Source organism: Thalassophryne amazonica, chromosome 11 (genome assembly GCF_902500255.1).
Source record: "Thalassophryne amazonica chromosome 11, fThaAma1.1, whole genome shotgun sequence".
Classification (NCBI taxonomy): Eukaryota; Metazoa; Chordata; class Actinopteri; order Batrachoidiformes; family Batrachoididae; genus Thalassophryne; species Thalassophryne amazonica.
Window position 1 is genome coordinate 8,064,149 of NC_047113.1, and position 120,801 is coordinate 8,184,949.

At 41.5% G+C, this 120,801-nt stretch overlaps 1 protein-coding gene across 2 annotated transcripts; it reads right to left on the minus strand.

Annotated features, from left to right (window-relative positions):
- Nucleotides 1-8,440: 8,440 nt before the first annotated feature.
- Nucleotides 8,441-83,001, minus strand: LOC117520612 (endothelin receptor type B-like). Of its 2 annotated transcripts, XM_034181923.1 has the most exons (8): nucleotides 82,848-83,001; nucleotides 51,466-51,984; nucleotides 38,686-38,798; nucleotides 37,948-38,152; nucleotides 28,404-28,553; nucleotides 28,173-28,306; nucleotides 27,949-28,057; nucleotides 8,750-8,896 (listed from the first exon to the last, which is right to left on the minus strand). In XM_034181923.1, exons 2-8 carry the CDS (start codon nucleotides 51,850-51,852, stop codon nucleotides 8,750-8,752), a joined length of 1,245 nt encoding a protein of 414 aa, XP_034037814.1. In that variant the 5' UTR covers nucleotides 51,853-51,984; nucleotides 82,848-83,001. The 2 variants fall into 2 exon arrangements, with proteins under 2 accessions (XP_034037815.1, XP_034037814.1); XM_034181924.1 differs by lacking the exon at nucleotides 82,848-83,001 and having other exon boundaries at nucleotides 8,441-8,896; nucleotides 51,466-51,852.
- Between the last annotated feature and the right edge of the window lie 37,800 nt (nucleotides 83,002-120,801).

Sequence of the window (120,801 nt, forward strand, 5' to 3'; positions counted from 1 at the left end):
CGTGCCTCTGAGCGTGCGTAATGAATTGGGTGCGCTCCTAGAAAGCTCGTGTATTTAGGCTACACCGTTGTAAGAGACTGACTAAGAGTAAAGAGTGATGACAGTATTTTTTAATTATTATTTGAACGTATAGACCCTCGGTCAAGTGATCTCCTGCATACCACAAAACCAAACCAACTGATGTGAGAAACGACACGAGACAGTAGATTAACCCCACATACAGCCCTCCATCACAAGCGCAAACACAGCGCAATTGGGCATGACAGTCACACAACGGGTCAAAGATAAACCTTTCATGTAGCTATACAGTGGTCCCTCGTTTATCGCAGGAGTTACGTTCTAAAAATAGCCCGCAATAGGCGAAATCCGCGAAGTAGACAGCGTTATTTTTTACAATTATTATAGATGTTTTAAGGCTGTAAAACCCCTCACTACACACTTTGGCCCAAACATTTGTTTGAGAAATAAAAATAGAACATTTTCCTATAAATAATTATGATGGCTTTTAGAACTAACGAATTTAATTTTAACGATCAACCTACGAGGTTGGACACATAAGAAATTATTAATAGTGACTGACCAGTATTTCACAGTTCCTCTGATCGCGCCTCTTCGTCCTGGCGCCGCGCCACTGTCGCGCCTTTTTCCACTCACACCTCGATGCAGGTGTCTTTTTCCGAGTGAAGAACACAGTTATGGGTAGTTGTTGGCCCTTTTTTTCTTCTGGGCGAGAAGATTCTTATAAACAGACATGCAGAACACAATGCGCGGACTCTCCCTTCGCGGTGCCGCAACAGGTGTCCCGTCATCTCGACAGAACACCGGCCTGCTTGATGAGGACGCAGAGCACAATGCGCTGTAAAAAAAAAAAAAGCATGCAAAATTGGACTAAAAAAATCTGCGAAACTGCGAGGTGCTATATTTTCCAGTATTTCTTTTTTCTTTCTTTTTTATTTTTATTTTTGATAACTCTCACATCCGAGGGGGTGAGATTGATGGTGTGAGGGGGCGTCGCCCCCAAACGCCCCCTCGTGGCGCCGGGTCCGCTCAGTGTATCGCCGTAGGCGTAGGGCTGCATAGTCGGTACGCGGCATTACGCAACTCTAAGTTGGCCCGGTGTGAAATGGGCTAACTTCGTCCACAAAATTCAATTTTTTTTTACATTTACTGAGATAAATATGCATGTTTACCTCCGTAGGGATCCTCTCTGTGCTACCAGACAGTTCTCATACCATTTTCGTGTATTCAGAGGTAACATGAACCTCTTTATTGAGATGTTTTAGCTTGACACATTTGATTATGTTGTATAAATAGCCCATGATGGCATTAACATTTTGGGGAATCTAGTGGTTAAGCGGTGGGTTTAAGACCAGGGGCTTCTTGGTTCAAATCCTCATCAGACTGGAAACTCGTTAAGGGCCTTTGGCCAAAGTCCTTATTCCCATCATTGTAAAGTGCTTTGAGCTTTTGATTCAGATGAAAAAGTGCTATATAAAGGCAGTCCATTAACCAATCTAAATCATTGCTGGATCAGTTAGAATTGTTTTTGTTTTTTTTGTCCTGAGTGAAAAGTTGAATCCAAAAAATGTCATTAAAAAATTGGGGCCCAGGTTGGAGAATACCAACATTCCCCTCCATTTCTGACAGTTTCTGTATAGACGCTCACTGTATCTGAGGAAAAACCCTCCATTACCTACCTACATTATCTCCCAAAGGTGAAAAAGAAGTCACCAGATTCTGAAATTCTCTTTTTTCTTTCTTTTCTTTTTTTTTTTACCTTCACACTTGTCCGTCTTCAGGAGACATTCCTCTGGTGACATTTGAAGTAGGAATTCTCCTTTTGACCACATTTTATTTTGAATTCCAGTTATTGGCAAACAACAGTGGCCTACTTTACATGTGCCTGTCTGAACAAGCCCAGACATGTTCCACCTTACCAGCATTCCTACTTAAGCCCCTTTCACACTGGTGCAAATGTAGAGTTGCGCATTGTGGCGTACCTACTATGTTGAGTTATGCAGCTCTACACAGCTTAGCGCAAGTTTTTGCTCCCAGTAAGCAGAAGAAATTAAACATGTTTAATTTTTTTCTGCATAGAGCACTGTACGATTAAAGCACGCCATTTTAAGCAAGTCTGCATCTCTGCATGTAAGTTTGCACTACACTAAGCTACTGCATGCAAATTTACACAGCTGTACATTAAAAAAAACTGAGTCGGTGGCTCCGACTCAGTTGTGGTAGAAGCAGAAGCCAGTGGCGTTGCTGGCACTCAGCAACGATGCGATCATTGATGGCTGTGTATTTAACTTCACAGTAGTGTGGCTTTGCACCATTGTGTTCGATAATATCTGTGCTAATTCTTTGTTTTATGTTAGCTATTAAGTATTTGAGTTATTTGTTTGGAAGTTCTGAGAAATATGTTAAGATTTATACTATCGTGTCCAAGTTTCAGACACAGGGAGAGCTCCCCCTGTTGGTGAGAGCCAATAACATTAACAATGTGAGACTAAACCACACCCATGTTAACACCCACAAGGTATAAAATGTGTTGTATAACTCATTTTGGGGGCCTTTCATAAGATGGACACTGTCTGTGAGGGTCCCAGGCCTGGTTTCTAACGTGACCTTGAATAAACTCAAAATGAGGAATGCAATGGTTTGGTTTTTGATAAGGGGCAGAATCGTACATAAAAGAACCAGGTAGAAATAACAAGCGCGATCACCCTCGTTGTTTTGGTGCTGCTGAGGGCCGACATGGTGATCAGAGTGAACTGCACCTCGGTTTGTGCAAACCAGGCAGCAGTTTACAGAAGCGTGACTTTGAACATCAAGCGTGAGAAGGTTTCAGATTTGCGTGTGAACAGGTTTGATCCATGCAGCACGTAGCGCGTGTGATCCAATGTGCGTGAGTCTGTGATAAATGATCCACATAGCCTGCAGCGCGTGTGCATGAGCTGGCAGTGATCCATCCGTTAAACTGCACATCAGAAAACATGGTTACATTGTTTCAATTCATAAAATTCATTTCTTTCAAAATCCAGAGAACACAAACAGCAGGTCTTGAAAAAAAGAGCAGACAGAGAGACGGCTCTCTCTCTCTCTCTCTCTCTCTCTCTCTCGATACACAGGAAAAATGCAGCTTACGCGTGCATTTCAGGCGTACCCCAAACGCAACAAAACGCTACTTTATGTTTGTGCCGGTGTGAAAGAGGCTTTATACTAATATACAAAATAATAACTGAAAATTATTGTTAAAAGATATCATCAAAGCCGAAAATAGGAGGTTCACTGGATCTCACGTACATCTATCAGCATGTAAGAGTTCAAAGGTGAATATGCAGCACCATCTCCATGCTCCAAAGCAGCTTATCTATCTCGTAATATTTAAAAAGCTTTCCAACCTCCACCTCTTTATCAGACTTTGCTTGAAAATATTTTCTGTTCAAGGCTACATGCAAATCAGTTCATTAGCAAAAACTGCACAATATACATTTTAAAACCTATTTTCTTGCAACTTTGTGCTGATTCATACCAATTTAAGTGCCAAGAAACCAACAACAAACACATCATAACACTATATGGGCACCTTAATGTGTGTAGGTTCTTTTTTTCTGTTAAAAAAGAAGCAAACTAAAGAAGCACAGTAGACAAACGTCTTCCAGCATAGACACGGTGTTGACATTATCAGAAATGACCTTTTCTGTGGAGGGCGATGGGAGTCATGTGGTGTATGTCGGTGTGCTCAGACAGCTGCTGCTGCCCTCCACATGATTTAACATTTCCTGATTACAAATTTCTGTTTACTGACTCTTCACATGACTCTAAGACACACTAGAGCCTGTTTTTGTTCTGGTTTGATATTACCACGATGCTGCAGAGCTCCATGATAATGTGTAGTTAATTTTCAGTTAATCTGCCGATGTTGTTTATGTGCAGAAAAAGCATTTGTGCTAAAATATCTCGGGGTCACATTTTCTCTCTCTCCACGTGTTAGATTAAAGCTTTAATAGGTAGTGCTGTCAATAATACATGAAGCGTTAAGGTGAGATATAATCATAGGTGTGCCTTCTACATGTACAGTAGTGTTCAGAATAATAGTACAACTCCTGGCAAAAATTATGGAATCACCGGCCTCAGAGGATGTTCATTCAGTTGTTTAATTTTGTAGAAAAAAAGCAGATCACAGACATGACACAAAACTAAAGTCATTTCAAATGGCAGCTTTCTGGCTTTAAGAAACACTATAAGAAATCAGGAAAAAAAATTGTGGCAGTCAGTAACGGTTACTTTTTTAGACCAAGCAAAGGGAAAAAAAAAATATGGAATCACTCAATTCTGAGGAAAAAATTATGGAATCATAAAAAACAAAAGAACGCTCCAACACATCACTAGTATTTTGTTGCACCACCTCTGGCTTTTCTAACAGCTTGCAGTCTCTGAGGCATGGACTTAATGAGTGACAAACAGTACTCTTCATCAATCTGGCTCCAACTTTCTCTGATTGCTGTTGCCAGATCAGCTTTGCAGGTTGGAGCCTTGTCATGGACCATTTTCTTCAACTTCCACCAAACATTTTCAATTGGACTAAGATCCGGACTATTTGCAGGCCATGACATTGACCCTATGTGTCTTTTTGCAAGGAATGTTTTCACAGTTTTTGCTCTATGGCAAGATGCATTATCATCTTGAAAAATGATTTCATCATCCCCAAACATCCTTTCAATTGATGGGATAAGAAAAGTGTCCAAAATATCAACGTAAACTTGTGCATTTATTGATGATGTAATGACAGCCATCTCCCCAGTGCCTTTACCTGACATGCAGCCCCATATCATCAATGACTGTGGAAATTTACATGTTCTCTTCAGGCAGTCATCTTTATAAATCTCATTGGAACGGCACCAAACAAAAGTTCCAGCATCATCACCTTGCCCAATGCAGATTCAAGATTCATCACTGAATATGACTTTCATCCAGTCATCCACAGTCCACGATTGCTTTTCCTTAGCCCATTGTAACCTTGTTTTTTTCTGTTTAGGTGTTAATGATGGCTTTTGTTTAGCTTTTCTGTATGTAAATCCCATTTCCTTTAGGCGGTTTCTTACAGTTCGGTCACAGACGTTGACTCCAGTTTCCTCCAGTTTCCTCCAGTTTCCTCCCATTCGTTCCTCATTTGTTTTGTTGTGCATTTTTGATTTTTGAGACATATTGCTTTAAGTTTTCTGTCATGACGTTTTGATGTCTTCCTTGGTCTACCAGTATGTTTGCCTTTAACAACCTTCCCATGTTGTTTGTATTTGGTCCAGAGTTTAGACACAGCTGACTGTGAACAACCAACATCTTTTGCAATATTGCGTGATGATTTACCCTCTTTTAAGAGTTTGATAATCCTCTCCTTTGTTTCAATTGACATCTCTCGTGTTGGAGCCATGATTCATGTCAGTCCACTTGGTGCAACAGCTCTCCAAGGTGTGATCACTCCTTTTTAGATGCAGACTAACGAGCAGATCTGATTTGATGCAGGTGTTAGTTTTGGGGATGAAAATTTACAGGGTGATTCCATAATTTTTTCCTCAGAATTGAGTGATTCCATATTTTTTCCCTCTGCTTGGGCTAAAAAAGTAACCGTTACTGACTGCCACAATTATTTTTCCTTATTTCTTATAGTGTTTCTTAAAGCCAGAAAGTTGCCATTTGAAATGACCTTAGTTTTGTGTCATGTCTGTGATCTGCTTTTTTTCTACAAAATTAAACAACTGAATGAACATCCTCCGAGGCCGGTGATTCCATAATTATTGCCAGGGGTTGTAGTGCTATGTGACTAAAAAGATTAATCCAGGTTTTGAGTATATTTCTTATTGTTACATGGGAAACAAGGTACCAGTAGATTCAGTAGACTCTCACAAATCCAACAAGACCAAGCATTCATGATATGCACATTCTTAAGGCTATGAAATTGGGCTATTAGTAAAAAAAAAAGTAGAAAAGGGGGTGTTCACAATAATTTTGTGTCAATTTTGTGGAACAAACAGGTGTGAATCAGGTGTCCCCTATTTAAGGATGAAGCCAGCACCTGTTGAACATGCTTTTCTCTTTGAAAGCCTGAGGAAAATGGGACGTTCAAGACATTGTTCAGAAGAACAGCATAGTTTGATTAAAATGTTGATTGGAGAGGGGAAAACTTATACGCAGGTGCAAAAAATTATAGGCTGTTCATCTACAACAGGGGTGGCCAAGTTCAGTCCTCGAGAGCCACCTTCCTGACACTCTTAGTTGTCTCCCTGCTCCAACACACCTGAATCCAATGAAAGACTCGTTAGCAGACTTTTAATGAGCCTTTCATTGGATTGGACCCTTGATCTACAATGATCTCCAATGCTTTAAAATGGACAAAAAAAACAAAACAAAACAGAGATGCGTGGAAGAAAATGGAAAACAACCATCAAAATGGATAGAAGAATAACCAGAATGGCAAAGTTTCACCCACTGATCAGCTCCAGGATGATCAAAGACAGTCTGGAGTTACCTGTAAGTGCTGTGACAGTTAGAAGACGCCTGTGTGAAGCTAATTTATTTGCAAGAATCCCCGCAAAGTCCCTCTGTTAAATAAAAGACATGTGCAGAAGAGGTTACAATTTGCCAAAGAACACATCAACTGGCTATATAAAAAAATTGATTGATTGATTGATTGATTGAAATGGAGGAATATTTTGTGGACTGATGAGAGTAAAATTGTTCTTTTTGGGTCCAAGGGCCGCAGACAGTTTGTGAGACGACCCCCAAACTCTGAATTCAAGCCACAGTTCACAGTGAAGACAGTGAAGCATGGTGGTGCAAGCATCATGCTATGGGCATGTTTCTCCTACTATGGTGTTGGGCCTATATATCACATACCAGGTATCATGGATCAGTTTGGATATGTCAAAATACTTGAAGAGGTCATGTTGCCTTATGCTGAAGAAGACATGCCCTTGAAATGGGTGTTTCAACAAGATAATGACCCCAAGCACACTAGTAAACCAGCAAAATCTTGGTTCCAAATCAACAAAATTAATGCCTCGCAGATGTGAAGAAATCATAAAAAACTGTGGTTATACAAATCAAATCAATTTTATTTATATAGCGCCAAATCACAACAAACAATTGCCCCAAGGCGCTTTATATTGTAAGGCAAAGCCATACAATAATTACGGAAAAACCCCAACGGTCAAAACGACCCCCTATGAGCAAGCACTTGGCGACAGTGGGAAGGAAAAACTCCCTTTTAACAGGAAGAAACCTCCAGCAGAACCAGGCTCAGGGAGGGGCAGTCTTCTGCTGGGCTGAGGGAGAGAACCAGGAAAAAGACATGCTGTGGAAGAGAGCAGAGATCAATCACTAATGATTAAATGCAGAGTGGTGCATACAGAGCAAAATGAGAAAGAAACACTGGGAACCCCCCAGCAGTCTAAGTCTATAGCAGCATAACTAAGGGATGGTTCCGGGTCACCTGATCCAGCCCTAACTATAAGCTTTAGCAAAAAGGAAAGTTTTAAGCCTAATCTTAAAAGTAGAGAGGGTGTCTGTCTCCCTGATCTGAATTGGGAGCTGGTTCCAGAGGAGAGGAGCCTGAAAGCTGAAGGCTCTGCCTCCCATTCTACTCTTACAAACCCTAGGAACTACAAGTAAGCCTGCAGTCTGAGAGCGAAGCGCTCTATTGGGGTAATATGGTACTATGAGGTCCCTAAGATAAGATGGGACCTGATTATTCAAAACATTATAAGTAAGAAGAAGAATTTTAAATTCTATTCTAGAATTAACAGGAAGCCAATGAAGAGAGGCCAATATGGGTGAGATATGCTCTCTCCTTCTAGTCCCCGTTAGTACTCTAGCTGCAGCATTTTGAATTAACTGAAGGGTTTTCAGGGAACTTTTAGGACAACCTGATAATAATGAATTACAATAGTCCAGCCTAGAGGAAATAAATGCATGAATTAGTTTTTCAGCATCACTCTGAGACAAGACCTTTCTGATTTTAGAGATATTGCGTAAATGCAAAAAAGCAGTCCTACATATTTGTTTAATATGCGCTTTGAATGACATATCCTGATCAAAAATGACTCCAAGATTTCTCACAGTATTACTTCTATACAACTAAATACTAGTTTAGTGATTCACAGGATTGCTAAAAAAGCAGTTTGAACATAATAGTTTTGAGTTTGTATCGTCAACAGCAGATGCTACTATTATTGTGAACCCTTTTCTACTTTTTTTTACTAACAGCCCAATTCCATAGCCTTAAGAGTGTGCATATCATGAATGCTTGGTCTTGTTGGATTTGTGAGAATCTACTGAATCTACTGATACCTTGTTTCCCATGTAAGAATAAGAAATATACTCAAAACCTGGATTAATCTTTTCAGACACATAGCACTACTATTATTCTGAACACTACTGTATAGAATAATGTTTTTCATATGTGGCTCAGATACACATCTTTAGCATATTTTTATACAGAGAAAAATACAGACTTGTACTCGCGCCTCAGCACAGGACTCTGATGTATAGTCTTTGCAGTTACTTTTACTGCCCAAAAAGGTAGTCTTGTTTTATTCTCCAGTTTGGATCCATTTGTTGTGACTTCTACCTCACTCTGTCTTTTCTTCACTCTTCTTTACTCTGGTTTCCTGTCTGGTGACAGTGTTCATTTTTCCATGATGATGGAGGCTGGAAGGAACATGAGCTTTGCAGCGGGTATACACGTGCATATTTATGAGGAGCTACGGTATTTCTGGCTGGAGCTGGAACGAGAGCTGGTGCGCATCAGCCCATTGCCATTACAAGAGCCTTTCCAGTGTCCAGCTGAGCCTCGATCATCTAGGGAAGATGATCTGTAGCACCAGCAGCACAGGCACGTCTACGAAGCAAAGGCACAGAGACACAGGGTTATCACTTTTTTATCATGGAATGACAGGTCAGCTCATATGTTTTTGCTACACACTCAACTCATTTGGGTTTCAGATCTTGAGAAGGTGGTGGTGGCCTGGAGGCTGGAAGGATAGGCTTATGACGGGAGGGTCCTTGGTTCTAGTCCCCTTCAGACGGGCAACTTACTGGTGTTTTTACTGACATCCATAATTCCCAGTGGGCAGTTGAGTGCCTTGCATGGCAGCACACTGGTATTGGTGTGTGTGAATGTGAGGCATCATTGTAAAGCGCTATGATTGTGTGTATCAGATAGAAAAGCACAATAGACATACAGTCTTTTCATCAAAAAATGACAGCTTTTAGTTCTTGCTACACGGCTGTGAAAGGTTTGTGTCTCCTTGAGCTTTTACACACAAACTTTAAAACGACCTAAGTGTTTTAGGGACATAACCAATTGGGGTCATTTATGTCCAAATATATTTCATACAAGAATGTTTTTTCTTAATGGCTGTATTTGTGCTTATCATACCTAAACTGGTTCCTTTATGTGTGACAGATATTCAGGAACGTTGTAATTGCCTCCACCAAGGAAGTTGGGGGGAGGTAATGTTTTCACCGGTTTGTCTGTCTATTTGTGAACAGCCTGTAACCCACAATTTTTCATATATCATTTGTATAATTTTTTACAGAGGATACATATCCTTATAGGCAACAATTGATTAAATTTTCAAGATCACAGGTGTAACGTAAAAGTCAGAAAAAAATCCTAAAAAATTGGAAAAATCCCTATCTTTAACATTGAACAAATTTTCAAAAATTCATAACTCTGTCAAAAAGATCTGATTTCTTTCATATTTGACAGTGTTATGTAGGATGGTAAAGTTCCAGATCTGATCTGCATTACAGATTTTGTGGCCATTTAAATTTAACATTGAAAACCCAGTTGAATGTATATTTCACATTATATCTTAATCAAACGTGCCCCAATCACAGTCATATTTGAAAGTGAGGTGCAGACTGACACTCACTATCGCCCGACAAAGTTTGATCCAGATCTGACCCGGATTAGAGATTTTGTGACCATTTAAATTTAACATTGAAAACCCAGTTGAATATATTTAGAGCCCGAGTAGGCAACATCCTACGAGGACCCTATTGTAATTGCGCTGTTTATTATTATTATTATTATTATTCTCACTCTTGAAATCGAAATTTCCGCCTCTTCCCATGCTCGAAAACTCACTAAACTTTCCAAAGTCGTCCAGCCGGATCCGAAATTCGATATTTTGGGGGCCTCGCACATGGTCGCAGAAACATCAGGAAATAGCGCCCCCTAGACATTTTCAAAAACCCCTCCGCATTGGGCTTTTTTCGTCGTAGCCTCACGAAATTCGGTACACATATTTACCATGCCAGGACGCACGAAAAAGTCTCTTACTGTCATGGTGAAATATTGACAGGAAGTCGGCCATTTTGATTTTAATTTTCGATTTTGAGCAAATTTTTGCCATTTTTGGCCATTTCCACTACTTACATTTGAACAAACTCATCCTAGGGATTTCATCCGATCGACTTCAAATTTGGTCAAAATCATCACAAGACAATGTTGATCAAAAGTTATCAAAAGATTCTAATTAAATTTAACATTGAAAACCCAGTTGAATGTATATTTCACATTATAACTTAATCAAACATGCCCCAATCACAGTCATATTTGAAATCAAGGTGCAGACTGGCACTCGCTATCACCTGACAACGTTTGATCCAGATCTGACCCGGATTAGAGATTTTGTGACCATTTAAATTTAACATTGAAAACCCAGTTGAATGTATATTTTACATTATATCTTAATCAGACATGCCTCAATCACAGTCATATTTGAAAGTGAGATGCAGACTGGCACTCACTATTGCCCGACAAAGTTTGATCCAGATCTGACCCGGATTAGAGATTTTGTGACCATTTAAATTTAACATTGAAAACCCAGTTGAATGTATATTTTACATTATATCTTAATCAAACATGCCCCAATCACAGTCTTATTTGAAAGTGAGGTGCAGACTGGCACTCACTATCACCTGACAAAGTTTGATCCAGATATAATCAGGATTAGAGATTTTGTGACCATTTAAATTTAACATTGAAAACCCAGTTGAATGTATATTTTACATTATATCTTAATCAAACATGCCCCAATCACAGTCATATTTGAAATCAAGGTGCAGACTGGCACTCACTATCACCTGACAACGTTTGATCCAGATCTGACCCGGATTAGAGATTTTGTGACCATTTAAATTTAACATTGAAAACCCAGTTGAATGTATATTTTACATTATATCTTAATCAAACATGCCCCAATCACAGTCATATTTGAAAGTGAGGTGCAGACTGGCACTCACTATCACCTGACAAAGTTTGATCCAGATCTAATCAGGATTAGAGATTTTGTGACCATTTAAATTTAACATTGAAAACCCAGTTGAATGTATATGTTACATTATATCTTAATCAAACATGCCCCAATCACAGTCATATTTGAAAGTGAGGTGCAGACTGGCACTCACTATCGCCCGACAAAGTTTGATCCAGATCTGACCCGGATTAGAGATTTTGTGACCATTTAAATTTAACATTGAAAACCCAGTTGAATGTATATTTTACATTATATCTTAATCAAACATGCCCCAATCACAGTCATATTTGAAAGTGAGGTGCAGACTGGCACTCGCTATCGCCCGACAAAGTTTGATCCAGATCTGACCCGGATTAGAGATTTTGTGACCATTTAAATTTAACATTGAAAACCCAGTTGAATGTATATTTTACATTATATCTTAATCAAACATGCCCCAATCACAGTCATATTTGAAAGTGAGGTGCAGACTGGCACTCACTATCACCTGACAAAGTGTGATCCAGATCTGATCAGGATTAGAGATTTTGTGACCATTTAAATTTAACATTGAAAACCCAGTTGAATGTATATTTTACATTATATCTTAATCAAACATGCCCCAATCACAGTCATATTTGAAAGTGAGGTGCAGACTGGCACTCGCTATCACCTGACAAAGTTTGATCCAGATCTAATCAGGATTAGAGATTTTGTGACCATTAAAATTTAACATTGAAAACCCAGTTGAATGTATATTTTACATTATATCTTAATCAAACATGCCCCAATCACAGTCATATTTGAAAGTGAGGTGCAGACTGGCACTCACTATCGCCCGACAAAGTTTGATCCAGATCTGACCCGGATTAGAGATTTTGTGACCATTTAAATTTAACATTGAAAACCCAGTTGAATGTATATTTCACATTATATCTTAATCAAACATGCCCCAATCACAGTCATATTTGAAATCGAGGTGCAGACTGGCACTCGCTATCACCTGACAAAGTTTGATCCAGATCTGATCAGGATTACGGATTTTGTTGTTGTTGTTTTTTTTGAGGGTGTGTATCGGGAAAATGAAGATTTCTCTATGTTGATTGCGGGCCTGATGTTTCTGAGAAGGTGTGAAGTGAAGCAGCAGGTCGCAGCACTTCGCGGTGTAGCAGTCTCTGAAACAGTAAAGTGCTTTGAAGCTGCAGCTCTGCAATTTCTTCATTAACCTCAAAGTCATTTAATGATGTCAATCATGAGTCACCTTTGTGCAGATTAAAGTCTCTAACTGGGACATTTGTCTTGTTGCGGGCAAGAAACAAGAATTGTTCTCCTTCCACACCGGAGTTCGAAGGTTCTCTGCGTGAGCTGTCTTGCTTCGCCGATTGGTAAACTGAAGCGAAGATAAATGAAATAATAATGATAATGATATCGTGTATTGTGGGACAAACTGCACAGCTCCAAATTCTCACTGGCGAGTAAAGTTGGAAACATAGATTTCGGTTGGAATTAATAACTTCAAAGCAAGTCGCCGTTTTAAATCAAATGACACCTCTTTCCAAAGGTAATACAAACAACAAAGTACAACCAACCAAATCCTTTTTTTTCTCCCAAAATGAGACGTTCTCCATTCTTTAGGGCCCCTTCACACATAGTGCAAAGTTTGGACGAAGTGCACACTTTGCGCGGATGATGCAGGAATCGTGTGCAAACCGTGTAATGTCGTCTCTGCCTCCAACTCCTCGTACACCTATTTACAACTATTTGCACACACAAGCACCTGAAAGACAAAGTGTGCACTGTGCGAACCCATTGCCCCTCTCACTGCAGGTGCCACCCAAATTCCAGGTGGCACGCACGAACATCTAACACCGCTTGCATGGTACTGTGACAATGTGTGGCCAGTCGCACTCTTCACACGACAACAGACTGCAGACAATCACTGTCGTACTGCTGTGAAATTTGTCTAAGTTCCCCACGAGTGTGACTTTGCAAACACACACTGACACTTGGGTGTGTGCGCTCCACTCACGGGAGATGTGGCTTCTGCCAGAGCAGCTGTGGTGATCTGTCATTCTGGACATTCCAGCTACACAACACTTAGTGTGTTTGGACAGTCATGGACTAACAACTGTCCACTGTGAGGCGCGTGTCTGATTGCTGTATTTATGTGGACATAAAAACATATATCGCCATGGTGGCGACAAGCTGCAGCAAGCGAGCACACACACGGAGCGGACACTGACAGTCCCCCAGGTTGAAATGGACCATCAGATCAGAACATGCAGCAGGCGATCTGACTGTCACGTCACCCACATGACTTCTCTTCCACGTGATGCAGTGTCTGTGCTGCGGCACGCCATCCACAAGAAGTGTGTCAGGCAGAACACGCGCACGGCCATCTGGATACACCTGACCCATAGATGTGGACATGATCAGAGCACACTGCTTCTCATTCGTGTCATTTCATGACTGTAAGTCTGTGACCATGGGTCATCACCAGAGGAACAGACGGATCATATTTGTATTGCTCGCTTGATAAATGCGGTGTTTTTATATGGTGTAGGATTTTTTTCTTTTGTAATACTTCCATGCCCTTCCTGATATGAGGCAGCTTCCCTCAGCTTTCAAAGAACAGCTGTGTAGCTCAGTGGTAAAGTCTTTGACTGGGAAGGTGCAAATTCCCGTCCCGGGTGGTGTGTTTTTTTTTCTTTCTTTTTTTTATTATTCCACATAAGTGGCGCGATGTGGCTCCACACGTACCAGCTGGTTTTTATTTGTTCCACATAAGTGGTGCCATGTGGTGCACCTGGCACTGTTCCTGCTCGACGGACACCGGTGCATACACGAACTTTCACACCAGGTATGTGCACGCCTGCCTGTCGGTGCGATGTTTCATGGGCTAATTTCGAACTGTTTCGCGCTGTTTCGCCATTTTCATCCAAACGCCGTCCAAACTTCACATTATGTGTGAAGGGGCCATTATGAATTACATCCTGACTTGCAGTGCAGCTGGCTGAAGAGCCCAGCTCAGGGTCTATGAAGTTAAATTTGTGTCATTAATAATTGAAAGGAAATGCTTTTGACAAAAACTACAGATTTTGTTTATTTTTATTTATGCCCAGAGATCAAGGATCCAGTGACCATGTACAGATTTTATTTATTTTTATTTATGTCCAGAGATCTAGGATCCAGTGACCATGTGCAGATTTTATTTATTTTTATTTATGTCCAGAGATCTAGGACCCAGTGACCATCTACAAATTTTGTTTATTTTTATTTATGTCCAGAGATCAAGGATCCAGTGACAATGTAGAGATTTTTTTTTTTATGTCCAGAGATCTAGGACCCAGTGACCATGTACAGATTTTATTTATTTTTATTTATGTCCAGAGATCTAGGACCCAGTGACCATGTACAGATTTTATTTATTTTTATTTATGTCCAGAGATCAAGGATCCAGTGACCATGTACAGATTGTATTTATTGTTCTTTATGTCCAGAGATCTAGGACCCAGTGACCATGTACAGATTGTATTTATTTTTCTTTATGTCCAGAGATCAAGGATCCAGTGACCATGTAGAGATTTTATTTATTTTTATTCATGTCCAGAGATCTAGGACCCAGTGACCATGCACAGATTGTATTTATTTTTCTTTATGTCCAGAGATCTAGGACCCAGTGACCATGTACAGATTGTGTTTATTTTTATTTATGTCCAGAAATCTAGGACCCAGTGACCATGTACACATTTTGTTCATTTTTATTTATGTCCAGAAATCTAGGACCCAGTGGCCATGTACATATTTTATTTATTTTTCTTTATGTCCAGAGATCTAGGACCCAGTGACCATGTACATATTTTATTTATTTTTCTTTATGTCCAGAGATCTAGGACCCAGTGACCATGCACAGATTGTATTTATTTTTCTTTATGTCCAGAGATCTAGGACCCAGTGACCATGTACAGATTGTGTTTATTTTTATTTATGTCTAGAAATCTAGGACCCAGTGACCATGTACAGATTTTGTTCATTTTTTTGTATGTCCAGAGATCAAGGATCCAGTGACCATGTACAGATTATATTTATTTTTCTTTATGTCCAGAGATCTAGGGCCCAGTGACCATGCACAGATTGTATTTATTTTTCTTTATGTCCAGAGATCTAGGACCCAGTGACCATGTACAGATTGTGTTTATTTTTATTTATGTCTAGAAATCTAGGACCCAGTGACCATGTACAGGTTTTGTTTATTTTTATTTATGTCCAGAGATCTAGGACCCAGTGACCATGTACAGATTTGATTTATTTTTATTTATGTCCAGAGATCTAGGGCCCATGCAGTGACCATGTACAGATTTTATTTATTTTTATTTATGTCCAGAGATCAAGGATCCAGTGACCATGTACAGATTTTATTTATTTTTTTATTTATGTCCAGAGATCTAGCATCCAGTAACCATGTACAAATTTTGTTTATTTTTATTTATGTCCAGAGATCTAGGACCCAGTGACCATGTACAGATTTGATTTATTTTTATTTATGTCCAGAGATCTAGATCCAGTTGAATGTATATTTTACATTATATCTTAATCAAACATGCCCCAATCACAGTCATATTTGAAAGTGAGGTGCAGACTGGCACTCACTATCACCTGACAAAGTGTGATCCAGATCTGATCAGGATTAGAGATTTTGTGACCATTTAAATTTAACATTGAAAACCCAGTTGAATGTATATTTTACATTATATCTTAATCAAACATGCCCCAATCACAGTCATATTTGAAAGTGAGGTGCAGACTGGCACTCGCTATCACCTGACAAAGTTTGATCCAGATCTAATCAGGATTAGAGATTTTGTGACCATTAAAATTTAACATTGAAAACCCAGTTGAATGTATATTTTACATTATATCTTAATCAAACATGCCCCAATCACAGTCATATTTGAAAGTGAGGTGCAGACTGGCACTCACTATCGCCCGACAAAGTTTGATCCAGATCTGACCCGGATTAGAGATTTTGTGACCATTTAAATTTAACATTGAAAACCCAGTTGAATGTATATTTTACATTATATCTTAATCAAACATGCCCCAATCACAGTCATATTTGAAAGTGAGGTGCAGACTGGCACTCACTATCGCCCGACAAAGTTTGATCCAGATCTGACCCGGATTAGAGATTTTGTGACCATTTAAATTTAACATTGAAAACCCAGTTGAATGTATATTTCACATTATATCTTAATCAAACATGCCCCAATCACAGTCATATTTGAAATCAAGGTGCAGACTGGCACTCGCTATCACCTGACAAAGTTTGATCCAGATCTGATCAGGATTACGGATTTTGTTGTTGTTGTTTTTTTGAGGGTGTGTATCGGGAAAATGAAGATTTCTCTATGTTGATTGCGGGCCTGATGTTTCTGAGAAGGTGTGAAGTGAAGCAGCAGGTCGCAGCACTTCGCGGTGTAGCAGTCTCTGAAACAGTAAAGTGCTTTGAAGCTGCAGCTCTGCAATTTCTTCATTAACCTCAAAGTCATTTAATGATGTCAATCATGAGTCACCTTTGTGCAGATTAAAGTCTCTAACTGGGACATTTGTCTTGTTGCGGGCAAGAAACAAGAATTGTTCTCCTTCCACACCGGAGTTCGAAGGTTCTCTGCGTGAGCTGTCTTGCTTCGCCGATTGGTAAACTGAAGCGAAGGTAAATGAAATAATAATGATAATGATATCGTGTATTGTGGGACAAACTGCACAGCTCCAAATTCTCACTGGCGAGTAAAGTTGGAAACATAGATTTCGGTTGGAATTAATAACTTCAAAGCAAGTCGCCGTTTTAAATCAAATGACACCTCTTTCCAAAGGTAATACAAACAACAAAGTACAACCAACCAAATCCTTTTTTTCTCCCAAAATGAGACGTTCTCCATTCTTTAGGGCCCCTTCACACATAGTGCAAAGTTTGGACGAAGTGCACACTTTGCGCGGATGATGCAGGAATCGTGTGCAAACCGTGTAATGTCGTCTCTGCCTCCAACTCCTCGTACACCTATTTGCAACTATTTGCACACACAAGCACCTGAAAGACAAAGTGTGCACTGTGCGAACCCATTGCCCCTCTCACTGCAGGTGCCACCCAAATTCCAGGTGGCACGCACGAACATCTAACACCGCTTGCATGGTACTGTGACAATGTGTGGCCAGTCGCACTCTTCACACGACAACAGACTGCAGACAATCACTGTCGTACTGCTGTGAAATTTGTCTAAGTTCCCCACGAGTGTGACTTTGCAAACACACACTGACACTTGGGTGTGTGCGCTCCACTCACGGGAGATGTGGCTTCTGCCAGAGCAGCTGTGGTGATCTGTCATTCTGGACATTCCAGCTACACAACACTTAGTGTGTTTGGACAGTCATGGACTAACAACTGTCCACTGTGAGGCGCGTGTCTGATTGCTGTATTTATGTGGACATAAAAACATATATCGCCATGGTGGCGACAAGCTGCAGCAAGCGAGCACACACACGGAGCGGACACTGACAGTCCCCCAGGTTGAAATGGACCATCAGATCAGAACATGCAGCAGGCGATCTGACCGTCACGTCACCCACATGACTTCTCTTCCACGTGATGCAGTGTCTGTGCTGCGGCACGCCATCCACAAGAAGTGTGTCAGGCAGAACACGCGCACGGCCATCTGGATACACCTGACCCATAGATGTGGACATGATCAGAGCACACTGCTTCTCATTCGTGTCATTTCATGACTGTAAGTCTGTGACCATGGGTCATCACCAGAGGAACAGACGGATCATATTTGTATTGCTCGCTTGATAAATGCGGTGTTTTTATATGGTGTAGGATTTTTTTCTTTTGTAATACTTCCATGCCCTTCCTGATATGAGGCAGCTTCCCTCAGCTTTCAAAGAACAGCTGTGTAGCTCAGTGGTAAAGTCTTTGACTGGGAAGGTGCAAATTCCCGTCCCGGGTGGTGTGTTTTTTTTTCTTTCTTTTTTTTTATTATTCCACATAAGTGGCGCGATGTGGCTCCACACGTACCAGCTGGTTTTTATTTGTTCCACATAAGTGGTGCCATGTGGTGCACCTGGCACTGTTCCTGCTCGACGGACACCGGTGCATACACGAACTTTCACACCAGGTATGTGCACGCCTGCCTGTCGGTGCGATGTTTCATGGGCTAATTTCGAACTGTTTTGCGCTGTTTCGCCATTTTCATCCAAACGCCGTCCAAACTTCACATTATGTGTGAAGGGGCCATTATGAATTACATCCTGACTTGCAGTGCAGCTGGCTGAAGAGCCCAGCTCAGGGTCTATGAAGTTAAATTTGTGTCATTAATAATTGAAAGGAAATGCTTTTGACAAAAACTACAGATTTTGTTTATTTTTATTTATGCCCAGAGATCAAGGATCCAGTGACCATGTACAGATTTTATTTATTTTTATTTATGTCCAGAGATCTAGGATCCAGTGACCATGTGCAGATTTTATTTATTTTTATTTATGTCCAGAGATCTAGGACCCAGTGACCATCTACAAATTTTGTTTATTTTTATTTATGTCCAGAGATCAAGGATCCAGTGACAATGTAGAGATTTTTTTTTTTTTATGTCCAGAGATCTAGGACCCAGTGACCATGTACAGATTTTATTTATTTTTATTTATGTCCAGAGATCTAGGACCCAGTGACCATGTACAGATTTTATTTATTTTTATTTATGTCCAGAGATCAAGGATCCAGTGACCATGTACAGATTGTATTTATTGTTCTTTATGTCCAGAGATCTAGGACCCAGTGACATGTACAGATTGTATTTATTTTTCTTTATGTCCAGAGATCAAGGATCCAGTGACCATGTAGAGATTTTATTTATTTTTATTCATGTCCAGAGATCTAGGACCCAGTGACCATGCACAGATTGTATTTATTTTTCTTTATGTCCAGAGATCTAGGACCCAGTGACCATGTACAGATTGTGTTTATTTTTATTTATGTCCAGAAATCTAGGACCCAGTGACCATGTACACATTTTGTTCATTTTTATTTATGTCCAGAAATCTAGGACCCAGTGGCCATGTACATATTTTATTTATTTTTCTTTATGTCCAGAGATCTAGGACCCAGTGACCATGTACATATTTTATTTATTTTTCTTTATGTCCAGAGATCTAGGACCCAGTGACCATGCACAGATTGTATTTATTTTTCTTTATGTCCAGAGATCTAGGACCCAGTGACCATGTACAGATTGTGTTTATTTTTATTTATGTCTAGAAATCTAGGACCCAGTGACCATGTACAGATTTTGTTCATTTTTTTGTATGTCCAGAGATCAAGGATCCAGTGACCATGTACAGATTATATTTATTTTTCTTTATGTCCAGAGATCTAGGGCCCAGTGACCATGCACAGATTGTATTTATTTTTCTTTATGTCCAGAGATCTAGGACCCAGTGACCATGTACAGATTGTGTTTATTTTTATTTATGTCTAGAAATCTAGGACCCAGTGACCATGTACAGGTTTTGTTTATTTTTATTTATGTCCAGAGATCTAGGACCCAGTGACCATGTACAGATTTGATTTATTTTTATTTATGTCCAGAGATCTAGGGCCCATGCAGTGACCATGTACAGATTTTATTTATTTTATTATGTCCAGAGATCAAGGATCCAGTGACCATGTACAGATTTTATTTATTTTTTTATTTATGTCCAGAGATCTAGCATCCAGTAACCATGTACAAATTTTGTTTATTTTATTTATGTCCAGAGATCTAGGACCCAGTGACCATGTACAGATTTGATTTATTTTATTTATGTCCAGAGATCTAGATCCAGTGACCGTGTGCAGATTTTATTTATTTTTATTTATGTCCAGAGATCTAGGACCCAGTGACCATCTACAAATTTTGTTTATTTTTATTTATGTCCAGAGATCAAGGATCCAGTGACAATGTAGAGATTAGTTTTGTTTTTTATGTCCAGAGATCTAGGACCCAGTGACCATTTACAGATTGTATTTATTTTTCTTTATGTCCAGAGATCAAGGATCCAGTGACCATGTAGAGATTTTATTTATTTTTATTCATGTCCAGAGATCTAGGACCCAGTGACCATGCACAGATTGTATTTATTTTTCTTTATGTCCAGAGATCAAGGATCCAGTGACCATGTAGAGATTTTATTTATTTTTATTCATGTCCAGAGATCTAGGACCCAGTGACCATGCACAGATTGTATTTATTTTTATTTATGTCCAGAGATCTAGGACCCAGTGACCATGTACAGATTTGATTTATTTTTATTTATGTCCAGAGATCTAGATCCAGTGACCGTGTGCAGATTTTATTTATTTTTATTTATGTCCAGAGATCTAGGACCCAGTGACCATGTACAGATTTTATTTATTTTTATTTATGTCCAGAGATCAAGGATCCAGTGACCATGTGCAGATTGTATTTATTGTTCTTTATGTCCAGAGATCTAGGACCCAGTGACCATTTACAGATTGTATTTATTTTTCTTTATGTCCAGAGATCAAGGATCCAGTGACCATGTAGAGATTTTATTTATTTTTATTCATGTCCAGAGATCTAGGACCCAGTGACCATGCATAGATTGTATTTATTTTTCTTTATGTCCAGAGATCTAGGACCCAGTGACCATGTACAGATTGTGTTTATTTTTATTTATGTCCAGAAATCTAGGACCCAGTGACCATGTACACATTTTGTTCATTTTTATTTATGTCCAGAAATCTAGGACCCAGTGCCCATGTACATATTTTATTTATTTTTCTTTATGTCCAGAGATCTAGGACCCAGTGACCATGTACAGATTGTGTTTATTTTTATTTATGTCCAGAGATCTAGGATCCAATAACCATGTACAAATTTTGTTTATTTTTATTTATGTCCAGAGATCTAGGACCCAGTGACCATGTAAAGATTTGATTTATTTTTATTTATGTTCAGAGATCTAGGGCCCATGCAGTGACCATGTACAGATTTTATTTATTTTTATTTATGTCCAGAGATCTAGGATCCAGTGACCATGCACAGATTTATTTATTTTTATTATGTCCAGAGATCTAGGATCCAGTAACCATGTACAAATTTTGTTTATTTTATTTATGTCCAGAGATCAAGGATCCAGTGGCCATGTACAGATTTTGTTTATTTTTAATTATGTCCAGAGATCTAGGACCCAGTGACCATGCACAGATTTTATTTATTTTTCTTTATGTCCAGAGATCTAGGACCCAGTGACCATGTACAGATTGTGTTTATTTTTATTTATGTCCAGAAATCTAGGACCCAGTGACCATGTACACATTTTGTTCATTTTTATTTATGTCCAGAAATCTAGGACCCAGTGCCCATGTACATATTTTATTTATTTTTCTTTATGTCCAGAGATCTAGGACCCAGTGACCATGTACAGATTGTGTTTATTTTTATTTATGTCCAGAGATCTAGGATCCAATAACCATGTACAAATTTTGTTTATTTTTATTTATGTCCAGAGATCTAGGACCCAGTGACCATGTAAAGATTTGATTTATTTTTATTTATGTTCAGAGATCTAGGGCCCATGCAGTGACCATGTACAGATTTTATTTATTTTTATTTATGTCCAGAGATCTAGGATCCAGTGACCATGCACAGATTTTATTTATTTTTATTTATGTCCAGAGATCTAGGATCCAGTAACCATGTACAAATTTTGTTTATTTTTATTTATGTCCAGAGATCAAGGATCCAGTGGCCATGTACAGATTTTGTTTATTTTTAATTATGTCCAGAGATCTAGGACCCAGTGACCATGCACAGATTTTATTTATTTTTCTTTATGTCCAGATATCTAGGACCCAGTGACCATGCACAGATTGTATTTATTTTTCTTTATGTCCAGAGATCTAGGACCAAGTGACCATGTACAGATTGTGTTTATTTTTATTTATGTCTAGAAATCTAGGACCCAGTGACCATGTACAGATTTTGTTCATTTTTATTTATGTCCAGAGATCAAGGATCCAGTGACCATGTACAGATTTTATTTATTTTTCTTTATGTCCAGAGATCTAGGGCCCAGTGACCATGCACAGATTGTATTTATTTTTCTTTATGTCCAGAGATCTAGGACCCAGTGACCATGTACAGGTTTTGTTTATTTTTATTTATGTCCAGAGATCTAGGACCCAGTGACCATGTACAGATTTGATTTATTTTTATTTATGTCCAGAGATCTAGGGCCCATGCAGTGACCATGTACAGATTTTATTTATTTTTTTATTTATGTCCAGAGATCTAGCATCCAGTAACCATGTACAAATTTTGTTTATTTTTATTTATGTCCAGAGATCTAGGACCCAGTGACCATGTACAGATTTGATTTATTTTTATTTATGTCCAGAGATCTAGATCCAGTGACCATGTACAGATTTTATTTATTTTTTTATTTATATCCAGAGATCTAGCATCCAGTAACCATGTACAAATTTTGTTTATTTTTATTTATGTCCAGAGATCTAGGACCCAGTGACCATGTACAGATTTGATTTATTTTTATTTATGTTCAGAGATCTAGGGCCCATGCAGTGACCATGTACAGATTTTATTTATTTTTATTTATGTCCAGAGATCTAGGATCCAGTGACCATGCACAGATTTTATTTATTTTTATTTATGTCCAGAGATCTAGGATCCAGTAACCATGTACCAATTTTTTATTTTTATTTATGTCCAAAGATCAAGGATCCAGTGGCCATGTACAGATTTTGTTTATTTTTAATTATGTCCAGAGATCTAGGACCCAGTGACCATGCACAGATTTTATTTATTTTTCTTTATGTCCAGAGATCTAGGACCCAGTGACCATGCACAGATTGTATTTATTTTTCTTTATGTCCAGAGATCTAGGACCCAGTGACCATGTACAGATTGTGTTTATTTTATTTATGTCTAGAAATCTAGGACCCAGTGACCATGTACAGATTTTGTTCATTTTTATTTATGTCCAGAGATCAAGGATCCAGTGACCATGTACAGATTTTATTTATTTTTCTTTATGTCCAGAGATCTAGGGCCCAGTGACCATGCACAGATTGTATTTATTTTTCTTTATGTCCAGAGATCTAGGACCCAGTGACCATGTACAGGTTTTGTTTATTTTTATTTATGTCCAGAGATCTAGGACCCAGTGACCATGTACAGATTGATTTATTTTTATTTATGTCCAGAGATCTAGGGCCCATGCAGTGACCATGTACAGATTTTATTTATTTTTATTTATGTCCAGAGATCAAGGATCCAGTGACCATGTACAGATTTTATTTATTTTTTTATTTATGTCCAGAGATCTAGCATCCAGTAACCATGTACAAATTTTGTTTATTTTTATTTATGTCCAGAGATCTAGGACCCAGTGACCATGTACAGATTTGATTTATTTTTATTTATGTCCAGAGATCTAGATCCAGTGACCGTGTGCAGATTTTATTTATTTTTATTTATGTCCAGAGATCTAGGACCCAGTGACCATCTACAAATTTTGTTTATTTTTATTTATGTCCAGAGATCAAGGATCCAGTGACAATGTAGAGATTTGTTTTGTTTTTTATGTCCAGAGATCTAGGACCCAGTGACCATGTACAGATTTTATTTATTTTTATTTATGTCCAGAGATCTAGGACCCAGTGACCATGTACAGATTTTATTTATTTTTATTTATGTCCAGAGATCAAGGATCCAGTGACCATGTACAGATTTTATTTATTTTTTTATTTATGTCCAGAGATCTAGCATCCAGTAACCATGTACAAATTTTGTTTATTTTTATTTATGTCCAGAGATCTAGGACCCAGTGACCATGTACAGATTTGATTTATTTTTATTTATGTCCAGAGATCTAGATCCAGTGACCGTGTGCAGATTGTATTTATTTTTATTTATGTCCAGAGATCTAGGACCCAGTGACCATCTACAAATTTTGTTTATTTTTATTTATGTCCAGAGATCAAGGATCCAGTGACAATGTAGAGATTTGTTTTTTATGTCCAGAGATCTAGGACCCAGTGACCATGTACAGATTTTATTTATTTTTATTTATGTCCAGAGATCTAGGACCCAGTGACCATGTACAGATTTTATTTATTTTTATTTATGTCCAGAGATCAAGGATCCAGTGACCATGTACAGATTGTATTTATTGTTCTTTATGTCCAGAGATCTAGGACCCAGTGACCATTTACAGATTGTATTTATTTTTCTTTATGTCCAGTGATCAAGCATCCAGTGACCATGTAGAGATTTTATTTATTTTTATTCATGTCCAGAGATCTAGAACCCAGTGACCATGCACAGATTGTATTTATTTTTCTTTATGTCCAGAGATCTAGGACCCAGTGACCATGTACAGATTGTGTTTATTTTCATTTATGTCCAGAAATCTAGGACCCAGTGACCATGTACACATTTTGTTCATTTTTATTTATGTCCAGAAATCTAGGACCCAGTGCCCATGTACATATTTTATTTATTTTTCTTTATGTCCAGAGATCTAGGACCCAGTGACCATGTACAGATTGTGTTTATTTTTATTTATGTCCAGAGATCTAGGATCCAGTAACCACGTACAAATTTTGTTCATTTTTATTTATGTCCAGAGATCTAGGACCCAGTGACCATGTACAGATTTTATTTATTTTTATTTATGTCCAGAGATCTAGGGCCCATGCAGTGACCATGTACAGATTTTATTTATTTTTATTTATGTCCAGAGATCTAGGATCCAGTGACCATGCACAGATTTTATTTATTTTATTTATGTCCAGAGATCTAGGATCCAGTAACCATGTACAAATTTTGTTTATTTTTATTTATGTCCAGAGATCAAGGATCCAGTGGCCATGTACAGATTTTGTTTATTTTTAATTATGTCCAGAGATCTAGGACCCAGTGACCATGCACAGATTTTATTTCATTCATTCATTCATTCATCTTCTACCGCTTAGTCTAATTAAGGGTCGCGGGGGGCTGGAGCCTATCCCAGCAGTCATAGAGCGCGAGGCGGGGTACAACCAGGACAGGACGCCAGTCTGTTGCAGGGCCACAAATAGACAAACAAACATAGACACACACACACACACACCTATGGACAATTTTAAAGATTCAAATCCACCTAACCCGCACGTCTTTGGGTGTGGGAGGAAACCGGAGCACCCGGAGGAAACCCATGCAAACACAGGGAGAACGTGAAAACTCCACACAGAAAGGCCATGGGAATTGAACCCACGACCTTCTCGCTGTGAGGCAACAGTGCTAGATTTTATTTATTTTTATTTATGTCCAGAGATATAGGATCCAGTGACCATGTACAAATTTTGTTTATTTTTATTTATGTCCAGAGATATAGGATCCAGTGACCATGTACAGATTTAGTTTATTTTATTTATGTCCAGAGATCTAGGACCCAGTGACCATGCACAGATTCTTTTTATTTTTATTTATGTCCAGAGATCTAGGACCCAGTGACCATGCACAGATTTTATTTATATTTATTTATGTCCAGAGATCTAGGATCCAGTGACCATGCACCGATTTTGTTTATTTTTATTCATGTCCAGAGATCTAGGACCCAGTGACCATGCACAGATTTTATTTATTTTTATTTCTGTCCAGAGATCTAGGATCCAGTGACCATGCACAGATTTTATTTATTTTTATTTATGTCCAGAGATCTAGGACCCGGTGACCATGCACAGATTTTATTTATTTTTATTTATGTCCAGAGATCTCCAGTGACCATGTACAAATTTTATTTTTATTCATGTCCAGAGATATAGGATCCAGTGACCATGTACAGATTTTGTTTATTTTTATTTATGTCCAGAGATATAGGATCCAGTGACCATGTACAAATTTTATTTTTATTTATGCCCAGAGATATAGGATCCACTGACCATGTACAGATTTTATTTATTTTTATTTATGTCCAGAGATCTAGGATCCAGTGACCATGTACAAATTTTATTTTTATTTATTTCCAGAGATATAGGATCCAGTGACCATGTACGGATTTTGTTTATTTTTATTTATGTCCAGAGATCTAGCATCCAGTGACCATGTACAGATTTTATTTTTATTTATGTCCAGAGATATAGGATCCAGTGACCATGTACGGATTTTGTTTATTTTTATTTATGTCCAGAGATATAGGATCCAGTGACCATGTGCGGATTTTGTTTATTTTTATTTATGTAAAGAGATCTAGGATCCAGTGACCATGTACAGATTTTATTTTTATTTATGTCCAGACATATAGGATCCAGTGACCATGTACAGATTTTGTTTATTTTTATTTATGTCCAGAGATCTAGGACCCGGTGACCATGCACAGATTTTATTTATTTTTATTTATGTCCAGAGATCTCCAGTGACCATGTACAAATTTTATTTTTATTCATGTCCAGAGATATAGGATCCAGTGACCATGTACAGATTTTATTTATTTTTATTTATGTCCAGAGATCTAGGATCCAGTGACCACGTGCAGATTTTATTTATTTTTATTTATGTCCAGAGATCTAATATCCAGTGACCATGTACAGATTTTTATTTTTATTTATTTCCAGAGATATAGGATCCAGTGACCATGTACAGATTTTGTTTATTTTTATTTATGTCCAGAGATATAGGATCCAGTGACCATGTACAAATGTTATTTTTATTTATGCCCAGAGATATAGGATCCACTGACCATGTACAGATTTTATTTATTTTTATTTATGTCCAGAGATCTAGGATCCAGTGACCATGTACAAATTTTATTTTTATTTATGTCCAGAGATATAGGATCCAGTGACCATGTACGGATTTTGTTTATTTTTATTTATGTCCAGAGATCTAGGATCCAGTGACCATGTACAAATTTTATTTTTATTTATGTCCAGAGATCTAGGATCCAGTGACCATGTACAAATTTTATTTTTATTTATGTCCAGAGATATAGGATCCAGTGACCATGTACGGATTTTGTTTATTTTTATTTATGTCCAGAGATCTAGCATCCAGTGACCATGTACAGATTTTATTTTTATTTATGTCCAGAGATATAGGATCCAGTGACCATGTACGGATTTTGTTTATTTTTATTTATGTAAAGAGATCTAGGATCCAGTGACCATGTACAGATTTTATTTTTATTTATTTCCAGACATATAGGATCCAGTGACCATGTACAGATTTTATTTATTTTTATTTATGTTCAGAGATCTAGGATCCAGTGACCATGTACAAATTTTATTTTTATCTATGTCCAGAGATATAGGATCCAGTGACCATGTACGGATTTTGTACTTACGGTTACTTACTAAATTCTTAACCATTGCTGCCTTGGTAACTTTGAGAGAAGTGCCGTATTCAGGCTTCATTTGTCCCACCCAGGTCGCAACAGTCTTGTGCATGCTGCACCCCCTTACCCGTCCATGGGTTGGCTGACTGTTAGGTGAAGTCTGATGCTGCCAAGAGGGCGACATTAGAGTCGCCTCATTAAAGCTTTGCGTTTGTCATCAATTTTTAGGTTATGATACCGTGGTGTGCCTGCTTACCTGAAAGCAGTTTTTGAACTTCTGACTGACAAAGTAGAGGGCAAACGGGTTAATGCAGGAATTGAGGGAGGCCATGTTGATGCCAATGTAATTCATCACTAAGAGGAAGCTGGTATAGAAGGGAGCAGAGTAAACAGTGGAAGAAAGTCACAAAGTGGAGAGTAATGGCTTCTTGTGGAGTATGTACATCAGGTCAGTGTGTGTGTGTGTGATGTCATGCTTACCTGAGCAGCTCACAGCGGTAGGGGTCATTTTGGTCGTACAATGTCATCTTCAGAATTTGGCTGAGGTGAAGTGGCAGCCAGCAGAGAGCAAAAATCAACACAAGACAGAACACAGTTTTTGCAACCTCCTTTCGCTGCACACACAAGAAAAATGAATATTAAAGCCATTTGTTCTGCAGGTTTTACAAATTACGATGACTGAGTGAATGCAACGGGCTTTTGCAAGTGTACCTGTTTCATATGGTCATTGAGTGCAATGTGCATGCCTTTTTTACGACTGAGCATTTCGCAGGACATCAACGTGTAGAAGATCCCAGTGCAAACCACTGGAAGGCAGAAATAGAAACCAAACAGCCACCAGTCCTTTACATCCCTGTAAAACTGGATAAAGAAAAGACACTTAAAAAACACAAACTAACAAAACAAACAAGCCAAAAAAAAAACAAAAACCTATGCGGTTACCTGGTCAAGCAAATACTTGAACAGTTCATTCTAACTTGAAAAGTTGTGGCCAGATTTGGACCAATCTCAGGGAAATGTCTGAGTGTTAGTCAAGGAGAAAATGATTTGATTTTAGGAAGAAAAATAAGTTCTTATATATAGGGGATATTTCAAATGGGAGAGTGTGGTGGTTTGTAGTATGACTTTGGAGGTGAAGAAGATAAAGATAGTGAGGTCTGATTCAAGGGTCAGATGGTGGAAGCTGAATGAAGACGAGCCATGTGAAATTCAGGGAGGATGACTAGAAAGTACTGGAAAATGGTGAGGTAGACAACTAGGAAGGTACTTGGTGTGACATCTGGGCAGAAGAAGGAAGACAAGGATACTTGGTGGTGGAGTGGGGAAGCATAGAAAAGTATAAGGAGGAAGAGGTTGGCAAAAACTAAATAGGATAGTCAGGGACATACGGTAGTGTTCAGAATAATAGTAGTGCTATGTGACTAAAAAGATTAATCCAGGTTTTGAGTATATTTCTTATTGTTACATGGGAAACAAGGTACCAGTAGATTCAGTAGATTCTCACAAATCCAACAAGACCAAGCATTCATGATATGCACATTCTTAAGGCTATGAAATTGGGCTATTAGTAAAAAAAAGTAGAAAAGGGGGTGTTCACAATAATAGTAGCATCTGCTGTTGACTCAAAACTATTATGTTCAAACTGCTTTTTTAGCAATCCTGTGAATCACTAAACTAGTATTTAGTTGTATAACCACAGTTTTTCATGATTTCTTCACATCTGCGAGGCATTAATTTTGTTGGTTTGGAACCAAGATTTTGCTCGTTTACTAGTGTGCTTGGGGTCATTGTCTTGTTGAAACACCCATTTCAAGGGCATGTCCTCTTCAGCATAAGGCAACATGACCTCTTCAAGTATTTTGACATATCCAAACTGATCCATGATACCTGGTATGTGATATATAGGCCCAACACCATAGTAGGAGAAACATGCCCATATCATGATGCTTGCACCAACATGCTTCACTGTCTTCTGTTTTCTTCCATGTGTCTCTGTTTTTTTTGTCCATTTTAAAGCATTGGAGATCATTGTAGATGAACAGCCTATAATTTTTTGCACCTGCGTATAAGTTTCCCCCTCTCCAATCAACTTTTTAATCAAACTACGCTGTTCTTCTGAACAATGTCTTGAACGTCCCATTTTCCTCAGGGTTTCAAAGAGAAAAGCATGTTCAACAGGTGCTGGCTTCATCCTTAAATAGGGGACACCTGATTCACACCTGTTTGTTCCACAAAATTGACGAACTCACTGACTGAATGCCACACTACTATTATTGTGAACACCCCCTTTTTTACTTTTTTTTTTACTAATAGCCCAATTTCATAGCCTTATATAATAGTGTGCATATCATGAATGCTTGGTCTTGTTGGATTTGTGAGAATCTACTGAAACTACTGGTACCTTGTTTCCCATGTAACAATAAGAAATATACTCAAAACCTGGATTAATCTTTTTAGTCACATAGCACTGCTATTATTCTGAACACTACTGTAGTACAAGAAGCTCCAGAGTAGGTGAAGAGAGATGTGGCAAAGGCTAAGGGCCAGGTTTATATTTGAGCTGTGAAGATGGAGGGAGTACTTTGAGGCACTGATGAATGAGGAAAAAGAGAGGGAAAGAAGAAGGCTGGATGACGTGACAAAGGTCAATCATGAAGTGCAACAGATTAGTTAGGATGAAGTGAGGACAGCTATGAAGAGAATGAAGCATGGAAAGGCACTCGGTCCAGATGAGATACTGGCAGAGGCATGGAGATGTTGAGCATAGCTTGCAGAGTTTTTAACGTGATGGCTTAACCTTAGAGTAGCTGAATGGGGTCATTTATGACATGAGCTGGGTATTTACATGTGCCATCATGATATTTTTAATCAGAAAAACGTGTCCTACCATGAATTTGTCAATCCTCTCCAGTAGCTTTTCATAGTTTACAGGAATTAGCATATTGGTGAAGCAAGGATAATGGAAAGTTGTGTGGGGTCATTTATGCTTCCTAAAACATATGTACAACTCCAAATCATAAAAAAAGCTGGAAGGATATGGAAAATGCAAGTTAAAAAAATCAACTGAAGCACATTCCAAAATAAGTTGGGACAAGAGTAATTCATTCTGACTTTAAGGGATAAGTCATCACTTTTCAAGCCACTTTTCTTGAGACAAAGCAGGGGATGGATACATGAACAGTTCATGTTCATGTATCCATCACTTTTGACAAGAGTCAGATAACATGGTTTGAGTGCAGTGTTTCATTTTGAGATCTGTGGAGTTGTGACACAGTTAACTTTGTACAGTTTATGTTTAGAGATTTGAGAAATTGAGCCACAGTTTCTGGAAATGTGTTTTGAACATTTGGGGCAAAACTGTAAGACCTTAAATTTGGGACACTGGTTCAGAGGTCCTGAATTCTTCATATTGAAGAAGTTTACTTTCTTTCTTAGTCATGTGTAAGTTGTGTTCCGGGGTCCTTTTTCATCTTTGTTTCTTGGTTCTATAGTTTCACATTTGTCCCATAGGGGTGTACCCTCTGTTTGGAGACTAAAGTTTGGTTATCGCCCTGTCTGTGTCTCCCTGAGTATCTGTGGATGTGGCACATCCACTCTGTTTTCCTTTCAGCACAGCTGCACATCGTTCAATTAAGACACACATCTGTCTTCAGTTTGTTCATTGTCCTCACAGTATGTAAGTTCATGTTTTTTATCATTTTTTGGCTGTTATCATCTGCATCCTCTCTGTGATTGTTCTTTTGTGTTTATCCTTCAGCCTGACTTTTCTGTTTATCTGTACCAAGACTGTCATCTTTTGTTCTTTGATAATAAAATCTGTTTATTTACTGGGGCGATTGGCAAGTAAATTTGGCTTTGCACCATTTTTTTTTCTCACAGTAGGCCAAAACAATAAAACATCACATCTTCATCAGGCCAACCCTGATTTTTACCCGATGGCCATCAAATATGGCCAACACAAGTCCAGTCCTATTACATTCTTGGGACACAGACCTTGGACAAGTTCAAAGATGGCTAACATTGACCTATTTTAAGAAGTTAAAATGTCACATTCTGTTTTTTTTTTTGTTTTGTTTTTTTTTGAGGAGTGGGGGTGACAGCCAATCAGAGTAGAGCGGCACAGTGACGTCAGTGGCTGGTCTAGCAAGCTTCAAACTCTGTTTCGTTTGTGTGTTAATATAACCTCTTTGTCATATATTATGTAAAGGCTCGTGAGAAATAAACACTTGTAAAACTGAAAATGCTGTTTTTGTAACCTGATAACACCTCTGGAGGGATTTACAAGACATTTTGTGAAAAATTATTAGACTTTTGCTATTATAAGAAGAAAATTCATCCAGATTAAGTCAGTCATTTGCACCTTTTTCATGATTTTTAACATTTTATTTATGCACACTACATATATTAATGACATCTCACTTTTTGATCTCTTGTGTTTTCCAGTTTTTAAAACCTATGTTTTAAATGTCACTGTCTGTATTGTATTTTACTTGTTTGCTTTGTGAAACACTTTGTAATGTTTTATCAGTGAAAGGTGTTATATGAATAAAATTTACTTACTTACTTAGATTTAATTAAACTGTTGTTTTCTGAAGCATGTGATCATTACAGCAGCCAATCAAGAACACAGAGCATGATTATGCTGCCACATTACATTGTGAGGATTTTGCCTTTAATTGATTTCTAAACATTTTAATGGTATATTACAGAATTTGTTCATGGACTTTTTAAAATCAGATTGTACTTCTCATAAAAATATGTAAAACTATGTTTTGACTCAACAATGATTACGTTTTAAAACACACTTTTATTCAACAAAAGACAGACATTTATAGATATAATGGTATTTATTGACCGTGATGCACTGATTTGATTTATGTCTTGCTAGTTGTTCAGGTTTTTCATAGAATCAGTGTCTTAGAAGCAGTGGGAGGTTAACTGTACTTTCAGGGGACATTTGTATAGTTGCTGACTTGAGAACTGTATTTCTAAAGCAGTGATCATATTTTTTTAATACAGGCTTTGAATCCTTTATAAAAATAATTATTTTTATGAAGGGAAACAATGAAATTAAAAAACAGTGCCGACCACTGGTTTAACACTGTATCAATGGCGCCATCTAGGATGGCCATGTAGGACGTCCTACATGGCCGATTTGATTTGGTCACAAGTGCCGGTATTATTATTTTATTATTAAAGGTTAAAGTGGTGGACTAAAAACCAGAGGATCCTCTATTCAATACCCAAGTTTTTCCCATTGTGCAGTTGAGCACCTTGCATGGTGGCAGGCTGATATCGGTGAGCATGAATGGGTGAATATGAAGCATCATTGTAAAGCACTTTGACCTTCTGCTTCAGATGGAAAAATGCTGCAGAAATGCTGACCAATATTTACAGACAGTAAAGACAGTAAAGACAGTGTGTTTGGGCTCAAATCGTTGCATCCACCTTAACAATGTGATGTAATGTGCTGATGTCTCGAACATATCGAAGCTAAAAATACAGTCTTGTGGGAAACTGAGGTGTTACATTCTGCAAGAAAATGTTATACTCATTCCTGTAATCCAGTTTCAGCCCAAGACTGAAATCTTGGTGCAATTATTGCCTCAAAATGTACAGGTTATATCACGTCGAGAACACATTGTGCATCCTTTTATCCCTAAACCATAGCAGAAGTCAGAGGACACTTCTCCATGCCTCATCTGGAGAAACTTATCAGCACTTTTGAAATGTGAATTTGTTTTGTTTTAAATAAAACAAATATTCACAACTTGGAAACTCACACTCACTCACTCATCTTTAACCAATTACTCCAATTAAGGGGTCACTGGGGCAGGAGCCTATCCCAGCAGGCATAGGGTGTGAGGCGGTGTACACCCTGGACGCAAAGCCACATACAGACAAACAAACACATTCACACCTGTACACACACCTACGGACATTTTAAAGTTTCCAATCATGTGCATGTGTTTGGATGTGGAAGGAAGCCGGAGCACCCAGAGGGAGGTGCAGCTTGGTAAACATATACAGTGACTATGAAAAATGATTAGATTGAGATTATTCAACATGCAGTGTTTATGTACTGGATTAAGATCATTTTTTTTCCTGTTTTCAAGAACAATTCTTTTGAATTGGAACAACATAAAATTGGGGACATTTCTTCATGTGAATAAAAAAGAACCTTGCACAATCTTCAATTTTTTTTTCCAAATGGGTACAAATATTATGGCTGCAATTTCTTGCAAAATGAGCTTGGAGACATTAAACTCTTCTTTTGCCATTGTGATTTTATTATTTTTTTAATTTGTTGTTAGAAAAACAACCAATGCCATGCTCAGATGTAATCTTCATGGACATGTCATGCTTACAAATTTCATACAACTATTACAGTTTGTCGTAAATCTTCTGAAAAGAAACATTTTGCATGATTTATATTTACATGTTCTTCAGAATAACAATCTTTTAGCTTCAAACACCAGCTTAGTGACCAATAGTCAATAGTGACCATAGTGGCATGGGGCGCTTCTAGAACTTGCCTTTGGCATTGGGGGTAGGGGTTTGGGTTAGGACATCCTTAATATCCCATAACCCATCACACTAGAGGCCTAATGAACCCAAATGCCATCCGAATGAAAATCTGACCTCCATTTGGGCAAAGTCAAGGCACAATCAAAACCTCCGACGGCAATCTGAGTGCACTCCAAACAGCCCAAATGTAGAGCACATGCTTTCTACTCTCAGGGTGTGTTTGAGGTGGAAAAATATTGAACAGCAGTCGAACTGCATTCTGACTGCTTTCTAAATATTCTCACAGCATCAAAACAGCATTCGGAACAGTCTGATCACGCTTGAGAGATATTCACCATGATCAGGCATGTCAAATCCTGCTGCCATGTGCCAGGGATGAGCTGTACATGCACCTACACTGGATCCCATTCAAGGTGCACTAAGGAAATATTGTTATGTGCAATGTCTATGGCGCACATTCATCTTGTGTACTAGACATGAACATTGCACAATCAAACCAAAAGCACTGTGTGTCAATGCGTCACGCTCATCTGAATGGGGTGTTTAATTAAATTAAATTAAATTAGCTTATAATGCGCCAAATCACAGCAAAAGCCATCTCAAGGCGCCTTACATAAAACAAGTAAATGTAAACTTTAACAAATAATTAAAAATGAATAAAAAATCAAATACATGAATAAAAACAGAAGTAAAAGAATAAAACAAATAAAAATAAAAACTATTCATAAGGAAGAGAATAAAAATAGGTTTTCAGTCTTGACTTAAAAATGTCCACGGACTGCGACTTCCTCATGGTCGCAGGAAGACTGTTCCACGGGGTGGGTGCACGATACGATGCGAGCCCACAATGTTATATCCATAATAAACCTTATATTACAGATACATTGTCATTCCCACCCATGGGTTAGATAATGTATGTGAAATATTATGATCATCACAGCTGCAACACCACGAGGAGATGCGCCTTGCTGCTGCCCCATGGAGAGTCAATGCATTCCAGCGGTGTGGCGTGGCAAAGCACAACTGAACGGGGTGTCACAGCTCTAATACACATATTATGATATGTATGATATGAAGAATGACATTCCGATTGTATTGCCAAGCCATTACAATATAAATAAAATAGAAAACCACCTTTGGAACGGCTCCAGATGTGTCTCACAGCGCAGGATGAATAACAGCCAGGTTGCAGCCTGTGATAGAATCCCTGTCAGCCTGAGAGCGCCATGAGATGGTTACATCAGCCAAGTGCCGATGGCACATGCCTCGTCTACCACAAAATATATATCCCATATGATGCGCCTTCCAGCAGCGCAATACATGCCATTGAGCCAGACAGCGGGACTGCACATCAGGGCATGTAAATGCCTGGTCACACAGCACTTAAAGAAGAGCAATAAAGCCCAAGCGAAACAAGAAATCTGGACTTTCGTTGACATCATTTAACCTTCACGCAGCTTCGTTCCTGCAGCTGGCGCTTTGTCTGGATTTTTACACTGTTGAAAAATTTGAACAAATGCTGCCAAAAACCTCAATTCATCTGTATTTTGTTTTCCTGTCATTCTTTTTTTTTTTTTTTTTTTTTTTTTTTTTTTTTATTGTTTGCTTAGTTTTTGTAACGTTAGCATTTAGTTCAACTTTGTTCGACCAGCTGAATGTTTTCATAGAGTACAGAAGCCGTTTGTGAGCTGCTGCTGCTGCTGCTGCTGCCGCCGCTGCATTCATGTACCATCGGAAACTACAGGGCAAACTCAGCCTGTTTGCTTGAATCTTTTTATGGATACAATTAATTATTTTGTGGATACAATTAATTATTTTACCACAAGCAACTGCTGAATTTGAAACAACTAAAAAGTTGTGTAATTTCCAACGGGACTTGAACACAGCAGCAGAGATAGCGGCGGCAGCGGTAGCGGCGGCAGCGGTAGTGGTGGCAGCGGTAGCAGCAGCAGCGGTAGCAGCAGCTCCTGTGTGCGCTTATTATTTTTAATTAAATATAACAATATGAGTGTAGGAATAACAATCCAGCCCTTATGTACATGTGGCAACAGGTAGATGATTCAGATGATTATGTAAGAGCTGTTCTGGAAGACAGAATTCACATTGTGGATCAGCTGCAGCTCATGGAATAACCACACATGGGGAGTCAATGTGCGTTCACACGGACTGATCAATTTACTGCTCTGATATATTCAATCATCTTTACACTTATATTCATTCCCCTTTTTGACAGTTTTCTGTTATAAATCAATATATCTGGCTTAGTAACATAGTACAGTGATACAGCGGTGACCACGGCACATCAGCATTTTTTTTTTTTTTACTGGAGCAAGACGGAGTGCGCAGCGTGTTGTCAGACAGTGAGGATTCTGACAAAGGAGATGATCCCTCTTTTGTTCTGGATGAGGAACCAGAGCAGGTGGATCCACCGACGTGCGCACAGATCTCCACAGTGGGGCGGATCATGCACTTCTGTTTGCAGTTTCTCCAGGACTCAGGCGCTATGAGCTCCGTCCCAGCACCAACTCCTGGAACGCAGAGATGCAGACACACACTGGTCCAGCAGTGGCTCCAGGCGTGTTTCGTTTAAAGCGTTGAGATCAACGTTAGCTTCGGTTTTGTTTTGTTCCTCTTTCATCCCTTTTGCGCTCTTGATTCACAGGCTATTCAGTAATAAAGCTTCTTCTCAATGATTTGTGACTGTTTTTTACTTTTTCCCTTTGTTCAGGAATCGTATGCCGTATGACTGGGCCATAACACGCAATCACAAAGTCCAGACAGTATGTCGTGAAGCATAAATTGATGGCTAGTACACAGACTTAATATCCTGGAGAGAGGAAAGGCATGAAGCTGTATCATCTGATCGCTCCGCTTACATGCATGACAGTACTGCCATGATCCAAGTTACCTAGTTTACATGACAGGAATGGCATTTCTTGACAAACACAGCAGAAGACAGTGCTTGGTCCCCCTCCCCTCCCCTTGCCTTCCAACCAGACTTCGGGTGCCAATCGAACTGCACCCGTATGGCATTCGACGTGCATTCTTCTTATACGTACTGCAATCTAACAGCATTCTAGATATTCGTACTGTGTTCCAACCACGTTTCAACTGCAATCGGACGCATACAAATGGTTGTGCATGAATCAGTCAGGGTGGGATCCGCCCACATTTTAAGTGGTTGTACAAGATTCGTACACGGTTGTCTGAATGTCTCTCCGTCCTGACTGCACCTCCAAGTTTGGATTTTTTTCTCATTCAGTCTGTTTGTGCTCATTCATGCTCAGTGTTATGAGGCCCTAAATATCCATTGTCTTTTACTTGGATGTAGCTGTTACATTACTAGAATTTAGGTCAATATGAAGCAAACCAATACTTAATATGAGCCCTACCCTGAATACTTTGAAAGCATGGGCCAATGAGTAATACACAAACATGAGTGAACCAGTGAATTGTAGATGTGAAATCTAAGAGAGAGGACTTTCTTGACATGTTCAGAAAATCACTTTAGGGCTGTCAAAACATACTGAAGGAATCATGATCTAAAAGCAGGCTCCAGCCCCCCACGACCCTTAATTGGATTAAGTGGTTGAAGATAAGTGAGTGCATGAGTATGATCCAAAACCATTATATTGTATGTCTTACCAAATCTATTTTTAATGTTGCATTGGAAGATTTTCTCAGTATAAAAACAAATCATGTAATATGAAGAAAAGGCAGTACAAACCTTCATGAAGGCAGTGCTCTGCTCTGGATGCAGCATACAGATGTGTATCTTGTTGCCTCTGTGTGGCATCTCCAATATGTCAAACGCCAGTGCCTCGGGGACCGCCAGCACCACGGCAAGCAGCCAGATCAGCGTCACCTCCACTGCTTTCCACAGAGGGATCCCCATCCCCTTCACTCTGCTCCATGACGTCACCGCGTGGTAGCTACACACACACACAAGCACGGTCATTGATATGTGATATCACACTTTTAATGTCTATACCCGTGTGGGGCTGTAAAGATATCAAGATGATGTTGTGGTATAGTATGATGTAACATCGTTTTTATATGCCCAACATTTATCGCTATTACCAACTATCATAAAATCAGTAATGTTTGAGATGTAGCAACCGGGGGCCAATAGGCTGGTGGACTGTCCGTGGTCTACCCCACCTCTCGGCCAATGACTGCTGTGATAGGCTCCGCCCCTGTGATCCTTAACTGGAATAAGCGGGATTATAAGTTTGGAGGATGAATGCAGCAACTGGGGCAGTGTGATGGATAAAATCAATATTCCATCCAAGGGATCCCAGGGTGCTAGTGTCCATATGTGTGTGTGGGTCCTCAAGAACAATCAATATTCTGTTCAAGGTAACCTGCCATCTGAACTAAGTAATCCATGGAATGGTTGTGTGTTGCACAGCAGCCCATCTTGTGTTTGCAATGCTTGTGTGTGCACGTGCAGAAGTGTACTCACCGGTCAATGCTCAGTGCACACAGGCTGAGGACAGTGATGCCCACCGAAGCTTTCTGGATGAATGGCGTCAGTTTACAGATATACACACCAAAAGGCCAATCCTTCGCTATTAGCTGCAAAGACACAATAGAAGAGGAAGATGGGAAGGAAAGAGACTTGGAATCAAAGAAATGCCACCTGAGTAAACACACACACACACACACACACACACACACACACACACACACACACTGTACAGTTCATTTATGGGCCTCTGCTTCCTTGTCTTGTTCCTTTCTGTGCGACAGTTAAAAACATCATATCCTGAAGTCAAGCGTCGCCTAGATACAGTGGGGAAAATAAGTATTTGACCCCCTGTCAGTTTTGCAGGTTTTCCCACCTACAAAGAATGGAGAGGTCTGTAATTTTTGTCATAGGTACACTTCAACTGTGAGAGACAGAATCTAAAAAGAAATTGAGAAAATCACATTGTATGATTTTTAAATAATTAATTTGCTTTTTATTGCATAAAATAAGTATTTGACCCCCTAGAAAAACAGAGCTTAACAATTGGTAGAGAAACATTTGTCTGCCATTACAGAGATCAGACGTTTCCTGTAGTTCTTGACCAAGTTTTCACACACTGCAACAGGGATTTTGGTCCACTCCTCCATACAGATCTTCTCCAAATCTTTCAGGTTTGGAGTTTCAGCTCCATCCAAAGACTTTCTATTGAGTTCAGGTCTGGAGACTGGCCAGGCCACTCCAGGACCTTGAAATGCTTCTTACGGAGCCCCTCCTTAGTTGCCCTGGCTGTCTGTTTGGGGTCATTGTCATGCTGGAAGACCCAGCCATGACCCATCTTCAATGCTCTTACTGAGGGAAGGAGGTTGTTTGCCAAAATCTCGCAATACATGACCCCATCCATCCTCCCTTCAATATGGTGCAGTCGTCCTGTCCCCTTTGCAGAAGAGCACCCCCAGAGTATGATGTTTCCACCCCCATGCTTAACGGTTGGGATGGTTTTCTTGGGGTTGTTCTCATCCTCTAAACATGGTAAGTGGAGTTGATTCCAGAAAGCTCTATTCTGGTCTCATGTGACCACATGACCTTCTCCCATGCCTCCTCTGGATCATCCAGATGGTCACTGGTGAACTTCAAACGGGCCTGGACATGTGCTGGCTTGAGCAGTGGGACCTTGCTGCCCTGCAGGATTTTAAACTATGACGGCATCATGTGTTACTAATGTAATCTTTGTGACTGTGGTCCCAGCTCCATTCAGGTCATTGACCAGGTCCTCCTGTGTAGTTCTGAGCTTTCTCAAAATCATTCTTACCCCACAAAGTGAGATCTTACATGGAATCCCAAACCGAGGGAGATTGACAGTCATCTTGTGTTTCTTCCACTTTCTAATAAATAATCATAACAGTTGTTGTCTTCTACCAAGCTGCTTGCCTGTTGTCCTGTAGTCCATCCCAGCCTTGTGCAGTTCTACAGTTTTGTCCCTGGTGTCCTTAGACAGCTCTTAGGTCTTGGCTATGGTGGACAGATTGGAGTGTGATTGATTGAGTGTGTGAACAGGTGTCTTTTATACAGGTAACAAGTTCAAACAGGTGCAAATAATACAGGTAAAGAGTGCAGAATAAGAGGGCTTCTTAAAGAAAAATTAAAAGGACTGTGAGAGCCAGAATTCTTGCTGGTTGGTAGGGGATCAAATACTTATTTTATGCAATAAAATGCAAATTAATAATTTAAAAATCATACAATGTGATTTTCTGGATTTTTTTTTTTTTTAGATTCTGTCTCTCACAGTTGAAGTGTACCTACGATAAAAATTACAGACCTCAACATTCTTTGTAGGTGGGAAAACCTGCAAAACTGACAGGGGGTCAAATACACTCAACAAAAATATAAACGCAACACTTTTGGTTTTGCTCCCATTTTGTATTAGATGAACTCAAAGATCTAAAACTTTTTCCACATATACAATATCACCATTTCCCTCAAATATTGTTCACAAACCAGTCTAAATCTGTGTTCTCCTTTGCTGAGATAATCCAATCCACTTTATTTATATAGCACATTTAAACAACAGAACAGTTTCCAAAGTGCTGCACATAAAAATGATTATACAACTATACAAAACAATAAACCCACTCAGATACTAATAAATAAATAAACATAAAAACAATAAAACAATAAATAAATAAAACACTAGGCCAAAGACAACAGAGGACCATACAACTCATGCAGAGCTAAAAGCCAGAGAATAAAAGTGGGTCTTCAGACGAGACTTAAAACACTCCATTGTGGGGGCTGAGAGGCAGAGCGTTCCACGTTCCAATCCATCCCACCTCACAGGTGTGCCATATCAAGATGCTGATTAGACACCATGATTAGTGCACAGGTGTGCCTTAGACTGCCCACAATAAAAGGCCACTCTGAAAGGTGCAGTTTTATCACACAGCACAAGGCCACAGATGTCGCAAGATTTGAGGGAGCGTGCAATTGGCATGCTGACAGCAGGAATGTCAACCAGAGCTGTTGCTCCTGTATTGAATGTTCATTTCTCTACCATAAGCCGTCTCCAAAGGCGTTTCAGAGAATTTGGCAGTACATCCAACCAGCCTCACAACCGCAGACCACGTGTAACCACACCAGCCCAGGACCTCCACATCCAGCATGTTCACCTCCAAGATCGTCTGAGACCAGCCACTCGGACAGCTGCTGAAACAATCGGTTTGCATAACCAAAGAATTTCTGCACAAACTGTCAGAAACCATCTCAGGGAAGCTCATCTGCATGCTTGTCGTCCTCATCGGGGTCTCGACCTGACTCCAGTTCCTCGTCGTAACCGACTTGAGTGGGCAAATGCTCACATTCGCTGGCGTTTGGCACGTTGGAGAGGTGTTCTCTTCACGGATGAATCCTGGTTCACACTGTTCAGGGCAGATGGCAGACAGCGTGTGTGGCGTCGTGTGGGTGAGCGGTTTTCTGATGTCAATGTTGTGGATCGAGTGGCCCATGGTGGTGGTGGGGTTATGGTATGGGCAGGTGTCTGTTATGGATGAAGAACACAGGTGCATTTTATTGATGGCATTTTGAATGCACAGAGATACCGTGACGAGATCCTGAGGCCCATTGTTGTGCCATACATCCAAGAACATCACCTCATGTTGCAGCAGGATAATGCACAGCCCCATGTTGCAAGGATCTGTACACAATTCTTGGAAGCTGAAAATGTCCCAGTTCTTGCATGGCTGGCATACTCACCGGACATGTCACCCATTGAGCATGTTTGGGATGCTCTGGACCGGCGTATACGACAGCGTGTACCAGTTCCTGCCAATATCCAGCAACTTCGCACAGCCATTGAAGAGGAGTGGACCAACATTCCACAGGCCACAATTGACAACCTGATCAACTCTATGCAAAGGAGATGTGTTGCACTGCATGAGGCAAATGGTGGTCACACCAGATACTGACTGGTATCCCCCCCAATAAAACAAAACTGCACCTTTCAGAGTGGCCTTTTATTGTGGGCAGTCTAAGGCACACCTGTGCACTAATCATGGTGTCTAATCGGCATCTTGATATGGCACACCTGTGAGGTGGGATGGATTATCTCAGCAAAGGAGAAGTGCTCACTATCACAGATTTAGACTGGTTTGTGAACAATATTTGAGGGAAATGGTGATATTGTGTATGTGGAAAAAGTTTTAGATCTTTGAGTTCATCTCATACAAAATGGGAGCAAAACCAAAAGTGTTGCGTTTATATTTTTGTTGAGTGTACTTATTTTCCCCACTGTATATGACGGACAGTACCGTTTTTAGTAAGTTAGGCTGCATATTTGGTTGAGTTATTTATGCTGTACTTTATGTAATGTCTTAAAACTATTAAATATTACTTGCATGCTGTATTTTTGAAACCATATTATGATGCTATTTCAAAATACATTTACAGTAGTGTTCAGAATAATAGTAGTGCTATGTGACTAAAAAGATTAATCCAGGTTTTGAGTATATTTCTTATTGTTACATGGGAAACAAGGTACCAGTAGATTCAGTAGAGTCTCACAAATCCAACAAGACCAAGCATTCATGATATGCACACTCTTAAGGCTATGAAATTGGGCTATTAGTAAAAAAAAGTAGAAAAGGGGGTGTTCACAATAATAGTAGTGTGACAGTATTCCATCCCATTGAAAGTAAAAGGGGTATGTCCTAAAATATATTTTACTTTATCTACAACCGGTATAAAACAAACAAACAAACCAAAAAAAAAAAAAAGAAAAAAAAAAAAGGAAAACACATAATTCCGGTGAGGAACCCTGAGCAAGTATAATTATGCCCAACCAAAGTAAATGATGACAGGGGTCCACCTATCCAAAAACAAATCCATATTCAAATTAAGCTTTACCGTAATTTTTTCCATCAGATATACATTTTTTAATCCCTCATGCCATTGAGGGAGAGTGGGAGGTAGTGCTTTTAACCAAAATCTCGTTATCATTTACTTTGCTACCAATTAACAAATGTGGAGCAATTGAGCTTCCCTTTTTGTCAAACCACCCCTTGGGGTCAGCCCTATAATGTAATGTTTTGGATCCAGCGGCAAATTAAAATTTAGGACGGCTCACTATTGGAGCATGGTCTGATATTGTTATGGGATCTATGTGACAATCCACAACAGTATAAGCATCCTTTCTTGATACACAAAACAAATCAATTCTGGAGTAGCTATTATGGACCTTAGAAAAAAAAGTGTAGTCTCTCTCCTTCGGGTGTTTGTACCACCATACATCTACTAAGCCTAACTCTTCTACCATATCGCGCAAAACTTTTTGCTTTCCTCAAAAAATATCCCTGCCCGAACGGTTGTTTATCTAACTTCTGATTCAATACACAATTAAAATCCCCCCTACTATTAAGCATCCCTCCCCATGTTTAGTTAAAATTGTTGAAATTTCTTTAAAGAATCCCGTGTCATCTTCATTCGGCGCATATAAATTTAAAATTGTTATCCTAATTTCCCCAATTGTCCCCACAATCATAATATAATGACCATTGTTATCTTCATATGTTCTTTCAACGATAAGCCCCAGAGTTTTATGGCACAGAACAGCCACCCCTCTTTTACTACCCTTTTCACAAGCAGAACTAAATACTTGGCCGACCCAGTCCCTCTTGTGTTCCTTGTCATTGAGGTGGGTCTCCTGAAGTAAAGCAATTGAGCAATTTAACCTCTTCAACTGTGACATAATTTTCTTCCTTTTTATAGGATGATTGACTCCATTTATGTTATAACTAACAATGTTTATACTGTCCATAGCTAATATTTATGCCAACAATAAAAAAAAAGGCAAACATTATCTTTTGCAAAGAGCCGCTGAACCTTGATAACAAACAAGAAATCACACCAAAAAAAAAAAAAAAAAACTTATATAGACTTCCAAAAATCCAGTAGGTAGCCCATGAGAACTGAACAAATAAACCTTAACCAAAAGGGCTTCCCACTCCCGATGACTCTTGGGCAGAGAGCCAGAGCTCTCCAGGCTGGTTGCACTGAGTGCTGTAGCGACGATCATCCAGGTAACACGTGGCATTAGAGGCTGCGAGCTTATCAAAATAAACAGAGTTCTGTCCCCTCACCCCTGCAAAGACCCCTGTCCACAAAATATAGTCACAAGATCATAGCCGAAAACAAATCTGTCCCTTGCAATTACCCAATAAATGAGATATTAAATTGTTACAATCAGTCCCTACAAATACCCAATTTTACTTCTGCTGTGGTCACCCTTTTTACTCAGAACCTGTGAGCCTGGAATCTTCATTGCCTCCACAGATTAGCGATCTTATTTCTGCTGGGATAAGTTGTTGGTTCTTTCTCCGCCCGCTCCAAGTTGTCCACCCGTCCCAAACCAGCTCCCTCTCCAGTACATCCCGCTCCTCCATCACTGCCTCCACGTCCAGCTCTCTCAGCGTTGACTGTGCCTCCAGTAGTGAGGGGAACTGCTTGATGCCCTTGTCCAAAAAGATTCTCGTTGATGTTCTTCTCTTTCAGCTTTTTTATTACCTCTCAAACCTTTGAGTGAGGAGTGGTCCACCCCCCTCGGTGGATTTTCATTGTCAGGGAAATGGCTGAGAGACTGCTGCTTTGCTTTATCAATTCCTCCGCACGTCTGTCTCAATTTGCCGAAAAAGTGCTGATGTCCACATCTTTTCACAATTCTAGTCCAGACGACGTCCCAGATAAAACACAGTGTCCAGTTTGGAAATGAACGGCACATTCCACTGTTACGAGGAGTTTTTGTCATGGAAAGGAGTGGACGCTTCGCGCGTCACGACGGCAAGCAAGACAAAGAACACCTCCGTTTTGGAGTGGCAGAAGGACAAGCTGGGACATGCCTTTCAGTGATTACCAGTCGAGTGAGTATCAGAGAAATTGTGGAGAGGTGGACATGTCGATGGCAGCTGGAGCGCAGTGCGCCCCACAGCTGCTGTGGGCTGTCCTTAAAGCGACAGTAACATCCCTTAATGTCTTTGAAGCCCATAAAATTTTCAACAAAAACCACCTGAATTTCTTGAATGGTGTCCACATGGATGTGCCTTACAGTTTCTAAAAAAAATTTGATCAAGCAAAGCAGCAGTCTCTCAGCCATTTCCCTGACAATGAAAATCCGCCGAGGGGGTGGACCACTCCTCACTCAAAGCCTGCTCACAGGCGAATGACGCAACCGACAAGCTTGAAAAAAATCACGCATGCGCATGAAGGTTCAAGGTTGGCTCACGCAAGCACACGTGATTCAAATCCATATGTTTTTTTTTTTTAAATAAGGTCGGATACTTTTCTAATAGACCTCGTATGATTGACCGCGGGGCTGCAGCAGCATCTTTGGGCCCAGGGCTCTGTGTGCACTTTCCAGTTTCATCTCCGTACCTTCTTGTAACGCCAGCGAGTTGTACAAAAAAAAACAGTTACAAACTTCATCATGTCATCTTTCTCAGCCCCTTCTGGTATACCATAGAGCCTTATGTTGTTACAACGGAGTCTGTTTTCCATGTCATCACATTTAACAGCAAGGTTAGCTTCTCGTTTTAGCAGGTAGCTCAGTGCCTTCTCATGCTGCGTACATCTGTCCTCGACAGCACTCACTCTTTCCTCCGTGTCCCCCAGCCTCTTATCAAGCCCCGCAGTTCGTTGTTTTAAATCATCCATAGTGGATTCCAGCCTTGAAAGAGAAGTCTTTAAATCACCAAAAGAGTCTTTATTTTCCTGTCGGAGCTTGCGACGCTCCGATAGCATCTCGGGCTCAGTAGTAGCCTCCCCAGTATTTTTCGGCTAACGTTAGCTGCTTGGGGTCAGCTTTACCATCCTCATTTTTTCCTCCTCTCGTGTCTTTTCGCGTTGTTTTTTGAGTCGAACTCATGGCTGAAATTACCTTGTCTTGTGGTCCTGTGCTCATTTATCTGTTCTTAATTTTTAATCGGCTATTTTAATGGGTCAGTCGGAGCTGAGAAATTAGCTGTCCGTCTCGGCCATGACGTAGGCGGAAGTCACCATTAAAGGAATTAAAGTGAGTTTTATACACAATCTCTCCATTTTCACAGGCCACAAGTAGCTGAACAAACTAACATGATTCTAAATATTAAAGGATTAAATAATCAATTTTCATTAGAGCAGTCAGGGCATAAATAGGAGAACATTTCCAAGTAAAAAAAAGTACTTTATTTACATCAATCATTAGGAAGTACAGTATGGTACCCCATGGCAAATCTGTCAGGAGAAGGAAATTCTAAAACCTGAGTGACCATGTAACAAGAAGACTAGTGTGGGAAGCCACCAAGACAACCCTGACAACGCTAAAGTGTTACAGGCTTCTGCAGCTGTTACTGGAGAAACTGTCCACAGTGTCACTTTTATCTGCATCACTCGTAATACAGCTTCATGGTGGAGGGACATAGTGAAGGATTTACAAAAAAAGAAGTTTCCGCTAATTTGCCAGAAGGCACATGGGAGACTCAAGCTCAGACTTGATCTGTTTTTCTTGTATCAAAACCAATCTCGACCATGAAGCTGTGAGCGGTGGTGCCACAGACAAAAGTTGAACTAGAAGAGTGAACGGAACAGTGTTAGTTCAACATCTAGTGACGCTTCTTAATTATCAAATAATGTCATTGTATTACCAGTATTTGCTTTTTGAATTAAACTAATAAACAAGCAAAATCTACAATAGGGCAGCGCAATCTCGTTTGAACCCTGCATGATATCACGGGATTTGACCACTTCTGGGGACAGCCTCCAGTTGTGCAACACTAAAATAGCATCACTTCACATGGATAAATGATGTACTCATGGGCGCAATTTTGTGGGGGATAGGGGGACATGTCCCCCCCCCCCACCTTTTCAACCAGAGGGGACAGAATATGATATGCCCCCCCCCACCTTCTGACATATATGTGGGTACTTGAAACATGCTATGCCAGTCTTATGTGCAAAACCATGTCAGAATAGTATCTTTGTTTCTGCAAGTTTGTATTTTTAGCAGCATTGAGATTGTTTACAACACCTGTTTCTTGTTTGTCACATTCGGAATTTACTGGGACTGCATTTGCCCAGATTTGAAACCAAAAAAAGTTGCCTCTAGGAATTAGTGTCTACACATAATCAATCAATCAATCAATCAATCAACATTTATTTAGAAAGCGCTTTACAGCACCGACTGGTGTCCAAAGTGCTTAACATTAAAAACACAAATTTACAAAATAAAACACATATAAAATAAAATTTTAAAACAACACATAAAAAAAAAAAAGAACATAAAAATAACAGAACATGTCACCTCCCCACTAAGTGTTAAAAGCCAGTTTAAATAAATAAGTCTTTAACTTAGATTTAAAAAGTGCTAGGTCAGGAATAGTACGTAACTCAAGAGGTAGCTCATTCCACAGTCTGGGGCCAGCTACCGCGAATGGACCATATGCTAATTTACTGAATTCTGAAAGTTAGAAAAGGAAATCAGAAAAGCTATCTGGGACCTCAGAAAGCCCATCTGCAATTATTGCTTGATCTCCAAAATCAGTCTATGCAAGCAAAATTATGTTCAGTATGAGTGCTGTCATTAGTGCCACTTCGAAAATTAAATTCATAATCTAGCCTAAACTTATGATCTGTTGTTTTTTTCAAACTTATGCAAAAACAAATCTTGAGAAAAAAATACAGTATGCGATAGTTAATAATTATTAAGAGCCTGTTATTTCATATTTATGAATACATTTTACCACATTGCAGTTTTTTTTTTATTTTTTATGAAAACTCAACCTATTTTGAGTTCTACACATGTGGTGATACCTTATTTACACCAGGATGTTAATAAAATCAATGCTGGCTATTCTCAGAATAAAGTACTTATATCCACAGTTTCAAATTGCATAAGTCAAATGGTGTCCACTTTATGGTCTTCTCAAAACATTAAAATTACTGTTCTGGATGCTCAGAATGCATTTGAGCTGATCTAGAAACCACTGGCTTCTGGGTCATAAACAAACCGCAACACATGTCTACCTTCTACCACATTGTCACTTTTTCTTTGCATTTTCACTTTGCCGTGTAGTTTCCCAAAACCTCAGATAGGGCTGTCCCCCACTGTAGGATTATTACGCCATATTTTAACCAGGCTGTGCTGCCCATTTCCTGTGGACTCAAGATATATCAGAACATTTGATACATCAATTCAAAATCAGTACATATTCACTCTTATCATAAACCTATAAATGATATGCCAATATGATTGGATAAAACACTAAAGAATAAATAGCAATACACCCTTTTCACAGACGGGTAATATTTTTCATACCACCCAAGTAATCAGCCAATTCGGACAGCGGAGCGGCGCCACGACGAAGAGGCGCGGTCAGAGGAACTGAAATACTGGTGAGTCACTATTAGTAATTTCTTATGTGTCCAACCTCGTAGGTTGATCGTTAAAATTAAATTTGTTAGTTCTAAAAGCCATCATAATTATTTATAGGAAAGCATTCTATTTTTTCTAAGGTTTGAACTTTGAGTGTTTACACACGAGAGAAAAGTGAGAAAATGTTAATACCTGTTTGAGAAAAGTATAGAAAGTGTGTAGTGAGGGGTTTTACAGCCTTAAAACATCTATAATAATTGTAAAAAATAACTGACTACTTTGCGGATTTCGCCTATCGCGGGTTATTTTTAGAATGTAACTCCCGTGATAAACGAGGGACCACTGTATATGATAAAAATCATTATCAAATTGTTCACCAGTGAATAGGGCTTTTTACACCCTTTAGAAAACCATACAACATTTATCATTTATAGGTATTATAGGTATATGATAAAATCGCTATCAAGTTGCCTCAGGGTGTATGGTTTTCCTCAGGGTGTATAAAGCCATATTCATTGGTGAACAACTTGATAACTGATAATATTTAAAAAATATATTATATATAATGTAGTTTAAATCACTGTGGCTGTGGTTTGTTTGGGCTGAAATTGTAGAAAAAAGGGGTAATAATGATTCCTATTTTATTTTTTTTATTTTTTTTGCCACTAGATGTCACACCTGCACAGCATCTCAGAACCAAAACACCTTCAGGGTTCCTCCCCAGCTCCTCCTCAGCATGGAGCAGAAAGAACACAGACCATTTGGAGCCATTTAACAGGTCTAACAGCTCTCAATGAGAGAAAAGACAGAGGGGTCAGAGGCCTTTTTTGCATTTGAATGTGTGTAATTTTTTAAAGATATTTCTGGACAGTTGCAACTGTGTGATATCTTGAATACACACTAAATTATATGTCTAATTTTGCTTCTGAAAACTTTCCCACTGGGCAAGTGTCATATCTCTATGTCCCACATTTGTGCCAACATATTAAAGTGAATCTCATGTATTTTAAATCCATCAGAAACAATACCAAATTGCGGAACGTGGTAGCCAGGTGCTTAATGTGCTTTTTCTTTCCGGAGCAGAAGGTTCCCATTTTGTGAGTAATGCGGAGTTGCATCAGGAAGGGCATCCAGGGTAAAACCTCATTTGTTTCACAGCCTTTGAGATCTCACCAACATTTGGTGGTTTGGCCTTGATTGAAGAACCCTGGCACTTCAGATGTCTAACATGAGTCTTGAGAACCATCCCTGGTTCTCAAGACCAGGCACCTAAGTGGCTCTACTCTACTCTTTTCTACTCTCCTATTTTACTCTTCCTTTTTAGATATTTAGATATACCTTTTTATCCTGGCATAGTTCCACCTTAGAATTGGAATATAATATATAAGATATACCTTACTGACGTTTCATGAGGCTCAGCCTTATATAACTGCTCAAAGTAGACGTCCCTGGGAAACGAAAATGACTAATGAACAATAAATGTCGGCTTTAAGCCATTCATTCATTCATTTTCGGCTGCTTATCCAGGTCCAGGTTGCGGTGACAGCAGACCAAGCAGCTCATCCCACACTTCCCTATCCTTGGCCAAGTCCTGTAAACATTCCTGGGGGCCCTGAGGTGTTCCCAAGCTAATTCCTCCAGCGTGTCCTGGGTCTTCTCCGGGGCCTCCTCCTAGTTGGACTTGCCTGGAAGACCTCCCTAGGGAGATGACCAGCAAGCATCCTTACAGATGCCGAACCACCTCAGCTGACTCTTTTCGTCCAAGATAATCAAGCTTCTCACCCTGTCCAGGAGGAATTTCATTGCTGCCACTTGTATCCATGATCTTATTCTTTCAGTCATTACCCAAATTTCATGACCATTGTAGTGAGAATGGAGATATGCTCTGGAGAGCAGGGGAATGAAAGTCAGTAGGAGCAAGACTGAGTACATGTGTGTGAATGAGAGGGAGCCCAGTGGAATAGTGCAGTTACAAGGAGTAGAAGTGGTGAAAGTAGATGAGTAAATATTTGGGGTCAACATCCAAAGTAATGGAGAGTGTGGTAGAGAGGTGAAGAAGAGAGTGCAGGCAGGGTGGAGTGGGTGGAGAAAGGTGGCAGGAGTGATTTGTGACCGAAGAATATCAGCAAGAGTGAAGGGAAAAGTTTACAAAACAGTAGTGAGACCAGCTATGTTGTATGGTTTAGAGACAGTGGTACTAACAAAAAGACAGGAGGCAGAGCTGGAGGTGGCAGAGCTGAAGATGTTGAGATTCTCTTTGGGAGTGACAAGAATGGACAAGATTAGGAATGAACATATCAGAGGGACAGCTCAGGTGGGACGGTTTGGAGACAGAGTCAGAGAGGTAAGATTAAGATGGTTTGGACATGTGCAGAGGAGGGACCCAGGGTATATAGGGAGAAGGATGCTGAGGATGGAGCCACCCGACAGGAGGAGAAGAGGGAGACCAAAGAGGAGGTTTATGGATGTGCTGAGAGATGACATGCAGGTGGTTTGTGTGACAGAGGAAGTTACAGAGGACAGGGTGAGATGGAAACGATTGATCTGCTGTGGCGACCCCTAACGGGAACAGCAATTGCTGTCAATGGGTTTTGTCTCAATTGACATGATATGATTCCATTCCAAAATTATTTTCTTGAATTCCGTTTTAACTTTCCTGCAAAATATGGTAGCAAGATTTTGCGATATGCTAACATTGTAGCACATCTCTCGCTGTAACACAAGAAGTGAACTTTGAGATGTGAGATGATAATCACAATAAATTGAATAAATGATATTTATCCATCAGTTCCCAAACAGTGAAAAACCTGAACAAGAGGCTCGGTGAAGATGGCCTCATCATTAGACACACTCACTTCAAAACGGTCACAGTCACTCAGTGTTACCTTATAAACGTTAATGGGGATGGCGATGAGAATAAAAAGCAGGTCTCCCAGTGCTAAGCTGCCAATCAGGACATTGGGTCCGTTCCTCATGCACTTGTTCTTGTAGATGATCCTCAGCAGCGTCGTGTTACCGATCAGCCCCACCACAAAGATTAGGCAGGACACGATGGTGTTCACGTAGATGAAGGCATGCTTGATCTCCGTGGGCCGTATGCACATTGGGGGGAAATAGGCCCGCGGTCGGCCTACTCGCGGGGGTGGAAACAGGAGCGAGGCGTTGTTCACCGACGACTCTGTGGATTCGGGGTCGTCCTCGGACTCACGGATAACCTGAGAGGCGCCGACCTCAACCACAATCAGGAGACACAGCAGACCGATGGCCCTCATGCTCAGATGTGGCTCCCTCCTACACAGCAAGACGTGCACACAAGCTCAGTGAAGTGCACGGGTCGCACATAAACACGCACCCACACGTGCACGCTGGACTTGGTCTGGGCCTGGCAAGTTTGTTTGAATGACCTGCAGAGAAAATAGACAAAACCTCACTTTCCATATACAAAACTCCACCACGGCCCATAAATATTTGGACACTCACAAGGTTTTTTGCTTTTTCAGCTGTGTACAAAACCACAATGGAACTGAAAACAAATATTGAATTACAGGATATCTACATGACAGCTTTATGGGGGATGATGTGGAAATGCAGGGGCATTTCCAGGCATAGGCCATACGCATACCCCACCATCGCCATCAAAAATGAACCTTTTTGTTGCCGTTTTCTGTGTTTTGCAAAAAATAAGCAGTCTGATTAGATCTCACACCAAAGCGACCTGAAACTCCGCTGTGGAAATGACATCACTTTGTTGTACAAAATGTGTTTCCCACCACACAACCTTTGCTAAGGGAACTACAAAAATCAGACAATTTGTAGTTCAGCAGGCAAAGTGTTTGTTATTTTCTCATAATGTCATTTACAAGTACTGTAAGAAGAGAAGGTGTGGAATTTATTTTGAAGTGCTGCATTTAGAATGTTCCTGCTCATATGACATCCAGAGAGCTTTTACTGCCAAGTCAACATCAGGCTGGAAAACCAAAGCAAACATATCAGCAATAATAAGCATTACTTTTACAGTCATGCGCTTGGCAGACATACAGTTTAGGAAAATTTAATAAAAGCATGGAATAAATCAGGGGACACACCGACAATAAATGCACAAAATAGAACCTTCAGTTCCACTAGAAACACACACACGTGTGTGTGTGTGTGTGTGTGTTTATGTGTGGCGGTGACCACAATGGCTCACACAGAAGTCGCGACCTCACTCGATGGAAAAACTGCAGCATGTACTTCACAGACGTGATCTCTTACAGCAATTAACTGAGCAACAAGCTGCATTATCTATATACATAAAGGGCTACGTCTGTCTGTCTGTTCAGGATAAACTCCCAAACGATAATATGTAGCCCTAAAACCTATATATATTGTGAATCCTCATGACATGGGGAACAAACTGGTACCATTTTTTAAAAAGTTGAACTGAAAATGACCCCCAAAATAGCTGGCTGTGTGTATGACCAGACAGATTCAGATTTCCAGCCCTGTATATTTATTGGCCATCTCTGTTTATTTAATCCCTTTCTACAGCACACTCAGCACAGCACACTCAGCAAAACAATAACATGCTTAGGCTGAGTCTGTCTGTATGACCAGGTAGATTCAAATTTCCAGCCCTGTATATGTATTGGCCATCTCTGTTTATTTAATCCCTTTCTTCAGCTACTTTATGTTCTCAACTATTAGGCACCTGACTGTCCTGTACAACCCAGTTTGCCTTCCTGTCTGAATACATTCATTTTATGTTTGTAAAATTCCAATGTAAAAACAGTGAAATACACCACTACCTCAATGTTGATTCATTGATATTTACATTTACTGTTACCTACCTTTTGTGTGTAATTTTGTTATAAATTTGAGTTGTGTTTGTGTGTGTTCAGCATTACAAAAACAAATGTTGGGCAGTTGTTTTGATTAAAATGATTGGCATTTGGATTATGTCTAAAACAGGTTAACCCGAGCAGTGCTGGGTACCGCAGCTAGTTATAGATATTTGTCATAAAATGCTCACGCAGGAGGCATTCATTCATGCTAACGTTAGCTGTTAACACCATGCTATCTAAAAGATGAACAGATAACAGCATTTTCAACACACATGAATGATTCAGTCCATCATGAATCACTGCGTTGAGACACTCACCTTGGTTATGCCATTAGTCACAGTCTTAAAGCATAAAATAATAACAAAAATAAAAGTTACTGTTGTTGTGTCTTGTGGAATCATTGCATTCATTATTCAAAGTCAATACAATACAGAATGTGAAACAAGGTTGTGAAATGTGCACAACGGATACAGATACAATTCAATACTACAGTCAATTATACAGTTGGTGTCGTGTGGGCAGGCTCGAGGATAGGAGATGCCTGTCCAGATAGGAGTCGGGACCCACACGATTTCCACCGCCAACGGATCTGGAACACACCGGAGCCGCCAAGTCCGGAGTCACCAGGTGGCCACCGTCTCCAGCTGTCAGATCGGGTACTGCTGGCAGGAAGCAGAAACGGTCAAGAGTGGGTGTGTGAGCACACACCCAGTAAACAGTTAGCAGAGTTCTGATAAAGGGGAGAAAACACCTCCACCTCCAGTTTCTCAACTCAGTGTTTGTGCAGAATCCAATGTCACACTAATTAATGTAGTAGTGAGGAGCGGGAACGCCAACTCCTCTCGACTGCCACAAACTCAGCCTCAAGCTGCGAGTGTACAAAGGATATATCTACAAACTCAGAACACAGATTAACAGCTTTTCGAGCTTAGAAGCAAAATACGTTGCGACAATAAGCTTAGCTGATCAAAACACAAAGACGGCTGAGAGTTTACCTGCATACTTCAGATGATTTCTCGGCAGGGGTGTGGTGTCTTCTCCAGGCTTTTATGGATGGCATGATGAGGTGATGAGTGACAGCTGTCAGGGTTCCTGAAGCTCCTGGCGGCGAACTGCGCCCTCTGGTGCCTGAAGCCCGTCTACAGGCAGGGCGCCCTCTGGTGTTGGCCAGCAGTACCTCCTCTTTGGGCGGCCCACACAACACCAAACACCGGTATTGGCACCCTTTTTAATTTACAGTAAATCATCCCCTTTACTGCCAGTTAGTAGTTGGGGAGATGGATACACAAGGATATAAGTCACTGAATAGGTCTCGGCCTTCTTTACACCAATTATTAAGCTATATAACCACTATGATACCGTAATCCATCTGGACTGGTGATCATGCAAGACAGAGACAAGTGAGGGAAGCCACCTAGACCCCCATAACAAGTCTGAAGGAGTTATAGGCTTCTGTGGATGTGACTGTAGAAACTGTGGCTAGAGCAGAGGAGAGCAGAAAAGGACTTTATCATGAGAAAATAAATCAACTCTGTTCTTGAGTATTACACTGGCCTCTTGGCACACTGTGGGCAAAATTTTGTTGCATTATGTGTAATTTCTCCAGTCAGAGCCACAGTAGTCTGTAACTCCTTCAGAGTTGTCTAGATCTCCATTACAAGTTTCCTCCTTGCACAATCTCAGATTTACCATACAGTATCATACTGTTTGTATCTCTTAATGATTTTTGTAAATAAAGTCTAATACATATTCAGTGACTTGGAAATGTCCACGTATCATCCACTGACTTGTCTAAAAGCAGACTGGCTGTCAAAGTGATTATTTACTCTAAATTCATCAAAGGGTGCCAATAATTGTGCCACCTGTATATATTATATCCGTATTTTTAATTTTATATCTGCATTTTGTGTTTCACTAGAAATGTTTTATTGTTGTTCAGTAACTTTGGATTTTTTTTAAATGAAATATTCACATAATACAAAAAAATATTTTAAAATCTGTCTCACAAAAAAAGAAAGAAAAAGAAAAAAGAAATAAAATACCCCAGTGTCAATAATTCTAACCTGAACCTTATGGAACTGTGATCATATGTCTGTCGCATCATGGACTTTCCAAGACATGCAGAAGTGGAGAATAGAAGTGATCAATTGTTCTATAACATGGGAAACTTATGAGAGGGGACTTCTTACAATTTCATGGTATCCATCCTGACCCCAAGACCACCACCGTACAACAGGGGCAGATTGTCAGTCATGATCTTTGCATATCCATCACAAGTCACGCCATTATCTCGGGTGCAAAGTGTATAACAAAGGAAGGCTCTGATCCTTAAAGGAATCACTGTGTTCCCATGATGCCCTGGGGCATTTTGGGGTATAGTACCTACATATAGGGAATATAGTGAAGCAACATGTGGAAATAACTGAGGCACTGGAGCATTTTGTAGTAGTTTTATTACTGTTTACAGATTTTTCTGCTCCCAAATAATAAGAAAAATTAATAAATGAAATACGAGGTCTCTTAGATAATAAACCGACCCTTTTATTATTTTTTTTAACTATATGGATTTGAATGACATGCGATTACACCAATCATGCTTGAACCCTCGTGCGCATGCGTGAGTTTTTTCACGCGTGTCGGTGACGTCATTTCCCTGTGGGCAGGCCTTGAGTGAGATGTGGTCCCGCCCTCTCGGCTGAATTCCTTTGTTTCACACGCTGCTCGAGATGGCGCGCGTTGCTTTATCAAAATTTTTTTCTGGACCTGTGAGGAATATCCGAGTGGACACTATTCGAGAAATTAAGCTGGTTTTCTGTGAAAAGTTTAACGGCTGATGAGAGATTATGGGGTGTTTCTGTCGGTGTAAGGACTTCCCACGGAGCGGGACGTCCTGCAGCGCTTCCAGGCGCTGTCGTCGGCCTGTTTCGAGCTGAAAACATCCTAATTTAAGGCTTAATTCACCCAGGACATCGTGAGAGAACAGAGAAGATTCAGAAGAGGCCAGCATGAGGAATTTATGCGGACATTCCACTGTTTAAGGACATTTTTTTAATGAAAGACGTACGCGCAAATTCGCCGAGTCGTTTCCGTGACGACTCGGCAAATCTGTGTGCGCCGCGACAGGAAAAACACCTCCGTGTTGAAAACCATTTGTAGAATTCAGGCGGCTTTTAATGGCTTTCAACAAGTGAGTAACTGAGAAATTGTTTACCAGCTTGGGCATGTTCCAACTTGCCCGTTAAGGTTTCCAACACGGAGGTGTTTTTCCTGCCGCGACCCCCCGCGGTCGGGTCCGGCCCGACATGCGACTCTGCCCGCACGTTCTTTCATTACAAAATGACCGTTAACAATGGAATGTCCGAATAAACTCCTCATGCCGACTTCTTCTGAAAGTTCTCTGTTCTCTGACGACTTACTGCGTCAACAGAGCCTGAAATGTGGAAGTTTCAACTTGAAACGGCGAGACGCTGCCGCCTCGAAGCGCAGATCGCCGTCAGGCGCCGTGGACCGTCCTTAAAGCGACACTACCAGACCAAAATCTCTCATCAGCCGTTAAAATTTTTACCGAAAACCAGCTGAATTTATTGAATGGTGTCCACTCAGTTGTGCCTTACAGTTTTGAAAATTTTTTTATCAAACAAAGCAACAGTCTCTGAGCCATTCCTAAACAATGAAAAAAATCGACGAGCGGGTGGACGACTCCTCACTCAAAGACTGCCCACAGGCGAATGACGTAACCGACAGGCGTGAAAAAACTCTTGCATGCCCACGAGGGTTCAAGCATGTCTGATGTAATCACACGTGATTCAAATCCATATGGTTTTTGAAAAAAATAATAAGGTCGGATACTTTTCTAATAGACCTCGTATACTCAATTATATTAAAGAATACCTTTGCAAGTGATAGTAGTTTTACCTCATTTTATGTACTAATTATTGATTGATATTTTGTGATTCATCTGACAGAGTTATAATTTAGTCATTATTGTGACTGACTTACCCCTGCAATTTGGCATATAACATCCCATAAAATGTTTAGCAATATGTGGTAATTGGCCAAATGAAGTATATTATTATATTGTGACATTTGTGAATAATATACAGTGGTATGAAAACGTATGGGTACCTGCAAGCTTTTAGACATTTATTGTTTTATGTCATTAAACTTCATAAAAATAAACTTTCCAAATTATACCCTTTAAACAAATAATATGTAATAAACACACACACACACACACACACACACACACACACACACACACACACACACACACACACACACACACACACACACACATGCACGCACTTCATGTTTTGTGTGGTCAGTTTCATTTAATTTGTTGATTTTCTTCCATTCCTGCATTGAAGGTGTGCAACAGTTTCCAAACAAAGTAAGTCAAAGTAGTATGTCCTTATAGGGTCTGAGGCCCACAGGGCTGTGAAGCAGGTGAGAGTTCACGACTCCCCCTGGATGGGAAGACAGTTCATCGTAGGTTACGTCCTAGCCAATTTTGGTTCGTGTGTTGTGCATCATACGGACAAAGTGAGGAATCTTGGAGTACTTTTCGATCCTACATTGTCTTTTGGCCCCCACATTAAAGACATTACAAGGACTGCCTTCTTTCATCTGCGAAATGTGGCGAGGATTCGTGCCATCCTGTCTATGGCTGATGCTGAGACTTTGATACATGCGTTTATTTCTTCCAGACTGGATTATTGTAATGCTTTATTCTCTGGCCTGCCGCAGTCTAGCATTCGAGGACTTCAGTTGATACAGAATGCTGCAGCCAGACTTTTGACACAAAGTAGAAGGTTTGACCACATTACTCCCATTCTGGCATCCCTTCATTGGCTACCGGTTTCTGCCAGATCAGATTTTAAAGTTTTATTGTTGGTTTATAAAACTGTTCATGGACTGGCACCTTCCTACCTGGCGGACTTGGTTAAGCCCTACGTACCTGCGAGGCCCTTGCGTTCACAGGGTGCAGGGCTTCTGTGTGTTCCGAGGATGAACAAAAAGTCTGTGGGGTATAGAGCCTTCTCCTACCGTGGTCTGGCTCTTTGGAACGATCTACCTGCTGTTATTCGGCAGTCTGACACGGTGGAGACTTTTAAATCAAGACTGAAGACCCACTTTTTTAGACTGTCTTATCACTAATTTAATCTGTTTGTGTTTGGTTTGTAATTTTTTTAATTCTACTGTGTTTTACCTTTTTATTGTGCTTTTCTTGCTTTTAATTTTGATTTTAGATTAATTTGTGTTGTTGTGAATTGTGTGAAGTGCCTTGGGGCGACTGGCGCTATATAAATTAATAAATTGAATTAAATTGAATTGAGCCAAGGCCGAATGGAACGAATATCACCTTGTTTCTGCTTAAAACTGACTTTAGAATGATTTAAGAGGTTTTACCTTTATCATCTGACAGTTAATAATCCCATTCATCCATTTGATCACTTCGCTTTGGGTGAAGAGACTCCATCTCAGACGTGCTGCTGTGGTCCCAAATGACACATGCGCAGTGGAGGCAGGGTGGACCAGTTTTTAGGGGAGACTGTTCGGTCTGTAACACTGGTACCCATTTACAGCTGGGTAGACTGAGACAGTACAGATTATCTTGTCTAAGGACACAAACGGAGCACAAGCAGGAATCAAACCTAGGTCTACATATTGGAAGGCCGGCCCATTATCCACTGAGCTTCCTGCTTAAAACAAAGTTGGAATGCTGAGGTATTTACAACCCAGTCTCAAGCAATTTTGTTAAGGCATCACGAAATGTAAATTAATCTATTAGTTCATGATACTGTCATGACAAGTGCCACATTTTCGTGATGGGGCACAAATTCATTTTGCGACGGTATCATGAAATGTGGGGTAGTGTGGGGCTCACAACACTTAAGATGTTTTGGCATTGAGGGTGCAGGCGATGAAGTACAGTATGCCAGGTGTTATTTTGTCCCATTCTTCCGGCAAACACGTCTTAAGGTGAAACCCATTTTAGTTTCACCATCTCAGAAATACTGCCAAACTCTGTCCCACTCTCACCTTATCAGATGCTGAAAAGCTAGTCCGCGCATTTGTCTGTTCCAGGCAAGATTACTGCAATGCACTTCTCACTGGGATCATTAGCAAGAATATCCACAGACTACATTCAGAACAGCGGTGTAAGGATCCCAATAACAGTACAAAATGTGAAGGCATCACACCGTTTTTCCATTCATTTCGCCGGCTCCCTGTCTAGCCAGGACTGAATACAAGGTCTTGCTCCTTACTCACTAGTGCATCTTTGGCAATGCACCTTTCTGTCTGAAAGAACTACTTCAACACACTCCGCTCTTCTCACTCAAAACACATTCTCTGCCCCAGGACAAAGCGCAGCACCATGGTTGATTGGGCCTTCTGTTCTGCCACTGCTGGTCTGTGAAATGTTCTCACCCAACCATCTAGAACACCACAGACCACGGAAAGTATTTCATAAGGATTTAGCAACTTTGTTTTTCACAAATCCTATGACTTTTAATTAACCTTGCCGGCTGTTTTTTTTTTTTTAACTTTCCTCATATTTTTATAATATACTTAAGGTAAAGCCTTGGACCAAACATCGATGTAAAGATATTATGTCGACTGTGTGTGAAACACCATAGTTAAAAATTGCTTGGGTGTATGAAGGTCTTGAGATGAAGATATTTTAAATAAATTGCCACCATTTGTTAATGATAAATGACTGTAGGCTTTAATGGTACATACATAAGGGTTTATTAAAGGTATTCATGAAAATATCATTGCAAATAGAATATCAAGTACAGAAACTTCTTTATTCTCAAGATCAATACATTGAATGATCAGTGTAATTTACAGCAACTGTAAATAATATGTTTATATCGCCAACATTAATGAATGAATCAGCTATTGATGAGTGATGGTTTTTACAGTGCCATCTGAGGGATCAGAGATCACAGGTGTTTATTTTAGGCTTACCCCCATGCCACTGAAAGACATTCCTTGAATCATTTAATGATAGTATGTGCTGTAGAGGAAGAAATACACAAATCCCTTATAATCTTTTGAGTGACATTGTTTTTACAGTTTTTTCCTCAATTGCTAAGACACATTTCTCAAAAGCTGCTCTTCTTTTCGCTAAACTGTGAATACAAAACCTAATTTTCAAGCTACATTCACAAAACCTGACTCCTCTTGCAAAACCAAACTTTCACCTCAAAACAGTTCAATCTGTGCTCAAAACTGAACTATGTTGTCAAATCATGCCCAGAGTCAATCAAAATTAAAAACACAACTGAGCAGTCTCTAAACACTACATAGAAAAGTTTCTGTGTAGGCTCTCAGTTGTCCAGGTGGTTTCCATAGTAGAGAAGACGCAACCCAGTCCAGTCGAAGATTCAAGGTTCTCTACTACTACATAGAAAAATACAAAATACAATGCTCAGGACATGAAGCTGTAGAAATAAATGTTTATTGTTCACTGTAGGCTAAATGCATGTTGCAAAACAAAAACTGTGCATTTAGCACTTGCACATAGTAAAACAATTTACAAATAACAGAAATCCTGTGCATTTACACGTTAGAGGTGGGCGTTACCGGGAATTTTGGTATTGATCCGATACCAAGTAAATACTGGCCCAGTATCACTGATACCGATATCAATACTTTTTCATATTTAAGCTTCATAGATCCAAAGGATCCAAAAGACCTAGGATAGAATTTCGCCAAACATTGTACATGACAACAAAATACTTTATTATTTGTTTAAAAAAAATCACTCAACACAACGTAAAACAAAATCTCCTGAGGTGGAGGGCTGACAAACCAATATACAACCCCTGGCAAAAATTATGGAATCACCCTGTAAATTTTCATCCCCCAAACTAACACCTGCATCAAATCAGATCTACTCGTTGACACTGACCCTATGCCATGACATTGACCCTATGTGTCTTTTTACAAGGAATGTTTTCACAGTTTTTGCTCTATGGCAAGATGCATTATCATCTTGAAACATCCCCAAACATCCTTTCAATTGTCCAAAATATCAACGTAAACTTGTGCATTTATTGATGATGTAATGACAGCCATCTCCCCAGTGCCTTTACCTTACATGCAGCCCCATATCATCAATGACTGTGGAAATTACATGTTCTCTTCAGGCAGTCATCTTTATAAATATCATAGGAACAGCACCAAACAAAAGTTCCAGCATCATCACCTTGCCCAATGCAGATTCGAGATTCATCACTGAATATGACTTTCATCCAGTCATCCACAGTCCACGAATGCTTTTCCTTAGCCCATTGTAACCTTGTTTTTTTTCTGTTTAGGTGTTCATGATGGCTTTCGTTTAGCTTTTCTGTATGTAAATCCCATTTCCTTTAGGCGGTTTCTTACAGTTCGGTCATAGACGTTGACTCCAGTTTCCTCCCATTCGTTCCTCATTTGTTTTGTTGTGCATTTTTCGATTTTTGAGACATATTGTTTTAAGTTTTCTGTCTTGACGCTTTGATGTCTTCCTCGGTCTACCAGTATGTTTGCCTTTAACAACCTTCCCATGTTGTTTGTATTTGGTCCAGAGTTTAGACACAGCTGACTGTGAATAACCAACATCTTTTACAACATTGCGTGATGATTTACTCTCTTTTAAGAGTTTGATAATCCTCTCCTTTGTTTCAATTGACATCTCTCGTGTTGGAGCCATGATTCATGTCAGTCCACTTGGTGCAACAGCTCTCCAAGGTGTGTTCACTCCTTTTTAGATACAGACTAACGAGCAGATCTGATATGATGCAGGTGTTAATTTTGGGGATGAAAATTTACAGGGTGATTCCATAATTTTTTCCTCAGAATTGAGTCATTCCATATTTTTTCCTCTGCTTGGTCTAAAAAAGTAACCGTTACTGACGGCCACAATCTTTTTTTCTTCATTTCTTATAGTGTTTCTTAAAGCCAGAAAGTTGCCATTTGAAATGACTTTAGTTTTGTGTCATGTCTGTGATCTGCTTTTTTTCTACAAAATTAAACAACTGAATGAACATCCTCAGAGGCCGGTGATTCCATAATTTTTGCCAGGGGTTGTACAAGTGTGCGCTGCTCCATGTTGTGTGACACAGCGCAGCGCTGCTCTTGCTCTTGCTCAAAAACTAACAGAAATCATGTGCATTTACCACTTGAATAGAGTAAGCCTACGTAAAAATAATGTACAAAAATATACATGGAATACTAGGCCTACAAACAGACTAACCCTCCATTACAATATTACAGTACATTGGCATCGTAATGTACTGAAACATATATTTACTTACAGTATACTGTGGTACAGTATATAGTATAGTCCTACAGTAATTCCTGTCAACATTTACATACTATAATGTCAGAAAAGTTCTGTTCTCTTCTCTAAATCTTGGGATTCTGGTGGACACAGTGAATCTTCTGATGTTTGGTTGGACCCTTTGTCCGTCCTCCCTCATGCTCATACTGTGGACAAGAACATGGTCAATCACAGTAGCTCTGATTTCATCAGATATGATGTTCTTTGTCTTCACTGACCACTTCGACCATCTCGACCACCTCTCACACCAACTCCTCCTCTCAGATTTCTACCCATTGTAGTATCTCACAAACCAGTGCTCTTTGAACTGGCTTATATATATGTTCCCTCACATCAATGGCCACAAGTGTGGTCAGTTTTGAGTTGTTGTGTTCAACTGGCGACACCAGTGCTTTAACTATGTTTGACTTTTGCCACCTGTGCTCACCATTATACAACACAGGTGCATTACAATGAAAATGTGTTGGCAAGTTGTGTCTAAACAGGTGAAAAGTTCTTATGGTTTTGCCAAAATAGTGACTGATTCAATCAGTGGGTTCAGGCAACTGAGCATTTGGTTCAGACAACAGGGTTTAGTGTTTTAGCAATTGAGAAAAAAAAATGTAAACATTTAAATAATTTTCTGACACATTCATTGACAAACTGGAGATTCTCTGTCAATATTTGCTCTTCAGAGACTTAACCTTTTGTGGATATTGTGTGTTTTTGTACCAACATGCTTGGAAATAACATTTTAGGGTCTTTTTTTCACCAATGTGTATTTTCTCATACCATGTGTGTGTATGTGTATGTATGAGAGCGAGAGAGAGAGAGAGAGAGAGAGAGAGAGAGAGAGAGAGAGAGAGAGAGAGAGAGAGAGAGAGAGAGAGAGAGAGAGAGAGATTCATATGGGCATGCATAGATATTGGCATGAATTCTGTTTTAAAATTTTATGTCAGGAAAAAAAAGTTTGTCAAAGCCTAAGGGTGAGTGAGCTCTTGTGTGTGTGTATGAACTTACATGCACATATTTCAGTGCTTAACAATGAATATACACTAGATCTTGTTGAAACATGCTGGACTCATTTCTCTATACAAGAAAAATGGTATTCAAGTCATTAGTTGTCTCTACGCTCTCAGTGCTCTACCGTGGCGGGATAAATGCGATGATTGATTATGACAACTATATCTGCATCTCACATTATAAGTGCTTTTCTTCTGAGAGGATTTGCAATCCTTTTGGCAACATAGTTTCAAAACCCTAGTTTTATAGACAACTAGTAAAAATTCCAATTTACTGTTTGTGCATATCCAATCTGAATTTGATTCCATGTTGCAAGTCTCACAAAATCAGTTTTTTCCAAATCTGCTTCAAGCCTCATTTATGGGCGGTTTGAAATGTGATTGAAAGCACACTTTTTGCAAATGCATTTTCATCTGAATGCTCAGATCAGATTCCAGGTGTGTTCTGTTAGATATATGACTTTTCAAGCCACGTAAAGCTCACGGGGCAGCTTTATTTGGTGATTGCTGTGTTGAGAGCTGCCACTGACATCTGCTGCAGATTCTCTCGCTCTCTTTCTTGCTCTGATCAATTTTCACCCCATTCCAATACAGTCTCACTGTTCGCTCCAAAAAAGAAAACAATATGTCCAACATGAAGTGTGCTTACAGGGATGTACTGTCAGATGTCAGCCATTGGGGGGGTGGGGGTGTGTGTGTTTGCACACAGACACACAAAAGCTCAAACTAACCGGTAAAAAAGACTTTGTGGAAAGCTTGAACAGCGACACAACAGCTGCCTTCAGCTGCTGCATGCATGTGTCATGCATGTCTGATGTGATGCTTGCACTGTGTTTCAGGCTTAATAATACACTGATGCATTCTGGGTTAGTCATGTTTGAGACCAAAGCTTGTAACCAGTTCGTGGAATAAAAATGAACAACAGAAATTTTTGCTGTTTTGCTAGGAACAAAAACAACACCAGAAACGTTTGATTTTTTTGTTCTGGAATAAAACCGTTTATTTAAAATAAGTAACCACACATAGCATGGGCTCTGGAACCATACTCCTGGAGAGGGATTGGACTATCTCTTTTTCTCGAGTTGTCTATGTTGTGTGGGCCGCCAGAAGAGGAGGTACTGCTGGCCCACCACCAGAAGGCGCCCTGCCTGAAGTGCAGGCTTCAGGCACGAGAGGGCACTGCCACCACGGACACAACCGGGAGTGACAGCTGTCACACATCAACTCATGACAGCTGTCACCCATCATTTCATCACTCCATAAAAGCCGGATGTCATCTCCACCTCGCTGCCGAGATATCATCTACCTGCAAAGGTAATTTCTCTGCTGACTTAAACTGAAATAACAGTCTGAACTCTTTTGCAGCCGTTTTCCTGTGGTGCGCCTTATCAGCTGGATTGGCGTTTGGTGTGAACAGCGACGGCTACGCTTCACACCCAATCCAGATAAGTGGTTTAACAGGAGCTCAGGGCGCTGCTGCAGCTCCTCCTCCTGCCGACCCGGTGCCGAATACAGACATTCCACTGGTCATTCAACGACCCTCCCCACCATCCCCTGAAGCATACATAAGCCCCCCAGAGCCGTACGGAGGTTGTGTGGAGACGTGCGCAGACTTTCTTATGCAGTGTTCGCTCGTCTTTGCACAGCGTCCCGTGATGTACGCATCTGACGCCAGTAAGGTGGCTTACGTGATTAATTTGCTTCGAGGTAAGGCACGCGCTTGGGCTACAGCGCTTTGGGAACAAAGTTCACGGCTCCTTGCCTCTTATACTGGGTTTGTAAGGGAGCTCAGAACTGTTTTTGATCACCCTAACAGAGGCGAAACCGCGTCTACCATGCTGCTGTCAATGAGACAGGGGCGCCGAAGCGCAGCCGAATATGCAGTCGACTTCCGCATCACGGCTGCGAGATCCGGCTGGAATATGACTGCGCTCCGCGCCGCCTTCATAAACGGACTGTCGTCGGTCCTGAAGGAGCACCTGGTGGCTAAGGAGGAACCGTGGGATTTGGCTGAGCTTATCGATTTGGTTATACGATTGGACAATCGGTTAGAAGAACGCCGACGGGAGCGAGGCGAAGGGCGTGGTCAGGCACAAGCCGTCCCTCTTCCTCCCGGGTCCGAAAGGGAGCCGTCTTCCCCACGCTCCACAGCCACAGCGCTCCGTGTGGCTACAGCTCCCCCTGCTGACGATGCTAGGGACACGAGCAGGGCCACATTCAGACAAAGGAGGCTGGTCCGCGGGGAGTGCTTTGTCTGTGGCTCGAGTGAGCATCAGCAGAGAGACTGCCCCAAACGGCCAAAACACAAACGCCCGCCCTTAGAGACTGGGCTGAGGGGGGGGTCAAAACATTCACGTGGGTCATACTCATCTTTCAACACGACTCCCAGTTACAATCCTGAGCGGGGATTTAACCCTTCAAGCCCCAGCACTGGTGGACACGGGATCAGAAGGGAATCTGCTGGATAGCAGATGGGCAAGGGAGGTAGGGCTCCCTCTAGTGGCGCTTTCTTCCCCAGTGAAGGTGCGAGCACTAGATGGCACTCTTCTCCCTTTTATTACACACAAGACACTACCTGTCACCCTGGTAGTGTCTGGGAATCACCGGGAGGAGATTGAGTTTTTTGTAACTCCTTCTACCTCCCGCGTGATTTTGGGCTTCCCATGGATGATTAAACACAATCCCCGGATTGATTGGCCGTCTGGGGTTGTGGCTCAGTGGAGCGAAACCTGCCACCGGAATTGTTTAGGATCCTCGGTTCCTCCCGGTGTAAACGCTAAGGAGGAGGTTAAAGTCCCTCCCAATCTGACGGCGGTGCCGGTTGAGTACCACGATCTTGCTGATGTCTTCAGTAAGGATCTGGTGCTCACCCTTCCCCTGCACCGTCCATACGATTGTGCCATTGATTTGGTCCCGGGCGTAGAGTTCCCGTCCAGCAGGCTGTACAATCTCTCACGTCCCGAGCGCGAATCAATGGAGACCTACATCCGGGACTCATTAGCTGCCGGGTTGATCCGGAATTCCACCTCCCCGATGGGTGCAGGTTTCTTTTTTGTGGGCAAGAAAGATGGCAGACTCCGTCCATGCATTGATTACAGGGGGCTGAACGACATAACGGTTCGTAATCGATACCCTTTACCCCTGTTGGATTCAGTGTTCATGCCCCTGCATGGAGCCCAAATTTTCACCAAACTGGACCTCAGGAATGCGTACCACCTGGTTCGGATCCGGAAGGGAGACGAATGGAAGACGGCATTCAACACCCCATTAGGTCATTTTGAGTACCTGGTCATGCCGTTCGGCCTCACTAACGCCCCCGCGACGTTCCAAGCTTTGGTTAATGACGTCTTGCGGGACTTCCTGCACCGATTCGTCTTCGTATATCTGGATGACATACTCATCTTTTCCCCGGACTCTGAGACTCATGTCCAGCAGGTACGTCAGGTCCTGCAGCGGTTGTTGGAGAACCGGCTGTTTGTGAAGGGTGAGAAGTGTGAGTTTCACCGCACCTCTTTGTCCTTCCTGGGGTTCATCATCTCCTCCAACTCCGTCGCCCCTGATCCGGCCAAGGTTGCGGCGGTGAGAGATTGGCCCCAACCAACAAGCCGTAGGAAGCTGCAACAGTTCCTCGGCTTTGCAAATTTCTACAGGAGGTTCATTAAGGGCTACAGTCAGGTAGTTAGCCCCCTGACAGCCCTGACCTCTCCAAAAGTCCCCTTCACCTGGATGGATCGGTGCGAAGCCGCGTTCAAGGAGTTGAAACGCCGGTTCTCATCTGCACCAGTTCTGGTGCAGCCCGACCCTAGCCGCCAGTTTGTGGTTGAAGTGGACGCCTCTGACTCAGGGATAGGAGCCGTGTTATCCCAGAGCAGAGAGACCGATAAGGTTCTTCACCCGTGTGCCTACTTTTCTCGCAGGTTGACCTCAGCTGAACGGAACTATGACGTCGGCAATCGAGAACTCCTTGCGGTGAAAGAGGCTCTTGAGGAGTGGAGACACCTGTTGGAGGGAGCGTCTGTGCCGTTCACGGTTTTCACTGACCATCGGAACCTGGAGTATATCAGGACCGCCAAGTGGCTGAACCCCAGGCAAGCCCGTTGGTCACTGTTCTTCGGGCGTTTTGACTTCCGAATCACCTACCGCCCCGGGACCAAGAACCAGAGATCGGATGCCTTGTCCCGGGTGCATGAAGATGAGGTCAAGACTGAACTGTCGGATCCACCGGTGCCCATCATTTCGGAGTCCACTATCGTGGCCACCCTCACCTGGGATGTGGAGAAGACCGTCCGGGAGGCCCTGGCACGGAGCCCGGACCCCGGAACTGGACCAAAGAACCGTTTATACATCCCACCAGAGGCCAGAGCTGCAGTCTTGGACTTCTGTCATGGGTCCAAGCTCTCCTGTCATCCAGGGGTGCGTAGGACCATGGTAGTTGTCCGGCAGCGCTTCTGGTGGGCGTCCGTGGAGGCTGACGTCCGGGAGTATGTCCAGGCCTGCACCACCTGTGCCAGGGGCAAGGCAGACCACTCCAAGACACAAGGACTTCTGCAACCGCTTCCGGTGCCTCGTCGCCCCTGGTCTCACATTGGCCTGGACTTTGTCACGGGCCTCCCGCCATCCCAGGGCATGATGACCATCTTCACGATAGTGGACCGTTTCTCCAAGGCGGCCCACTTCGTGGCCCTCCCGAAGCTCCCTACGGCCCAGGAGACAGCAGACCTCCTGGTCCACCACGTCGTACGTCTGCATGGGATACCAATTGACATTGTCTCGGACCGTGGTCCTCAGTTCTCCTCACAGGTTTGGAGGAGTTTCTGCAGAGAACTGGGGGCCAACGTGAGCCTCTCGTCCGGGTATCACCCTCAGACGAACGGACAGGCAGAGCGGGCCAACCAAGAACTTGAACAGGCCCTCCGCTGTGTTACATCCGCGCACCCGTCGGCCTGGAGTCACCATCTGGCCTGGATCGAGTACGCCCATAACAGCCAGGTGTCCTCTGCCACCGGCCTCTCCCCATTTGAGGTGTGTCTGGGGTACCAGCCCCCATTGTTCCCCGTGGTGGAGGGAGAGGTCGGTGTGCCCTCGGTCCAGGCCCACCTGCGAAGATGCCGTCGGGTGTGGCGCACCGCCCGTTCTGCCTTGTTGAAGGCCCGGACGAGGGCTAAGGCCCATGCAGACCGCCGGCGTTCCCCGGCCCCTGCTTACCAGCCCGGGCAGGAGGTGTGGCTTTCAATGAAGGACATCCCCCTCCAAGTGGACTCACCCAAACTCAAGGACAGGTATATTGGTCCATTCAAGATCCTCAAAGTCCTCACTCCGGCTCCAGCTCCCACCTTCACTGCGGGTCCACCCGGTTTTTCACGTTTCCTGGATCAAGCCACACCACACCTCACCCCTCTGTGCTCCCGGACCGGCGCCGCCTCCTGCCCGGATCATCGATGGGGAGCCTGCATGGACGGTTCGCAGGCTCCTGGACGTCCGTCGGAAGGGCCGGGGGTTTCAGTATCTGGTGGACTGGGAGGGGTATGGACCTGAAGAACGCTCCTGGGTGAAGAGGAGCTTCATCCTGGACCCGGACCTCCTGGCCGACTTCTACCGACGTCACCCGGACAAGCCTGGTCGGGCGCCAGGAGGCGCCCGTTGAGGGGGGGGTCCTGTTGTGTGGGCCGCCAGAAGAGGAGGTACTGCTGGCCCACCACCAGAGGGCGCCCTGCCTGAAGTGCGGGCTTCAGGCACGAGAGGGCGCTGCCGCCACGGACACAACCGGGAGTGACAGCTGTCACACATCAACTCATGACAGCTGTCACCCATCATTTCATCACTCCATAAAAGCCGGATTGTTGTGTGGGCCGCCAGAAGAGGAGGTACTGCTGGCCCACCACCAGAGGGCGCCCTGCCTGGAGTGCGGGCTCCAGGCACCAGAGGGCGCAGCCGCCTCACAGGAGCAGCTAGGGTGACAGCTGTCACGCATCACCTGCGACAGCTGTTACCAATCAGCAGGGGTACATCAGCAGGACAACGTCTCCACCTCTTTGCCGAGATATCGTTCTACCTGGAAGGTAATATTCTCAGCTGACTGCTTGACAGTAACCTTTTGTGAGTGATAACAGACCTTTTTTCCAACGAGAGGTGGAGGTAGCTTTCCTGCCGTGTGGATTACTGGATGCAAACGCGCCCACCTTTAATTGTGTTTTTGTTCTTCGCCAGCAGTACCAGGTCCGACACGCGGAGGCAGTGGCCACCTGGGAGTTCGGGACTTGGCGGCTCCAGTATTCCCGGGGTCTGGTGGCGGAGGAAATCATGTGGTTCCGGTTCTGCTTTGGACAGGTGTCTCCTATCTTCGAGCCTGCCCACACGACACCTTTGTGGATTGATTCTGATCTATTGTTGTAATCTGTTGTATTTGTTGTGCACATTCACAACAGTAAAGTGTTGTTATTTGACCTACTCCATTGTCCGTTCATTTGCGCCCCCTGTTGTGGGTCCGTGTACCGACACTTTCCCAACACGGATGTCATCTCCACCTCGCTGCCGAGATATCATCTACCTGCGAAGGTAATTTCTCTGCTGACTTAAACTGAAATAACAGTCTGAACTCTTTTGCAGCCATTTTCCTGTGGTGCACCTTATCAGCTGGATTGGCGTTTGGTGTGAACAGCGACGGCTATGCTTCACACCCAATCCAGATAAGTGGTTTAACAGGAGCTGCACGAGTGTGTGATTAGAGGTGGAGGTGACTTTCCACCTTCTGCCTGTTTTTGTTACTGGGTGTGCACACACCCACATCTCACTGTTTGTGCTCCTCGCCAGCAGTACCAGATCCGACAGTCGGGGACGGTGATCACCTGGGAATTCGGGACTTGGCGGCTCCAGTATTCTCCGGGTTCTGTGGCGGTGGAAATCGTGTGGTTCCGGCTCTTATCAAGGACAGACGTCTTCTATCCTCGAGCCTGCCCACACGTGACCTTGGTGTATTGACTGACTGTCAGTTTCTGTGATTGTCTGTATCATCGTTGTGCACATTAATAACATTAAATTGTTACCTTTTGGCTCATCTATTGACCGTTCATTTGCGCCCCCTGTTGTGGGTCCGTGTCACTACATTTTCCCCAACAGTCTAGGCTGAGAGGTGCAGCATGGGTGCGGGGATATGCACTAGTCCTTGGCTAAGTACCATTATTTTTGAGTTTCCCAGTGAAGAGGGGTGCCTCTATGTGACTTTGTGTTGCAGAGAGGAATCTGACTGTTGTGCATATGCACAAAACAATAGTTCAGAGTATCCAGCCTTCTTGGAGACTCTGAGCAGGATCCTGGAAAGGGTTCTTGCTAGAGATGCCTTAGTTCTGCTGGGAGACTTCAATGCCAACAACAATGGAAAAACTTGGAGGGGAGTGATTGGGAGGAATGCCCCCCTGATCTGAATATGAGTGGTGTTTTGTTATTGGACTTCTATGCCGGTCATGAATTGTCCATAACAAACGTGATGTTTGAGCTCAAGGGTGTTCATAAGTACATGTGATACCAGAACACCCTAGGTCAATGGTTGATGATCGATTTTGTAATCGTGTCATCAGACCTGCAGCCGTTCGTCTGGGACACTCTTGTGAAGAGAGGGGCTGAGCTGTCAACTGATCACCACCTGGTGATGAGTAGGCTTAGATGGTGGGGTAAGTCACCTAGCCGACCTGGAAGACCTAAAAGTGTGGTGAGGGTTTTCTAGTAACATTTGTTGGAAGAGCCTGTACAGACAGCCTTTGATTCACAACTCCGAAGATATGTTTCCCAATCCCGAGGGAGGCTGGGGACATGGGAGCAGAGTGGTCCATGTTCAAGACCTCCATTGTGGAAGTGGCTGCTTTGAGCTGAGGCCAAAAAGTTGTCAGTACTTGTCGTAGCTGAAACCCAAGAGCCCGCTGATGGAGTCCAGCTGTAAGAGAAGCCTTCTGGCTGAGGAAGAAAGCCTTTCATGTTTGGTTAGCACAGAGGTCCCCAGAATCAGTGGATGGGTCCCAGCAAGCCACAAGGACTGCAGCCTCAGTGGTGGCTGAAGCAAAAACTCAGGCATGGGAGGAGTTTGGAGAACCCATTGAAAATGACTTTTGGTCAGCTTCAAAGCACTTTTGGCAAACTGTCAGGCACCTCAGATAAGGGACACAATTTTTTTGCCCAGGCTGTGTTCAGCATGGGAGAAGAGGTGCAAAACTGGACTGAAGATATAGTCAGGTAGTGGAAAGAACACTTTGAGGATCTCCTCAAATCTTCTGACATGCCCTTCATCAAGGAGGCAGGGATGGAAGACTCAGGCAGATCTGGTGCCATTACCATAGCAGAAATCGCCGAGTAGTCAAAAAAAGAAAAAAGAAAAAAAACCCTCAGTGGCAAGTCTCCGGGGGTGGATAAGATTCGTCCTGAGTTGCTGGAGTCTCTGGATGTTGTTGGGCTGTCATAGCTGACACTCTTACACAATGTTACATGGACGTCGAGGACAGTACCTCTGGATTGGCAAACTGAGGTGGTGGTCCCCATCTTTAAAAAAGGGGACTGGACAGTGTGTTCCAATTACAAAGGAAGCACACTTCTCAGCCTCCCCGTGAAAGCCTATGCCAGGGTACTAGAGAGGAAACATAGACTGTTAGTCAAACCTCAGATTCAGGAGAAGCAATGCGGGTTCCTTGCAAGGTTATCAGAGGGGTCTTGGAGATATGACCAACCAGTCTGTATATGTTTTGTGGATTTGGAAAAGGTGTATGACCGGGTCTCTCTGGGTATCCAGTAGGGGGTGCTGGGGGAATATGGTGTACTGGATTTGCTGCAACATGCAATCTGGTCTCTATATGACCAATATAGGAGCTGTGTCCGCATGTCTTGGCATTACATCAGACCTGTTTCCCGTGGGTGTGGGACTCTTGGTTTTGGACTGAGTTTCCTGTGGGTGTTGGACTGTTTTCTTTTTTACTTTCACGTTTGAAACTCTGTGTGCTTCTTACCCTATGTGCTGCTATACAATGCTGCTGGAAACTCAATTTTCCTGAGGGAGTCTTCCCAAGGGATCAATAAAGTTCTGTCTAATCTAATCTAATCTTATCTAATCTAATCTAATCTAATCTCTGCCAGGGCTGCCCCTTGTTACCAGTCCTGTTCTTGATATTCACGGACAGGATTTCAAGACACAGTTAGGGATCGGAGGGTGTCCAATTCCGTTGGCTTCATTGGGCAGTGACCTCCAATGCATGCTGAGCAGGTTTGAGGCTGAGTGTGAAGCGACTGGGATGAGAAGTAGCATTGATCCCTCTGGGTCAGGGGAGAGTTACTGCCTCAAATGGAGGACTTAATGTATCTCTGGATCATGCTCACAAGTGGGATAAATTGGAGCATGAGATTAATAGACGGACTGGGGCAGTGTCTGAAATCTTATGGATGCTGTGCCGGACCATCGTGGTGAAGAAGGAGCTGAGCCAGAAGGCAAGGCTCTCCATTTACCTTGTACACTCCTAACCTTACCTATGGATATGAGCTTTTTGCAATGACTGAAAGAATAAGATTGGAGATACAAGTGGCAGAAATGAGATTCCTCCATTGGGTATGTGGTCTTACACTCCTGGGCAGGGTGCAAAGCTTGACAATCTGGGAGGGACTCAGAGTACAGCCACTGCTTCTTCACATCGTATGGAGCCATTCAAGATGGTTTGTGCATCTGATGAGGTTGTGTCCCAAGGGAGGTCTTCCAGGCACATCCACCAGGGAGGAGGCCCGGAGAAGACCTAGGACACGCTGAAAAGATTAGATTTCCCAGCTGGCTTGAGAACGCCTTGGGATCCCCCAACACTTGGCCGAGGATAGGGAAGTGTGGAATGAGCTGCTTACTTTACTGCCACCGTGACCCGGAAAAGTAGTTGAGAAAATGAATGAATGAGGGGAGGCGAGGTGATGGTCTAGTGGTTAAGCATTGGGCTTGAGACCAAAAGATCCTTGGTTCAAATCCCAGCCTGACCGGAAAATCACTAAGGGTCCTTGGGCTTTTTAGCACTGGTGTGATTTTGTCTTGTTCTGTGTTTAGCTGTGTGTTTACCAAACAAGATGACTCACTCACTGCAAACCAGTTTTACTCAAGGGTATAATTATAAATTGAATCTTGAATCTTGAACCTTAATCCCCTAGTTGCTCCCAGTGTGTCGTGAGCACCTTGTATGGCAGCACCCTGACATTGCGGTGAATTTGAGGCCTTATTTTAAAGCACTTTGAGCATCTGATGCAGATGGAAAAGTGCTATATAAATGCAATCAGTACAGCCTTTATTCGCCAAGTATCTACAAGAATATAAGGAATTTGAGTCCAGTATGAACTGTACTCTCTTTGTACGAGCATATATAAAATATACACTTAACACTCACTAATTCACAGTAAATACAGGGTGGGCCAATAAAATGTTACCACTTTTGTAATCCAAAGAAGAGTAGCGTGGATTGAACATGTCATCAATTATTGAACTGTGCAGAAAACAAGAGACAAAGTGGGAAACCTTTGGTATCAAATGTGAATTTGATGCTTCTGTTACAAGTCTGTAAATAAAATTTTCGAGTAAGTTCTCATTTCAAAAACTTGTGCATGATCAAAAAGTGGTAACATTTTATTGGCCCACCCTGTATGTGCGAATAATATGTGCAAATAAATGTGCAGTAAAAAAGTGTGTGCAAAGGAGAATTTGAATCAGATATGTTGAACTGAGAGTATGAACAAAGCCATAACCATTATGCTAACAAATTCATTAATTACCTCCGCCAAGGAGGTTATGTTTTCGGTCGCATTTGTTTGTTTGTCTGTCTGTCTTTCAGCAGGATAACTCAAAACGTTTTGAACGGATTTTGATGAAATTTTGTGGAGCGGTTGGAAATGACAAGAGGAACAAGTGATTAAAGTTTAGTGGTGATCCGGATCACGATCCGGATCCAGGAATTTTTTAAAGGATTCTTCACCATTGCGGGATAGGGGGAATTTTGACATTCTAGTTTCTAACTCCACAAAACAAGGCAGAAAGGCTTGAAAAAAATTAGGGTGTAACATAGTCAAATGTTCTATCAAACAACAAGGTTTGGTGATGATCGGATCCGGATTCCGGATCTGGTGATCCAGAATATGCAAAAATATAGGGAAAATAGAAAATGTGTCAGTGTGAGGAGATAAATTAAGCTAGAGATGCACAACTAACACCAAATTGTAGCTGAATCTGTACTGATTCAGTAAGGTGTCAACAGATTTGATGTAGCTTCAAATGTTATGGAGCTAGATCCAGATGAAAACCTCCATTACGGAAAAATCGTTTTTATACAATAACGTTTGAACTAATAAAGACATAAAAGTGATTCCAAGTTCTACTGGTATGTTTTCGTGGTCAAGGATGTCAAATATACAGGAAAGAAAAGTGTATGTATCATAGTTTTGGTTGTAACACTGAATTGTTGAATAGATCACTGTGCCAAGGAGGGAATCTCTTTAGGGTCAGTGACCCTATGGCCTTGGCGGAGGTTTGCACTCTCTGAGTGCTTCTAGTTGCCTATAAAACGGACGACACAATCATCAATGACCTTTTGTCTTGTTCAGGCCTCATTCAACCTTCAAGCTCATGAGGCTGTTTGGTCTGAACCTGATCCAGACTAACAGGAAGCTGCTTTGCAGGATTTAATTGAGTTGATTAAATGAATCTAACTGACTTGTCAAGAAAACCAAAGCTTTGAAAGAGGAGACGAAAAGTGGTCAGACCAGAACTGTAGAAATACAGGGATTGAAAAATGTGTATGTCTATGTGCGTGTGTGTGTGTGTGTGTGTGTGTGTGTGTGTGTGTGTGTGTGAGTCTATAAAGGAGAAGGAGGTTGGAAGTGTCGAAAAAAAAAATACAACAGAAATGAAGTAACAAACTAGTCCCAAAAGATGGATGACAGTTTGATCTACTGTACCATTTAAAAAGAGACAATAGGAGGAAAAGGAAAGCAGGGAAAAGTGAAGAGATTTAAGACACTGTGTGTGCCAGAAAGTGCAGGAGTCACGAGGATGACCTGAAGGAGGAGAAGACAGATGGCAGGAAGACATGAAGGAAGGATCCACCCCAGCTGATAGAGGCGATCATTAGAAACATCTGCTTATGACTTTCATGGTTCCTCTGTAATTTGGACAGAAAAAGAATTGTTTTACTTTTCACCAAGCAGATTTTTTTTTATATAATGTCACACACTCACTACAAAGTATAAATATTGGTTAATTACAAATGACTAACCGCACATGATTTTTCAGCCCAAGGTGTTGATTCTTACATATTTTCATACCATCTTCCACTAATTTCCATGTTATTTGCATTTTGTTGAAACAATTTTTATTATCATATGGTATGGGATTTTGCCAACTTCTGATTAGCCCATTTGCCAGTTTCTGAGCTGTACCACATGCCAAGTTGACCGCTGGTGGAGCCGAGTAGACCGTGTGTGCGAAACGAGTACACCTAGTGTGCAGCGTAGCGCTAGCCCAGGGGTGACCAAGTTCGGTCCTCGAGAGCCACCTTCCTGACACTCTTAGTTGTCTCCCTGCTCCAACACACCTGAATGGACTGCATTTATATAGCGCTTTTCCATCTGCATCAGACGCTCAAAGCGCTTTACAATTATGCCTCAGATTCACCCCAATGTCAGGGTGCCGCCATACAAGGCGCTCACTACACACCAGGAGCAATAGAGGATTTAAAGGCCTTGCCCAAGGGCCCTTAGTGATTTTCCAGTCAGGCAGGGATATGAACCCAGGATCTTCTGGTCTCAAGACCAACACCTTAACGACTACTAGACCATCACCTCCCCTCCCCTGAATCCAATGAAAGGCTCATTAAAAGTCTGCTAAAGAGTCTTTCATTGGATTCAGGTGTGTTGGAGCATGGAGACAACTAAGAGTGTCAGGAAGGTGTCTCTCGAGGACCAAAATTGGCCACCCCTGCGCTAGCCAATCGAGCAACGCCTTCTATCGATAACGACCAATCAGATAAAGTGATACAAAGCCTACTTTGGCTGTCAGTTTGTTGACAAGATGGCAGAAGACAGGTGTGCGTCTGTTAGCGACGCTGATTTAAAACAAATTATACATGAAAAAGATGTGAAGAACACCCGCAGAAATACACAGTCAGCAGCCAACCTGTTTCGCAAGTACGTCACTGAAAAGGGACATGCGCCCAACTTTGAAACTTATGACAGACGGATGCTTGACGGAGTACTCGGCCGACTTTAAGCGGAAGCTAGACAGGCGAATGGCGAACTTTCTAAGAAAACAAGCCTGATGACTCTTCATCACGGACTTAACAGGCATCTCCAGTCGATTGATGGGATGTCAGTTGGTGCAGACAGTAATAATAAAGAGTTGAAACTTGAGATTGATTTTTCAGTTTTAGTATTTTTGACAAACTCCCAATTTTCTTGTTTACCATATAATAGAGCAGTTATAGACTTTTGATTTTGGCGTACCCCATCCTGACCAGGTTCGCATAATCACGGGTACACCGAAATCAAAAGTCTATAATTGTATATTGTCTTTTGTCTTATGAGAGATTGGTGCGCTCTGCCCTCAAGAGAGACAGACAGATCATCTGTAAAAGTGAAATTACTAAGTTTAAATATAATTCAACAATCTATCCATTTTACTATACCATTTAATTCCAAATCAGGGTCAGGGGGTGCCAGAGCCTATCACAGCGGTCATTGGGCAAGAGGCACCTAGGGTACACCCAGGCCACCAGTGTATCACAGAGTCAAACATATTCACACTCACTTTAAAGTTCCCAGTTCAATTAATCAAAATGTTAGCTTCGATAACCGCTAATCCGCTAACTGAAAAGTTAACTTTTATAACGCTAAACCGATAAACCACTAAAAAAAAACTTTGGCAGAAGTTACAGCTAACCGCTAACTTTTCGTATTGATTTAGTACACTGTTGGCTACTGATAAGCCAGTTTTGACTTTAAGCACCGCAGGAGCTTCTGAGTAGATTTAAAGGCGATCACAAACCCAAAACAAACAAGCCAGAGCTTTGTCTTTATGAACGTTGCATATGTCACACAGACGTTGCTGAAGAGATCAAACGCAAGGCACTTTTCACCCATGGTTTCATTTATAAACAAAACTAATTCTGGACAGTTTATCGACATTAACGGCAACCCTGTCATTTTTACAAAGTGAAAATATTGCACATATCTTTTAAAGTAATGTGCTAATTCTGAAGGTTTGAGCATTAACCAACACACGTGCCAAAAGGCATTATGAGAAGTGAGTATGCCCTCATCACCCCCCCACCCATCAAAATGCACAGAACACTGCCATCTACTGGATGGGAGTGTGAATAATGACCAACATATTTGTGAATCTCAAATGCAGTTTTGTGCTCAGAATATCTCAATATTGTATAAGTGAGCAAAGCAATGAATGTGTGCGATCAGTGATCCACAAATGCTGAATCACACCTCGCAAACAGAATTTTCAGTTTTGCAAAAGCCTTTTTTTTTTTTTTTTTTACAAATGAATAAAAGAAATTCTATATTTACAAACACACATTTATTTGCAAAAACCAACACACAAGTTACAAATCAGAAATTTGTGTTTGTGGATTGCAAAACACGTGCAAATTTGCAGGTATAAATGAGACTAATTTAACTCCATAAATAAGTGTCTTTTCACTTAAAAAAAGTAAAGATTTGTATATGCACGCTGTCTTTAAAGCAGACACACTCTTGATTGCTGCTGCAATGTATTATGGGAGTGGGGTTTGAGCTTTTTTTTTTAATTATTATTGTAGAACATATTGGTTAGCAGTGTTGTTAGTGTTATAGATTTGTTGTGTTTTTATAGTTCAAGTAGTGTAGTTACTTTGGTGAAGAGTTATGTTGTGACCATGAGTGAAAAGTGCCTTGTATTTGATCTCTTCTGCAACCATCTGTGTTGTTGTATTTGAAAAGTAAATGAGACTTATTTGCAGTAGCTGGCAGCTGCCCCATCCCCCTCTGCTGTGGGAGAACTGAGCTTCTCATAACGGCCTGACACAACAGGAACTAACATGTATGATTTTAGGGTTTATAAATGTTTTTGACTCAGTTTTACTCACTATGCCAGCAAAAAAATGTTTGCGGACTGAAAGTTAGCAGAACTAAATTTAGCGGAAGCTAATTGGTCCACTGATGGTTTTCAAAGTTAGCTGAAAAGCTAATCCACTAATGAAAAAGTTAGCTTTGCTAATTAGCATTTAGCAGATTAGCGGAATTGTGCCCACAACTGAGTATACATAATATTAAATTAATAGTAAATTATTTTTTTTCTTTCTACATTGTTATTATCACTAAAGAACTAGTGATTGTTTTAAACATTTCCTCAGCAAAATGTGATTTACATTTAATATGTCAAATCCCACAGAACACCATGAGCGAACTTTCACTTAAAAATATCAGTAATCCTAACTTACTTTTATGAGTTTATTCAACAATTCTAGAAATACAGATTTCTTCATTGGTATAACTCGTTATTCTAATCCAATTACATTTTTTCAGCAAATGTGATTGGATAGTCGTGTGACATAATCAGGCGTATAATATCTGTGAAACGGAACAAAATATTAGACCGATGGCCAAAGATGTATTACTCCGCGCCCTGATCGGTGTTCTGACGAGATGTCATTATTGTAGAATGTCATTCCTGTACTCCGCACGCAACAGCACATGTGCAGTATTGTGGGACGCGGAACTTTTGAGACTCACAATTTGTCAGAACACCGCCTGCTCGCTCTGCTAGCTGTTAGTGCTGTTAGCTCAGAGTGCGAGAAAGTTGCGTGATGCGGCCAAAATGGGTGAATTTAAGCTATCGTATTAAAATATTGATGTGGATTCTGATACAGAATTACTGTTTCACTTTGATGGATTTTCACATTTGATGGATTACTTCACACCCTGACTGCTGTTGGAGAGACGGCTCGCTGCTTCGCGGTAAGCCTACCCTCGCCAACAGAATTGCCAACAGAAAAATAAACTGTGCAAACTATGGAATTGGATTAGAATGGGAATAACTCCCTTGTGTCTGATGATGTGTCGGATGTTCATGTTGTTATATAAGGTTGAAAATATCCATTTTATCGGTGATGCGTTAATGCAATATTTTCGACCATATATCCCAGCATGAATGTCCGACACATCATCAGACACAATGGGGTTATTCCATAATTATAAACAGTTAATAAAAAATTTTTCTTTCATCTCTGAGGTATTTCTAAATTGAAACCCCTTGTGTCCAAGGTTGAATTGTAGATGATTATTCACACTTTTATATTCTTCTCTCCTGACTATTGTAATAGCCTTTTTTTTTTTTTTTTACCTGTCTAAATAAGAAGGAGCTTGACCGAATTCAGGTCATCCAGAATTCTGCTGCAAGGCTTTTAACTGGAACACACAAACGGGCCCATGTCATGCCTCTTTTAGCCTCCCTTCACTGGCTACCTGTGAAGTTTAGAATACATTTTAAAATCTTGACCTTCACTTTTAGAGCCTTGCATGGCCAAGCTTCTCCTTACACTGAAAAAAAATGCTACTTTGGATCAACTTAAAAAAATTGATGTAATTTGTTACAGCTAATTTTTTTAGTTTCTCACAATGTATATTTATGATTTTGTAAAGTGATTCCAGCAGATTTAAACTGGAAACCACAATTTTCCATTAGACCAATGTAAATAAGTAGTTTGAATGAAGTGCACTGTTTCACTTTTTTCAGTGTACATCACTGACCTCCTACAGCTGCACATTCCGACCTGCAGTCTGAGATCCGCAGGCCAGATGTTACGTGATCCCACAAAAAACAATTTTAAGACACAAGGTGATCGCTCTTTTGAAGAAGTAGCACCTAGGCTGTGGAACGCTCTGCCTCTTTCTCTTCGCCGTCTAGAGGCCGTTGATGTATTTAAAAAGCAGTTAAAGACTTTTCTTTTTAAACAGTGTTTTAGTTAGATGTGGGATTTTATTGTTTTATTCTTTTAATTGTGCTTTCTTGTTTTAAAACAATTGTTTTAAATGTACCTTCTCTGTATTTCATGTATTTTACTTGTTTGCTTTGTGAAACATTTTGTGATGACTTATATGTGAAAGGTGCTATAGAATTTTATTTATTACTTATTTACTCACTTAACTCTGTTTTTAATTAGTCTAAATACGTAAAGTAAGGTACTTTAATTATTTAGTCAAGTAACTTATTTGGAAAAAATTAAAAGATGGTAAAATTGTTCCAAAATGTAAGAATTTGAATTGGGCTCAAAACGGAAATATCTACTGCAGTAAGCTGCCTTTAAATTAAAGTTTCACCAGTGTTTTGATTTTCCTAGCGAAGAACACTTTAACAGATATACAAAGTTGGAGATCAATCCAACAACCTTCAGTGTTTTGGTTGAAGGTCAACCAACTCTATCAGTGGTGTGATGTTCTCCAAGTAGTATTTCTTCTTTACATTAATCTCTTGAGATTATTTGACTCAATGCACGCGCGCACACACGCATGCACATATAAAATAGTCCATTTAATCATTTTTATTCTATTATTTCATTAGTGTGCTGAGATAAGCCCCAAACAGTATAACCAAAAGGAAACAAATGGATAAAGATGATGAATGCTCTGCCCTGTTTTGCTTAGATGACTGTTGGTCATATGACAGAGTTGATTGTTGTCTACAAACCAAACAGCTGGTGGTTGTTCAATTCCTGACTATTTCTGTAACATAAAAGCTTCAAGTGAGAGTTTGAACCCATAATTGCTCCAGATCTCAACCAACCAGAGGTGGTTGACGAGAGAGAGGACTTCAATACACAACTCCTTCAAAGTGACCTTTTTTTTTTTTTTTTACATTATTTCAAATTTTAATTAATTGAAATACCCTGGTGTTGAGATGGTCAATTATTGATTTTAAGTTAGTGCAACTTAACATGTCACTTTGCATGAACTTGTTAATCCAAGTCACACAGTTAATATCCAAAAGTCAACTTAAAATAGTGTAAAAGTCTGAGCAGCTGTATTATTATTATTATTATTATTATTATTATTATTATTTGCAGTGTATTAATAAAAGCACACTGTGCTCTGTCATATACTGAAAAACAGGAACTGTTGGATCAACTTTTAAAAAGTACTCCAGTTGGCATTACTCAAATTAATTATGTTGATCCAAATTAATTTAAGTGGTAATGCCAAACTATTCACTTAATTCAGACAAACCTACTTCATTTGATCGTGCACCGCCCCCTCCTTTTTTCACACTTGAAAACTTTAGTGTAAGTAAGGTCTTTTGGCTTCTCTTTCTTTTCACAATATGAAAAAACTTTATCAAAATAAATGAATACATAATTTGGCCAATTTAACACATGGTAGTATTCTTCATAAAGATATTTGCAGTTGTGTGGCTCATAATGTTGCTGCGCCCATCAGTGTGGAATAATAGGAACAAAAAAAAAACAAAAACAAAAATACACCTGCAAACTCCAATGCACTCAAAAATTATGACAGAAGATTAATATAAATAAAAGGAAACAGCTGTGTTTACCCTTTAGTGCACATGTGGATGTGAACAGGTTTTTTTTAAACCAGTGTGAAACATTGTCTTGCTGCAGTGCGCAGATTCCCAGAATTCCAGTTGACAGCTAAAGTCAAAATTGTTTCATTCTTTTTATGCTGGAAATATTTGCAGTCAGACTTTGTGCTGTATAATCTACACATGAAGGTGGAAAAGTGTGCAAACTGTGGAACTGTTGCAGTCTAAAGCAGTCATTATATACATCTGCATGACTATAAGCATCACCTCAGTTCATTATCATTTTTTTTTAAATATCTTTGAGAAAAGATGTAAGAAAATGTTATGAATTTCATAAATTAACTTGTCATTTATTTGCTGGAAATGACCAAGACAACAAGCTCACAAAACTTTGGCTTCAGCCACAACAAGAAAGAAAAAAGAAAGGATTCAAAGAAAGAGATGAAAAGCCTGATTTGTAAAAAAAACCCCAAAACAAAACAAAACAAAACAAACAAAAAAACCCTAAAACATAAAATGATTAATCCGCACTTACCAGCTGATCTGAGCGCTAAAGTTTCCAGCAGTATTCCAGCATGTGTCAGTTACCCCTGAGGTGTTTTAATGAAATGTCTCCTCTCTGCTTCAGTGGGCTCCAGGCGCGTCCACTCCGCTCCGCCGTGCGTCACGATCCTCCAGATGTCTGTGCGCTCTGACGCACCGATGGACAGTGGGCAGTTTTATAGCCGCAACCCCGGTGGCCGCAGCGACAGCCAATCACATCACAGAGCCAAGCATCCTTCCTCTCTGCTCTGGAGACTAAACTTCGGCTTTTCCTGGTGCTGCTGGGTGGTGTGTGTTTACAGACACCCCGTGATTTTTGAAAACCTGTTGGGCTGACAGTGTCAAGCAAAGGCGGTTCTATTTTGTACAGATGGGGTGGTCTGAGTGTCCACCCCTTATTTTCAAAAGATGTACTGATATGAAAGAATCCTGGACTAAGAATTGGGCAGAATTGGGAAGGATTACTTTGAAATGTAATCCGTTACTGAATTCAAAATATAATACAATCAAAAAATATTTCTGGATTACTTACAATTCAATCTGAGCACTTTTGAAATACTACAAAATCAATTCCTGAAAATGATGCATCTCACAAGAAAAATGGACACATTTTTAAAAATCTGGTAAACTATAACTTTAATTCTAAATTAAAACAAAGTTTTTTTTCCAATATTTATTTAATTCCTTTCAAAGAAAAACAGAAAAGCAGAAATGAATATATTACAAGACATTGAATGAAAAGGAGCAGAGGGAAGAACAAGTCTTATATTTTCTGTCCCTTTTACAATACAATCTTTCAATTTTAGGCATCATTATTCAACATTATTTAACAGATTACATTTTTTGACTTTGTCACATACCACTGACGTATTTCATAATTTTAGCCATTATTTAAAAGATTACATTTTTAACAGGTTACATTTTAGACTTAAAACATTTTAGACATTATTAACAGATTACATTTTAGACTTTGTCACAACCCAAGTTTAGAAAATGGATGGATGGATTTTTGACATACAGTACTTTAAATTATTTATGTTACAGTTTATCAGATTAAAAAAGATATTTGTGGTTTTATCCATTTTTAATATGAAGGGCATCAAAAGCAATCCGATTCTACTGTATTTTGTATTCATTGATTACATTTCAAAGTATTCTCAACTCTGGAATTGGGCCACACCTGGAACACATATAAATGTACTTTATGCATTTGAAGCACGTTTTGCACAACAACACTGATTTTATTCAATTTTCTATTTTTTTGCAGGGGATTCCAGATGGCTGGGAATCATTACAAAACCTTGACAAGCTTGTATAAAACAGTTGCTCAGCGGCAACATTTTGTGACCTGTCATCACAGTCTTTCTATTCTGCTCCTTGTTTATCAAGAACTTGGTCATTCTCGCCCAAGATCATTAAATGTTAGCCTCAGGTCCTACTTTTCTTTGGAAATTATTGATGTAGCTGTCAAATTTGATGTTTGCAGTAAACATTAAGCAGCCCTGCTGTTTGAGCAAAATATGGTGCCAAATAATGTATGAAACTCAGCATGCAAAGTAATTTCTGGAGAAGATAAAAGTTTTTGTCAGTGCAAGAATGTGCTTTGTAAATATGCCTCATTGAGCTCATAGTTGAAAACAAAGGCACGATTTGCACTACATTACATGCAGAAAAGGGGTCATTTTATTTAAATAGCAAGTGCAAAAATCCCCTTCAGCCCATCTGCCACTGAAACCCAGACACCCCGTGTACTTAAATGTCCTAAGTGAGGTCAAAGGTAATGAAATGAATGCACTGGCTGGTCAACTTGACTCATGTTTTTTTTTTTTTGGGGGGGGGGGGGGGGGGGGGGAATCAATGACATCTATCTATGAAATACTTTAGGCCATTTTAGGGGGTCCAGCACCTGTCTCCAGGTTTTGAGGCTCTTTTTCAAGGGTAAAATAAGTGCCTATCCTGCGATTGGTATTTCTGAGCAACGTTATATTGTAAAAGTGAGCAAAAGAAATGAAACAAAATGGATAGCAGAGGCGAGAGATAGATTGACGAAGACTTACTGGTATTGTTTTTCTTCCTGACGGATACGTTCCAGCGAGCAATGGAGTCCTTGAGGAGGAATGATGAAATTTACATGCCATGTCAGCACACCTAGATACCAAGTCAAGTCTGGGACTATGCATGTGTGTTGTGCATCACCACATCCTCCACACCATGGGTCCCCCTGGGTCTTAGATGGCAACCACCCAGGCAGACAACCAGTCCATCCCTACCTCCTAAGGGTAATCTATCTGCCACAGCCAGGTGAAGTGTGGACAAACCTTTGATCTTCTCCAGCCACTGGGATCTTCAACCTGCGGCACCTGGATAAGATACCCTCAGAACTAAATAAACTGCAAAACTGTGTTGAGAGAAATTTAAAACGTTGAAGCAGGACTACAAGCATTTGAAGGAACACAAAAACACAACCTTGTACACCGGGAACAGACGGACAGAAGACGTCGCATGTTTTTATTCATCCACAAGCGTTGCAGTAGAGAACACTCCATTGACAATTCTGGAATCAGGTAATCAATTAATGAACTACCGTATTTTCCTGAGTATAAGTCTGTTTTTAAATAGTTTGGGCGGTCCTGCGACTTATACTCCTTTGTGACTTGTATACCAAAAAAGTCACACATTTATTATTGATAATAATAATAATAATTATAATGATTGTTTTTCTGTTCATTATTTTTATGGACAGAATTTCTAGGCACAGCCAGGGTGTAGAGGGGGTCTGGTTTGGGAACCACAGAATCTCCTCTCTGCTGTTTGCGGACGATGTGGTTCTGTTGGCTTCGTCAAATCAGGACCTTCAGCGTGCACTGGGGCGGTTTGCAGCCAAGTGTGAAGCATCCGGGATGAAAATCAGCACCTCCAAGTCCGAGGCCATGGTTCTCGACCGGAAAAAGGTGCTTTGACCTCTTCAGGTCGGTGGAGTGTCCTTGCCTCAAGTGGAGGAGTTTAAGTATCTCGGGGTCTTGTTCACGAGTGAGGGACGGATGGAGCATGAGATTGATAGACGGATCGGTGCAGCATCTGCAGTGATGCGGTCGCTGTATCGGACCATCGTGGTGAAGAGAGAGCTGAGTAGGGGGGCAAAGCTCTCGATTTACCAATCGATCTATATTCTGATCCTCAGCTATGGTCATGTGATTTGGCTCATGACCGAAAGAATGAGATCGTGAGTACAAGCGGCCGAGATGAGTTTCCTCTGCAGGGTGGCTGGGCGCTCCCTTAGAGATAGGATGAGGAGCTCGGTGTCGAGCCGCTCCTCCTCCACGTCGAAAGGAGTCAGTTGAGGTGGCTCAGGCATCTTTTCCGGATGCCCCCTGGACGCCTCGCTGGAGAGGTGTTCCGGGCACGTCCCACTGGGAGGAGGCCCCGGGGAAGACCCAGGACACGCTGGAGGGACTACAGCTCTCGGCTGGCTTGAGAACGCCTTGGGGTTCCCCCGGAGGAGCTGGGGGAGGTGTGTGTGGATCGAGAGGTCTGGGCGGCTTTGCTTGAGCTGCTGCCCCCGCGACCCGACTCTGGATAAAGCGGAAGAAAATGGATGGATGGATGGATAATGATTGTTTATATAGGACTTTCTCAGGAAGTGCAAAACAAAATAAATAAAATAAGTAAATGCCAATAATAGAAATTACACCTGCTTTTGCTTTCCCAATAGCACGCTATCCTTGCATATTAACAAAAGGTAGCAAGCAAACTTTTATGACACTTGGGCAGTATGTCTCATGGCCACTTCATATCTCTTCTGGAATGCCATGATGCATTCTGTTCTTTTGTTTATCACACAAAACACAGTTTTACTTTTACACATACAGTAGTGTTCAGAATAATAGTAGTGCTATGTGACTAAAGAGATTAATCCAGGTTTTGAGTATATTTGTTATTGTTACATGGGAAACAAGGTACCAGTAGATTCAGTAGATTCTCACAAATCCAACAAGACCAAGCATTCATGATTTGCACACTCTTAAGGCTATGAAATTGGGTTATTAGTAAAAAAGTAGAAAAGGGGGTGTTCACAGTAATAGTAGCATCTGCTGTTGACGCTACAAACTCAAAACTATTATGTTCAAACTGCTTTTTTAGCAATCCTGTGAATCACTAAACTAGTATTTAGTTGTATAACCACAGGTTTTCATGATTTCTTCCCATCTGCAAGGCATTCATTTTGTTGGTTTGGAACCAAGATTTTGCTGATTTACTACTGTGCTTGGGGTCATTGTCTTGTTGAAACACCCATTTCAAGGGCATGTCCTCTTCAGCATAAGGCAACATGACCTCTTCAAGTATTTTGACATATCCAAACTGCTCCATGATACCTGGTATGCGATATATAGGCCCAACACCATAGTAGGAGAAACATGCCCATATCATGATGCTTGCACCACCACGCTTCACTGTCTTCACTGAGAACTGTGGCTTGAATTCAGAGTTTGGGGGTCGTCTCACAAGCTGTCTGCGGCCCTTGGACCCAAAAAGAACAATTTTAGTCTCATCAGTCCACAAAATATTCCTCCATTTCTCTTTAGGCCAGTTGATGTGTTCTTTGGCAAATTGTAACCTCTTCTGCACGTCTTTTATTTAACAGGGGGACTTTGCGAGGAATTCTTGCAAATAAATTAGCTGCACACAGGTGTCTTCTAACTGTCACAGCACTTACAGGTAACTCCAGACTGTCTTTGATCATCCTGGAGCTGATCAATGGGTGAGCCTTTGCCATTCTGGTTATTCTTCTATGCCATTCTGGTTATTCTTCTATCCATTTTGATGGTTGTTTTCCATTTTCTTCCATGCATCTCTGGTTTTTATTGTCCATTTTAAAGCACTGGAGATCATTGTAGATGAACAGCCTATAATTTTTTGCACCTGTGTATACGTTTTCCCCTCTCCAATCAACTTTTTAATCAAACTATGCTGTTCTTCTGAACAATGTCTTGAATGTCCCTTTTTCCTCAGGCTTTCAAAGAGAAAAGCTGGCCACATGTTCTCCTTGAATTGCTGGCTGTCTGAGTGGTGTCCAAAAAATGAGGTGGGCTTCATAGATAATTGGCAAAGCTTCTGGGGAAAACCTGGTCTTGTTAGGAGAGACGGCATCCATCCCACTTTAGATGGAGCAGCTCTCATTTCTAGAAATCTGGCCAATTTTATTAAACCCTCCAAACCGTGACTATCCAGGGTTGGGACCAGGAAGCAGAGTTGTAGTCTTACACACCTCTCTGCAGCTTCTCTCCCCCTGCCCTCCCCCCAATACCCCATCCCCATAGAGATGGTGCCTGCTCCCAGACCACCAATAACCAGCAAAAATCTATTTAAGCATAAAAATTCAAAAAGAAAAACTAACATAGCACCTTCAACTGCACCACAGACTAAAACAGTTAAATGTGGTTTATTAAACATTAGGTCTCTGTCTTCTAAGTCCCTGTTAGTAAATGATATAATAATTGATCAACGTATTGATTCATTCTGCCTTACAGAAACCTGGTTACAGCAAGATGAATATGTTAGTTTAAATGAGTCAACACCCCCGAGTCACACTAACTGTCAGAATGCTTGTAGCACGGGCCGAGGGGGAGGATTAGCAGCAATCTTCCACTCCAGCTTATTAATTCATCAAAAACCCAGAGCTTTAATTCATTTGAAAGCTTGACTCTTAGTCTTGTCCATCCAAATTGGAAGTCCCAAAAACCAGTTTTATTTGTTGTTATCTATCGTCCACCTGGTCGTTACTGTGAGTTTCTCTGTGAATTTTCAGACCTTTTGTCTGACTTAGTGCTTAGCTCAGATAAGATAATTATAGTGGGCGATTTTAACATCCACATAGATGCTGAGAATGACAGCCTCAACACGGCATTTAATCTATTATTAGACTCAATTGGCTTCGCTCAAAATGTAAATGAGTCCACCCACCACTTTAACCATACTTTAGATCTTGTTCTGACTTATGGTATGGAAATTGAAGACTTAACAGTATTCCCTGAAAACCCCCTTCTGTCTGATCATTTCTTAATAACATTTACATTTACTTTAATGGACTACCCAGCAGTGGGCAATAAGTTTAATTACGGTAGAAGTCTTTCGGAAAGCGCTGTAACTAGGTTTAAGGATATGATTCCTTCTTTGTTATGTTCTCCAATGCCATATACCAACACAGTGCAGAGTAGCTGTCTAAACTCTGTGAGTGAGATAGATTATTTTGTCAATAGTTTTACATCCTCATTGAGCACAACGTTGGATGCTGTAGCTCCTCTGAAAAAGAGAGCCTTAAATCAGAAGTGCCTGACTCTGTGGTATAACTCACAGCTTAAAGCAGATAACCCGTAAGTTGGAGAGGAAATGGCGTCTCACTAATTTAGAAGATCTTCACTTAGCCTGGAAAAAGAGTCTGTTACTCTATTAAAAAGCCCTCCGTAAAGCTAGGACATCTTACTACTCATCACTAATTGAAGAAAATAAGAACAACCCCAGGTTTCTTTTCAGCACTATAGCCAGGATGACAAAGAGTCAGAGCTCTACTGAGCTGAGTATTCCTTTAACTTTAACTAGTAATGACTTCATGACTTTCTTTGCTAATAAAATTTTATTTCTCTGATACTCACTGGGCTCGTAAGCATTGAAAGCCGAGATAGGCATGTCCCAACTTGTCCTCTAACACTCTGAAACGGAGGTGTTCCTTTGTCTCTCTCGATCAGCGAATTGGTCGTGACGCGCGAAGCCTCCGTGCGGCTTTCTATGACAAAATCTCTTGTTAAAAGTGAAATCTTCCGGAAAATGGCTGATGTCCAGCTCTTGTGATAACCAGAGAAATTGCTCACGACGGTCCCGGCTCCACACAGCGATCCGTTTAGAAATGATGTGGTGTTTTCTGCCTCTTGATGGCGGCTCGGAGCGCGGCGCGCCGTGCGCCATTGTGGGGCATCCGTAAAGCTGCAGTAACAGTCCTTATTCTCTGTGAAGCCCGTAAAATTTTCACCGAAAGCCAGATAAATTTTTCGAATGGTTTCCGGCTGCTTGTCTCTAACAGTTTCTGAAAAAATTCTGATGGAAAAAAAGCCCAAATCATTCCACCATTTCCTCTCAATGAAACAACGACGAGAGGGGTGGAGCAGTGCTCACTCAAAGCCTGCCCACAGGCGAATGACGCAACCGACAGGTGTGAAAAAACTCACGCATGTGCACGAAGGTTCAAGCTTGGCTGACGTAAAAACATATGAATCAAATCCATATAGTTTTTGAAAAAATAAAAAGGTACGATACTTTTCTGACAGACCTCGTAAACTTGTGCATTTATTGATGATGTAATGACAGCCATCTCCCCAGTGCCTTTACCTGACATGCAGCCCCATATCATCAATGACTGTAGAAATTTACATGTTCTCTTCAGGCAGTCATCTTTATAAATCTCATTGGAACGGCACCAAACAAAAGTTCCAGCATCATCACCTTGCCCAATGCAGATTCGAGATTCATCACTGAATATGACTTTCATCCAGTCATCCACAGTCCACCATTGCTTTTCCTTAGCCAATTGTAACCTTGTTTTTTTTCTGTTTAGATGTTAATGATGGCTTTTGTTTAACTTTTCTGTATGTAAATCCCATTTCCTTTAGGCGGTTTCTTACAGTTTGGTCACAGATGTTGACTCCAGTTTCCTCCCATTCGTTCCTCATTTGTTTTGTTGTGCATTTTCGATTTTTGAGACATATTGGTTTAAGTTTTCTGTCTTGACGCTTTGATGTCTTCCTTGGTCTACCAGTATGTTTGCCTTTAACAACCTTCCCATGTTGTTTGTATTTGGTCCAGAGTTTAGACACAGCTGACTGTGAACAACCAACATCTTTTGCAACATTGCGTGATGATTTACCCTCTTTTAAGAGTTTGATAATCCTCTCCTTTGTTTCAATTGACATCTCTCGTGTTGGAGCCATGATTCATGTCAGTCCACTTGGTGCAACAGCTCTCCAAGGTGTGATCACTCCTTTTTAGATGCAGACTAACGAGCAGATCTGATTTGATGCAGGTGTTAGTTTTGGGGATGAAAATTTACAGGGTGATTCCATGATTTATTCCTCAGAATTGAGTGAGTCCATATTTTTTCCCTCTACTTGGTCTAAAAAAGTAACTGTTACTGACTGCCACAATTTTTTTACTTGATTTCTTATAGTGTTTCTTAAAGCCAGGAAGTTGCCATTTGAAATGACTTTAGTTTTGTCTCATGTCTGTGATCTGCTTTTTTTCTACAAAATTAAACAACTGAATGAACATCCTCTGACGCCAGTGATTCCATAATTATTGCCAGGGGTTGTAAATGCAGTCCATTTATCATTTTGCAGGGATTTTCACTTATCTTGTATGTGAAAGTATTTGCAAATGTCACCAACAGCATTCCTCATCATCACACTAACTATAACAAGAACTAAAATGGCAGTAAAAGAAAGATTTTTTTCACAGCTTCAGATGTCAGCAAAAATAAAAAATAAACTAACCACTGCAGATTGTTTAGAGAACATCACAACACAACATTTCCTGTGGGTTGCCATAGAAATGGGAGCAGTTTTCCCACTGACGGTGGGAAAACCTCCTGGGATTATTGTAGTTGAACTCTTCCGGTTGGAAGGGTGGAGATGCTGTTGTTCTGATGTTGTAAACGACCTCAGAATCCATCATGGGAGCCAGGTATTATCCATTTCACACGGGAACAAAGGACTTGTTGTCCGTCTCTGGAAAGGAATGTGTGATTACCTAGACTGCAACAGCTGCAGGGTCATTATACTGCTCTGTGTGTGGGGAAACATGCCTACAAGTGTCAGTATTAACACAAATCAGTCACACTGATAGAGAGGAATAAACGCCGGAGCAGAGATTGTCATTTCACTGTCGTGATGATCCCACCTGCTGTGTTCTCAGCGGGACACCGTGCTTTGTTCCACCGCCTGTCACGTGCTCTTTGCTGGATGCTGCGTATATAAAATAATTATTTTATAGTGAATTAATCATTTTCTCTGCAGGTTGTCTGTTGAAAACAGCTCTAATCGCTTCCTGAATCACAGAAGACCACTCCAGCAGTGCCGTTCGTGTGTGTGCGCACTGAATGACCTGGTGAAAGCATTTGGAGCCGTCTAAAAAGGTAATTATTTGTCATGTCTACATTGTCTTGGCTTGGTAAAACAGTTGTGTGTTCTTTCCTTCTTGTCTGCAGCTGTCGATTTAACATCTTGTTCTACGTAATCATTCAGATGAGCTGCACTCTAATGCGATCCGCTGATGCAATCACTTGCTCTGTTCACTTTTTTTACTCCACTTGACAAACTGCACGTCGTGTTGGTGAGGAGATCATGCAACATAGCATGGCATAATAATAATAATAATAATAATAATAATAATAAATTTTATTTGTAATGCACTTTACATTTGGCACCAAATCCCAAAGTGCTAAAGTATAAAACAGAAGAACACAGAAGACTATAAATCAATGTAAAAGTAATAAAACAGTAACAATAAAAAAATAAGAATGATAAAACAGCAGCAGTTATTTAGCTAAAGGCCAGAGTAAAAAGGTAGGTTTTGAGTCCTTTTTTAAAAGCATCCACGGTCTGTGGAGCCCTGAGGTGGTCTGGAAGGGCGTTCCATAGACGGGGAGCAGCCACTGAGAAGGCCCTGTCACCCATGGTCTTGAGCCGTGTCCTGGGCATGGCTAGACAGTGCTGTTGGCCTGACCGAGTCCTAGTGGAAGTGTGTGGTGTGAGCAGTTCAGTGAGGTAAGTGGGGGCCACACCATGAAGACAGTGATGAGTGTGCAGGAGGACTTTGTATTGAATACGGCAGTGAATGGGGAGCCAGTGGAGGGAGTGAAGAATAGGGGTGATGTGCTTGTGCCTGCGCACCCTCATCAGGACCCTGGCAGCGCTGTTTTGGACATACTGGAGCTTTTGAATGCTCCTGCCAGAGATCCCGAAGAGGATCGCATTACAGTAGTCCAGCCTGGAGGAGACAAAGGCGTGGACAAGCTTCTCTGCAGAAGGGAGGGAAAGAGAAGAGCGAAGTTTGGAGATATTACGGAGGTGAAAGAAGGCAGTTTTACAGATGGAGGTGACATGATTGTCAAAGCAGAGGTGGGGGTCAAATTTGACCCCTAGGTTTATCACAGAGGGAGAGAGGGGAATGTTGTGTACAAAAAATGAAACAGAGGTGATTGGGGAGGAGCGGAGTTGATGGGGGGTACCAGCTTCTGTTTTGGAGCCATTTAGCTGTAGGAAGTTTTGACTCATCCGCACCTCTATCTCCTCCAGGCAGGAGCTGAGGCGGGAGACTGTGACCGAGGGGGGACAAGAAGGAGAGATGGTGAGGTAGAGTTGTGTGCCGTCAGCATAGCACTGAAAATTAATTCCATGCTTGCTGACGACACGACTGAGGGGAAGCATGTAAATGGTGAAGAGGGTTGAGCCGAGTACGGAGCCCTGGGGGACCCCACAGGTAACAGTGTGGCATTTACACATGAAGGTCTTTTTGAACATTTCAAAATTCTCTTTGCGTGATTGCACACGCTGGCGCCCCTCTCACATTCAGTCTTCACCTGTTAAAGACAAGTTTACTCTCCTGCACGACAGAGACCGTGCAAGTGCGTGAGTCTGTATCAGTGCACACGAGCATGACTTTGATTCACACAGTTTAGAAACTGAATTGCTTAAAATGCTTTCTCCAGCTTGTTAGGCAAGCACGCGAACGGCTTGAGCTGAAGTGGTCCTCTGTGATTCAGTAAGCGATTAGAGCCGTTGTCAGCGGCCAACTTGCAGAGAGAATGATTAATCGCCACAAAATAATTATTTTATATAAACAGCGTCCAGCGCAGAGCAAGTGGCAGGCGGTGGAACAGCAGGTGGGATCGTCAGGACGTGCAAGTGCATGAATCAAAGTCATACTCGTGTCAGTACACCTTAACTCGGAATGCCGTCTTGGCCCAGAGGTTGGTTCTACAATATAAACAAAGAAACATGTTCACTAATTCCACCACAAGAGTAGCAGAAATGTTTCGAGAGGGGCTCCTGTCAATGAATTGTTTTTGTTATTTATGTGGATCTTTGTTTTATGAGTGAATAGAACAAAGGTTTATGTTAAGGAAAAAAAAATTACTGGAGATAAACAGCAGTTGTCAGTAAGTTAACATGGTGTCACTTTTGTCAGTCACAGTGTGTCTGCGTCAGTAGAGAATGATGTTATTATGAATGAGGTTGAATGCTGCTATACATATTACTGGGGGAAAGGTTGTAAATCAGTCTTGGAATTATTAAAATGTTATATTTGCATGGACAAAAATGGAACTAATAATAATACAATGTAATGCTACTACTACTATTGCTATTATTATTCCTACTACTTGTAATAATAGCTAAAGTGTGAGGCTATTGTGTTGCCTGAATCACAAAGAGTTCACACTTTGGTACCCATGTAATGTGCCAATAAATGAAAATGATTAATTTATATTGTGCTTGGTGTGATCCAGTATGTATGTATTAGGATAATAATATTATGGCAATTTCTGTACATGACTGTTTGGAATTTAAGGACCAGTTTGTCTCTGGATAGGACATATCGTAGCCATGATTACTCCTCAGCTATCAAACCCCAGGCCCTACGTACAATGACAGCTAGCCAAGAACATTTTAAATGTGTACATCTGAACATTATGAGTATTTTTTTTTAAAATTTATAAAAACCTTGTAACAACAATCCATAAGTATTAAATGCAGAAGCATTTACTCAATTACCACATGGGGACATTGTGGAAATACTTTCAAATTCAATGGGTTCATCTATTTTTGGCTCAGAAGCATGTTAGCAATAATCATTTTTTTAAAGTGTAAAATAGTATTTTAACTATGTTTGATATGATGAGTACCAAAATGAGAAACCAAAAATATAATAATCTCAATTTTGAGTAGAAAGGGTATTATGGACATGCATTTGTATTAGCAAATATGTGGAGAAAGGAAAAAGGATCATTTTTGGGACTAATTTTGTGCAGATGCAACCATCGTATGCAAAGTTACAGCAAGAAATATGAATTTCAGGAAGTTGTGAAAAACTCTAGAATGGTACATTATACCATGTGCCCAAAGTAGGAGCTGTGTCCACATTCTCCACATTACATCAGATCTACTTCTGGTGGGTGTTGGACATGATTTCCCTTGTCACCAGTCCTGTTCCTGATTTTCATGGACAGGAGTTCAAGTGTCAGGGATTGTAAGGCATCCAGTTTGGTGATCTCAGAATTACATCTTTGCTTTTGGGGAAGATGTTGTTGTGTGTTGGGGGGTTTGGCTGGACATTTGGGTGTTCTTTTCTTTTCTTTGCTCTCCAGGTGGTATGCAAACTGGTTTTTGTCTGTGGAGAAAGTGCTGGCAGAAGAGTCCTTCACCCTCATCAGCATGATTTGCAGCACCTGTGGATGATGCTCACGTGCAAACTTAAAGACTTTCAGCTGAAGCAGATAATGAGATGGCGTTCTGCATTTAAGCCAGGAGTGATTCAAGCTGAATTGCCGGGAACTCGACCTTGTGACGTTCGTTTGTGAGACGCTGAGGACCGCGCCTGGGTTTGACACATCGTGCCTGTGAAGGAGGACGGGTGAGGGACACATGCTGTCAGCACACATCAGAGGTGATTGATTGTCTGAATAAGTGTTAATAGTAATTTGATATTTTGTTGCGCAGTGTATTTGAACATTGATGAGAATTGTGCAGCTCGCTTCTCACTGCTGTGGTGTGCGGACTGATGATCCTCCACCTGTTGTGAGAAGCTGCTCATTTACATAAAGCTTAAATTCAGACCTGAATGTGTTGCTGATAGTGTGTGCCTTTGAAGGATATTAGTTGTAGCTGTTGACTTACCTCACCTCTTCTATCCTTCACAGAGTCAGTTTGTCGTGTCCACCTAGGGGGTGTTTGGCGGTGAACGTGAGTCCAGAAGCACCGGGCTTCGATCCCTTTGGGCGCTGGAGAGCGCGCCGTCCTTCACTCCGCCAGACAAACGCACTTTTATGTTGTACACAATTATTGCACAGGAGAAAAATAAATGTTTTGTTTTTGGAACCGCTTTCTGGTTATTTAGCGCTGGGTTCAGTCAGACGCAGGTCCGCTCCTCAACCCGCGTCTGCACATAACAGATGTGGTTTTGTTGGCTTCATCAGACAGTGACCTCCAATGTGAAATAAGCACATCTGAGGCAGAATGTGAAGCAATTAAGATAAAGAGCAACACCTCCAAATCTGAGACCATGGTCCTCGGTCAGAAAAGGGTTGACTGTCCCCTTTGGGTGAGGGGAAAGTTATTGCCTCAAGTAGTGGAGTCCAAGTATCTTGGCATCTTGTTCAGAAGTGAAGGTAAAATGGAGCATCAGCTTGACAGACTGATTGATACTGACAGTTTTGTGCAAATCAAATCAAATCAAATCAATTTTATTTATATAGCGCCAAATCACAACAAACAGTTGCCCCAAGGCGCTTTATATTGTAAGGCAAGGCCATACAATAATTACGGAAAAACCCCAACGGTCAAAAGGACCCCCTGTGAGCAAGCACTTGGCAACAGTGTGAAGGAAAAACTCCCTTTTAACAGGAAGAAACCTCCAGCAGAACCAGGCTCAGGGAGGGGCAGTCTTCTGCTGGGACTGGTTGGGGCTGAGGGAGAGAACCAGGAAAAAGACATGCTGTGGAAGAGAGCAGAGATCCCCCCAGCAGTCTAACTCTATAGCAGCATAACTAAGGGATGGTGCAGGGTCACCTAGCTTTAGCAAAAAGGAAAGTTTTAAGCCTAATCTTAAAAGTAGAGAGGGTGTCTGTCTCCCTGATCTGAATTGGGAGCTGGTTCCACAGGAGAGGAGCCTGAAAGCTGAAGGCTCTGCCTCCCATTCTACTCTTACAAACCCTAGGAACTACAAGTAAGCCTGCAGTCTGAGAGCGAAGCGCTCTATTGGGGTGATATGGTACTATGAGGTCCCTAAGATAAGAAGGGACCTGATTATTCAAAACCTTATAAGTAAGAAGAAGAATTTTAAATTCTATTCTAGAATTAACAGGAAGCCAATGAAGAGAGGCCAATATGGGTGAGATATGCTCTCTCCTTCTAGTCCCCGTCAGTACTGTAGCTGCAGCATTTTGAATTAACTGAAGGCTTTTCAGGGAACTTTTAGGACAACCTGATAATAATGAATTACAATAGTCCAGCCTAGAGGAAATAAATGCATGAATTAGTTTTTCAGCATCACTCTGAGACAAGACCTTTCTAATTTTAGAGATATTGCGCAAATGCAAAAAAGCAGTCCTACATATTTGTTTAATATGTGCATTGAATGACATATCCTGATCAAAAATGACTCCAAGATTTCTCACAGTATTACTAGAGGTCAGGGTAATGCCATCCAGAGTAAGGATCTGGTTAGACACCATGTTTCTAAGATTTGTGGGGCCAAGTACAATAACTTCAGTTTTATCTGAGTTTAAAAGCAGGAAATTAGAGGTCATCCATGTCTTTATGTCTGTAAGACAATCCTGCAGTTTAGCTAATTGGTGTGTGTCCTCTGGCTTCATGGATAGATAAAGCTGGGTATCATCTGCGTAACAATGAAAATTTAAGCAATGCCGTGTAATAATACTGCCTAAGGGAAACATGTATAAAGTGAATAAAATTGGTCCTAGCACAGAACCTTGTGGAACTCCATAATTAACCTTAGTCTGTGAAGAAGATTCTCCATTTACATGAACAAATTGTAATCTATTAGACAAATATGATTCAAACCACCGCAGCGCAGTGCCTTTAATACCTATGGCATGCTCTAATCTCTGTAATAAAATTTTATGGTCAACAGTATCAAAAGCAGCACTGAGGTCTAACAGGACGAGAACAGAGATGAGTCCACTGTCCGAGGCCATAAGAACAACATTCACTAATGCTTTTTCTGTACTATGATGAATTCTAAAACCTGACTGAAACTCTTCAAATAGACCATTCCTCTGCAGATGATCAGTTAGCTGTTTTACAACTACCCTTTCAAGAATTTTTGAGAGAAAAGGAAGGTTGGAGATTGGCCTATAATTAACTAAGATAGCTCAAATCAGACAGTACTGAAAGAAATAACACTTTCAGCTAATTTATTAAGATCCCTGATAACGAGTACTACATTACATGGGCAATCCAAACTTTTGCCCATAGGGGTGGTGCCAGTTTTGTGAGTTATTTTCTAAGAGTAAATCCATATTTAATAGCGGGCTGTAATGTGATGTAGACAGCAGTATGTAAATGAGGATTTTGGACTTGTTAATGGCTGTAAGCGCAAAATGAAATGAAACTAGAACACCACGCTCATAGAGCACAAACCTCCGCCAACACTAGTTTCCAATTTCACAAACCTTTGCTTTGGAAAAAATTTCAAGGTCAAAGTCCTGTTAGAAGTGACTTTCATAAGCTAAATTAGATGTGATCAAATGTCAGGAGTATGTATTTAGTTCAGGCACTTGAATCAATTTTTTATGGTGTTGTCAGGGTTTTTTTCCCAACTTTTTCAGTTTCAGAATTCTAGTTCAGATCATTTTCACAGAACATTGGTTATCTCTGCTATACACAATGTGTCACTGCTTTTTGGCACTTGGTTTCCAACTGATAACTGGAAGACAGACGGAACCTCCATCCAATTTTGGTGGTGTAGGCAAATGCATAACAGAAAAATGAGAATGACTGAGATTGAGATATAATGCAAAATGTACACCAGATGGGCTTTTCAATATTAAATTCAAATGTCAACAAAATCGACAATCTAGATCAGACTTTGTCAGGCAATAATGAGTGCCAGTCTGCACCTCACTTTCAAATATATGAGAATGATTGCAGCATGGTTGATATATATATATATATATATATATATATATATATATATATATACATATATATACATATATATATATATATATATATATATATATATATAATATATATATATATATATATATATATACGAGGGCTGTCCGTAAAGTATAGGTCCTTTTTATTTTTTTCAAAAACTATATGGATTTCATTCATATGTTTTTACGTCAGACATGCTTGAACCCTCGTGCGCATGCGTGAGTTTTTCCACGCCTGTCGGTGACGTCATTCGCCTGTGAGCACTCCTTGTGGGAGGAGTCGTCCAGCCCCTCGTCGGAATTCCTTTGTCTGAGAAGCTGCTGAGAGACTGGCGCTTTGTTTGATCAAAATTTTTTCTAAACCTGTGAGACACATCGAAGTGGACATGGTTTGAAAAATTAAGCTGGTTTTCAGTGAAAATTTTAACAGCTGATGAGAGATTTTGAGGTGATTCTGTCGCTTTAAGGACTTTTCACGGTGCGAGACGTCGCGCTGCGATCTCAGGCAGCGTCATCAGCCTGTTTCAAGCTTAAAACCTCCACATTTCAGGCTCTATTGATCCAGGACGTCGTGAGAGAACAGAGACGTTTCAGAAGAAGTCGGTTTCAGCATTTTATCCGGATATTCCACTGTTAAAGGAGATTTTTTTAATGAAACACGTGCGGAATGGTCCGTGCATTGGGACGCAGCCGCCGCGGTGCGGCGGCACAGGAAAAACACCCCCGTGTTGATAACCATTTGTTAAAATCCAGTTGGCTTTTGATGGCTTTCAGTGGAGTGAGTATATGAGAAATTGTTTATCAGCTGGAGATGTTCCAACTTGTCCTCAAGGCTTCCAACAGAGGTGTTTTTCCTGTGGCGGAGCGTCGCGGCGGCTGCGAGCCGACGCTGCAATCCGCCCGCACGTCTTTCATTAAAAAAATCTCCTTTAACAGTGGAATATCCGGATAAAATGCTGAAACCGACTTCTTCTGAAACTTCTCTGTTCTCTCACGACGTCCTGGATCAATAGAGCCTGAAATGTGGAGGTTTTAAGCTTGGAACAGGCTGATGACGCCGCCTGAGAGCGCTGAGCGACGTCTCGCACCATGAAAAGTCCTTAAAGCGACAGAATCACCTCAAAATCTCTCATCAGCTGTTAAAATTTTCACTGAAGACCAGCTTAATTTTTCGAACCATGTCCACTTCGATGTGTCTCACAGGTTTAGAAAAAATTTTGATCAAACAAAGCACCAGTCTCTCAGCAACTTCTCAGACAAAGGAATTCCGACGAGGGGCTGGACGGCTCCTCCCACAAGGAGTGCTCACAGGCGAATGACGTCACCGACAGGCGTGGAAAAACTCACGCATGCGCACGAGGGTTCAAGCATGTCTGACGTAAAAACATATGAATGAAATCCATATAGTTTTTGAAAAAAATAAAAAGGACCTATACTTTACGGACAGACCTCGTATATATATACAAGGTCTGTGAGAAAAGTATCCGACATAATTTTTTTTAAAAACCGTATGGATTTGAATCACGTGTGATTACATCAGCCAAGCTTGAACCCTCGTGGGCATGCGAGAGTTTTTTCACACCTGTCGGTGACGTCATTCGCCTGTGAGCACTCCTTGTGGGAGGAGTCGTCCAGCCCCTCGTCGGAATTCCTTTGTCTGAGAAGTTGCTGAGAGACTGGCGCTGTGCTTGATCAAAATTTTTTCAAGAACTGTGAGCATGAAATAAAGCTAAATATACCCGGTGTTTACAATAAATTACTTTATTTTTGATCTTGTGCCGGCTCGATGCTGTAACAGCATTCTGGAAAAGCAGGCTGTCAATCGCAATTCATAGTATGCTAAAGTGAAAACTATGAACACTATGAGCACCTGCTACATTTGCTGTTAACCTTGATAAATTGTGTCATGTGGGCAAACTTCAGCTGTTTGTATGATTCCTCCTGCAGGTTTGTGCTCCTGGGTGGACAAACCCCAAAATGAATTTTCATGAAGACAAATGCACTAAATTGACAATATGCACTATTTTGTGGATTTGACAGATGGAATCCTTGTAATCAGTGTTAGTACCTCAGCATGTAGGTGTACAGTGCATCTGGAAATCATTCACAGTGCTTCATTTTATTTCTTACTCTCCATTTTGCCTCATGACAAAATGGAGTAAATTCATTTTTCTCCCTCAAAATTCTACTCACAGCACCCCATAATGACAACATGAAAAACGTTTTTTTAATTTTTGCAGATTTATTATCCCACAGTGGTGAGTAAGATCATCTCTTGATCAATACCCAGATGGGATGGTGGAGCCGGAGATGACTGTTTTTATATACGATGCATGTGGTTGCTGCAGGAAGCTTCTGCCAGTCAGAATATTGTTCTCTTGTCTTCCTTTTCCTGCTCTTCTTCACTGTGTTCTTCATTCACATTTTTTCAAAGACTTCCACTCCATTATGGATCACTGTTTACCACATGTCATGGTTCCTTGCTTGTTCTTTCTGGGTCTTCCAGTCAGTTAAGCAGCTCTTGAGTTTGTGCTTCAGTGGGTCCATGTAGCATTTCTTCTGTCCTTTTTTGGGCCATTTTCCTTTGCTCAGCTGGGAATAGAATATCTCCTTGGGAAGTCGGCTGTCATCCATCCGTACAACATGACCCACCCACCTAAGCTGGTTCTTGATGATGACACACTCTATGTCTGTAGCTTTGCTTTAGGCAGGATGCAGATGTTGGTACAGTAGCCTTCCCACCTGCTGTGTATTATACTCCTCACGCACCATTGGTGGAATCACTCAAGGTCTTCAGGTGGCAGCAGTAGGTTGTCCAGATCTCAGATCCATACAACAGGCTTGACATGCTTTGTAGACAAGGATTTTTGTCTTGTGTCAAAAGTCTCTGTTGTTGAAAACACCGTTGTGTAGGTGGCTGAAAGCAGTTCCTGCACACTTGAGCCGGTGTTAGTTCTGTTCATTGATGCCAACCTTTGATGACACATGGCTACCCAGGTATGGGATGTCAGTCACATTTTCTAGGACCTGTTTGTGCAGTTTCACAGCAGGAAGCTTTGGATTGACCATGTTGGGTGGAGGTTGGTATAGGATCTGTGTCTTCTTCAGGATGATGTGAAGTCCAATTTTAGTGTAGGCTTCATTGAAAGCGTCAAGGATTTTCTGTAATGGATGACACGCTCCTGTTGTCTGCATACTGGAAGCTCAGGAGCAAAGTGGTGATGATTTTTTTCTTGGCTCTCACTCGGCTCAGGTTGAAGAGCTTTCCATCTGTTCTGTACACAATGTCAATTAATGGTGGCAGATTGTTCTTGATCAGGTAGAGGATTGTTGCCACGAAGATGATGAAGAGTGAGATTATGTAGCCCTTCTTTTCTCCTGATTGAACATGTTTGTTTCAGTTTTTCTGTCATTTACCAGAACTTTGGCAGACATATCATGGAGAAGCTTCAGGAGCTTGATGAATTTCGTCTTCCACAGAAATGAGCATGACACATTGAATGCTTTTCTTGAGCCACTGAAGGCCAGATACAATGGCTGGTGTTGCTCTTGACACCTCTCTTACAATTGACAGACAATGTAGATCAGGTGTGGGCAGTCATGTGCCATGAAGGGCTGAGACACTGCAGGTTTTCCTTGCTAACAATCACCTCAGTCGGTGATTTCATTAATGATCAGGTGTCTCAGCAGATGATTTCATTGACGATCAGGTGTTTATGTTCAGGGGAGAAGCTCATCAGCAACCCACCTGCTAAGGTGATTGGTTGCAATGAAAATCTGCAGGGTCTTGGCCCTTGTTGCCCATCTCTGGTGTAGATCATGTCTGTTGTCCCTCTTGATGGTTGGAAGCCACTCTGGGTTTCAGGAAGGATCTTTTCTGCTGGTTGTTTCAGACGGTTGTTAGCACTCTGTGCAAGAACCTTTCCTATGGTAGACAGTAAGGAGATTCTATGATGGTTTCCTCAGTCAGACTTGTCTCCTCTCTGCTTATAGATGGCGACAATTATTGAGTCTTAGGTTAGGTTAGGAGAGAGGCAGTGGACTATCAGCCCAGCAGAGTGTAGGCCACAAAAAAGGGGCCCATGGCTCCCCCCTCAAAATAAACCTTCTTAGTTAAAACTTTTGGTACCCTTGATGAAGGATAGCAGGTTTCTTAGCTTTAGGTTTATATTCTGGTGAGATTCCAAGATAAAGGAACTCAAAAACCTCTGCCTCAGTCTACCCAATGTTGGCCACAGGCCCAAAAAATGGAGAGATGTCTTGGGTTCCTCCCCACAGGCTGTACATGCACTGACCTGTTGGAATCTTATTACCATTCTATGCCTGTTCAAGAGGTTGCGACCTGTCAGTGATTGCGACCACTGTACTTATTATATCTCTAGGCAGGCCATCTAACGTCCTGGAAAACCTTAGGTTTGGTCCTTCCATGAGCTGTCTTGCCTGCCTGCAGTCACTCAAGTGCTGCTATCATTTGTGGTGCTGCTTTCTCATCCATTTCTGGAGGGTGGTCTCTGCACAGCAGTTGACACTCCTGCAATGGGCTCTGGACCCACAAATTTCGTTGAGCTCCCCGACTATGTGAGTCAGTCTGCTCTCTCATTACCTGGGATACCTGTATGACCAGGTACCAACACTACAACTACATCATGGATGTCTCTCAGCATGTTAAGTGCCTGGGCACACTAACACACCAAAGCTGATGAGCAGAGTGGCCCTTTAACGGCTCTTATACACAACTGACTATCTGAGTAAAAGCTCTTTTACCCCTAAAACTGAGGTTAATCAGGAACTCCACACACCGAATGACAGCAAACACCTCAGCCTGAAAGACGGTGGTGTATGTGTCCAGTGCAAAGCTCTTTTCCTGTGTCAGGCCGCTGCGTTGTATTAACACTCCAGCTCCGGCTTTCCCTCTGATCAATGATCCATTTGTAAAACAAGTGACTACAGGTGAGGTTGTGTTCAGAGCTGGGTCTGACCGTGACTCTCTCCCTGTTATCACTGTACTAAATTTATTCACAAAAGAATATCATTTTCCTACCCTATCACATGGGAAAGTAATAAGCAGAAGGTCCGCTGATATTCTTTCCCTGATTAAGGTGTGACCTCTAGCCTTCACCACTTCTCCAACTGGTGCAACATTACTGATACGAGGTCTATTAGAAAAGTATCCGACCTTATTATTTTTTTCAAAAACCATATGGATTTGAATCATGTGTGATTACATCAGACATGCTTGAACCCTCGTGGGCATGCAAGAGTTTTTTCACGCCTGTCGGTTACGTCATTCGCCTGTGGGCAGTCTTTGAGTGAGGAGTGGTCCACCCTCTCGTCGTTTTTTTCATTGTTTAGGAATGGCTCAGAGACTGCTGCTTTGTTTGATCAAAATTTTTTCAAAACTGTAAGGCACAACTGAGTGGACACCATTCGATAAATTCAGCTGGTTTTCGGTAAAACTTTTAACGGCTGATGAGAGATTTTGGTCTGATAGTGTCGCCGTAAGGACGGCCCACGGCGCCTGATGGCAATCTGCGCTTCGAGGTGGCAGCGTCTCGCCGTTTCAAGTTGAAAACTTCCACATTTCAGGCTCTGTTGACCCAGTAAGTCGTCAGAGAACAGAGAACTTTCAGAAGAAGTCGGCATGAGGAGTTTATTCGGACATTCCATTGTTAACGGACATTTTGTAATGAAAGAACGTGCGGGCAGAGTCGCATGTCGCGCCGGACCCGACTGCGGGGGGTCGCGACAGGAAAAACACCTCCGTTGGAAACATTAACGGGCAAGTTGGAACATGCCCAAGCTGTTAAACAATTTCTCAGTTACTCACTTGTTGAAAGCCATCAAAAGCCACCTGAATTTTACAAATGGTTTTCAACACGGAGGTGTTTTTCCTGTCGTGGCGCACACAGATTCGCCGAGTTGTCACGGAAACGACTCGGCAAATTTGCGCGCATGTCTTTCATTAAAAAATGTCCTTAAACAGTGGAATGTCCGCATAAAGTCCTCATGCCGGCCTCTTCTGAATCTTCTCTGTTCTCTCACGAAGTCCTGGGTGAATTAAGCCTTAAATTAGGATGTTTTCAGGTCGAAACAGGCCGACGACGGCGCCTGGAAGCGCTGCAGGACGTCCTGCTCCGTGGGAAGTCCTTACACCGACAGAAACACCCCATAATCTCTCATCAGCCGTTAAACTTTTCACCGAAAACCAGCTTAATTTCTCGAATAGTGTCCACTTGTATATTCCTCACAGGTCCAGAAAAAATTTTGATGAGTGTTTTAAATATAAATTTTAAATATGTCACCTCTGTGACATATTTAAAAATAAAATTCCTCTATCCACTCACACTGCTCGGTCTGCATTCTGTAAATATCCCCATACAGTCTGTTGGAGATTGACAGATGTTCCTGTATGTTGGCTTCCAAGTTGTGTGAGAGTTTGTGGGTGAGGCTGTGTTTTAAGCCCCCGTCACACATAGCAAGAATGTGGAGGAACGATTTCGACACGACAAATATTGCCATAATCCGACACAGTCGAGAGGAAAAGAGGCATGGCCAGCTGTGGTCCGAACACATCCAGTCTGCCTCGTGCACACCTGCAGGATACAGCCAAACATATTTCAGACAACAGTCAGATGACACAGATCTGCTGTCAGACAGCACCGACATTGGAGCTGTCACTCACTCACTCACTCACTCACTCACTCACTCACTCACTCACTCACTCACTCACTCACTCACTCACTCACTCACTCACTCACTCACTCACCCATGCAATCAAATCTCCACTTGTCCTCACATTCCAGGCACTAAACTGACCTCTCATCAGTGTGTGTCTCACATGACAGAGTGCTCACGTGTACGTGTGTAGGACAGGTGATCTGAGTGATGAGTGTGTGTCCACTCAGCTGCGTGCGTGTGTTCATAATGGCTGAACAAGCCGTGTGTGCCTGCGTGTGTAGAACAGGTGATCAAAGCGGTGTGCTAGTATGTGGCCAAAATGTTCGCTCAGATGCGTGTATGTGTTCATAAATGTTGTACCAGCCACTCCACGTGCACACGTGGGGCGCATGTGTGCACACGAGCTGTCCATCCAGAGAGCGCACAAACAGGCTGACAACTGTCAGTGATCACCTGCTCTCAGTCTGGTGAAAAATCCCTTTAGGTGTTTGATCAGTATGTACTTGTGTTGCTAGATTTTATTTGTCCAGCTGAACTCTGTAACTGCTGTTGAACTGTGCTGGCAGTGCGCCAACTTCCCACATGTGGGCAACTTTCAGATGCAGCCAGTGGACTTTCTCTTTTCTCTTTTTTTAAACTCTTTTTGGTTGTCATTGTACTTGATACTCATCATAACACAACTGTAATTGGATTATTGTTGTGGGACGGCGCTTCACATGGGATTTATTTATACCAGAGGTGGATTATGCTTTTGTCAGCTGATCGATGTTGCCAGCACACAGCGCAGCCGGGTGAAAGGGACTTGACCAGCTGTCTGCACTGCGTTGTGGAGTGTGAGGTACTGGAGGTGAGTTACATGTTTATTTATGTCATCATGTGCTGGGCATAAATAGAAACCAAATGATCCGCACACCTATAGTGCTCCAACACACAAAAAAAGGCTCACTTTAATCAAAAAACAAATGTGACGTTTCGGGCAACCACCCCTTCATCAGACAACCTGCTCAATGTAAAACACCTGTTGCGGGAGTAATCCTCCCTCGAAACGAGTCAGCTTAATATAGGCAGGAGTCAAAAAACGGAGTGCGGCGTCAAAAAATACAAGTGATACAATAAAGACATGCACATCCAAAACATGTAAAAAGGCATGCAGGACCAAAAAAACAAAAACAAAACAAAAATAGAAACCAAATGATCAGCACAGTACCGCAGCTCCTGCAGCAAATGATGAATTTGTGGCGTCGCGTCCGCAGAGCGACACACCGGGCGAAGGTGGCGCGTCCATCGCTAGGCGATGGATGCAAATTTGTGGCGTCGCGTGGCGTTCGGTGTGAACGCGGCATTAGTCTAACATTTCTCATGTTACTGGCTCTCACCAACAGGGGGAGGTCTCCCTGTGTCTGACACTTGCACATATGATGGAAGTGAAACTTAACTCTTATATTTACACTTTAAACCAGGTTTTAAAACTCCAAACAGGTAACAAAGGCAAATACTTGATCACTAACATAGAATAAGGAATTCACACAGATATTATCTAACACGGTCAGATGGTCGTCAGATTACACATGGACCTCCGTCGAATAGGTGTCCCATCTCGATGGCGCTCGGAGAGTTTTGAACATGTCCATCACACTCGGGGCCGCTAGCCGATTTTGACCAACTGTGTTGACTTCTGCAGATGGCTGTCAGAACGTTTTGGAACTGAAATCTGACACTTTTCGGATGTGCGGCAATTCATAAGTCTGACGTCACTCTGCGTGATTCACGGCCATGTGTGACGGGGGATTAGAGTGGTGTGAACTGTGAATGACAATCAGTTTAATCAGTTAATGGCTGGCGTATTGCACCGATGAGCTGAGTCTGGTGTCTGTGAGTCTGCAGGTTATTACAATGTACAGAACCCTTTTTTTTTCTTTAACACAATTACAGTAGTGTTCAGAATAATAGTAGTACCATGTGACTAAAAAGATTAATCCAGGTTTTGAGTATATTTCTTATTGTTACATGGGAAACAAGGTACCAGTAGATTCAGTAGATTCTCACAAATCCAACAAGACCAAGCATTCATGATATGCACACTCTTAAGGCTATGAAATTGGGCTATTAGTAAAAAAAAGTAGAAAAGGGGGTGTTCACAATAATAGTAGCATCTTCTGTTGACGCTACAAACTCAAAACTATTATGTTCAAACTGCTTTTTTAGCAATCCTGTGAATCACTAAACTAGTATTTAGTTGTAAGGCAACATGACCTCTTCAAGTATTCTGACATATCCAAACTGATCCATGATACCTGGTATGTGATATATAGGCCAACACCATAGTAGGAGAAACATGCCCATATCATGATGCTTGCACCACCATGCTTCACTGTCTTTTTTATTCCTCCATTTCTCTTTAGGCCAGTTGATGTGTTCTTTGGCAAATTGTAACTTCTTCTGCACGTCTTTTATTTAACAGAGGGACTTTGCGGGGGATTCTTGCAATTAAATTAGCTTCACACAGGCATTTTCTAACTGTCACAGCACTTACAGGTAACTCCAGACTGTCTTTGATCATCCTGGAGCTGATCAATGGGTGAGCCTTTGCCATTCTGGTTATTCTTCTATCCATTTTGATGGTTGTTTTCTGTTTTCTTCCATGCGTCTGTTTTTTTTTTTTTGTCCATTTTAAAGCATTGGAGATCATTGTAGATGAACAGCCTATAATTTTTTTGCACCTGCGTATAAGTTTTCCCCTCTCCAATCAACTTTTTAATCAAACTACGCTGTTCTTCTGAACAGTGTCTTGCACGTTCCATTTTCCTCAGGCTTTCAAAGAGAAAAGCATGTTCAACAGGTGCTGGCTTCATCCTTAAATAGGGGACACCTGATTCACACCTGTTTGTTCCACAAAATTGACGAACTCACTGACTGAATGTCACACTACTATTATTGTGAACACCCCCTTTTCTACTTTTTTTTTTTTTACTAACAGCCCAATTTCATAGCCTTAAGAGTGTGCATATCATGAATGCTTGGTCTTGTTGGATTTGTGAGAATCTATTGAATCTACTGGTACCTTGTTTCCCATGTAACAATAAGAAATATACTCAAAACCTGGATTAATCTTTTTAGTCACATAGCACTACTATTATTCTGAACACTACTGTAAATGCAGTGTTTACTGTAAAAACAATGCAGGACTTTAAGGTATTGAGGCTTACAACACGACTGCATGCATATTGTGCATATGTGCAAAGAATACTGCATACATACAGAAAAACACATCATCCTCATCAAACCAGTGTGAGCGCATGCACGGACGCATGCACACACACATGCACGGATGCATGCACACACACATGCACGCTAAACAAAGGACCTTTTTGTGGAGTCTGTTTAATGACACCCATCCTCTGCTCTATTTCAGGAAGCAACTATTCTGGGTGCATCATTATTGTCATTAACACAGTCTCATTTTAGTGAACCATTAACTGACATTATCTCCATTATGCAGGCATTATGTCTCTCTAATGCAATATTGTGGTGCTCTGCACCTGTGTCTGAGAGCGAGCCAGAAGAGGACGTGTTGTTGTTCTTATCCTCTATAGTCCTTCTGGCCTCAGCAAAGCGACACAGGATAGTCACTGTAAACTTTTCCTCCTCTGTAAACATCTTCATCCTCGTGCAGAGGAAACAGAATCACTTTGATCTTTGCAGTCTCGTCTGACTGTGAAGAAGTTCCCATTTAGAGAAAGTGTGAAAAGTGAACCCTGATTTGTGGCTGAAGGCCTTTAACTTGATGATCTGTGGAGCACAGTTAAAAGTGCATCAGGCTGTATTTCGTCTCATCAGTAATCATCATCATCTTGGTGTATTTTGAGCACAGAACAAACAAACAAACTGTCATCTGGCATTTACTTGAACAGCCATGTGCACTTATTTAGATGCAAACCGAAGTGAGAAAAAAGATTTGTGCATAAAGCACCAATATGTGCAAGCAGATAATTTACAGAAAATGACAGCAAAGCTCCCTGAGGAGAAACAATTGAATGCTTCCTCATCCTTTAGCTCCATTTTCCTTATCTCCTCTGTATCTCATCAAGGAAATACAAAACTCTGCTACACCATCTTGTTCACCACCTGTGAGCCCACAAGCATAAAAATATGGTACACACGAAAATGATTAAAAAAAATTGTATTTTTCCAAATAGACTTTACTTTTATGTTATTTTATTTTGTGTTTACTCTTGTGTTAGCAAAGTTTTACATTGCTGTAACATTTTTTGCTACAGTGCATCCAGACAGTATTCACAGCGCTTCGCTTTTTCCACATTTTATGTTACAGCCTTATTCCAAACTGAATGAAATACATTTTTTTCCTTAAAATTCTACACACAATACCCCATAATGAAAATGTGAAAAAGCTCTTTTTTTAGATTTTAATAAATTTATTACAAATAAAAAACTAAGGAGTTACAATTATATAAGTATTCATAGCCTTTGCCATGAAGCTCAAAATTGAGCTCAGGTGCATTCTGTTTACACTTTTCATCCTTGAGATGTTTCTATAGCTTAATCGGAGTCCACCAGGGGTTAATTCAGTTGATTGGACATGATTTGGAAAGACACACACCTGTGTACATATAAGGTCCCACAGTTGACAGTGCATGTCAGAACACAAAACCAAGCATGAAGTCAAAGGAATTGCCTCCAAGACAGGATTGTCTCAATGCACAAATCTGGGGAAGGGTACATGGTAACATTTCTTCTACTTTGAAGGTCCCAATGAGCACAGTGGCCCCCATCATCTGTAAATGGAAGAAGTTTGGATCCACCAGGACTCTTCCCAGAGCTGGCTGCCCATCTAAACTGAGCAAGAGGTGACCAAGAACCCAATGGTCACTCTGTCAGAGCTCCAACATTTCTCTGGAATGCTGTGGAGAGAGGAGAACCTTCCAGAACGACAACCATCTTTGCAGCAATCCACCAATCAGGCCTGTAATGTAGAGTGGCCAGACTGAAGACACTCTTTAGTAAAAGGCAGATGGTGTCCCACCTGGAGTTTGCCAAAAGGCACCTGAAGGACTCTCAGACTATGAGAAACAAAATTCTCCGGTCTGATGAAACAAAGATTTAACTCTTTGATGTGAATGTCAGGCATCATGTTTGGAGGCAACCAGGCACCATCCCTACAGTGAAGCATTGTGCTGTTGGAATGTTTTTCAGTGGCAGGAACTATGAGACTAGTCAGGATTGAGGGAAAGATGAATGCAGCAAGGTACAGAGACATCCTGGATTTAAACCTGCTCCAGAGTGCTCTTGACCTCAGACTGGGGTGATGGTTCATTTTTCAGCAGGACAATGGCCCTAAACACACAGCCAAGATATAAAAGGCTGTGCACTGACACTCCCCATCCAACCTGATGGAGCTTGAGAGGTGCTGCAAAGAGGAATGGACAAAACTGCCCAAAGATAGGTGCGCCAAGCTTGTGGCATCATATTCAAGAAGACTTGAAGCTGTAACTGCTGCCAAAGGTGCATCAACAAAGTATTGAGTAAAGGATGTTAATATTTATGTACATGTGATTTCTTAGTTTGTTTGTTTTTTAAATAAATTTGAAAAGTTTGAAAAGAATGCTGGATTGTCCCAGTTTGGTGCATAAATATTGGCTAAGATGACAGGAAATGAAAAAAGTTTCCCCACCACAATTATGTAGCACCCAATTATGTAGCACACTGCAGGATTGGCATCAACATTAGTTATTGTAAAGAGTTGGGGAGGTGATGGTCTAGTGGTTAAAGCGTTGGGCTTGAGGCTGTGCAGCATCCGGGCAAAAACATCCAGACTGAAAAACAGCTTGTACCAGAATGCTGTCAGACTGTTGAACATTTCAACATCCACTACCAACTGTGAACATTGCACTACATGCACAATGTCACCTTCTTAATACTCTAACGCAGTTGCTGCTGCCGACCCTGTGCCTTGTATATATATTCTATGGCCACAGGGGTGCACATATTGTACACTGCAAAGTTTACAAAGGTTAGGTTAAATTGTCCCAGTTAACTACACCAAGACCTGGAGAAACTGCATTTCGTTCTGCCTGTAAGGGTCAAGTGACAATAAAGGGAGTCTGAGTCTGAGTCTGATTTGAGATGCTATAACCAGGCTCCACACGGACAACAGCATTAAACTCTTTGTATATTGTGCCTAAAACGCTCAAGAGAATATATTTTCTGGGTTTATAGACATTATTATTGTGTTTGTTTTATGTAAAAATGTCAGAAGAAGCTCAGGTTGCTTCTCCAAGCAGATTACACATAGCACACTGATAATTTGGAATATTTGTTTTGGCAAGTTTTCACGGTTTCTACTGCCATCTACTGACCAGTAGTGTTCATGGCAGTGTTCGCCCTAAGTATTGAGATATCCCATAATCCTTTGCGTGACTGAGAGTTGTTGCAGCCTCTTGCAGCAGCTAAAGAAATAAAAATGTACATTTTGGTTGTATAATGTTCATTTACACTTGTCATTGTGGATTCTGTTGTTTAAACAGCAGCAACTCTCTGGCATGTGAAAAACAACAACAAAAAACTGGTACACAAATGATTATGGGTAATGGTCTGAGCATCTGGGTGCCAGTAGATAGCAGTGTTCTATGCATTTTGACCCCGGTTATATCAGATGGTTGAAAAATAACAACTTTTGGCTTTTGCAAAGGGCTTTTTTAAAACATATAACAACATAAAATGGCAAATTTTACAAAAGCACATTTATATGTAAATACCAACACACACATCATGTCACATTAACCTGTTGGTTTTTACATAGAATGAATGAGTCAACCAATCAGTGTTAACAGAAGCTCATTTACCCATAATCCCTTTGGCACCTGTTTGTGTTTGTTATAAACCTTCAGAATTAGTGCATTATCCATCCATCCATTTTCTTCCACCTCATCCGGAGTCGGTTGTGGGGGCAGCAGCTCAAGCAAAGCCGCCCAGACCTCCCGATCCACACAAACCTCCCCCAGCTCCTCTGGGGGAACCCAGAGGTGTTCCCAAGCCAGCTGAGAGACGTAGTCCCTCCAGCGTGATCTGGGTCTTCCCCAGGGCCTCCTCCCGATGGGACGTGCCCGGAGCACCTCTCCAGCGAGGCGTCCAGGGGACATCCGGAAAAGATGCCTGAGCCACCTTAGGTGGCTCCTTACGATGTGGAGGAGCAGCGACTCGACTCCGAGCTCCTCCCGAGTGACCGAGCTCCTCACCCTATCTCTAAGGGAGCACCCAGCCACCCGGCGGAGAAAACTCATCTCGGCAGCTTGTACTTGCGATCTCGTTCTTTCAGGCATGATCCAAATCTCACGACCATAGGTGAGTGTCGGAACATAGATCGATCGGTAAATCGAGAGCTTTGCCCCCCGTTCAGCTTTCTCTTCACCATGACGGCCCGGTACAGTGACCACATCACTGCAGACGCTGCACCGATCCGTCTGTCGATCTCACACTCCATCCGTCCCTCGCTTGCGATCAAGACCCAGAGATACTTAAACTACTCCACTTGCGGCAAGGACACTCCACCGACCTGAAGAGGGCAAGGCACCTTTTTCCGGTCGAGAACCATGGCCTCGGATTTGGAGGTGCTGATTTTTCATCCCGGACGCTTCACACTCAGCTGCAAACCACCCCAGTGCATGCTGAAGGTCCTGATTTGATGAAACTAACAGAACCACCAGGGATTGTTTGTTGCTGTGACGCTACTCTGAACTTCACACGGTTGTATACGCTTCTTTTATTTCTGTTTATCACTATTCTAGTTATTAATTGTATCTACTCTGAATGTTATTTAACAACAGTCCTGTTGTGAATCGCTAGCAGTTAGCATTTGCTAGTGGTTAGCTTTTGCTAGGTAGGTTGACTCCTCCCCTCCCCCCATTGTTACTTTTTATAGCTGTTCTTTTTTACCCATTTAATACTTCTGTTCGTTTTTCAGTCGAACTGCTGTGAATTTTAAGTAATTATTTTACTCCTGTGTAAAATCTTTTCACTAGCGGTTAGCTTGCGTTAGCTATTTTGGACCCCGTCATCATTTTTTCATTTCATTTTTTTATAATTCTGTTAGTTAATTAACTGTTTAGTGTATTTTATAGCTGCTGCTTTTTTACCTGTTTAATACTTCTGTTAGTTTTTCAGTGTAACCGCTGTGAATTTTAATTCATTTATTTGCATCTGTGTGAGCCTTAGGAGTGGTTAGCTTATCCATTATTGGTTAGCTCGTGTTTGCTTGCCAACATTCTTGAATTTCTTAGTGCACAAACTACACTACAAATCCTACTTTACACCCTCCGTAAATCCTGCGTGATGTTCGAAGATAGGGTGGCTCTCTTAGAGAGCCGTGTCCGTAAGTTAGAGCAGCTTCTTAGCTCAGTGGAGTTAGATGTTACAGGCACTCCAGATATGCACTCCATTAGCATCAGCTTAGAAACGCCAGCTGTGGAGGACGGCTTTCGGACTGTGGCTAGGCGGAGGAAGCCCCGTAGGGCTTGGTGCCTGGTTGTGGCACCCCGATCACACTCGCCAGTGTGAACTGTGAATCAGTTCTCCCCCTTGGATTTGCCTGATGTGAATTCTCTGAGCCCACAAGTGACTTCCACTCCTGTCTCCAGGCCGAAACACCAGACTTTAGTGATAGAGGATTCTATCACCCGCAAAGTCAGGTTACACACGCCGCCGACTGACGTTAAATGTATTCCTGGGGCCAGAGCTCCCGACATTGCATCTCATCTTAGGGTGCTGACACTGCAGAAGGGAAGACAGACGAAGGAACATAACATGAGATATAGTCACATAGTTATTCACGTTGGCACCAATGATATCAGGATGAAGCAGTCAGAGGTCACAAAAATGGACATAGAGAGGACTTGTGACCTTGCCAGAAAGGTGTGTCGGCATCGATTAATAGTCTCTGGTCCCCTCCCCTCCCGGGGTACTGATGAGGCGTTTAGCAGGCTGACATTGTTAAATAGGTGGCTGGCGCAGTTTTGTAGACAGCAAGGCTTTAGCTTTATTGATAACTGGCCTTTGTTCTGGGGCCGCTGTGGCTTGCTGATGCCAGACGGCCTCCACCCTACTAGGGAAGGCGCCGCCATCTTGTCTGCAAACATAGATAGAGCTCTACAGGGAGGGTAACATTAGGAATCTACAGCAGGCCACGGAGCAGGTGATTAGAGACCCTGCAAGGCTTATGACAAATGTGGGTGTGGAATCCATTCACTTTGTGGGGAATTTAGTGCAGAAAATCCACTATGGTGATAGTGCAGTTTATTTGCCAGGGAGGGAATTTCAACAAGTTGAGACTGTGGCCTGCTTCCGTAGTCATGTCCATAAAAATCATAGAGGGATATGCTTTCCAAACTTAATACCCATTACTATATTGGATGATGTTGAAATTGAGGCTGGCCCAGTGGTTGTTCCAACAATAGCAAAGGTTTTGTGTCTACTACCTACAATGCGCGTGGAATGTCTCAAACCTAAACCTACTTCTAGGCATCTTATACGTGGTCTATTAGATAATAAACCGACCCTTTTATTTTTTTTAACATATGGATTTGAATGACGTGCGATTACACCAATCATGCTTGAACCCTCGTGCGCATGCGTGAGTTTTTTCACGCGTGTCGGTGACGTCATTTCCCTGTGGGCAGGCCTTGAGTGAGATGTGGTCCCGCCCTCTCGGCTGAATTCCTTTGTTTCACACACTGCTCGAGACGGCGCGTGTTGCTTTATCAAACTTTTTTCTGGACCTGTGAGGAATATCCGAGTGGACACTATTTGAGAAATTAAGCTGGTTTTCGGTGAAAAGTTTCACAGCTGATGAGAGATTATGGGGTGTTTCTGTCGGTGTAAGGACTTCCCACAAAGCGGGACGTTATGCAGCGCTTCCAGGCGCCGTCGTCGGCCTGTTTCGACCTGAAAACATCCTAATTTAAGGATTAATTCACCCAGGACGTCGTGAGAGAACAGAGAAGATTCAGAAGAGGCCGGCATGAGGACTTTATGCAGACATTCCACTGTTTAAGAACATTTTTTAATGAAAGACATGCGCGTAAATTCGCCGAGTCGTTTCCGTGACGACTCGGCAAATCTGTGTGCGCCGCGACAGGAAAAACACCTCCGTGTTGAAAACCATTTGTAAAATTCAGGCGGCTTTTGATGGCTTTCAACAAGTGAGTAACTAAGAAATTGTTTAACAGCTTGGGCATGTTCCAACTTGCCCATTAAGGTTTCCAACGGAGGTGTTTTTCCTGTCGCGACCCCCCGCGGTTGGGTCCGGCCCGACATGCGACTCTGCCCGCACATTCTTTCATTACAAAATGTCCGTTAACAATGGAATGTCTGAATAAACTCCTCATGCCGACTTCTTCTGAAAGTTCTCTGTTCTCTGACGACTTCCTGGATCAACAGAGCCTGAAATGTGGAAGTTTTCAACTTGAAACGGTGAGACGCTGCCACCTCGAAGCGCAGATCACCGTCAGGCGCCGTGGGCCGTCCTTAAAGCGACACTACCAGACCAAAATCTCTCATCAGCCGTTAAAATTTTTTACCAAAAACCAGCTGAATTTATAGAATGGTGTCCACTCAGTTGTGCCTTACAGTTTTGAAAAAAATTTGATCAAACAAAGCAGCAGTCTCTGAGCCATTCCTAAACAATGAAAAAACGACGAGAGGGTGGGCCACTCCTCACTCAAAGACGTAACCGACAGGCGTGAAAAAACTCTCGCATGCCCACGAGGGTTCAAGCATGTCTGATGTAATCACACGTGATTCAAATCCATATGGTTTTTGAAAAAAATAATAAGGTCTGATACTTTTCTAATAGACCTCGTATATGCTACTCAGAACCACCCCTAAACCCAAATAGTTCAACTGTCAACCCCACTGAGGTCCTTAGACTGGGTCTCATTAACATAAGATCACTGTCCTCAAAATCATTGTTGATCAGTGATATAATTATTGATCATCATTTAGATATGATTGGGCTATGTGAAACCTGGCTTAAACCTACACCTGTCCTCCCCTTAAATGAGGCCTGCCCACCAGCATATACATTTAGTCACATCCCCCGTGATGCGAAGCAAGGCGGGGGTGTTGCTCTTATTTATTGACCATTGGGGTTTTTCCGTAATTATTGTATGGCCTTACCTTACAATATAAAGCACCTTGGGGCAACTGTTTGTTGTGATTAGGCGCTATATAAATAAAATTGATTTGATTTGATTTATAAATCTAGGTTTAGCTTATTAGCTGTTGGGGTTTACAAATATAACTCATTTGAGCATCTGATTCTCTGCTCTGCTCAGGATATTACACATTGCCAAGGTCAGAAGAATAAAAATCAGTCGTATTACTTTGTCACTGTATATAGGCCTCCTGGCCCATATTTTGAATTCTTTGATTAATTTGGTGCATTCATCTCTAACTTGTCAACTAGTGTAGATAACATTCTGATCATTGGTGACTTTAACATTCATATAAATAAGCCTTCTGATCCCCTCTACAAATCATTTATGGAAATTGTGGATGCATTAGGATTTCGGCAATGCATTCGGGATTTGACGCACATTAGTGTAAATACCCTGGATCTGGTTCTCGCACGTGGTATTGCTGTCACGAATATTGACATCATGCCTCTTACATCAGTGGTGTCTGATCACTCACTTATTAAGTTTACAGTTTCGCTGCTGTGTTTAGTGGAACAACAACCTTATATATCATTACGGCGATGCATCAACTCCTCAACTAAGACTGAACTCGAAGCTAGACTGCCTGATGTCTTAGCTTCACATTTGACAAATACCCAGTCAGTAGACAGACTTGTGGATAATTTAAACTCAGTGCTCAAAACTACACTCGACATGATTGCACCACCTGTGTTAAAACCGTGCTCCCCCAAATCACAGTCACCTTGGTTCAATGATTATCTGTGTGACCTCAAGCATAAAGCAAGAGGTCTAGAACGGAAATGGCGTTGTTCAAAATTAGAAGTATTTCACCTTGCGTGGCGTGATGCTATCTTAGACTATAAGCATGCATTATTGGCTACAAAGCGGACCTACTACTCTGATTTGATCAACAAAAACAAGCATCAATCAATCATCATCAATCAATTTTTTATATAGCGCCAAATCACAACAAACAGTTGCCCCAAGGCGCTTTATATTGTAAGGCAAGGCCATACAATAATTATGTAAAACCCCAACGGTCAAAACGACCCCCTGTGAGCAAGCACTTGGCTACAGTGGGAACACTTATGCATGGACAACCACCTGTAGTTTGCGCTCCTTTTACAGCACAAGATTTCCTGGATTACTTTGGGAAGAAAATAGAAGACATCAGGCATGCCTTAACCCAGCCACTACACCCTGCTATTGAGGTGGGTGCCACTACTGAGGTATTACCTAGATTTACAGAATTTGATAGTATCTCACTAGGCATGCTGACAAAACTCATAATGTCAACAAAAAGCACAACCTGTTTATTTGATCCTATACCAACAAAACTGTTTAAGGACCTGTGGCCCACTCTTGGGCCGACTGTCCTGGAAATTATTAATGTTTCTTTAACTTCTGGATCTGTTCCTAAATGTTTCAAATCTGCAGTGATTAAACCATTACTTAAGAAACCTAATCTTGACCCCAGTGTATTGAAAAACTATTGGCCGATATCAAATCTATCATTTTTCTCAAAAATTCTGGAAAAAGTGGTGTCACGGCAGCTCGTAGACTATGTTACTGAGAATAATCTCTTTGAGCCACTGTAGTTTGGTTTTAGAAAATATCATTCCACAGAGACGGCTCTCACTAAAGTGGTGAATGATTTTCTGCTTACAATGGATTCAGACACCACTACGGCTCTGTTGCTGTTAGATCTCAGTGCTGCATTTGATACAGTGGATCATCATATTCTACTTGATAGGCTGGAAAATCATTTTGGGATTACTGGGAGTGCCCTTGCATGGCTGACGTCATACTTGACTAGTCGTTCTCACTGTGTTTTGTACAGTAACACTACCTCTAACCTTAGTGACATGAAATTTGGGGTTCCACAGGGGTCTGTCTTAGCCCCCCTGCTTTTCTCCCTTTATGTAGCACCCCTTGGGCACATATTGCGGCGTTTTGGGATTACCTTTCACTGCTATGCAGATGAGACTCAGTTATACATGCAAAAGTCAAAGTCAAAGTGTACTTCATTGTCAAAAATCTATGTAACAGGGTTAGCACAGAATCTTGAAATTGCGTTTGACCAGTCTCCAATGTGCAGTTAAACTAAACATAGATAAGACACTGAGAATAATCACACACACGCACGCGCGCGCGCGCGCGCACACACACACACACACACACACACACACACACACACACACACACACACACACACACACACACACACACACACACACACACACACACACACACACACACACACAGTATGCAGTAAGAAGACTAACATACTGATACAGACATGTACAATAAATACACACACACACACACAAAAAAATCACATAGCAGCAGAAGTACAATCAGTGGACATACAGGTTATGTGCAGTAGTGTAGATGCAGTATGTAAGGTGCGAAGAGTAAAGTGCAAGTGACATGGTGAAATGAAATGTTTATGGAATGTTCTTCAATGTCTTTGAAATGTTCATGTAGTTTTCTTCAGTGTGTTGATGAGTGTGATGGCTTGTGGAAAGAAGCTGTTACCCAGTGTGCTTGTGCGGCACCGCATGCTGCGGTAGCGCTTCCCTGATGGTAGTAGGGAGAACAGTTTTTGTGCTGGTTGAGTGTGGTCTTTGATGATGTTCATTGCTCTCTTGGAACAGGTCCTGAAGTGTACAGGTCCTGAATGGCTGGTAGGGGTGATCTGATGATCTTTTCTGCAGTCCTCACCACCCTCTATAGTGCCGTCTTGTCTGCAGCTAGACAGCTGTCGTGCCAGACAGAGAGGCTGCTGGTCAGGATGCTCTCAATGGCACCCCTGTAGAAGGTGGTGAGTGCAGATGTGGGGAGGTCAGCTCTTCTCATCCTCCGCAGGACGTGGAGTCATGTCTGTGCTTTTTTGACCAGGGAGGTGGAGTTTGTGGTCCATGTGGTGTCATGTGATGTGCACTCCAAGGAACTTTGTGCTTTTCACAGACTCCACAGCACTGCCATTGATGATGAGTGGGATGTGTGTTGGTTGTTCTTTCCTGAAGTCCACAGTTATTTCTTTTGTTTTGTTGATGTTGAGTAGCAGGTTGTTCCTCTCACACCAGTTGATGAGTTTGTGTACCTCCTCTTTGTATGCTGAGTCGTCGTCGTCTCTGATGAGGCCCACTGCTGTTGTGTCATCGGCGAATTTGATGATGTGATTCATTGCAAATCTGGCACAGCAATCATGGGTCATCAGTGTGAACAGCAGAGGAGATAACACACATCCTTGTGGCACCCCGGTGTTTATGATGGTGGTCGCTGAGGAGTTGTCGCCGACTCTGACTGTCTGTGGTCTGTTTGTGAGGAAGTCCAGCAGCCAGTTGCACAGTGAAGTGTTGATGTCTATTGCACTCAGCTTGTCTACCAGATGTTGGGGATGACAGTGTTGAATGCGGAACTGAAGTCGATGAACAGCATCCGTGCGTGACTGTTTTTGTTTTCCAGATGAGCCAGGCAGAGGTGGAGTGCTGTTGTTATGGTGTCATCAGTGGAGCGCTTGGGGCGGTAGGCAAATTGTTGTGGGTCCAGAGTAGTGGGGAAGGTGGATGTTATGTGGGCCTTTACCAGTCTTTCAAAGCACTTCATCATGATGGGAGTGAGTGCTATGGGTCTGTAATTGTTTAGTGATGATGCTGGTGACGTCTTTGGTAGTGGTACAATGGTGGTAGTTTTGAAGCTTGCTGATATGGTGGCTTGGTTCAGAGAGATGTTGTAGATGTCTGTGAGGACGTCGGTGAGTGAGTCTGCACAGTCTCTGAGCACACGTCCAGGTATGTTGTCTGGACCTGCAGCTTTTCTGGGGTTCACCTTGAGTAGGGTCTTCCTCAGATCTGCTGGGTCCAGTTGAAGTGTTATGTTGTCTGGGCTGACAGGGGCTTTTGTAGGTGTTGTTGTGTTATTTTCTTCAAACCGGCTGAAGAAGGTGTTAAGTGAGTTGAGGAAGTCTGTGTTGTCCTCACACGGTTGGGGGGCTGGCTTGTAGTCTGTGACGGACTGGATGCCTTGACACAGGCATCTTGGGTTTTTTGTGTCTGTGAAGTGGGAGTTGATTTTCTGTCTATAGGCACGCTTGGCTGCTCTCACGCCCCGGT

What these genes read in the sequence shown, in the direction of transcription:
- LOC117520612 (XM_034181924.1), bottom strand. Translation starts at nt 51,852, where the DNA reads ATGAGGGCCATCGGTCTGCTGTGTCTCCTGATTGTGGTTGAGGTCGGC. An exon ending in AGAGCACTGCCTTCATGAAG is followed by an intron (nt 28,554 to 37,947) that starts GTTTGTACTGCC and finishes TTCTTTATCCAG; the next exon opens with TTTTACAGGGATGTAAAGGA. An exon ending in TCAATGACCATATGAAACAG is followed by an intron (nt 28,307 to 28,403) that starts GTACACTTGCAA and finishes TTGTGTGTGCAG; the next exon opens with CGAAAGGAGGTTGCAAAAAC.